General features: G+C 65.4%; 7 protein-coding genes across 15 annotated transcripts in view; 2 read left to right on the forward strand and 5 right to left on the reverse strand.

Annotated features, from left to right (window-relative positions):
• Nucleotides 1–2,751: 2,751 nt before the first annotated feature.
• On the reverse strand, nt 2,752–8,765 carry SNAI3 (snail family transcriptional repressor 3). The gene is made up of 3 exons (XM_047846258.1): nt 8,690–8,765; nt 4,969–5,526; nt 2,752–2,933 (listed from the first exon to the last, which is right to left on the reverse strand). The coding sequence occupies exons 1-3, from the start codon at nt 8,763–8,765 to the stop codon at nt 2,752–2,754; spliced, it is 816 nt and encodes a 271-aa protein (XP_047702214.1).
• Nucleotides 8,766–14,194: 5,429 nt separating this feature from the next.
• On the reverse strand, nt 14,195–24,106 carry RNF166 (ring finger protein 166). Of its 2 annotated transcripts, XM_047846256.1 has the most exons (7): nt 23,727–24,106; nt 22,553–22,678; nt 18,589–18,745; nt 17,108–17,220; nt 16,664–16,778; nt 16,471–16,578; nt 14,195–15,222 (listed from the first exon to the last, which is right to left on the reverse strand). In XM_047846256.1, exons 1-7 carry the CDS (start codon nt 23,879–23,881, stop codon nt 15,157–15,159), a joined length of 840 nt encoding a protein of 279 aa, XP_047702212.1. In that variant the 5' UTR covers nt 23,882–24,106; the 3' UTR covers nt 14,195–15,156. The 2 variants fall into 2 exon arrangements, with proteins under 2 accessions (XP_047702212.1, XP_047702213.1); XM_047846257.1 differs by lacking the exon at nt 22,553–22,678 and having other exon boundaries at nt 23,727–24,099.
• Nucleotides 24,070–31,739, forward strand: CTU2 (cytosolic thiouridylase subunit 2). Its single transcript, XM_047846250.1, has 15 exons — nt 24,070–24,217; nt 24,829–24,912; nt 27,209–27,287; nt 27,470–27,529; nt 28,593–28,653; nt 29,159–29,268; nt 29,392–29,687; nt 29,756–29,891; nt 30,048–30,179; nt 30,643–30,734; nt 30,829–30,923; nt 31,007–31,142; nt 31,255–31,321; nt 31,419–31,477; nt 31,607–31,739. The coding sequence occupies exons 1-15, from the start codon at nt 24,153–24,155 to the stop codon at nt 31,674–31,676; spliced, it is 1,542 nt and encodes a 513-aa protein (XP_047702206.1). The 5' UTR covers nt 24,070–24,152; the 3' UTR covers nt 31,677–31,739.
• Nucleotides 31,708–85,579, reverse strand: PIEZO1 (piezo type mechanosensitive ion channel component 1). Of its 5 annotated transcripts, none has more exons than XM_047846247.1 (51): nt 85,228–85,579; nt 59,247–59,342; nt 54,681–54,803; nt 53,750–53,792; nt 53,471–53,609; nt 50,665–50,833; nt 50,318–50,531; nt 50,036–50,207; nt 49,815–49,928; nt 49,638–49,731; nt 48,815–48,915; nt 48,273–48,533; nt 47,635–47,746; nt 47,307–47,485; nt 47,087–47,235; nt 46,820–47,002; nt 46,329–46,435; nt 46,068–46,228; nt 45,745–45,921; nt 45,351–45,476; nt 45,051–45,251; nt 44,414–44,618; nt 42,166–42,270; nt 41,462–41,615; nt 40,996–41,239; nt 40,816–40,912; nt 40,543–40,714; nt 40,024–40,113; nt 39,855–39,949; nt 39,510–39,581; nt 38,950–39,050; nt 38,342–38,438; nt 38,206–38,262; nt 37,947–38,119; nt 37,756–37,862; nt 37,415–37,606; nt 37,072–37,330; nt 36,812–37,000; nt 36,400–36,676; nt 36,028–36,124; nt 35,794–35,941; nt 35,477–35,691; nt 35,226–35,384; nt 35,000–35,147; nt 33,455–33,643; nt 33,225–33,317; nt 32,968–33,140; nt 32,772–32,894; nt 32,581–32,660; nt 32,300–32,489; nt 31,708–32,209 (listed from the first exon to the last, which is right to left on the reverse strand). In XM_047846247.1, the coding sequence occupies exons 1-51, from the start codon at nt 85,289–85,291 to the stop codon at nt 31,960–31,962; spliced, it is 7,536 nt and encodes a 2,511-aa protein (XP_047702203.1). In that variant the 5' UTR covers nt 85,292–85,579; the 3' UTR covers nt 31,708–31,959. The 5 variants fall into 5 exon arrangements, with proteins under 5 accessions (XP_047702203.1, XP_047702202.1, XP_047702201.1 ...); XM_047846246.1 differs by having other exon boundaries at nt 36,028–36,121; nt 49,590–49,731; XM_047846245.1 differs by having other exon boundaries at nt 49,590–49,731.
• Nucleotides 85,580–100,094: 14,515 nt separating this feature from the next.
• On the forward strand, nt 100,095–104,637 carry CDT1 (chromatin licensing and DNA replication factor 1). Of its 2 annotated transcripts, XM_047846117.1 has the most exons (10): nt 100,097–100,474; nt 101,032–101,127; nt 101,201–101,355; nt 101,878–102,075; nt 102,170–102,315; nt 102,481–102,581; nt 103,028–103,216; nt 103,458–103,598; nt 103,671–103,872; nt 104,297–104,637. In XM_047846117.1, exons 1-10 carry the CDS (start codon nt 100,244–100,246, stop codon nt 104,458–104,460), a joined length of 1,623 nt encoding a protein of 540 aa, XP_047702073.1. In that variant the 5' UTR covers nt 100,097–100,243; the 3' UTR covers nt 104,461–104,637. The 2 variants fall into 2 exon arrangements, with proteins under 2 accessions (XP_047702072.1, XP_047702073.1); XM_047846116.1 differs by having other exon boundaries at nt 100,095–100,474; nt 103,458–103,872.
• Nucleotides 104,638–105,055: 418 nt separating this feature from the next.
• On the reverse strand, nt 105,056–107,914 carry APRT (adenine phosphoribosyltransferase). Its single transcript, XM_047846122.1, has 5 exons — nt 107,454–107,914; nt 107,222–107,328; nt 105,994–106,127; nt 105,685–105,763; nt 105,056–105,441 (listed from the first exon to the last, which is right to left on the reverse strand). The coding sequence occupies exons 1-5, from the start codon at nt 107,531–107,533 to the stop codon at nt 105,299–105,301; spliced, it is 543 nt and encodes a 180-aa protein (XP_047702078.1). The 5' UTR covers nt 107,534–107,914; the 3' UTR covers nt 105,056–105,298.
• A 133-nt stretch (nt 107,915–108,047) lies between these two features.
• The window catches only part of GALNS (galactosamine (N-acetyl)-6-sulfatase), a 25,104-nt gene continuing 712 nt past the window's right edge, over nt 108,048–132,439 (reverse strand). Inside the window, exons 2-15 of one of the 3 annotated variants that reach the window (XR_007149481.1) lie at nt 128,455–128,578; nt 128,094–128,168; nt 127,146–127,248; nt 124,417–124,560; nt 123,451–123,517; nt 123,235–123,362; nt 122,761–122,900; nt 120,931–121,034; nt 117,781–117,917; nt 117,004–117,106; nt 112,824–112,945; nt 111,005–111,122; nt 108,639–108,872; nt 108,048–108,301 (exon numbers count right to left, since the gene is read on the reverse strand). Coding sequence is in view for 2 of the 3 variants with exons in the window: in XM_047846118.1 (XP_047702074.1) it covers nt 108,786–108,872; nt 111,005–111,122; nt 112,824–112,945; nt 117,004–117,106; nt 117,781–117,917; nt 120,931–121,034; nt 122,761–122,900; nt 123,235–123,362; nt 123,451–123,517; nt 124,417–124,560; nt 127,146–127,248; nt 128,094–128,168; nt 128,455–128,578 (1,452 nt within the window). In the remaining variant the exon portion in view is untranslated. Of the gene's footprint in view, nt 108,873–111,004; nt 111,123–112,823; nt 112,946–117,003; nt 117,107–117,780; nt 117,918–120,930; nt 121,035–122,760; nt 122,901–123,234; nt 123,363–123,450; nt 123,518–124,416; nt 124,561–127,145; nt 127,249–128,093; nt 128,169–128,454; nt 128,579–132,439 lie in introns of all 3 variants that reach the window. The other 2 variants (XM_047846118.1, XM_047846119.1) reach the window with 2 other exon arrangements.

Raw genomic sequence — 132,439 nt, forward strand, 5'->3', positions numbered from 1 at the left:
GGAGCCCCGAGCGGCCAGGCAGCTGGGCAGGTGGCCTCCCTGGGGTCTGACTGCAGCCGCCGCCCCTGGTGGACCGTCTCCCCCATTCGTTCTCCATCAGCTCCCTGGCAGGTGCTCGGCCTTTCTTCGCCCTCTCTGCCAACCTGGCCTCCACCACCCTGCCCTCTGCCAGTCCAGATATAAATATAAGAGCATTTTCCACGGGCCGGCACAGAAGGGCAAGCATTTGACTTTATTTTAGGGCCGTGAAATTCCCTCCCTTCATACCCAACAGGTGCATCGCCTCATTTAGCTATCAGGGCCCAGGAATAGAACACAATTTACAATATAGCTTCCTTTGGGCATCTGGATGCTATTTAAAAAAAAAAAAAAAAAAGCCCTCCTGTGAGATGGCCGGATAGGGGCCAGCACGCTGGTTTGACCCACTCAACAGGGGAGCCCAGCTCTTCGGGAGACTGATGGGAGGGAGGACCACCCTGCTAGGGCAGGGCCCCTGGTTGGGATGATGGACAGGAAGTGGGAACAGGCACAGGAGGTGTTTGCCGGTGGGCCCGTCAGTTAAAATTGACCGCTCCCCTTGATCCTTTGTGGACCAAGGGGACAGAGGAATCCACTCTGCTGTCCTCCATCCTTCAGCCCAAGCACAGGGACCCACTGGGCATCTCTTGGCAAACTGTGTTCACATCAACTGTTGGGGGGGGGGTGTCCTCCACTCTGCGGGTTCATATGTTGAAATCCTGACCCTATTTGGAATCAGGGTTTTTTCAGGTAGTTGAGTTAAGATGGGGCCATTAAGGGGGGTCCTAACCCCGTAGGACTGGTGTCCTCACAAACTGAGGAAATTTGGACACAGAGACAGACACATACGCAGGGAGAAGCCATGGGAGGTGGAGGCAGAGAAGTGTGATGTGTCCACCAGCCAAGGAACATCAAAGATGCCCACAAACCAGCAGGAGCCAAGACAGAGAGAGAGAGAGAGAGAGAGAGAGAGAGAGAGAGAGGCCAGCCCCCGAGGGGACCAGCCCTGTGGCACCTGGGGCCCTGACTTCTGGCCCCCAGACTGTGGGAGTACATCTCTGTGGTTTAAGCTGCATGGTGCATGGGGCTTTGTTATGGGAGTCACAGCCCGCTGACCTATCAGCTAAGCATCTGGTTCACACTGTCTGTCCCTCGAGGGATGGCAGGTCCCCGCGGAGGGGAGGCCAGGTGCAGGCCTGGGAATGTGAGCGTGGCTTCCCCAGCAAATGTCTTCACTGCACCCGCTGATCTGTTCTGCTGTATCCCGGAGCCGCGGCCCTCCTGGGTGGCCAGTTTCGTCGAGGTCACCCTTGGTCCAGAGAAGCCCCACATCACGGTCAGGTTTCCTCTGGGATGTCCCCAAGACCCCTCCGATGGCCATTATCAAACCAGCCACGCAGGCCCTTTCACCCCGAGGAGCCTCGGGCAGGATCTACAGGTGCCGCGTGGCCCAGCAGTGGGCTGGTGAACGTGCTTCAGTGGGTCTGCGAGGCCCAGGGCCGACATGCGGCCTCTGCCGCTTGCCCTGTGGCCCCCACTCAGGGCCAGGAACAGGAGCCTAACTTTGTCCCTCAGCCTGGGCCAGAAGTGGGGCGGCTGTCCCCTCCGGGCATCAAGAACTCAGTCAGTCCCCATTAGACTCGGGCTGCCCTCCAGGGGCAGGCCGGAGACGCTAAGACACGCTAGCAAGATCGAGGCCCAGCCCAGCAGGTCACATCCCGGGCGTCTGGGGGTGGGCAGAGGCCGCACTCAGGGGCAGGATGCTGGGGAGGGGACTCCTGTTGGCATCTGAGTCGGTTCAGGAGGCATGTGTCTCAGGCAGCACCCACTCCCTCCGCTGTGGACGCCTATGGCCTCGGGAGAGGGCAGGCAGAGAAGGGGCGACGGTGCCACGGGCGGTTGTGGACACGGTGGTCTCGGTGGAGACGTGTGCAGACCCAGGACTGGGTTCTCTTGTGAGCACCCTGCCGACGCAGACACACACGGCCCCCGGCTGGCCTCTTCCCTGGGCCTCACTCTCCCCAGCTCTGCCCTCACAGCCTCACCCCCAGCGTATCTACGCTCCACGGCCGTTCTCCCTCCCTGTATAAGGCTGTCCCCATTTCCGGTCTCCTTGTTCCCAAAGAAGGTGGCCCTGCTCACCTGCTTGGAGTGTCGCCACCCACCTCCCTGCTCCCCGTCCCTACACTTGGCCTCCCTTGCTCCGTGGCCAGAGGCCCAAATTACCCAGGAATCTGGGTAATTACTCCGGGCTCGGCCTCTTCCGCAGACCCAGGGCACCAGGCAGGACCTGGGGTCTCAGAGGACGTGACAGGCAGGGGTGCCAGGCTCCTCACTGCCCTGTGCTTGGGGACGGGGCCCTGGCTCTGTGTCGGGACACCCAGTGCCGCGTGCGTGCGCGCAGGCAGGCGGAGGTGAGCCTGTGGTGGCCGTGCCCACGAAGGCCGAGTGGCAGGAGCTGGCCCAGCTGGCAGCCACCCCCAGCCGCCTTTTCTCTTGGGAGAAGAGAACCGGAAACCAGGGCAAGTCAGGGAATGGTGGCTCATGCCGCCGTGACGGTCTTCCCTCAGTCGCCCTAACAGACTGCGGGCTGCCCTGGGCCTGGATGGAAGTGGGTGGCCGGCGGGGAGAGGAGGAACCCACTGAGCGAGCGTGGGGCCGGGCTCACTGGGCATCACAGGTGCCGAGAGGGGTGAGGTCCTGTCCCTCCCGCCGGCACTGAGCCCGCACCCGTCAGGGGCCGCGGCGGCAGCCAGACTCCTCGTGCCGCGCCAGGAGCGACATGCGGGAAAAGGTCCTGGCGCAGCTGTTGCACTGGTATTTCTTGGTGTCCGAGTGTGTCTGCAGGTGGGCCCGGAGATTGGAGCGGTCGGCGAAGGCCCTGCCGCAGTGTGAGCAGGTGTACGGCTTCTCACCTGGGGGCGGGAGGGCGCCGGGTGAGTGTCCGTCTGGTCCGCCCCAGGAGGTGGCCGAGCCCCCCGTCCCCAACCCCCCGCCGTCCCTGCTTATCGATGTATAAGCCCCTCCGCCTCCTCCACATGCTCACGGCAGTTCTGACGCATCGGTCTTCCCTCACCCTTCCCCAGGAGATGCGTGCCAGGGGGCCGGCACTGCCCCAGGAGGAAGGAAACCCTAGGGCCACGAGGTCCACATCCACGGTCAGGCTCAGAGCGGCCTGGGGACAGGGTGGGATGTCACCCCTGGGCAGGACTGCAGCATCTAAAGCCCTCTCCAAGGGGAAAGAGCTAGCATGGGTCTTTGCTAGATCTTTCTGTTTCTGCCAGAGCCCTCCTGGGGCCCTTTGCCCAGATCTGGTCCTGAGCAGCACTGGGAGCCCTCAGCTGTCCCTGCCCACGGAAGGCCGGTGGTGGAAAGCGGCTGGGCCCCTGCAGACTCTCCCGGGAAGGCGAGCCCCGGCCCTTACGAATGGAGGCAGGCATTTCGGAACAGCTTAAGACCCTTGTGTCCTCTGGGCCACCTCCAATCAGGGCGACCAGGGATTTGGACAAAGCCCTTCTGTTGGGAGCTGGGCCCCCAGGACAACCTTAACAAGTGTAAAAAGATCCTTAAAGGTCACCTGTTCTCTTCCGCCCACGTGGAGTGACTTCCAGTCGTACACCCAATAGAATCCTGAGAAACACCAGCGTGCAGTCCCCCTGGGCCCAGAGCGTCCCTGCTGCCCAACGCCCAGGCACATTCCCTCCCCCGGCCAGCCTCCTGCAGGGCCTCCCACCCTCTGGGCCCCCAGACCAGGAGCACTGAGCCCCTGGCGGTGTGATGTGGGATGCTCAGAGACATCCCTGGGCGGGGGGGGGGGGGGGGGGGGAGGGGGGGGGGAGCTGAGGAAAACTGACTGGAATTTCAGCCCGGAGAAAGGCTCCCGCAAAACCCTTCTTTCCAGCCTCCCCCGGGTGTGACTCAGAACAGTCCTACTTACAGAGCCCTGGCTCAGGGCTGGGGAGGCTCCAGTGACGGGGGCGTGTGTTCAGCCGTGGGCCTCAGCCCGGTGAGCCTTATCCCTGGGCTTCGGTCTCTCTGTGCCCACCTGTCCCTCTCCTGGCGGGCCGGGGTGAGGTGTGGTTCAACCCCCAGCTGCCCTGGGGCAGGCAGCCCCCCTCCGCTCCTTTGGGCAGCGGTGGCTGATGTACGGACAACGTGCTGAGGCCCCCAGGCCTCCTTCAGGTCTGAGCTCACGGCTCTGGTGCGCTCTCACCAGGGATGGGTTTGCCCCTGGGGTCCCAGCTCCCCGTCAAGACCCAGTCCTCGTCTGTGCCCTTCGTCCGTGTGACCCCCGTGGTTGCCACCAAAGGCCAGGCCTTTCTCCCTGTGCCGCTCCTGCTGCTCCAGAGCTCAGGAAGGGCGCGCAACGTGGGAAGTCAGACCCTCTGCGGCCCCGAGCAGCCTGCGCTTTGCCAGGTGGTGGGGCTTGAATTGTGTCTCTCAAAAAAGATCCGTCCACGTCCTAATCCCCAGTACCTGTGAGGGTGACCTCACTTGGAAAATAGGGTCTTGTCATCAAGGTTACATGTCATCAGGTTAAGATGGGGTCACACTGGAGCACGTGGGCCCCGGTCCAGTGGGACTGGTGTCCTTACAACAGAGGGAGGTTGGGACACAAACACACACAGGAGAGGCCGTGTGAGGACGGGGTAGAGGCGCACGGACGCCTGGAGCCCCCGGGAGGTGGACGGGGCAGGAAGGACCGTCCCCTGCCGCCTCTGGAGGGAGCACGGCCCTGCGACACCTGGATTTCAGACTCCGGCCTCAGGAGCTGGGACGGAGGGCATTTTGGATGTTTGAGCCTCTGGTTTGTGGGACTTTGGAAACCAGCACGCAGGGAAGCAGAAGCCGTGTGGCCGTCCCTCCTCTTGTTTACAAGGCCTCCCTCCCTGCCTGACCCCCAGGTCCCGCCCTCACCCCTGCCCGGGGCCCTCCTGCCCACAGACCCACCTGTGTGGGTCCGGATGTGGCCCTGCAGCAGCCAGGGCCTGGAGAAGGCCTTGCCGCACACAGAGCAGAGGCAGGGCAGCGTGTGCGTGCGGATGTGCATCTTGAGGGCGCCCAGGCTGGCGTACTCCTTGTCACAGAACCTGCAGGTGAAGCAGCGGGGCGCCCGCAGGTGGCAGGGCTTGTGGCAGTGCGGGCGCCCGAGGCCCCCCGGGGCCGCCTGGAGTCTGTCTGGAGCCTGGCCCCCGTCCGGGCCCGCGATCGGGGGCCACCGCGTGGGCGGAACCCGCAGCGGGGGCAGGTTGAGGTGGTTCAGGCTGTCTTTGAGGGGCTCGCTGGGGGCCCGGCCGGTCCAGAGGTCCGCCCGGCTGCCTTCCAGGGGGTCTGGCCCGGAGGCCCCCCGAGCTTCCTCAGTACGCGGAAGGGGCAGGGAGATGGGGCAGACGGCAGAGGTGCGGTCCCACGGCAGGGGAGGGTCACCAGGGGTGGAAGAGGCCGCCTTGTCTGGGAGGAGGAGGGGCACCGCCAGCCCCCTGCAGGCAGAACAGGCGCCATTAATTTCTAGAAGGGAGGAGGGAGAGAGAGAGCGTGAAAGTGGACATGAGCCCCCACACTCTGTCCTCAGACCTGCCCTTCTTGGTGCAGCCGCAAGCCTGTGTTCTAGGTCATCAACAGTTCTGCACGAAGGGGAAGGGCTGGCGAGGCCAGTGTCAGCGCGAGAAGTGACCACAGGGTCTAGAGGAGGGGCCTCAGTTCTTTATTGTTATGATGTTTCTAAATGTTTATTTTTGAGACAGCGCAAGCGGGGGAGGGGCAGAGGGAGGGGGGCAGAGGATCTGAAGCGGCTCCAAGCTGAGAGCAGAGAGCCAGATGGGGGGCTCAAACTCAGCAACCTGAGTTGCCCTGAGCCGAAATCAAGAGTCAGACGCCCAACGAACTGAGCCACCCAGGCGCCCCCTCAGTTCCTCTTTAAAAGCAAAGGAAATGTCTTACAGGATCCCAGAATAGCTCTCACGGCTGACGGAGGCTCCCCTATTGGCCCGGCAGGACAGGCCTCCCTGACCCCCGCCCCGCCTCAGGCCCAGCTCACAGCAAAGCCTCACCAGCCTCCCGCAGGCGCGAATTCAGAGTAGACATTTGGCGGTGGGCCACGTGAAGACAACTGATTAGCCTCCAGTCACCCCCATCACCCCCCGCCCATGGTGATGTGAGTGCCAACGCTCCCGGGTGGCTGGATGGCTGTCCCCGGTGGTGCCACACGGCCTCCAGAGGCAGCCTGTCCCCAGGCTGTGGCTCCCGGATTTGTGGGCCAGCATGCCTGTGCCTGACCAGATGAGCGGCAGGGCCCCAGGGTAAACAGTCTGGCAGGTAGGAGTTACGCTCTGCCTTCTCCCCGAGCCCCAAATCTCCAAACAGCCCCCAACCCATTTCCTACTCCAGATGTGTTGAAATAAATCTCTGGTCCCATTTCTGCCTTCATGCCAAGGCTTTGGATAAGAAAGAACCCGCAGAATGGGAGAAAATATTTGCACATCATGTATCTGTTAAATCGATGGCATCCAGAATATACGAAGAATTCTTGCAATTCAACGGTATATATATATACATATATGTGTATATGCATATATATATATACATATACATATGTGTGTGTGTGTGTGTATATATATATAATTTTAAAATGGGCAAAGTATCTGAATACAGATTTCTCCAAAGAAGATATACAAATTACAAATGGCGGGATGCCTGGCTGGCTCAGTCTGTAGATCATGTGACTCTTGATCTCAGGGTTTCAAGTTCAAGCGCACGTTGGGCATAGAGATTACTTAAAAAAAAAAAAATATATATATATATATATATATATATATATATATACCTACACAAATGGCCAACACGCACAGAAAAGATGCTTGCCATCATTAACCATCAAGGAAATGCCAATTAAAGCTACAGCGAGATACTGCTTCGTGCCCACTAGGATGGCTAGAATTACAAATAGCCAATTACAAGTGTTGGTGACGATATAGAGGAGCGGGGACACTTAAGGAAACTTCCCACCTTCCGCTCTATCCTGACCTCACCCCTAACCTAATCCCCCCAATTATAAAACAGCATGCCAACTTTCTGTCCTCCTGGAAAGAGGGACTGGGCAGTGTCAGGCTAAGAGACAAAGTCCAAGGAAGTTCTGGAGAGAGAGGCTTGGGATACCCAGAGAGCCTAGGACCCCACTTCACTGGGGACTTTCTACTGGGAAAAACAGTCACCTCTCTTAAGTCTCTGAGACTCAGCCACCACCCTGGCTCCAGAGCCAAACCCGGTCTTGGGGGCTGGGGGCCACCCCAGAGGGAGGGCAGGGGAGGGCCGGCTGTGCCTGTGGCGCTGATGGAGTGCTTCTGCTGGCCCTTCAGATGCGTCCACACACCCTCTGGGGCTGTTGTAACTCAAATTCCTGGGAGAAGAGACTTTCAAGTCCCCTCCACTTCAGGGGCTCCCTGGGGGGAGGCCTGAAAAGGCACTTATTTGAAAAGGGAGAGGGAGGGGCCCCAGACCCAGCACCTGGGTCTATCCTAGGGCAACATCCTGGGTAGCCTCAACAAGCGGGAGCCTCGTCCCTCATCCGAAGGGGGGAGGAGAGGAGAGGAGGAAGCGGAGAGTGCTGGAGGGCTGGGCTGCTCTCTGACACTCTCTCATGTTCAAAGAGTAAAGTGGGGGGTGCACTCGGTGACTGGGCTCTAAACAACAGGTGTTAAGCTTTAACAACCAGGCTCACATAAACTCCCATTTCCCATCACGTATATGTCTAAAATGAAAGTTTCCTTTACCCGAGCACTGCATTCGGATGCCTTCCGTTCTATTTCATTTTGTGAAATTGTTTTCAAAATGCAGAGTTCGGGACCCCAGTCCTAGAAGGCACCCCCTGGAGGCAGCGGCCTCGGAAAGGATCAGCGGGGTGCCCTCCACTCCTGGGCCTCCTCCAGGTCCCTTCTCCCCTCTCCCCCTGAGCTACCCAGCAGTTCCTGGGGGGGGGGGGGGTCTTCAACTCAGGGGCTGTGAGGTGATGGCTCTGATCACTCTCGAGAGGCCTTTGTCCCGGGACCTTCTCGTGCCTCCAGGACATGGGCAGTCCTGAGCCCTGGACCTGCGTCTCCCTGGGCCACCTGGGGGGAGGGGGGAGGATTGCAGCCCCTCAGCCCAGCCTGCCCTGAACAACCTCCACTGGGGTGAGGGGTGAGGGGGGGAAGGTGACCGACGGAGCGGTGAGGAGGCACCCGAGGGGCCTGGGGGAAGGCTCATGGGCTGGGCCTTGGCACACACAGCCCGCGGGTCTCTTCTGTTTCCCTCTGGATGCTCTGGAGGAGCCGTTGGACAGCAGCCCCAAGCCTCCCTCCGTCTCTCTCCCCACCCATCCCTGGGACCCCTCCCACACCTCCAGCACCAGGAAGATGGCTGCAGGGTTCCCTTAGCTGGGATGGGTGCGCCAGGCCATAGGGGGAGAGCCCCCAGACTGACTGGGGGCCTGGAAACTTCTCTTAAGTGGGGAGGGAATCCCCGCCTGCTCTTCCCGACGCGAGGCGGAGGCCCCCGACGTGGACAAGGCGCTCGCAGGCCTCCACCCACCCGGGGTCTCGTCCCCGCTCCGCTGGCTGGCGAGGTAACTCCTCTCCCCCGGCCTGCGACGGGAGTGCGAGCCGTGGGCGGGGCTGGGGAGCCCGGCAGTCCCTACCTCTCTGCGTCTCCAGCTGCCTGTAGTTGGAGACCCTGTGGCTGGAGTGCGTTTTCACCAGGAAGGAGCGCGGCATGGTCCCCCTGCGCGTCCGCCGGGCGCCCGCGGGCAGCGCAGCCGGCAGGTGGCCGGAGGGTTGGCTCATTAGCATAGCGCGCCGCCTGGGCCAACCAGCGCGGGGCGCGGCCGGGGCGGGGCTGCGGGGCCACGCCCAGGACAGGTGCGCGGGCCGCGGGGGAGGGAGCGCGTGGCCGCCGTGTCCTCCCCCACGGGACTGCCCTGGCGCGCGCCGCGAGTCACACCGACCCCTGGGGCCTGGCGCACCCACTCGCCGTGGACTAAAGGGCGGAGGTCAGGGCTGGGTGGAAGCCGCGCCGGGCTCCAGTCCACATGGCGGTGGAGGCGCGCGCAGAGCCCTTGCCGCAGCTGGCTACACTCGCCCCACCTCCTGCTCAAACCCGCAACGGTAGGATTGGTGAGCACGAGCCCTGAACTCCACAGCCGACCCAGCTGACCGGCCAGAGTGGTGCCGGGGGCGGGGGTCAGCCGGCCTGGGGGCGAGAGGCCTTTCCCAGGGGAAGAAGGCTGGGGAGGGCTCCTTCCCTCCCGGGACAGCGCTCCAGGAGGTGGCCCAAGCTTCCAGGAGGCTCATTTGGCGGGGAGAAAGGACACAGCCTGGAATTCTGGGATTGCAAGGGGTTCCTACCCGCGGTCATGGGAAGTTTAGTCAAAGAGGGGGAAGTGCCTGCGCTCTGCCCAGTCTGTGACCCTGGGCAGCCATGTCCCTCCTGTGCGGCAATGACGCGTTCGAGCCACGTCCGAGTGTACGCTCCCTTTCGGTGTGGACGCTTCAGGAGTTCAGGGGTCAGACAGGGCATTCCCTGGGCGAGTGGATGCAGCACCGAGCCTGTCCCCGACAGCTGCGGGGCCTTTCCATGGCTGTGTGCTGGCCAGCCTGCCTGCCTGGCAGTGCCATTGAGGTCCAGGTGCCCTGTGACTGTGGGCTTGGGTGAGGTGAAGTTGATGGGGACCTCTGGAGAAGCGGGGGGACAGGGCCGTGTCACACAGTGTCTTAGGTCCCTACAGTTTTGCAGATGAGAAAATGGAGGCTCTGAGAAGTTAGGAAGCGGGGGCATGGGGACCCAGGCCCACATTGCCAGTCACACACGAGACGTGTGCCCCCCTGTCTGCTGCTGGGTGAGAGCATGGGAGGGCAGGTGGTGTGCGGACGGAAGGCACGCGTCTCTCCTGTGGGCCACAGCCTGGCACCGTGCTGTTGTGTGTGTGGATTTCAGAGGACACGTGGCTGCGTTCTGCTTATTCACCTGTTCCGTGGCCTCGCAAGCTTTCTATTTATACCTTCTCTTCCTTCTTTCCCCTTCCAGACATAGATAAGGCTTGCAGATACCTGGGCCAGCCCTGCACCCACACTGTCCCTCCTCACCGGGTCACCCACTGTGCGGCCACCAGCCAAGATGCCCTCCCTCATCCCCAGAGAGCTACTGACACTATTTAGGGAAACTGGCGTGTTCCTAATCTCATCCCGGAAATGCCCCTGGGATCCCAAGGGTCCTTGGAACAGCTTTGGGGGATGGGTTGCAATAGTAAGTGACCCCACCCACTTGTCAGCCCTCCTTGGGGTCATGCACACTCACTGGCTGGGACTCACAGTGTTGTGTCTGGGCTGGACCCGAGGAGGACCCACAGAGGAGGACCTCAGTGTCCACACCTGTGCAGTGCTGGAGAGGGGCGCAGCTGTCCCCACCCATTCTTGCTTCCCGTCCTTCTGTCCTCATGCTGGCCGCCTTACCTCCCAGGGAAGCCTCACATCCGCCCGCCCACCCACGCACTCCCCACTGGCCTCCCAGAACTGCCCCTCTTCCGACCAGAGCAGGACTTGCAAGGACCAAAGCCCTCTCTTTCCTGAAGAAATCACTGTGCTCTTCCCTTGACACCTAGGACCTTGGGGATGACAGCTGGCCCAGAGCCAGGCTGTCGGCCCCGCCCACCTGCCTGAGCAGCAGCTTCCAATTAGCGTAGGCACTTCCAGGGCCACAGATTTTATAATTCTACTTAGTGTCCTTGTATGCGTGTGTTCTGTACTCTTTGCCTTCCAAAGAATAATTCAGTAGTGCTTGACTCCACGTATGTGTCTCCATTGCGAGCTCACGTTGTAGCTGATTTGGTTTCACGACCCAGTTCGGAGGGCCCCGCACCCTGTCAGACCGCACCCCGCGAGGGGGGCCAGGTGGGAGCCAGCCCGTGCTCCTGCACAGTGCCTGCCTGTGGCACGTGCGCGGTGGGGTCCCGCGGTGCTTGTTGGACTAGATGGAAAAAAACCGAGAACCCCCCAAACAGTGCGGCCCCTGGCACGCCCATCCCTGGGGGTTGGAGGAGGGTTAGCGTCTGTGCCCTCGGGTGCCATCAGGTGCAGGAAGCCCAAGCCCCAGGGACCAAAACTCTCGGAGCACTGCTTGCGGCGGGACCTCACCGCTGGGGCTCGGGACAGATGGCCCCTCGCCCTGGGAGCACCAGCCCCTGCATCAGTGCATGGAGCGTTCTTTGGGGGGGGGGGGGGGGGGGCGTGGCTGGGACATCCTGACCTGGGGCAACCTCACAGCCACCCAAGCTCATGGCCTTGTGGAAACTCAGACCAAACGCTCAACCTCCCAACGTCTGGTTGGATCGGTGACCAACCGATGGAACCAGCGAAGGGGGACTCACAACTAGTTTTGAGGCCTGATTGTTAAAGCTGGTGGTGGTTCTTAACCTGGGGTCCGGTGGACACATCCCCTGTGAGATGAGGGCACTGGGGGGATGCTGTCCCTTCCCACACAGCTTATAGGACACGCAGTAGAGTCCTCGACGCCTTGGGGCATGCCGGAGGACTGGGTGCTGGGAGGGGTCCTAGGGGCTGGGGCGGAAGGATGGAAATGAGTGGAGGGCCGAGCAGGGGTGCACGTGCGGGCTGGGCTGTGTCCTCACAGCCCGTGTGTGTGCGTGTGTGTGCACACGTGTCTGTGAGGCCCCAGGAGCTGTTCCCGTGTGACACAGGCATCGGGCATCAGCAGGGTGCCGAGGGCCTCAAGGGGAGCAGTCCGTGGGGTCCTCAGCAGGGTTCCCAGCTCTGCCCCCCCCCACCTCCTCTCTGAGGTTCTTGTCTGTCCGCAGGCTGGATCCAGCCCCTCGTTCCAGCAGGTTGTTGGGACGTGGGCGGTCCTCTGTCGCAGGGAGGGTCTGGACCCCTGCCCCCCACCCCCCAAGCATCCGCACATCAGCAGGCTGCCAGGGGCAGAGGCCAGTGAGGGTGGCCTGTCCTTGGAGGCCCTCAGGAGGGACGTTGCGGGCAGCTCAAACCTTCACTGCGACTTGCACCGAAGGCACCAAGCCCCACGGGCTGGACATGCTGGGGGCGTCCGGAGGAGCCTGCCGGGTCCCAGGTCCCAGGCTCCCTGGATCAGGCTTTCTGGAAGCCAACAGCTGCAGGGCCTGGAGTCACTTCAGGCACGGCCCGAAGGAGCCAGCAGTGGGTCTTTGGGGGCCGAAGCGCCTTCTTCTGCTGGTCTCGCACACTGGCCGCTGTGTCCAGCACGACGCCTCTCTGGGCGAGGGCAGGGCAGGGGGCCCAGCTCTCCAGGGTGCTCGGCACCCTGGGACCAGGTGGTGGCTACGGCACTTTCTGGAACTCCGGGAGGCCGCCAAGGACAGGCGTGAGAAGAGTGACAGGGCTACAAGTCCCCGCCATGTGCAGGCGGTGCTCATCCTGTCTGGGCCCGCACTGGAGACTGGCCGACGGACGCCGTGGGCGCAGTGCTTGGGCCATCGGCTCCCGCGAGGCCCGGATGAGAAGTGCGCCAGTTCCCGGGAGTGCCTTCCCGCCGGCTGCCTTCCTGACAGAGAAGGTCGTAGGTCCAGAGACGCTTTCTAGGCCACGGGGTGCGCTGGGGAACGTGCACCATGAAGGCGCGGGGGCGCCCCGGGCCTGGGGCTGCCTCCCTCTGTGTGGCAGTGGTGGAGATACACTCCGGGGGCGGTCGGCCCTTGCGCTGATCAGGGTGGGAGGGAGACCATGACTTCCAGGAACTCTCGGCCTGAAGCGTGTGTGTGGCGTGAAAGCCCCGGGGGCCTGGCGGGACAGCCCCGCTGCATGTGGGATTCACGCAAAGTACAAGGGAGGCCGATGGTGCTGTGGACTTGAGCCGGAGCGTCCCCTCCCCGACACCGTGGGGTCTGTTGACACGGGTTCCTGTGTCCCGCGTGCCCTGTTAGGGTTCACTCTGATGCTCCCCCCTGGGCAGACTATCCTGGACATGAGTCCCTTGGTCGGTGGTGTATTCTCTGTGGTCCCATGTGGCCTGGGCCTGGGGTGGAGGGGGTTGAGAGGCCACGTGTGGACGCTGTCCTGTGGCTCCCGCGGCTGCGCGGAGGGGGCACAGCTCCACAGGTGTCCTCGGGTGGAGGCAGGGACTCGTCACCACACCTGCTCCCTGGAACCGGCATCCTTGGCCAGTGGGGTCAAAGAGGGAAGGGTGGGGCTAGAGGCTCCTAACAAAGGAGCTAGGGGGTGGCCAGCCTGTCACCACTCTCCTGCCGAGTGACCATTGTGGAGGCTCGTGTGCCTGGCCCTGCTATGGCTCCAAGCTCGGGAGACCCACCTTCTTAGAAGAACAACCCAGAACCCAGCCCTGCCTGGGGAGGCAGCCTGGAAACAGCCAGGGAGAGGGAGGCAGGAGTGTGGCCGCACACCGACCACCAGCTGCCAGGACACTGGCCAGCAGGTGATATTTGTCGGCTTTCAAAGGCCCGAGTGACATGGGGGACAGCAGGAGCCCGTGGCACCAATGGTGGCCCTGAGCACCGTCTCTGGGTGAACATTTCACGTTTGAAGATTTTATTTTTAAATCATCTCTACACCCAACATGGGGCTCGAACTTATGACCCTGAGATCAAGAGTCACGTGCTCCACCGACCGAGCCAGCCAGGCACCCCTGGTTCACATTTAAACGGCTCCTTCTGTCCTCTAGTCACCGAATGAAGCTCTGGGGCCGAGAGCACCAGGCAACACCAGGGAAGCCACCGAGTGGCAGGACCCAGCCGTGGGGACGGTGGCTGCTGATCAAGGGCCTCCCAGAGACCCCGTGCCGGCCGCTGTGGCCACGTCCGGGCCTCAGAGCTAGCCTCGATGAGACCAGCCTGCCGGCCTCAGGGGACTGCATCTCACAACAAGGAAGGAGGTGAGAGCCACCCGCGCCTAGGGTTGCCTACGTTTGTCACGGGGGACCAGACGTGGTTCAAGAACGAGCACGTGTCTGGGACAGGCCGAGACAGGCCGGTGAGCGAGCGCCTCGGGGTGAGGGAAGCCTGGGGAGGGGCCTGGAGCAGGTGCCCTGAGCGGAGCTGTGTGGGGACACACACACCCCTGCAGACCTTAAACAAGGGTGCACACCAGCCCCCACCCCACCGTTAATGCTCCCAGATGAACCCACAGATCGAGGTTGCTATAGATGCTTTGAAACGTTTTATTTACGTTTTTTTTTAAAAGAGCAATAATTTATGCCGTGAACCGAAAAGAGTGAGATGGCGTCTTCCAGCCCCGCCTGTCGTCCCCCGGGGTGGCCTACACGGTCCGTGGTCCGCTTGGGAAGGTGACAGCGGGGCCGAGGCCAGGACCCTGGCAGGAGGAGGCCTGCACTGTGAGCAGCCGGGGGGGGGGCACTGGGGGCTTCTTCCTGGCGACTATGAAAGGGACCCTGGCCACCGCGGTCCTGCGCGCACCCCAGCAAAGCCCCGCGGCCGCGCCAGGGCTCCGAGGTCTGCCCGCCTGTTTCCCTCCCCTGCACTGACCCCACCACTGTTTATTTTTGATTGCTTTTTTTTAAAAAATATAATTCTGTAAATGTTCCATAAAAATACTATTGCCCCTGGTCAAACGCGGGATTGCGGTTTGTAGAGTAGCTGTTCTATAAAATGTGAAAAGGTCCTCACACCGGGTGACGTAGAAAAAGGCCAGAATCTCCAGGCATCACAAAAGCCAGTACCGCGCGCAGAGGGAAAGCACTGCCAGATGCCGGCCAGGGCTCCCCTCCCGCGTTTCCCGTGCAGCGGCCAGGCCTGCGGGACGTGGCGTGGGCAGGACGGGTCTCCGCGCGTACGGGGAGGGCATCATGGCTTTGAGACAGACAGACAGACAGTCGACTGCTCCCAGGCCCAACGAGCCGGCCCTACCAGGGCCACCTGCTCAGCTCGAAGCACCGAAGAAACCAGCAATGCCCGGCCAGGAGCGCTGGTGGCCGCCCCGTGAGGACGCGGGCCGGCGGGCTCGGGGGCCGCCCCTCCTGCGACAACGGAGGCCCCGCCTGGTCCCCGAGGCGCACTCCCACTCGAACGCAGGCGCTGGGCCTCAGGGAGCCCGCACGGCCCCGTCCCCCGAGGCGGGAGGGCTCAGGTCCCGGGGCTGGGCTGTGCCTTCAGTTCTCGGAGAGAGACAGGGCCAGGGCCGCCTGGAAGGCCGCTTCCTCATCGATGCTGTAGTCCTGCAAGACAGGAAGTGAAGACGGGGGTGCAGCAGCGGCCTCTCGGGGCCCCAGACGGGACAGCCACATCCAGAGTCGCGGAGTCACTCTACTGACAGCCCCGAGGGATGTCAAAGTATTGCCCAGCATGGGACCTACATCTGGCTTCCCAACGTTCTTTACAGGGACACCTGACTCGGACACCTGGTTGGGACGCTGGGCGCAGGCGGGTCTGTGGGAGGTGTGAGCTCCTCCTCCTCAGACACAGGTACCAGGGTTCTGAACTGAGCAGAGGGGCAGGGCATGTCCGGGGCCCCTGGCAATTAGGACGGGGTGACAGGGCTGAAAGCAAGTAGCCCCAACAGCTGGGGTGCTGGAGGGTCTGCAGGCCGCGTGGTGGGGGGGGGGGGGGGGGCTGGGGGGGGGGGCTGGGGGGGGGGGAGTGGGACAAGGTTTCTGAAACGCCACAGGTGGGAGAGGGAGGGACAAGGCCGCCCCCCCCCGCAGCTCTTCTCCAGGCACCAGGAGGGAAGCCTGTCCCCTCCCACAGGCACTCTTAGTCCCCAGCCCACCACCATGCAAAGCCTGAGAAGAGGGCTGATGGGCCCAGTGGGGGGCGAGGTGACCAAGCAGAACAAAAGGAGGCCCTGGCGGGACTGCTCAGTGCAGCTCGAGCCCCCAGGCCCTCCAGGGGCCACACATAGGTGGCCCCCGCCCCCAGAAGTCGTGCCCAGCTTCCTTCAAGCTGCTGCCTCAGGCAGGGGCACGGCGAGCTGGGTAAGAATGCAGGCAGGGGGCCAGGGGCGGGGCAGGGAGAGAATGGGGCGGGGCCGTGGGCAGGGGCCAGGGCGAGGCTGGGTGAGAATGGGGCGGGGCCGCGGGCAGGGGGCCAGGGGCGGAGCTGGGTGAGAATTGGGGGGGCCTGCGGGCAGGGGCCAGGGGCGGGGCTGGGTTGGAATGGGGCGGGGCCGCGGGCAGGGGCCAGGGCGAGGCTGGGTGCAAATGGGGCGGGGTCGCGGGCTAGGGGCGGAGCTGGGTGAGAAGGGGGCGGGGTCGCGGGCTAGGGGCGGAGATGGGTGAGAATGGGGCGGGGCCGCGGGCAGGGGCCAGGGGCGAGGCTGGGTGAGAATGGGGCGGGGCCGCGGGCAGGGGGCCAGGGGCGGAGCTGGGTGAGAACTGGGGGGGCCTGCGGGCAGGGGCCAGGGGCGGGGCTGGGTTGGAATGGGGCGGGGCCGCGGGCAGAGGCCAAGAGCTGGGCTGGGCACCTACCACAAAGGTGTCGTAGGAGAACTTGTGCCGGTGTAGCAGGTGCTGCAGGAAGTTGGCGCTCTTGTAGCTGGGGTCCCCCCAGGGCATGGCCGAGCAGATGGGGCACACCTGGAACAGAGGGCCCTACTGAGGCAGCGCTCGGGCGGGAGCAGCCCCCTCCCTGGGTCCGGGGTGGGGGCGGGGTTCCACCCACCACGCGGTTGGGGTCGCTGCGATGGTTGTCCACACAGTGCTTCAGCAGCTCCTGCTGGTCCAGGTTTCGGGCGCCACAGTAGGGGCAAGTGAAGGTGGACCTGTTGGGGACGGCGCTGGGGCGGTGGGGGGAGGTGAGTGGGGGCCACTCCCACTGCCCTCCTGGGCCCTGCCCACCCCTGGGCACCTCACCCGGCACCCCCCTCCCCAGACTCTGGGTCCCCTCCCTTCGCTCAATGTGGCTATGCCCCTGGGAGGGCATCTGTCCAACCCTGGCCTTTCTGGGGACGGCATTCCCCTGCTGGGAGGTGATTTGTGAGCCTGCGTGGCCCCTCCACAGAGGGGACACAACAGCCTCCTCTACCTCCTCAAGGGACAGCAACATGGGCCGGGAGCTGCCCCCACAAGGGACAGGGGCTCTGAGCACTTGGAGCAGGGTGCTTACCTGGGGATGGGCTGGGATGTGGGCACCACGGGGACGAATTTGGGGCAGTTGGCCATTTGCTCCTGGACCTTCATGCAGGAGGAAACATGCACCCTCATCTTGGCCAGCGTCACCTAGGAAGAGGGAGGCAGAGAAGAGGGTCGGGGTCAGGCTCCAGAGGCTGGGAGGACAGTGAGCAAGCAGGCCAGTCCCTGCCCCCGATGCTCGTGGCCCAGCAGTGCTGTGTAAGCAGCGAGAGGCTTCATTTAGGGGCCTGGTGTCTCTGCTGGAGAAGAGACACAGAGTCAGGACACCCCCCCAGCAGGCGCTCACGGCTTCAAGCCATCCGGCCACCAGCCACCAGTCAGGAACACACCTCAGCTGGGATCCCTTGGGGGCTGCAGAGGGGCAGGGGCAGTCCTTGAGGAAACCGGAAGAGCATTTATTTGGGGAAAACAGCCCTCATAACGGAAACTGATGAACAGCGTTCTCTCATAGACAAATGTGATAGAACTCCTTACCAGACTGCACCGAACCCAGCCACAGCACAATCTCCTCAGCCAGGCCCAGGTCACACACTCTGGCCAATGGGGGACACCCGGCTCAGGGCAGGGAAAAGGGGCCTCGGTGGGGATCGAGCGAATGACCGCAGAAAAGGAATAAGCACGGGCGGTAAAAGCCGCCAATCGTGACCCGTCGTCAATGCCCAAAGGCCGGGAGGAAAGGTTTCACAAATGGAAAGCTCGCTCACAGGGCCGAGGGAGCAGCGAGGAGGGTGTGAGCACCCACCCCTGGGCCAGCATCCCACCCAGCTGTCCAGGGTAACCGGAGAAGGGCCTCCAACGGCAGGCAGCCTGGCTCCCAGCTCTGCTCGGGCCGCCACCGTGGCCTGCGTGTGTGGACACATTTGAGAACACGGGGGCGAAGGGCAGGGCCACTGCACACTGGAAACGATGGGAGGGCCCTGCCTGCTCTCTCTCGGAGGGGGGGAGAAGGCCTACCTGCCAGGGAAGAGGCCAAGGAGCCTCACTGCAGAACCCAGGGTGGCCCCTGCGCGCCCAGACCCTGACCTTTAGAACAAAGCAACCAGGGGCTGCTTTTTGTTGTGGTAAGTTGGTACAACCTGCCGAGCTGAGAGATTAAAGTCAAAATCCGCTCCTGGGGTTGGGCTGCTGGAAAGGCAGGCCAGGGTGGGTGACAAAGGCCACCGAGTGCCCCCAAGGGCTGGGGCGTTCAGTACTAGAGATGCTCCCTTCCATTAGGCCTGGGGCCCCGCCCCCCGGGCTGCACTTCCCCTAATCAGCCACACGACCACGGAAGACCCGGGGCCAGGCAGCAGGGGGTGGGGAGAGGGGGGGGGGGGGAATGTGGCCAGGCTGCCGGAAGTGAGTGGTGCTGTGGGGGAGGGGCGGAGCAGTCCAGCCCAGTTCCTCTCTGTGGGAGAGTGGAACCAGAGCCCGCAATCGCCCCGGGAAGGCCCTGGGGGGTTGGGAGGGGGGTACCTTCTTGTTGCAGCCCCTGCAGGGCGCCTTGTAGGATGAGAGCTGCTTCTCCACGTGGGCAGCCTTGTCCACCTTCTTGGGGTCGAACGGCAGGCGGCACAGCGGGCACAGTGGGGACGGGACCTGCAGGCAAGGCTGGAGGCACTCCCCGCAGAACCTGCAGCGGCAGGGGACACCGGCCTGAGCGCGCAGGGCAGCTCCCCTCTGCCGTCAGCGGCGCGTTTCTGGCGACGGTCACTTCTGTTCCTAAATCCTACTGACCCGACGGCTGCCCTCTGGCTAAAAAATGAGCCCAGGTCCCCTCCCAGCTGTGGGCTTCTGGGGCCCGCCGCCATACCCAGGATGCCGGTGCAGCAGTGGCCGTGGCTCCCCAGGACCCGTGCTGGCCCCGCGGCACCGTGCCCAGCAAAAGTCCCAGCCGCGGTGGGAGAGCTCAGCCTGCCCATCTCACGGCCATGTGGTGACAGCGCCTCAGCTGCTCTGGGGACGCGGGGGCAGCGCAGAGGGCCCTGGAGATACTCCACCCACAAAATTCTCAAGAGTGAGATCATGAAAAGTTCTGGGAGAGGAAACCGCAGGGCTCCAAGGGCCAAGACTCATTGGACGAGGCAGGGCCAAAGCTGTCCAGGTTGAGTGTCACCAGCCGTGGGACGGTGCCTGAGCGTGGCGACAGAGGGGCCTTGCTTAGGCTCTTGACTGCTGAGCAGGGATCCTCACGGCCCTGGGCACGCACTCAGGCACCCGAGGCTCTTTGCAGCCCTGAGCTCCTGGCACTGTCCTGGAGATGCCACATCACGAGGACAGCCAGGGGACACAGATGTGCTTGGGCCACGGCAGCAAGCCCTCGCGCCCCCCACCCCCTCAGTGCCGCCTGTCACTCAGGCGGGAGGAAAGCCAGGCAGTGGGAACGCCGGGCTGGAAGACAGCCAGGGGGGCAGCAAGAAGGAACTCGATCCCAGGACCACGTCAGTCCAGCTTCTTAGGAAGCGCCATGGGGACCGCTTAGCCGTGATGCCGACCTAGAATGTGCAGATGCTGACACAGAGCCGCCACAGCCCCAGGGGAGTGAGCGCTCAGCCCCGAGACGGGGCCAGGCCCACACCCACGAGAAACACTGCAGGGCATCAGGGTGAGGCCAGCTGTCCTCTCACCTGTGTGCACCCTGCAGGCGGGGTGGGAGGGACACGGGAGGAGAGGGCTCCCCTGGGTATAGACCACTCCGCCGAGCTAAGCGGTCAGCCTTCTCCCACCTCGTTCCCAGGAAAAGGCAGCTGAGGACTCCTGCTGCCCAGGGCTGGGCCGTCCTCCCACACGCTGGCATCTGGGGCGCCCCCCACCCCCCACCCCAGCTCATCAGCATCTGCACTCACACTGTACGTGAGAAGGCCCGGCTCGGCCTGAGGCCAAGAAAATTCCCAGCAGCCTTTTCCCCACAGCACCCGCCCGTCCCTTACCTCACCCGGTGCGCGCTCCCCAGGCACCCCTGGCAGGCGTGTAACGAGGCGCCCACCCGCCCAGAGCTGGCGCTCTCGCCGCCTCAAGGGTCTGCTCAGCCTAATGGCCGAGGGAGGCCGCCCTCTCCACCCAGTCACTGGAGGAGAGCCCAGCTCCCATCCCAGTGGGGGCCACGGCAGCATCGCCACGAGAGCCACGAGGTGGAAACAAGCCATGTTGTCCGTGGGTGATGGACACACAGACCACAGACGTGTGAAGGCGAAGGAACCCAGGACGAGTGAAGGACTGGAGGACGCCGCCCCGGGGTGAGCCTCGGAATCACCACGCTCGGGACGTGTGGTGTATGATTCCGTTTGCGTGAAAAGTCCAGAACAGACCCACCCGTCACCCGTAGGCAGAAGGTAGACTGGTGGTTTCTGGGGCGGGGGCGCCAGGGTCTGGTTGCTAACAGGGGTGAGGCTTCTTCCTGGGGAGACAGCAGGGATCGAGGGCTGACGGGGGAGGACTGCTCAACACCGCACACTCCAGGCAGCCCTGAACTGTGCACATGAGACTGAATGTCAACAAAGCTGTGAAAACACGCATAGAAGGCAAGGCCACGGGAGCACTCGGGACGAGCCATGACCACGTCGTCAGCGGAAGGCAGGGTCCAGGGCAGGCCTGAGGGCCACGACTCCGACGAGAGATGCACAGGCTGTGTGAAGGGCACCTCTGCCAGCGGGAGGAGGCGGGGAAGCTCGGGTGTCTTGAGAAGGCACGTGGACCCCGCCTGAACCCGGCGGCTCTCTGTGATCAGCCCGCGGCCAGGTGTCCACACTGACTGTGGTGTGCTGAGCGGCGACAGGCAGTGCCCGCCTCTTCCAAGGAGGTTCTGCCCGCACGTGCCCAAGGGGCCGGTGCCAAAGGGCTTGTCCGCGGACAGAGCCAGCCGAGGGGTCTGCTCTCCCACACCGGACCCGCGGGCCCAACTGGAGAAGCCACACGGCCGGCACATGGACTCCAGCGGCACCTGCGATGTGTCACTCCCGCCCCAGCCTCCCGCACGCACTGGTGTGCCAGGATAGGCCAGTGTCTCAGGGGCCCAAGAAGGCAAGCAGGCCGGGCCCTCAGGCACCCGGAGCTGTCCTGAGTGGCAGAGCCCAGCTTCCACAGCCTTTTCGGATGGTGTCGATGGCTCACGTCGTGGTCCCCACGTGCAGACCCAGGTAAGCGCAGGCTCGCTGACAGCCAGGCAAGGACTCCGGGACTCTGCCCAGAGAAGCCTGCTCGCTGGTCTGGGTGCCGATGGGCAGGGGGCTGTAAGGCTCAGCAGTCCCCAGGGTCTCTAAGGTCACTGCTGTAAGAGCACTGGTTGGGGGAGGGGGCGTGGCTAAGAGGCCAGCCTGGGCCTGACCGCCTGGGCACAAACTCTGGCTTTGCCGTGACACTTGGGAACGCGGTCTCTTGTACCAAAGAAAGAATGACAGCACCTACCCCAAGAGGCCATGGCACACAGAGTACTCAAGTCTATCATTCCCTGTGTCCACCCTTAAGAGTCAGTGTTTTGCTTTTTCTAAGACCTGTGCACATGGGCTGCTGGTGAGGACACTGAGGCGGAAGGACCGACGGACAGCGCTGGTAAGGGAATGAAAGGCGGCCAGAGGCCAGAGGGAGCCCGGGGCTGAGCTACCCAAACAGATACAGGCTGTCAGGGGACGGCATCAGAGGGTAATAAACAGCCACGAGGCTTCTGGTTCCAGATGTGACTTACTGCCCAGGATGTCCCTGGGCATGAGAAATAACCAGCTCCCTCTGGGGCTCCTGAGGAGTTCTTGGGAGCTCTGCCACAGGCCTCACTGAGGGCCTCATGACCATGAGCCCCCCACCGTGCCCTCTCCTCTTCTGTCCGGTGCTGCCCACACACGGCCGCTCTCACCATCAGAACCTGTTTTGCGGAGGCAGACTGTTTACAGTTAGGTAGCTAACTGTACCAGACCAGCAGATCTTTTTTAAGGTGAAGCGTGAGCCTTTGAACCTGGGTTTATTTGCACATGTGCCTCCGCGACACCAGAGAAGCAGCTGAAGAAAAGTCAGAGACAGAACAGCCAAGAAAACAAGCCAGCGGGGAGAGCTAGGGAGGAAGTCTTTTACGAAGAAACTGTAAGAAGAGGCTCTGGCGGGACCACCTTAGACATAGGAGAGAGAGCTCAGGTTCTGCCAAGAAGAACATGGGTCGGGGAGGGGGTTATAGGAGATGATGCTTCCACAGCAATCCTGTATAGGGCTGAATTCTAAAGACCACATTTTAAGAAAAGACTTACTTAGACAAAAAGAGAGAGAACACAGATTTGTGCCCACCAGGAGACTGGAATGCTGTGGCCCAGGGCTGGGTAAGTGCTGGTGCCAGGGGGATGAAATCCAAAGACCAGGAGAGGCTTTCTAAAGCTGGTCCCAGGAGAAGCCTTACCGTTCTCTCAATCATGGACTAAAAAAATGCAGAACACATCTTAAAACACCCACCAGTGCTTACAAGAAAGGAGTCCTGTCCAGAGGCTGCCTCCGACAAAATGTCACAAGTGGCATGAGAAAGTGAGGTCCGGTGCCCTTCTCCCCAAGTTGGCCGTGCTCTCCTGGTGCGGGCAGGTGCCCATGCTGCCTGGGGGGGGGGGGGGGGGGGGGGATGGTGAAGGCTTTCTGGATCCTCACACTGTCCCAGGGTGATGAGCAGGCACACACGTGCCCCGCAGTTCCAGCTCCATCTTCGTGTCAGCAGCCTCCCAAGTTGGCTACTGTTGGTTACAAAATACTCCAGGGGAACCTACGAGCCCGGTGCACCTCCGCCCAGCCCCCCCGGGGTGAAAGCCCCGCCTCCTCCGTAGCCCCGAGTGCTGCCAACCAAGCCCTCCCGACCCGCTCCCCGCCCTGCTAATTTCACTCAAGAGCTGTTCTATTCAGCCAGGAGAGAGTCGCAGAGTAGACCCTGATCTCGGCTCCCTTCCAACAAGGCTGGCAGCTCCGAGAAGACTTGAGCGCAGCTCTCAGCTGGGAGGAGAGCCACATCCTCCTCAGGTTTCTGTTGCTGAAACACCCTGCAGGAGCCCACTGTAGGCCCTGGTGCAGTCGGAAACCCTGGTCGCCCAGGACGGCCTGGCTGCTCAATGACGGTTAAGATTCAAGTTCTCCATCAAAACAAAAGAAAACATCGCAGGAGTCCAAACAAGCCCCTCTCCTAACTTTAGGGGAGTCCTGTCCTCTGCAGTCAAGACAAGCAGACAGCGGGTCCGAAAAGGAGTTGGTAGCAGAAACCACAAGACATTTATTTACAAATGCCAACCCCGGTCTCCGGTGGACCGGATCGAAGGCGACTGGCGCAGAGGTCGCTCTCCGTCCTCGGAGGACCCAGATAGGTCCGCGCGAGCCGTCAGCAGACCCCAGGGGCCCCGGGACCGGGCAGGGCTGCAGGTCGCCCAGCGCGCCGACCGGATGGTCGGGTCGCCCGGGACTGGCGAGCAGGAGGCTGGGCCGGGGCGAACCCGGACGGCGCTGCGCAGGGAGCCCCGCGCCCCCGCCTGAGCCCTCCGCGCGCCTGGCTCCCGGGCTGCGCCCGGCGGCCGCGGGCCTCGGGCCCCTTCCGGGGCGGGCGCGGATCCCCTCCCCGCAGCGGCGTCCCGGCCCCGCGGCCTCCCGGAGGCCGGCGCACTCACGTGTGGCCGCAGCTGCCGATGGCCACAGGCCGGTGGTACACCTCCAGGCAGATCGGGCAGCTGTACTGCGCCTCCAGGCCGCTGTCACCGCCCGCCGGCCCGCCCGGCGGCTGCCGCTGCTGAGCCGAAGCCACCAGGCTGCGGAACATCGCCATCCCGGGGCCAGGCCTGCCGCCGCCGCTGCCCCTGTTCCGGCCCGGCCCGGCCAGCTCGGAGCGTCACGGCCGCGACGGCGCCGCGCTGACGTCATCAGGGCAGCGCCCCGCCCCGGGCCCGCTCGTCAAGACCGCGGCGCCGCGGTGCTGGCGCCGTCAGCGCGCGCTCCGCCCCCAGCCGGCCTAGCGCAGTCCGGACGGCGTCCCGGTGACGTCATCAGGACGCGTCTCCTCGTCGCCGCCGCTTACTACGGTGGGACCCAGCGCCGCCATGTGCCAGGTTGGCGAGGACTACGGGGACCCGGCGCCCGAGGGACCGCCGCCGCCGCGGCCTGGGTGAGAGCCGGGCGTCCGCACCGGCCCCTCTCTTTCCCGGCGCCGTCTGCCCGGGGAGCTGCGCTCCGGGAAGCCAGGAGACGGCCGGGGGCCCGGAAGCCCTGGCGTCCCAAGCGGGGGCTGCACCTCGTTCCGCGGCACCCGGGGAGTGCCCGTGTAGCCGGCGGTGAACACCCCAGGAGGGGGCTCCCTCTGCCCGCTGGCACTTGTAATTCTGGCCGCCAGTGCGGACGGCTCCAGCGCTGACCGAACTTTCCGTAGTCGAAGAGGAGGTCGGCCTCCCTGTCGCTTCCACGCACTGGTTCCATTTCTCCCCTCCAGATCCACACGGGGCAAGCGGTGGTGTGTCATGCCTGCCTTGGCGAGATTGACAGGTGGCCTTTATGTGCTTTCCTGGGCTGGCTTTAGCAGACTAAGATACCCCCCACGGCCGTCGTCTTTTTTCATACTGGTAGTTAGGGTAAGGCACAAGCCTTGGCTGGTGTGTGTACAGCTGCCCTGAAGAACTCCTCATACGCCAGGTTGGGGTGAGAAAACGGGCCGCCGCCTCCTCAGAGTCTGCCCGGAGGGAGGTCTGCAACCTGTGTTCTTGCCTCCTTCTTCCCCCCAAGCCTCCGAAGCCGTGAGCTGAAGTGTGTGAAGTGCAAGGAAGGCGTACCCGTTGTGGTGATCCGAGCCGGAGACGCCTTCTGCAGGTGAGGCGTGGAGGTGGGTGGGAGGCAGACACGGGGTGACTCGGCAGCCAGGATTGCCCCCATCTCTGTGTCTTGACCTCTTGCTTTAAAGAGCATGTAATCACCTTACTTGTACTTCTAACATCGCTCCCGGTGACTCTGGTGAGTGGGGGTGGGGGTATTGGTTTGCTGCATGGGCACCCCATAATTCTCCCATTATCCAGCTCTGGATTCAGTGGCAGGAAGGTATGTGATGGCTCTTAAGGGGACAGTTGGCAGTGAGGATGAGGTGAGTTACGGGCAGGATGAGCATCTCGGGGCAGATTAGAGCATCCTGGGATCTTGGCCAGCTGCTCTGAGGGCCACTTTACTTGTGTGGGATGGAGGGAGGTTTGCAGCTTTCTTCAAGCTCTGAGGTGGGGGGGGGGGGGGCGGGACTTTGGAGGGGAGCAGAGGAAGCTGATTCCCAGAGGACCTTGTTATGAACATGCTCTGTTTTCTCTGAAGCCGTCTTGTGGCCCCTGACTTGTCAGCAGTGAATCAGAGCTCCTCCAACACCTGTTCGCTTCCCCTGGGTTCACAGCGCCATGAGGGCAGGACCAGGCTCCTGGTTTATCTGTGTTAATTGCTGCGGACGTTTCGTGCTTTGGGTGGGAGACGAACCTTTGTTGAATGAGTGACCAGCTCATGTTTTTAAAATTAGTCTCCAAGAGTCTTAGACTCTACTTTCCAGAATGTTCCAAAAGGGAAACTGAAGGGACTGAGCTTTTTGTTTCTTTTTTTCCCTAAAACTTTCTCCTCCCCAGCCATCTTTTGGGAACCCAGTGGACTTGGTGTGTGCCACTAGAATATACATTTTAAGCAAAGAAGGCAAGCTTTGATCACTTAGAACATCAAAAAGTGACGATTGTTCCAGGGCACCTGGGTGGCTGTCGGTTAAGCATTCAACTTCAGCTCAGGTCATGATCTCACGGTTTGTGAGTTTGAGCCTCACATCGGGCTCTGTGCTGTCAGCACAGAGCCTGCTTCAGATCCTCCATCCCCCCTCTCTCTCTGCCCCTCCCCTGCTTGTTCTGTCCTTCTCTCTCAGATAAGTTCTTAAAAGAAAAAATATTAAGAAGTGATGATTGTTCTAAACAGAGAAGAGGCCACAGCAGCTCCTTCTGGGCTGAGAGCTCCCCCTGCCTGTGGGCAGCGACAGGGTTCTCTTTGTGCCCCGTGAAGTGGGGAGTGAGTCAAGCATCTGTTGGTTTCGGGGGTCTGCCACGCCTGACTTTCTTGGGAGTCACTGCCCGTGGCTGGTCACCTAGGGTCCCAACATTTTATTAAACACTGAGTTGAGTTACAAAGGACCCGGGGTCACCCCTCCTTGTGGTGTCTGTTCAGCGGTGGGGGTGGGGATTGCTGTAGACACTGATGTGTCTTAATGGGAAAAAGAAAGTAGATTTAGGGGTGCAGCCCCAGGTGTGGGGCGGTTGTAACGGAGCCACCTTGCTCCCTCTTTTCAGGGTGCTGTCTTTGACCCTGACTCCCTGCTGGGCTTGCCAGGGAGCTTTCAAATGCAAGTGCCTGAGCCTCACTGTGGCACGTTCTGCCGTATTTGGCCTGAGTGATTCTAACCTGTGGCCAAGGCTGAGCACTTCTGACCTAGTGAACATGAGAACCAGCTGGGAGGTTTATCATCAACACAGATTCCCAAGGCCTGTGGTTCTGAGTGCTTTGATTCTGTAGGTTTGAAGAAGCAGCTAGGACTGTGCGCTTGGCACGAGCTTCCCAGCCTTTCTGGTCCAGGTGGGATCAGCTCATTGGGCCAGTGTGGAGCTTTGGGACGCCCCCACCACACAGCCTGTTCAGGGCTCCCCCTTCACCCAGAGGGATAGTACTTCTCCCCATGGGGGTCCCAGAAGGGACCTTCAACTCTGCTTAGGGGAGGGTCGGGCTGGCCTTGCCCTGCACTTTCCGGTGTCCGTCTGTTCTGCCAGCCGGGCCCTCCTGAGCGTTTGGGGGTGCGGGTGGCACCGGGGCTGCGAGCCCCTCGGGCATCAGTTCACACGAGTAAGGGTTGCTGGGGACCAAGGGAGGCCTCCCTCGCAGCGTGGGGCTGATCGCGGGGCAGACCCAGCTGGCGAGAACCCCGTAAGCTTGGCTTCCCTTGGCAGTTGCTGGGCAGAGCCTTGGTCAAGATGCTTCCGGTCAAAGCCGGAAGTTGGTAAAAGAAGGGGCACGCCAGGCAGAGTCTCGGGCCGCCTCCCCGTCTGGGCGAGGAGGTGGGCCGCCCGGGCAGCGCCCCCGCAGCTGCTGCTTGCTTGTGTCGCAGGGACTGCTTCAGGGCGTTTTACGTCCACAAGTTCAGAGCCGTGCTGGGGAAGAATCGGCTCATCTTTCCAGGAGAGAAGGTAGCGTGTGGGGTGACCCCTCTGTGGGGTCCCCAGTTGGAAAGCCCAGCCCCCCCCCCCCCCGGGCCCCGGCTCTCAATCCCCGTGTCCCTTCCCACTGTCGTGCACGGGTGGTGGGGGAGATGGTGGACACGCTCCTGTTGGAGACGCGGTGCCCTCCAGCGACGTTCCTTCTCCCTTAGGTGCTCCTGGCGTGGTCTGGGGGGCCTTCATCCAGCTCCATGGTCTGGCAGGTCCTTGAGGTACATCCCTCCAGCATCTTCTAGGGGCCTTGCTGCTGCCCGGCTAAGCTCCAGGGTCGGGGGCCCTGCCCTGAGGGGCTCTTGCCTGGAGCTTGTGGGAGCAGCCCGCCAGCAGCCGGGACAACCGGAGGGTTCCTCGATGTGTGTACAAGAGGTGCCCGTGCTGGGGCTGCGTCTGGAGTGACCCAGCTCTGCCTCGGTTTAGTACTTTGCTGACCGTGTAGAGTCATTATCACCAGAACGGTGTCGCGGCACGGTGGAGCATCGCTTGGGGTGTTGTCAGGTCATGGGCTTCCCCCCGGTCCTGGGTGGAGGACGAGACTGTGACATAGGAGCAGGTGCCTTGGGGAACCCAAAAGGGGTCCGGCCTGGCTGGGGATGGGCAGCCTCCTTGAGAAGTTTAAGGAGAGACCCGAGTGAGCAGCGGGGCCCCCAGGTGGCTAAGTCGGGTGGGGAGCCGGAGTGAGGAAGGTGCTCTGGGTGCAGAGCTGGGCTCCAGGCGGTCGGCGGCCTGCGCAGAATGCTGGCTGCCTCGGGGGTCTTGACCCGGGGCTGGGACACACAGACCCTGTGCGTTCCCCTTGAGAGGCACAGATTAGAGGGGCTGCGGCCATGGGGGCGGTCTGTCCTGGGGCCCCCGGTGTGGTGCGTCTGGTTGGTGCTCCACTCTCGCGTCACGGCCCACTGAACCTGGCCTTTTGTCTGGCACCTGGTGGCCCCCTTCCCTCTGACTGGTAGTGCCTGGATTTTCTGCTGTTCCGTCGCACTCTCGGTGGCCAGAGGTGCTTGGGTAGGCCACTTCTTGGGACGTAGCCAGGAGGGAGGGACTGACTCGTGAGGAGCAGGTCGTGCGGGGGCAGTGAGATACGCAGGCAGGCCACCTTGACCCACGTGGCCTCCCTGTGGGGCCTGACAGCACCTCCTCTGAATGGCCTGTCCACCCCACGTGGGGGTCAGCACCACTTCCCAGGGGGCTTCAGTCGAGGTAGAGAATGGTCTGTGCCGGGAAACTGTCCTGTGTTTTCTAACTGGGGGGCTGAGCTCCTGTCCCTTTTCTCTCCAGGGCCTGAGTCGAGATTCTGCCAAACGACTGCGTTTCGTGCCGGGGGTCATCTACGTGGATGGTGCGTGTGGCCACCCTCACCCCTACCCCGCTGCTCAGGATGAGCCCCACTCAGACAGCGGGTGCTGTGACCTTAGCAAGGCCCTGCTGGGGGCAGTTTTTGGAGACAGCGCGCGTGTCCGGCCAGAAAGGCACGGTTGTCGTCTTAACACAATCCGCTTTATCAGAGTCAGGCCGGAAGGGCCCCAAGTGAGACGGAGGGGCCCCGAGAGGGATGGGCGAGTTCGCTTCCCCAGGGCCCAGTCGCTAACCTGCCCCCCGCCTTGCTCCCTTGAGATAGGCTCCCAGGTGGATCTCTGGCACTGTGGTCAGTCAGGCCTCCCCTCCCCACACCTCCCTGTGCCATGACCGTGAACCCACTGCCCGCTCTGAAAATGCTCCCCCAGGAGAACAGGTTGGCTGTTGTTCCTGCAGAAAAGCCGCATAGGATGTCTCACACGGCATTGGCCCTGTCCCGTCTCCGGCTCTTCTGTAGCCGTGACTCCTTCCCGCCTGCCGTTTTTCAGAGGGAGCGGCTTGTGGGCAGAGCCCGGAGGACAGAGCGAAAACTGTGGCTGAAATGAAGCTGATCCTGCAGACCCTCGGCTTCCCGTGGCACCTTGTCGCCTTGGAGGAGGTGGGCGGGCCTGTGTCTGATAAGGCCCCTGGAGGGTGGGCTCCTGGGGTGTACGCGAGGGGCCTGTTGAGTCGCGGCACGCAGGGGTGGGCTGGGCCTTACGCTGTCCCCCTGCCCCGGAAGGTGTTCGGTCTGTCGCCGTCGGTGCTGCGCTGCTCTGCCCAGGAGCCGGTGGGGGCCGTGGGGACCTACAAGGTGGCTGTGGACAGTTTCCTCCAGCAGCAGCACACGCTAGGGACCGAGAGGGCAGGGGGCAGCCCCAGCCCCGCCCAGGGAGAGGAGCGGCTGAGCCCTCCTGGCACCCAGGAGTCCCAGGATCCGGCGGGGCCACCGCCAGCCGCCCAGACCGAGGCTCTGTCCCGACTGTTTGGGTCCGTGAAGACGCTGACGGCCAAAGAAGAGTTTCTGCACACCCTGCGGTAAGCCCCCCGCCCGCCCGGGGTCTTGGCCTGGCTTCACCTGGACCCTGAGACCCTGTGCTCTCCAGGACGCACCTGATCCTGCACGTGGCCCGGACCCATGGCTACTCCAAGGTGATGACAGGAGACAGCTGTACCCGCTTGGCTATCAAGCTCATGACCAGCCTGGCGCTGGGCAGAGGGGCCTTTCTCGCCTGGGACACGGTATGCGGGTGCAGGCCTTTCAGGGACCCTGTTGGCCCCTGTCACTTGGAAGTAGTGTCGAGAGTCAGCCCCGGGGTCTCCCTCGCGGAGCAGGGAAGGAGGGACTGCGAGCCCGTCTGGTGGGGGTGGTGAGGGACGTGCCCCCGCCCCCCGCAGGGCTTCTCAGATGAGCGTCACGGTGACGTGGTGGTGGTGCGGCCCATGCGCGACCACACGCTGAAGGAGGTCGCTTTCTACAACCGCCTGTTTGCTGTGCCTTCCGTCTTCACCCCCGCCATCGATACCAAGGTGAGCTGCGGGAGCTGGGCGGGCCCCCGCCCTTCGGCATGGGGTCAGAGGTCGCCAGCACCCCTCGGTGACCTGAGCCGTGTCCAACTGGCTCTCAGACCTCAACACAGCGGCGTGCCCGGCATTCTGGGAGCAGACGCAGGGCACTCCCCCGCAGTGCGGAGGTGGACTGCTGTCCTCCAGGAAGAGGGGGTGTGCCGGGGGGCGGTGGGTGGCTGGCCCCCAGGTGCCTGCGTCTCTGGGAAGGGCTCGCAGGTGTAGGACGGGCAGGACTGATCTTGGAGAAATCTGACGGCACAATCTGTGAGAGCCACTGCGTTCAGCAACCGGGACGCTTCAGAGGCGGGTGCTCCGGCCGACTCCAGCCCTGACGTGGCGCTCGTGGGGGCTGCCAGCGTGAAGCTGTGGCCCCTCGGCCCGGCCTGGGGCGCCACGCCTGCGGCCCTCATCTGATTCCCCTTAGGCCCCCGAAAAGGCCAGCGTCCACCGCCTGATGGAGGGCTTCCTGCTCCGGCTGCAAGCCCAGTTCCCGTCTACCGTCAGCACCGTGTACAGGTGCGTGTGCGCGCGAACACCCGTGCCGGGGTCGGGTTGTGGGAGCGGAGCCCCAGCCTGACGGTGCCTCGCGCCCTGTCTGCCACACCCTCAGGACGAGTGAGAAGCTGGTCAAGGCCCCCCGCGACGGCTGTGCCGCCGGCCCCCGCTGCCTGCTCTGTATGTGCACGCTGGACGTCGACGCTGCTGGTCCGTGTGGAGGGGGAGGGGCCCCGGCAAGTGGGAGGCGGGGTCCGGTCCCCAGCAGATTCTCAGCTTTTCTCTGCCTGCAGACAGCGCCACGGCTTTCGGGGCCCAGACCTCCAGTTTCTCCCAGACGCAGCCCCCCACCCCGCGGGCTGGGGCTGGAGCATCCACAGAGGTGGGCGGCGCCCAGGACTGCTGCCAGGGGGCTGGGCCCTGCGGGAGGTAAGGCCCGCCCCGTCCTGCCACCACGGCCGGCCCCACGCAGCTGTCCGGGGCGGGGGGTGGCACTTCCAGGGCCTGGGCGAGGTGGTCACGTACAGCTCTGCTCCCGCAGGGAGGACTCCCGAGCCTGGGTCATCGAGCAGCTGTGCTATGGCTGCCGTGCGAACATGAAGGATGTGGTGAGTGGTTCCCGCCCACGGGTGGTGACAGGAGAGGTCCACCCCCTGGGCTCTGTGCCTCACGGCCCCTCACCCACGGCGGTGCTCTCTGTCACAGCCCTCCTTGGACCTCCTGCCACCCTACATCTTGGCCGAGGCCCAGCTCCGCAGCCAAAGGTACCGGCTAGCCACACAGCTGGGGGAGCCCCCTTTGTGTGTGTGTGTTGGGGGGGGGGGGGCTGGCGGGGAGGGTCCTTCTGGGCCTCTGCACCTGGCGGCAGGTTCCCAGCGTGTGGCTTCCCCCAGGGCCTCGCAGGAGATCCAGGAGTATCTGGTGGAGAACGGTGCTGGGGAGACGCACACCGCCGAGAGCTGAGCCTGGGGCCGCCAAGAGCCGGGGGCGCGGATCGCATAAATAAAAATACTTTTAATTAGAAAACCCTACAGTACTCGTGGGGAGGGGAAGGCTGGACGCCCCAGCCCCAGCCCAGCGTGCCGGCCGCGTGGGGCCCTCGGGGACGAGGAGGCGCCCTGGGCCGGGCGGGGGAGGGGCCACAGCTTCCTTCCTTCCTTCCTTCCCTCCTTCGTTCCGGCAGCAGCATCGGGGCCCGGCGGTCTGCCGGGCGGCTCCTTCCTGCCTGGGTGCGGGGCCCCGGCTCCTACTCCTTCTCGCGGGTCCACTTGATCATGGTCTCGGGCGAGCGGTACAGGAAGATGAGCTTGGCGTAGAGCTCCTCCTCCAGCTCCAGCTCGCGCGTCTCCCGCACCAGGAAGATGTCCTGGCAGAGCTTGAGGATGCGGTCCACGCAGGGCAGCTCCTCAAACATGATGGAGTGGGAGATCTCGCTGAAGAAGCCACGCACGAACTTGCCGATGACCAGCACGATGGACACGTAGAGCCCCATGATCCTGCCGGGCGGGGGCGGGGGCGGGCTGAGTCCTGGGCCGCGGAGGCTGCAGCCGCCGCCGCCCGTCCGCCTTTGCGCGCAGCACACTCACCCGTAGCCGGCCAGGAAGCCGAGGCTGGGCGGGCTGACCTTGTCGCTGAAGATGACCATGGGGAGCAGGTTGCATTCGGCCTGGCAGTCCTGCAGCTCGATGACCCACCACTCCAGGAAGCCGGCGGCCCCCGAGCCCACGCGCTCCCTCCGCAGCTGGATGCGCACTCCGAGGTAGTCGGCCTCCTCGTCTGGGGCAGAGCCAGGGTCCGTCAGGGCCCCCACCCTTGCCCGGGGTGGCGCCAACCCCCCACTCGCATGCACTCGCTGTCACACACTCACTGGGCTGCAGCTGCTTCACGGGGTTGGCCTCGGGCCCGTTGGGAGCACGGATGTACTTTGGGAAGAGATTGGGGATGACCCTGCGGGGAGAAGGGGCGGGAGTCAGGCCCAGCGCCCCCTCCCCCACTCACACCGACTGGTCCCAGGTGCCCTCGGGCAGGCCCCGCCCCCCAGCGCTCTCCCCCACTCACACCGACTGGTCCGAGGTGCCCTCCAGCAGGCTGGCCAGCTGCCTCCGCTCGCTGCTATTGGCAGCCAGGTCCAGGGTGTGCTTCTCGTTGGTGTATTCCACGGTGCCGCCCTTGGCCAGGTCCCTACGGGCCAGGACACCGCGTGACCCACGGCGGGCCACACCCCACCCGGGTCCTGCCCCAGCCCGGGCCGCACCTCTGGAAGTTCCAGGTGAAGCGCAGGGTGATGTCGGCGGTGCCGTTGTACAGCTCCCGCTTCATCTGGGCCCGGCTGGGCGGGCTGATGCGCCACAGCGCCCCGGAGCTGCCCTCGATCTGCGCCGTGACGATGTCCTCGGGGCTGTACTGGCTGATGAACTGCATGGCCAGCTGGGCCCAGGGGGCACTTGAGCGAGCGGCAGCCCCCTCCACCCCGCCCCCCGCCCCCGCAGGTGCAGCCCGGGGCCCACTCACAGGGTTCGGGTCGAAGTGTCGGGACAGCTCCTCATAGGCCTGTTGCGTGAAGGGCACGATGGACGGCTGCTGCGCGCTCATGGTGAACAAGGGCTGCGGTGAGGGGACGGTGTGACGCTGCAGGGAGCCCCTGGGCCCCTGGCTGCCAGCGCCGCGTGGAACTCTAAAGACGAGTGGTGTGGGACTGGCCCACCGTCCTGCTCCCCGGCTGGGACAGACCGGTGGCTCACCTCGTAGCCACCCAGCTTGAGGGTGACGGTGACGTCGATCGGCTGGTTGACGACGCCGACCACGGAGCGCACCAGGGACATAAAGAGCAGAGGGAACCAGATGATGGCCACGAGGAACAGGATGATGAGCCCGCCCATGCCGTACTTGACCACCTTCTTCTTCTTCTGCCCCTTGGGCTGCGGGTATTTCTGGGGGGCGGGGTGTGGGTCAGGGCCTCAGCTCTGCCTGCCCCCCCGCCCCGTCCCGGACTCCCACCCCCTGCTGCTCCGGGGCCCGTCCTCACGTGGCCACAGCCTGGAACAGCACTTAGCGTGGCCTCTGCGTGCACAGACACCGGCCAAGTACAGCCGAGAACCCAGAAACAGACCCTCGCGCCGAGCGAGGAAAGGATAGGCTCGTCAACGGTTGTGCTGGGACAAACGGACACCGACACACCAGAGAGATGGGACGGTCAGTAAAACTCCCAGGGGCAAAGTTTCATTCCTCAGGACCTGGTGAGAGGTTCTCGGACCTCACACGAGCACGAGCACCAGCAGAAAACTGGACGTCAGAGAAAGACTCCTGTGTTTCAGGGGAGGGGGAGAGACCGTGGAGAGAGAGCCCGCAGAACGGGAGGCTTCGGGGCAAATCCTGCCTGAGAGGGGCTATAGCGTCCAGAAGTTCTTGTAAGTCAACGATAAGACGACAGACAACCCACGGACGCAAGGGGCAAAGCAGACGACCGACAGGCACGGGAGAAGAGTGTCACCGTCACGAGCCATCAGGGCCACCAGAACCAAGACTGCACTGAGGCGGTCACCTCTCAGTCACAAGTGCTGGCGAGGACGTGGGGAGACCGGCAGCCCCCACGCCGCAGAGGGGGGGAGCGGGGCGGCCGAGGGGCTGAGGCATCCACAGCAACACTCGCTGCGATCAACAAAACAGAAGCCCAGCCTCCTTCACAGTTTGGAATGGTGGCGTAAGAAAGGTGGCTCAGTCACGTGATAAAACGCTGCTCGGCCATGAAAACCCCAAGTCCTGACACAGGCCACGCGGACGGCGCTTTGAACCCCCTAGAACGAAAGAAGCCGGAACCGGGCTATGGGGCACGTGACTGCATGTGCACGAACCTTCTGGAACAGGCAAATCCCTGCAGCCAGGGGTTCTTGCTGGAGCGCTGGGCCGGGTTTAGACCCGAGGGGACAGTGGCACAGCTCGGTGACCGTGCTATGCGTCGCTGAGTTGTACAGGTGGATGGGGCAGGTTCTGCGCCCACCGTCCCCCAGTAAAGCTGCTAACGGGACCTCGGCTGATACTTGGTGCCCAAGACCAGAGGCCAGGCCTCTTCTGGGTATTTGCTCAGACCTCGGTCAGCTGCCTGTTCCCAACAGGGTCAAGTTCACCGTTCCCTGTAAGAGGCACCTTCTGGCCTCATGTGGTCGTGGGTTGGCAGCCCCCAGGTGAGGGGTGGGGGGGACCACCAGCACCACCTGGTTGTCGTGTGGCCCATCTGCCCCAGTGGGGAGCGACCAGTGTCCCTCACTACCCGCCTTAGGCCCGGGCACCTTCTCGGTCTCTCGGCTGCACTTGATGATGAAAACGTTGGCGTAGATGTCCTCCACACACATCCAGCTGGAGAGGGACAGCGTGGTGTCCGTCCACACCCAGTCCATCACGGCCCGCAACTCCACCAGGAACGGCACGAGCCGGAAACTGCCGGGGGCGGGCACCATCAGGACAGCCCGCGGGAGACCGCCCCGCTCCCGGCGCCCCGCGCCCGCCCACACTCACCCCTGGAAGAGGAAGAGGTTGAGGTGGTTGTACTTCTTGGTGAGGAAGTTGCCCAGGATGCGGGTGGGGTAGCCGCAGCGGATCTGGTAGGCGGACAGGGCGAAGTAGACGCACTTGACGAAGTACCACAGCTGGGCCACTGCGTTCTGGCTGAACATCCTGCAGGGGCGGGAAGGCCAGGTCAGGGCGCCCTGCCCGAGGCCGGAGCCCCAAGGTCTCCGGGCCCAGCGCCGGCCCGGCCAGACACCCACCTCTCGGTGACCGCGGGCAGAATGAGGAACATCCAGAGGTGGATGGCCAGCACCAGGACCACCTGGAAGGCCAGCTTGCCCAGCACCGTCTTGCGGAGGTAGAGGGCGCGGTCGATGACCATGGTGCTGAACTGGATGAGCAGCATGACCAGGAAGGCCTCGGGCACCTGGTCGTCTGACAGTGAGGACGTGATGTCTGTGGCTGCCGAGTGTTTCTGTGCCGGGAGAGCAGAGGTCGGGGGGGGGGTGGGGGGAGTGGGGTGGTGGCGGGGGGAGTGGGGTGGTGGCGGGGGGTGGGGGTTGGGCTCTGTGCTCACCCCAAAGGCCCAGAAGCCAAAGATGATGATGATGAAGTCAACGACGTCGGCCAGGAACATGAGAGCGTAGACGTCGGTGGCCGCGCGGTACTGGGTGTGCAGGATGTCGTGGAAAAAGCAATGCAGGGGCCGGTACACGCTCTGGGCCCTGCAGGCGGCGGTGGGCTCAGTGCGCGGCGCCCCCAGCTGCGCCCTCCCACCCGCCCTGGCCCGGGGGCTGCCGCGGTCACTCACAGGACCAGGCAGCAGCTCTGCAGTCGGAGCCCCAGGGCTCTCGCCCTTTCCCGGGGGCGACTCCACCTCTCGCTCCCCGGGGCCGCCGCCACGCCTTCTGTGGGAGCAGCCACTGCTGACGGGAGCCCTGGGGGCGCCGGGCCCAGCTCTGACTCCCGGCCACCCCAGACCACCCCCCAGGGGGCTGGATCACCCCACTTGACGGACCAGCAGGCTGGGATGAACACAGAGACGTCCCCAGGTCGCTGGCAGTGGGCCAGCCGGGGCTGCGTCACCTGCCACGGGGGGCAGGCCGGGAACGCGGCGGGGGCCGCGGCTCCAGGTGGGAACCCGCTGGGCCACGGTGGCCGTGGAGGGACAGGGCCGTCGTACCAACGGCTGTGGGCTCCACAGGCTCTGTGCTCTCCCTTCTCCTCTTCCTGAAACGCAGGCTGATGGGCTTTGGGTCTCGGGGCTTGGGCTCCACGGGAGGCTCTGGGGGCCCCTCCCCTGCTTCCGCCTGCATGTGGTACTGGGCGAGGGCCCCAGCCACCCCTGGTTCTCCCTGGGGTCCTGGTGACGTCGGCTCCTCCTCAACCCCCTTCGTCCCAGTGCCACGGTCGTGGTCCTTGGAGAGTTGGTCCCCTTCATGGTCCCAGAGACCGTAGCACTGCAGGGGCGTGGGGGCGGAGAGAGGTGAGGAGGCTGGCGTGGCCGTACCCCGGGACCCGCAACATCCAGGCTTGCCTCCCGGCAGGTGGGGTGTGCGCCGGGAGGTGCCCGCCTGCCGCCCCCGGCGACGCACCAGCAGCTGGGAGCGGTGGAAGAACAGGGCCATGAGCTGTACTAGGTCGTACTTGACGTAGCCGTCGGTCTTCTCCAGGCCCAGGATCCGTGGCGGGAAGTACGGCTTGTTCTCGTAGCGCCGGAGCACCGCGTGGGTGTTCCAGGGGAAGAAGCCAAACTGGAACAGGTACTTGGTGACCACGGTCACCTGCAGGGGAGGAGGCTCAGCATGGCACGGCCAGAACTCCCTCTCCCCCGCCCCCCTGGGCCGCGGCCCACCTCGGTGAAGACGATGGCCGTCATCCAGAAGCGCTTGCTGGGCCTCGGGATGGACAGCATGGCCCACAGGAAGACGAGCACGGGCAGCACCAGGGAGGTGGCCGAGGCAGTGACCATGTGGTTGAGGATGATGACGAAATAGCAGAGCAGCTCCGAGTGGGCGGCCACGCACTGGTAGGCGGCCTGCAGCAGCCGCAGCGCCCGGCCCTGCCTCGCTTCGAACTGCTGGGCCTCCTCCAGCTCCTGGATGTGCAGGTGCCTGCGGGGAGGCCGCGCCCAGGCCCTCTCGCACCAGCGCCCGCCGCCCCCCCAGCACCCCCCACCGGCCGCCCCGGGCACCGACCTGTTGAGGAGCAGCTCGCTGGCGGTGCGGGTCCGGGTGGAAGCACCGGCGGAAAGCTCCCGGGAGCTGTGCAGGGAAGCCCCGGGCTCGGCCGTCACATCCTCGCCGCTGCTGCGGGCGTTGCACCCCGTGCTCAGGGGGCCGCCGGTGGCCTCCGTGGCGGCGCTCAGTGGCTCCTGGGCCCCCGGCCCACTACGGGAGGCGAGGGCGGTCACAGAGAGGCAGCCCGCCCTCTGCTCTGCCCTGGCTCTGGGTCCTGGTCCGTGCGCCCACAGCAGGGCGGCTCTGCCGGAGTCCGCCGGGTCCCGGCCGCCTCTTGAGCCCCGCCAGCCCACACCCACCTTGCCGCCACGCCGGGTGCGTCTCGGGCCCCCGAGGAGCCTGGTGGTGCGGCCTCCGCGCCCCTGGCATACAGCTGGTCCAGCAGGCCCCGGTGTACCTCTTCGCCCTGCGGGGCAGCGAGAGGCTCAGGGTGGCAGTTCCCCAGCGAGAGGCCGGCCCGGGACTCGGGGGTGTGGGCGCGCGCGCTCACCCTGAGCAGCGCCTGCGTGTACAGGTAGCGCTCGGCGCGCAACACGTCACTCATGGCGCGGTGGTGCCGCGTGAAGGTGCGCAGCCAGTCCGTCAGCCCGTCCACCAGCGCCTGCCCCAGCACCCACAGAAACTGCACGGCGCTCAGCACCCGCTGCATCACGTGGCTGTGGCCTGCGGCGGGGGCAGGGGAGAGGGGCGCTGCAGAGGCTGCCGGTGGGAGGCCCCCCGCCGCCCGGTCTCTGGGCGCACCCACGCACCAGCCGCCTCTTGGTCTGGGCCCTCCGCCGGCTCCGCCTCCGCCCCCGGGCCGCCTCCTGGGCACAGGGGTGTGTGCTGGTCAGCGCCTTGCGGCCCCGTGGCCCCCGGCGCCCGCCCCGCACGCCCCAGACTCACCCGCGGGCGGCTGCCCTGCCTGCTCCTGCCTCGCCTGCTCCTCCCGCTGCCTCCTCAGCACCGTCTGCGCGTTGGTCACCCATGCCTGGTACGCCAGCTGTGGGCCGGGTCCTCGGGGTCAACACCCCGCCTCCCGGGACGTCGGGTCCCGCTCAGCCCACCTCGGAGCTCCCGGGGAGCTTGGGACCAGGCCGGGCTGGGGGCCTTCGGCTAGCTCCCTGCTTCAGGGTGGGTGGGAAGCGGGTCCCGTGGGGCTGTGCCGTGGGGGCAGGGCACGTGGCCACACCCTGCACGCGTGGTTGGCATTCGGTGCCAGGGCCACTTCCTGCAAACTGAGGACCCAGGGGTAGGCGAGCGACCCCACCGTTTTCCAGCAAACATGCACAACCCTTCTCAAGTCCTGGACGCTCAGTGGCGACATCAGGAGACCGTGGACGGAGGCCCACGGAACCGCCGCCTGTGACCTGTGCGCCCCACGGCCTGTGTGTGCCTGTGACCTGTGGGCTCTGGAGGTCTGAACGGATCGGGGCAGGCTGGCTAGAGAGAGTCTCTCCTCCCCCCGCGCCCCACGGACAGGGGAAGGCAGGCAGGCAACCCTCCCACCTCACCTGGAAAGCGCTCTGTGCCGAAGGCCTGGGGTCCTCGGGTGGGGTCTCCTCCTCCTCCTCACTGTCAGACTCGAACAGGAAGTAGTCCCCTGAGTGGATAACTGCAGGCAGGTGGGGCTGAGAACTGTCCTCCCCGACAGGGGCTCGGGCTCCACACCCCCCCTCCCCAAGACTCAAGTCCTCTCTAGTGCCAGACGGGTCCAGGAATGCCCTGGGCCGTGGCACCCAGCGTGGGTTCCCTCGGCCTCCCACCATCCCGGGGGAAAGCCACGGGAGCTGGAGGCTGGGGCCAGGTCAGAGCAGTGACGGGACACAGACGGGACAGGAAGAACACGAGGGCGGGCGTCAGCATGAACACTCAGACTCGTGAGAGTCTGAGCAATAGGGGAGCACAAAGCCTGTGTGGGGACCGGGCTGAATCGAGGCCCTGTGTGGCGGGGTGGGGCCGGAGGGCCGGCTGACAGGGCACACGGGGAAAGGCCGGGGTGCATGGCCACAGGTGGGCGCACGGCAGCTGAGAGAGGAGGGGCCCGGGCACAGTGGGCCCAAGGAGGTGGTACCTGTGGCGTGGTCCAGCCAGGGCCGCCACCACTGCCTCCGTGGCGGGGACGAGCCCCGTGGACTGCCAGGCCCTGTGGAGGGGCGAGGCGAGCGTGAGCCAGCGGGGCGAGGCGCAGGGAGGGCGTGGGCAGCGCCCCCCGACAGAGGGGGCCTCGCGGTGCTGTGGGGAGCAGAGGACAGTCCACGAGTGCAGGCGGACGGTGGCAGGCTGGCCCGTGGCCCACAGGGACACGGTGAGCACGTGGCACAGGACAGACGGGCGCACGCGGCACAAACCAGACAGAAGCGGGTGCCAGCGACACGGACGCCGGGACCCCGGGGCCCTGCGAGCCCCTCACACTCACCCGGCTCCTGGGGGGGGCCCTGGGGCTCCTGGGGGCGGCTGCGGCCGGCCCGGCTCTGCCTGTGCTTCTCCTGTTTGGCGCGGATGCGCTCCATCCTGGGGGGCGGGGGCGGCCCTGAGCACCGAGCTGGGCGGGAGAGCCCGGGGCCCCCCACCTAGACGGCACCTACTGTCTCTTCAGCTGGGCCAGGGACTTCTCCTCCGCCTTGCGATGGAGCTCGATGCTCTTGAGGTTGGCCGCGTTGTACAGCGCGAAGCCCCTGCGGGGAGGCCAGGGGAGGCGGCGTCACCCTGGCACCCCAGGGGCACGGCTCCCCGACCTGTGGCCCGGGCCCAGCCTCCACCCAGGTCCCTCCAGCTCCACAGCCCCCCTTGTCCCCTTGTCGTGAGCTGGGATGAGGGAGAGGGAGAGGGCCCCCTCCTGCTGCCTCCTGACTCTTAGCGGGGGGGGCAGGAAACAAGCCACCAAAGAGCCGTCCGTGGGGGACAGGAGATGCCCGGCTCGACAGCCCAGGCAGGGAGGCCGCCCAGCGGCCGTGCGCCCTCGGGCCAGCGTGGGGGCAAAAACGGGCCGAACTGCCGGCCAGGGGCAGAGCTGGGGTGGGTCAGGCCCTCGGAAGTTGCCCGAGTGACACGTTAACGTGGCAGGCGGTGCAGCGCCACCCGGGGGGCCCGAGGTGGGGCCTGACCTGGAGGCCTGCAAGGCGGTGGCCTGGAGCTCCGCACTGACGTGCAGGAAGTAGCGGCTGAGGAACACGCGGCGCTGGAGCAGCAGGAACAGGAAGCACACGCTGTCCCAGAGCACGCCGGCCTCCTCCACGGGCAGCAGGCAGTCCCGGTCCCGGCTCAGCATCTCCTTGGCTGCGGTGCGCGGCAGGGTCAGGGTCAGGGTCAGGGGAAGGAACCCCGGAAGCGGTGCGTGTCTCCGAGCCCCGCCCACAGCGTGTCCCCTGCTCACTCACGGTCATAGTAGCCTTTGACGGTGCACACGAGGCTGAAGAGCTGGATGACCCAGCAGAAGCTGCTCTGCATTTGCTCCACGAAAACGCAGGACAGGAGCTGGGGCAGGAAGGGGGGTCAGGGTCAGCCTGGGCCCGGGGAGGGCGGGGGGGGGGGGGGGGGGCCAGGCCGGCCGGGCGCACCGAAAGCATGTTCTTGGAGATGATGACGGTGACGTTGTACAGAATGAGGCAGTCCCACAGCAGGAGGCGGGCACGCGTGTGCTTCTGCAACAGGCTGGTGCCGAAGAGCAGCAGGTAGAAGCAGGCCAGCAGGTAGCCCAGCCCGAAGATACTGATGCGGGTGGCTCCCGTGACGAACACCACCACCAGCACCAGCCAGAAGAGGTAACGGAAGACGGCCACCTTCAGCATGTCGAGGTAGGACCTGCCAGACGGGGGCGTCACTGCGGGGCCCGGGCGGCCCCACCTCCTCCCGGCAGCCTCGGCCCAGGGGAGCCGGTGAGGCGCGTCCCCGCTGCCAGGTCGGCGCCCGCCCCTCGGCCCGGCAGAGGGGATCCCGCCGCCAGCGCCCGCCAGGCCTGCAGGCGCGCTGCCCGTGCGGCCCCGGCCCCAAGCGGGCCGCGGGCCGGCCGTGCCCGGGACGCACCTGCAGTAAATGAAGTTGGGCACGGGGTCGGGCTCGCCCTGCGGCACCTCCAGGCGGTCAGTGTTGGTGCCGGCCACGTGCTGCCACTCTTCCGTGCGCTCAGCTGCGAACACCTGCCACTGCTGGGAGGCGCACAGCAGCAGGAGGAAGTCACCTGCGGGCACACGGGAGTCGGCCGCTGCGCCGCGCCTCGGGGGGCTTCCAGCCGTGCAGGGCGCGGCCCACCCGGCACCGGTCCCGTACTCGAGGACGCAGAGGAGCGCCAGTGTGCTCCTGTGGGGGCCGCACCGGGCCAAGGGCCACAGCCGAGCGTGGGCAGCGGGAGACAGGCCCGCGTGTAGCTGTGCCTCACACGTCAGGAAGTGTGGCCGATGTGCACCCAGCCACACACCACGTAGGTGTCAGGAGGCACGCCCATGTCTATCCCTCTGTCCACCTGTGTCCCACCTGCCTCCACCCCCACACCCACGCCTGCATGCACACGGCGAGAAGAGGCAGGTCTGCGTGGCTGCGTGTGCACAGAGTCGGGCCTGGGGAAGTGGGCGCCCCTGTGGGGACAGGTCCCTCTGGGGAACCACGGGACTGGCCGCCGGTGAGGCCCGGACACCCTGTCCCGCGCTGGCAGAGGCGGGCCTACGCCTGAGCGGCGCCTGTCCCCCCGGCAAAACCTCCCTGCCCTCTGGGGCCCGGCCGCAGGCACTCACTGATGAGGTTGGTGGAGTTGGGGGTTCTGAAGAAGTCGGGCAGGTACAGCCACTTGATGAGCGCGGAGTTCATGGGGATGGCCTGGCTCCACCGCCACGGGTAGTCTGTGGGCGCAGGGTGCACATCAGGCCCCCGGTGTCCCGTCCCCGCCCACAGGCCTCATCCCTGTACCCGCCCACGTGTTCACACAGTCTCTTGGAGTCTCGGGAGCGAGATTCCAGTGTGTTCCTACCTATGCGTTTCTCAGGCACAGACGGGCCCGGGTCCAGGGGAAGAAGTGAACCCCAGCCCGGGAGTAACGGGCCTGCAGGGGCGGCAGACCCAGAAGGCCCAGAGCGAGGCTCCCACACACACCTATCAGAACGGCCCAGACAAACTCAGCGACGACAGGGGTCCCGCGTGCATCACCGGCGGGAACGAACACCGGAACCACACTGTGCGGTCAATTCCGCGAAGTGAGAACTACGCCCAGACACAGCCCTGCACCCTGCCGCTCCTGGCCCCGCTACTCTAGAGAGCCCCACGTGAGAAACCGGCTGCCTTCCAGGGGCTGGAGGGGAGATGGGCTCGTGCAGGGCACGGCCAGTCCTCAGCGGGCAGAGACGACCAGGAAGCACCACACCCAGCACGTTCGCCAAGCAAAACAAGCCAGCCCCCAGCGACATTGGGTGTGGTCCTAGTTCAGCATTGGGACGGACATCGGGACTGCAAAGGGCCTGCAGGACCGCAGGGTGGAGAAGCCTGGGGGGGGGGGGGGGTGCCGGGAGAGCACTCTGTGGGGTGGGGACAGGCTGGGGGTGGGGAGAGGACTCCGGGGGCGGGAACAGCTAGGGTGGGGAGAGGATGGGGGGCGGGAACAGGGAGAGGACGCTGGGGGCAGGGACTCCCAGGGCCAATGCAGTGCCCACATGGACCAGCGAGAAGAGGACGCCAGGCCTCGAGTGGAACCGAAAACAGCAGCGTCCAGAGCCCAGAAGGATATAAATTCGCAACTCAACAAATCAGCGGGATGGAAATCTTTACGAAAGATGTCCACCCATAACTCTGAGACACAGAAAGCCACCACTAGAAAACCGAGAGAAATTCCCGCAGCAGGACCTGCCGCGGAGGCTGCAGTTAGCCGGAAAGGTCCAGGAGAAACAGGCCGTGTGCCGAGTCTTGGGGGAGACACCCCACAGCCAGCCCTGCACCCGAGTGACAGAACGGCACCGGACAGGAGACACTGGCCCCGTGTGAGGCATAGAGACCCACACGTCCCAGCCGCCAGAGGGCCCCGTCACCTGGTCTCACAAGGACAGCAGACTACCCACAGGGTCACAGCCCGGCGCCCCTCAAAAGTTCCAAGGTGCTGAAAGGTGAAGACGCGGGGAGCTGCCCGGCACTGACACACGGGCGCAGTCACGGGGCCGCGGCCAGAGCCGCACCAGCGCGCACACCTGAGCTCCCGCACTGGGTTGCGTCAGGCTCACGTCAGGGAGCTACTTTTGCAAGTCTGCGTCCAAAGTCAGAAGCCAGCGCACAAAACAGGCGACAAGGCGGAGACGAGGACGGCGAGAACCTGGAATGCGTTTGGTAACGCGCCCTGTGGTTGGTTTCCAAGACATTCTGGAAAAGCCAGAGTCAGGAGCCGTCAGGTCGGTGGTGGCCGCGCAGGGCAAGGATTTGGCCCGTGGCCTCCCCCACCGTCACCACCCACACAACCACGGCTCAAGCCTCAGAGCGGCTTCAGGGGCTCCGGGGGCCAACTGGGAGCCGCCGTGGCGGTGGAAGACGTCCCGGGGCCCGCGGTCGGCCGAGGAACACGTGAGAGAAAGCCACGTGACCAGCGCGCCGGGATCAAGCGACAACGTCGGTCCTACGGGCCCCGCCCGCGGCGCACTCCGGAGCGGGCGGACGCGACAGCACGTGGGCCACAGACACGGAAGGGCCACGTGGACAAGTGCACTCCCAGGACAGGACACAGCCACCCCTGCCAAAGCAGGAACCGCCCGGCAAACGCGGCTTCGGCCCACCGGCCCCCCTCCCGAAACCTCGCCCAGACCAGAGGGCGCGAGAGCAGAGCGCAGCCCAGCCGAGGGCGGACGCGGGGTCCTGTATCGGACCCAAAAGCCACCAGCGCCCGCCCCCCCCCCCCCCCCCCCCCCCCAGGGATGCTGCAGCCGTCGGGTCCGCGGAAGGGGGCAGGGGAGGCCCTGGGCGGGGGGCGGGGGAAGCGCCCCCGCAGCTGGCCCACGGCCGCCGGCTCACCGAGGCACAGGGCCGGGGGGATGCCCAGGCACAGCAGGTACTGGTACAGGAAGAACAATGCCAGGAACAGACAGTAGTTGGGCCAGAGGCGGGCGATGGCTCCGCGGTGCCGGCGGGTAAGAATGGCCACCAGCCAGCAGCCGTGCAGGATGACCATGAAATTCATGCGCTGCCCGATCACGTTCACGGCCATCAGGAAGCAGATCTGGGGGCGGCGGGGACGGGGTGCACAGTGAGCTGCTGGGGGGACCTCCCGGGTCCCACCTCCAGCCGGGAGGGCTCAGAGCACGGTGGGGGCAGCGGCCCAAGTTCACCACGGCCCACGCTGCTGTCGTGGAGGCAGGGAGAGCTGGACACGTGTCCGCCGTGTGGGGGCGGGGGGCGGGCGGGAACCACATCTCAGGAGGTTCCAAGGCTCAGTGGAGACTCCGACCCAGTCTCCAGTCAGGGACCAGCCCCCAAGCTTACTCTCCCAGGACACGCCGACTGAGCCCGGGGGGTCCGGCCCTCAGAGGTGTGTGCTCTGTGCCCCCCCGGGTGGCCCCCGAGGGCCAGCGAGTTGCAGAGGCCCCGCGGAGAGGGACGCGGACCCTCAGCCCTGCCCAGGTAAGGGGTGAGGGCTGACGCCGGGCCTCACCTCCAGCCCGAATTTGTAGAAAAAGAAGTTGACAAAGTACTTGACGCAGCTGAGAAGATCCTGGTCCAGCCGCTGGCGGGTGCCGTCGGCACAGACGGCCTGGGCAGGCAGCGGGGCCGGCTGGTGCTGCCGACGGTGGTGCTCCTGGCGCCGGTAAACAATGGCCTCGAACACCAGCAGCAGCAGGACCAGCAGGTGGTTCTGGGGAGGGGCACACGGTCAGGCCGCACCCCCCGCCCCGCGGCCCCCGGCCCCGCACTCACCTGGGGCAGGCCGCACCCCCCGCAGCCCCGCACTCACCTGGATGTAGCCCAGGTTCGGGAAGCCCTTCCGGACCCCAAACCAGTTGGCAGGGTCGACGGGTCCCCGGTACAGCAGGGACTGCTTGATCTCCGTTTTCTGCAGGTTGGTGCTGTTGGGGAGGGGCTGGGGGAGGGGAGAATCAGCACCTGTTCCCACCTGGGAGCTGACACCCACCCCAGGGACCCTCCCGCACCAGCCACAACTCCGGATGGGGCCGGACCACACCCTCCCAGGACGCGTGTGGCCTTCAGCTCTGACCGACCTTGGTGGGGACGGGGATGGGGACGGGGACGGGGCGTCAGGGGACGAGGAGGCCACGGGCAGGGGCGAGGGGAGGGGAACAGAGAGGAGGCCTGGCGGGCTCCCCCACGCGGCCCAGCCGCCCACACACCTCGGTGCAGTTGCTGGAGTATTCGTGCGGGCTGACGACCTTCAGCTGATACAGCATCTTGCACACGATGATGATACAGGTCCACACGGTGGACAGGCAAGAGGCCATGGGCCGGAAGCGGGGGTAGGGCAGGGCGAAGGCCCACAGCACGACCAGAAGCAGGTTCATCACCGACACCTGGAAGGCAGGGGGGCCGGGGGGGGGGGGGGGGGGGGGCGGATGGAGCGGCACCTCCCCAGGGGCCCTGCGATCTGCCACCCAAGGGTCCCGGCCTCTAGGGGACCCCACTGCAGAAAAAGGAGACGCCCCTGTCCCTCCCTTACCTCCTTCAGGGCCACCCACACAGTGTACAGGGCCACCAGCTTGAGAACGTGCAGCTCCAGCAGGCGTCGCACCAACACCTGCACGCGGGTGAGGACCTCGGAGAAGCGGTCAGCCAGGTCCAGCAGCCGCTCGGCCACCAGGCCCCACTTGCTGGCGGCGGCTGTGGGAGAGGGGCCGTGAGGGCTCGGGGACCAGGGTCCCCGGGCCTGGGGCTCGCAAGGTCTGGGTGAAGGGACCCCAAGCCTGCCGGTCTGACTCACCTTCGGGGACCTGCACGGCCTGCTGGGGGCCGGCCTCGCTCAGTCCCTCCTCCCTGGCCACCTCCTCCTCCTCCTGCAGCAGCGGGGTCCCGCTGACCGCGTCCTGCCTAGGGTGGGCCCCAAGGCGTCACTCCTCGCCCCAGACCCCGGGGCACGCCCTCCCCGGGACTGACAAAGGCCTCCCCTGGGGCCCGGCCGATGTGCTGCCCCCGTGACCCGAAGGCCGGAGGAACACCCGGCACCGCGGGCCTGCCGTGTCCGAGGGGGCTGCTGAGGCCGTCGCCCTGCTCCGGACCCTCCCGTCCGAACCCAGCAGCCTCCGTCCCTTCCCGGGGGATGAGGCCCTTCCCTGTGCGGGTGTGTGTGTGTGGGGGGGGGGGGGGGGGGGGGCGGTTCACACTGCAGACCCCGGGCCCCCGGGAGCCTGCACCCGAGTCCGCACGCCCAGAGGCAGCGGAGGGAGAGGGGCCGGCCGTGGAGGGCGGGCGCACCTTCGAGCCCAGCGCGGGAGGTGGGCGCCGGGCGGGGGCACGCGCCCCAGGTCGGTGAGGCGCATGAAGGGCTGGTGGAAATAATGTAGCTGCAGAATGCAGGCCAGCAGGAAGAAGCCGGGGACCAGGATGCTGGAGAAGAGCTCGGACACGCTGAACTGCTCCAGACCCAGGTCCGCCAGCCTGGCGCGAGGGGCGGCAGTCAGACGGGGCCGGGGAGGGCCCCACGCCGGGACGTGCCCCCCGCCCGCCCGCCCGCCGACTCACTGCTCGTCCGTGAGGCCGGTCAGGTTGCGCCAGTAGGTGGGGAAGTCCTGGAACTGGAAGGTGTAGACGGCGCTGAGCACCAGCATGGTGTAGGCCACCACGAGCCACCAGAACGCCTTGAGCAGCTTCCTCCAGAGGCTGTAGTAGACCTGCCGGGCGGCGTGCAGTGAGGCCCGGCCTGGGGCGCCCCCCGCCGCCCCCGCCCCTGCCCACCCACTACCTGGAAGAGCGTGAGGCACAGCAGGAAGAGGAGCATGTACACGATCTTGTAGACGACGAGGCGGCCGGCAAAGCTGACCACGACGAACATGCCGGCGCACACGTAGATCCAGTACTTGGCGTACAGGCCCGTGACCAGCTCGCCCAGGCTCCGGAGCAGCGTCCGTGTCCGCGAGGGCTCTGCGGGCCGGGCCGGGGGTGGGGGGGCAGCCGGGGCATGGCTTCGGGGCCGGGGGGGGGGGGGGGGGGCACCGTTCCCTGACCGCCCCCCGCCCCTCACCTCGGCGGGCCGCGGCGACCCCCGCGGCGACCCCTGGCCGGCCCCTCACCTGGGTCGGCCACGGCGACCCCCAGCAGGCCGGCAGCGCTCTTGGCCTTCCTTAGCAGCTTCTCCTTCACGAACTGGCGCAGCAGGAGCCAGAAGGTCAGGTTGTACAGCAGCTGGGCAGGGCGGGGCGGGGCGGGGCGGGGGTGTCACCAAGGGCCGGCGGCCCGGCGCCCCGCCCGCAGCCAAGGGCCGGCCCGCGAAGACCCAGGCCCAGGGGATAGCCCCTTGGTGCCGGTGCCCGCCTCCCCGGGGGCACAGTCGGACCCTGTCGCGTACGGGCGTGGACGTGGGCGCGCGTACTCAAGCCCGCGTGACCTCACGCGTACGTGCGCACGCACACAGCTCCCGGGACGACATACGCCCCGGCACAGACGTCCGGACCCGGCGACACTCTGGTGTGCGGGACGCAGACGGGGCACCAGGGGCCAGACGCCGGGGGGACGTATGACATTAGGGGAACCCGCGTCAGGGACCCAGGGACAGCGCCCCCGACGACACAGGGTCATCATTCGTCCCCCCTACACTTGTTTGGTCACCGCTATGGATCGGCCCGAGGGCACCCCGTGCTGACGGCCGGACAGCGGACTCCGCGCCGTCACGGGTGCTCGTGCGGGAAGCCAAGGCCCCGCGCGCACTCACCATGGCGCCAAGGTCCAGGCAAGGGTAGCGGGTGTGCTCCAGCCCCAGCTGACGCAGGCTGACGGGGCCCAGGGTGGTGGGCAGCTCGGGACGCAGGTCCATGGCCCACACGTAGCGGAGCCCGCACAGCGCCAGCCCGTAGAGCAGGATGAAGGGGGAACAGAGCATGGCCAGCTGGTGACGACTGCGCACCGTCCAGATGAGGCAGGCCCAGAGCAGCAGCACGAAGGTCAGCCAGCTGTGGTAGGTGATACTCCACACCTGGACGGCGGGGCCGGGGGGCCGGTGGGCCGGGGGCACGCACCCAGCCCATTCGCCAGCCGGCCCGGGGACGGGGCGCACATTCCCACCCGCTACCCATATGCACGCTCACACACGCACCCATGGCGTGGCTCTGGGCCCAGCAGGCCACGGCTCCGTTTCTGGCAACAAGGCACCAGGTTCTGCGGAACTCAGGCCGCCATCCGCCCCCCCAGAACATCACGAGGGAACCAGCAGCAAGGGCCCCCCGGACGGGCCTGCCCAGGCCAGCCGCTCCTTACCATCATGGCGATGAGGGCACACACGTAGCTCTGGTCCATGATGAGATGGCCCAGACCGTGCAGGGGAGACACGTCTCTAGGCTCCGACAGCCTGGGGTGCACTGAGGGGTGGGGGTCAGAGGTCACCAGAGGGCCAGACCCCAGCCGGGGCAGTTCCAACATCAACAGGCCGGAGCCCCTCACCCACAGGAGACTCTGCCCAATAATTCTGCCGGTGGCCAGCGGGGGCAGAAAACGCCGGCAAAGGACCAGGCTCCCGACTGACACTGTCCCCGGCGTGTCGTGGGACCCGGGCAGTCCTCACCCCACTCCACATCTTGGTTTCCAAGACTGTGAAAGGACAGGTCGGACAAAATGGCCCCGACTCCCGTCCGGCTCTGTGCGCAGGGCAAGTCCCCGGGGAGCCAGCTGTGGAGGCCGGCGATTTCGCCTCCTGCCTCGCGCAAAATGGAAATCGAGCCTCAGGAGAAAGAGAAAAGCACCCCGCCCTCCCCACGGGGCCGCTGTGGACACGGCTCTAAGGCACATCCACCCAGGAGGCGGCTGGCCGCCTGGACCGCAGGGCCAGCCCACGGGGCGCAGTCCAGCCCTCTGGGAACCGGGAGGCAAGTGGGGAGGGGGTGGGACACCAGGAGGTCCGGCAAGGTCTCAGACAGTGGCCTGACCCCACATCCTGGCCCCGGGCGGGGGCGGGGGGGGGGGCCCAGACGGCACTGCTGGAGAGGTCAGCAGGGCAAGACCACCCGGCGGCCACCAGGGGGCAGCACCAGCGTGCCTGCGGCAGGTGGCGTCCCCGGGCAGCCACGGGCAGCGTGGCACTCACGGGGGCGCTGCCGGACGGGGCTGTGGCCGGTCAGGTCGTGCACGGTGCAGCTGTCGGTCTCCCAGTCTGGTCCCGTGGTCGTGGGCGGCACGCGCTGCAGAGGCAAGCCGAGCCCCGGTGAGCCGAGCCCGGGGGGCGGGCAGGCTCCGGCACCACGGCTGGGCGCGGGCTCCTTACCTGGGCGGCGCCCTCCTCCTTGGTGGCCGCAGCCCCGGCCCGGCCCTGGGGCCACTGATGCACGTGAGTCAGTTCCACCTCCTGCTCCTCGTCGCGCCCGGCCGCCTCCTTCCTCTGCGGGGACCGGCACGGAGCTCAGCCCCCGGCCCCTGCAAGCCGCCCGGAGCGGGGGCGGGGGGGGGAACCCCGGGGGGGGGGGGGCGCTGGCCCAGGAAACCCACCTGGTCCAGGGGCTGGTGTGTGCACAGCCTGAGGAGTGAGGTCACCGTGTAGTAGAGGAGCAGCAGGACGCCGGGGCTCACGTACACGGGCCAGTCGTGGCTGGTATCGAGGACCAGCACGTTGGGACCGGAGCAGTTGCTGTAGGCCACCAAGGCCTTGAGGCCGAACACCCTGCCCAGAGAAGGCGAGCCGCTGAGCCGGGCCGCGGGAAGCCAGGGCCAGGCCAGGGGAGGGGAGGGGGGCAGGGGAGGGGGGAGGGGGCCGGCGCAGGCAGGCCTCACCTGGCCCAGATGCCGGCTGGGGGCAGCACGGCCTGGGCGAAGGGCGTCTGGTAGCAGTAGACGCAGATGAGGTGGCCGGCGCTGAAGCAGCCCACCATGACGCAGAGCGTGCTGGAACCCAGGGGGCCGATGGGAAAGTGGCAGGCCCACCAGGTGCAAGTGGCCAGGAAGACCAGGAAGTAGACGCCGGAGAAGGCCGAGGGCTGGGCGATGCCTGCGGGACGGGACGGGGCGGAGGCGTCAGGTCCGGGCCACGTGGCGGCCGGTGGGGAGCCCGGCGGGCTGCCGAGACCCCTCCCCGCGTGCCGGTTGGCACCGGGGGCCCCCGCCCCTTGCCCAGCGGGTACCTGCCAGCGCCAGCAGCAGGATGGCCAGCGTCCGTCCGGCGGCCACCAGCAGCCAGTGGGCCGTGACCTGGAACCGGGTGGCCAGCCGAGACCTCTGCTTGGGGGCCGGCACGGGGGCTCCGCGAGGCCCCGCCGGGGAGCCGGCGTCCGCTTCCCTGTTCTCCTCGTCCTGCCGAGGTCGTGGGGAGGGGCAGAGGTCAGGTGCACGGCACTCGGGCCACACAAGCGGGGAGGAGGCCTCCCTCGAGTTCACAGGCCCTTCTGGAGGTGGGGCCCGGGCCCAGCCCGTGGTGACGGCTGGCCCCGGGTTATTCCGGAACCCCGCAAGTGCCTCTTTACCTCCCTTTCTAGATCAGGGGGACCCCCAGGGCAGGGCAGGCCCCGCAGATTCCTGCACACGCCCTCGAAGCCCCTGGGTCCTGAGAGGCCCGAGTGCTGATTTTTAGGCAAAATACACCATGTCACCGCCCTTCACAGTTTACGGAGCACCTTCACGTCTGTCTGTGCCTCATGGTCCTGTGGCTGAAGCAGCACTTTCCCCGTGGGTAGAGAAACGGGGGCGCGGAGGAGACCGTGAGGGGCACCCGGTTTGACCCCGGTCCCTTTCTGCTGCCTGTGGGGCTCCTGGAGAGCCAGGGGCAGGCGGGCCCGCCAGGCCGCACAGAGACCGGGCCTCCATCCCCGGTTCCACTCAAAGGTTTCCCAGAACGGAGCCGTTTCCTGGACGCCCAGCCCCGCTCCCCCGACGTCCCACCTGCACGTTGGATGCCACGCCCGGGCCTCTCCCAGGGGGTGGCCCTCGGCGTCCAGACTAAGTACACAGGAGCCAGGTGACCTGCTCGTGTCCCAGCTCGTGCCTCCTGGCTGTGAGGCCTTGGGTAAGTCACCTAACCTCTGAGTCTGTTTCCCGTCTGCCAGATGGGGGTGGGATCAGATAGGTGCTGCCCTTACAGGGCAGGAAGGGAGTGGGGAGGCCATAGGGAGGAGTCCCTGAGCAGTGATCCCAGGGGGACCTGGGGCGCGGGACGGCTGGGACCCCAGAATTCAGAGCAGGGGGCGCGGGGCCCTGAGGGGTGGGGGAGGCGTTCGCGGGCAGGCACAGCAGCCAGGCCTGCGTTCCCACCCGCGCACAGCTGGCCGAGGCCCTGGGAAAGTGTCCGCCAGCCTCCGAGGAGTCAACATCTGCGAGGGGGGGACGGAGGCAGCCGCTGGGGGGACAGGCAGGTGCTCGGGGCGTCCAGCCGGCCAGCCCTGGCTCCAGCCCCGACTCGGCAGGCCCCTCAGGCGGCCACAGGAGGCTTAGCACAAGTTTCCTCTCTCTGTCCCTCCCCCTGCGCCACCCCCTCAGAGCGTGCGTGCAGAGGCACGTGACATCGTGTCAGGATGCACGGCCGCACTCGTATGCTGTCCCGCGTACGTGTGGGTGGCTCTGGGCTTTAAGACACGCCTGCGGAGGGTACCCCCAAGCCCCTCGCTCTGAGGTCTGTCTACACCGGCCACCCCGGCCAGCAAGACGGCACAGGCGCTCTCATGTGCCACCGAGGACACCCACAGGAAGGTGACCTGTCCCGGTCGCCGGGCAGACCGGAGTCCGGCCCCCCGAGCGACCAGGGCAGCGCTGTGCTGTGAGGGTGTAGGCAACATGGGTGGCTGGCCCCCTCCTGTCCTACCCCAGGTTTCAGGATCGAGTCTGGCCCCTTCCTGGCAGAGTCGCTCCAGGAAGCCCTGACTCCGCCAACGAGGAAAGCGGAGGCATCCACAGCTCCCTGGGGCCCACACAGTGGCTCCCACCCGTGGCTCCCTGGGGCCCACACAGTGTCCCTGGGGCCCACACAGTGGCTCCCATCCGCGGCTCATTGGGGCCCACGTGCCTGTGGGAGCAGAGAGGGGTCGCCAGGAGAAGGGTGACCCGAGGGCAGGCGGCAGGGTGGTCCCAACCCTGGCTCGACCGCCACAAGTGCCTGGAAAAGCGACCTGACCTCCAGGCTTCCGTTACACCCTCTGAAAGTGGGATCCTAGCCTGGCCCCGTGGGGTGGGGGCAGGGCAGCCTGGGTCACCCCTGACCTGCAGAGGTGGGTGAGAGGAGCCTACAGGCCCTGGGGCCCCCCTGGCAGGGGACACTTGTGCCAGGGTCCCGGACAATCACAGATCCCACGGAGCCCCGGGGCCCGGGCCCTGCCGCTCCAAGGCTGAGGCCATGTGTGGGAGGCCAGGTGGGGCTCGAGACCACAGCCCTCGTGGGGGGCAGAAGGGCACTCAGGCTTCAGCCGTGGGGGACATTAGGGGCCCTGACCCTCACGCCTGATGCTGAGGGAAAGCTCCCAGAGCAGGACACCCCAAGGACAGTCTCTAGATCAGGACCTCCGCCACCCCCCACCCCGTGCCCAGAGGCCATCGACACTCCCTCGGGAGTGGCACCCACCCTCGGTGCCCCCTGGCGGCCAGGAGGTCGGCCCCCTGCACTGCTGACTCCCCACTGCCCCGTGGCCTCCAGGAACGGTTTCTTAAGGCACAGACACGCGTGGGATCCCCACAAGCTCCCCCGAGATGGAACCCTCCTAGGACCGGATCTGGCAAACACACAGGCTGAGGGGCTCACAGGGTAGCCCCTCGCCCCGGGAACGGGACACACGCCTTCCCTCACCCCTGAGGCCTCAGCTCTCCGCAATGGACACAAACCGACCCTTAAACTAAAAAGTGCACGTTTGTATAAAAATGAAACAGTCGCAGAGTCCTCAAACGGCCGGAAGGACCAAGAAGCCCCGCCCCCAGCACGTGGGCACCCGGCCCACCTACGGCCCTCACCTGCTCCTGGGCGGGCTGGCTCCGCCGGGCTTCCCGTGCCAGGCGCCCACAGAGGCCGAGGCACACGGCTGAGACCACCAGGACACCCAGGTCAGGGGCCACCAGCCGGACGGCATTGGGGATGTCCTTCAGGTCCAGCCTGAGAAGGGGCAGGAAGTGCCCACCGATCGGTCAGGAGGGCAGGTGCCAGGCAGCGGGGGGTTGGGGGGGTGAGGGTGGGGACAGGAAGGGAAGGGGGGACCCCAGGGCCTGGAGGCCCCAGGCAGGGAGAGGGCTTACCTCGTCACCCCTACGTGCTGGGACAGGATCTGCCAGGGGCTGCCTGCAGAGAGAGGCACGGGGGGACGGGGTCAGGCGGTGCCCCACGGCCCTGCCAGGAATCACCGAACACCTGGCCTCTGGGCTGCTCATAAAATGCTGCCTCTACTAGCAGGGAAACTGAGGCTCAGCCAGGCAAAGCCAGGGGGCCGAAGGCCCGGAGGTCTGTCTGCAGACTGGGGATTCGCAGCCAGGAGCCCAGGCTGGGCACTCAAAACGCCCAGCCGAGGCCACGGCTCCTCGGGGTCCGCGTGGGAGGCCCGTCTCCCAGGCAGCGGGACCGGCGCGCCCACCTGGCCCTGGAGTCCGCTCCACACCCCCTTCTGGACGGCGGTGTGGACACAGTCGCCCGAAATCAGGAGCCCGGGCAGGGCGGGGGAGCCAGGCCAGGCAACGCTAGCTGTGGGGACCGGGCGCCTGCGGTTCACATGTCTGGAGTCCAGGGCGCTGAGGCCACTCCTTTCCGGAGCCGGGAGGGTGGGTGTCGGCTGCAAACTGCCCGCAGGATGAGGGGCCCGGGGCAGGGGCGGAGGTGGGGAAGGGCAGTGAGGGCCCCTGGTGCCCACGGCCACGTTTCCAGGTGCCAGAGGAAGACGCTGACAGAGAGAAGGATCTAGAAGGCCAAGGCTGCCCCGAGGGCCAGATTTCGGGGTCCAGAATTAGCACCATGCCTCACTCGGCCCAGCCCCAGACCAAGTGTCACTGGCTCTTAACACGGGCCACGTGGGCTGAACAGAAATCGTGGACGGGCTCAGGGGCCGGCCCATATTAGGCAAAGCCTGCTGAGGCGGGGCGGCCGGCCTTTCCTGGGGCCGCGGTATCCCCTCCCTCTCCCCTGGCCCCCAGCTAGCTGTCCCGGGCACCCCCTTCCCAGGTCCCAGTGGAAACTCACAGCTTGGCCCCAGGAGCTGGTCCAGGCGGGGCACGGTGTGCAGGCATATCTGGAAGGCCAGGTGGGCTGCCAGGAAGAGGAGGCTGAAAAGCAGCAGGGCTCGGAGGAGGCGACCAGTGTGACCTGCGGGCAGAGAGGGCAGGGGCGAGGCTGGCACAGGGCCTTCTTCCGCCCGTCCTGGGGGACCCACATCCCACCGGAGTCTGGGAGCCGGGCCAGGAGACCCCAAGCTCGGGCAGGGACAGGCCCACACGAGCGCCCCGTGGAGAGACGTGGCCCCACGACCGGGGCCGGACCCTGCGCCCGGGGAGGACTCGTGGAGCCCTGGGGTCACCCTGCTCTGAGCGGTGAGCAGCTCACCCTCCGGGCAAGGAACGGAGACCGTGAGGGCCACACGCGGAGCTCGAGCCCCGTCTCAGGACTCGGGCCGTGCGCGGCTCGCCCCAGATCCTCACTGTGCCGCCAGCGGACCCCTGGCTCGGGGACAGAGGCGTCCGTCTCTCCTGCCCAAGGCTGGCACGCTCGGAGCCCCTGCTCAATTGTGTCCCCTCGCCCAGGGGTGGCCCAGCGGGTGAGACCCCTGGAGTGCCGTGTGAGCACACGCGCCGGGGAGGCCGGGGCCGGCCCTTGCCCACGCTCTGCCCCACCTCACTCGGCTGAGACTCAGAGGGCGCGAGGGGCTCCCGGGGGCGGCCCAGGCAGGACTTGGACAGCTTCGCTGACACTCGTTTCTAGGTCCCTCCCGGCCCCCGACCCTCGGTAGGGCAGGGGTGAGCGGAGGGGAGGGCAGGGTGGGGCCGCGGAGCACTGGGAAGGAGAAATGGAAAATGAACGGAACGTCTGGCGGTCGGCCCTGGCCGGGCCGGCTCTGCTCAGAGCACCCCGCCAAGAGCAGGGGGAGGCCACGGGCCTCCCGTCAGGAGGAGGGGTTGGGCTACCTGTGGGCACCGTGCGGGAGCCTGCGGGGAGCCACCGCTGTGCCCCCCTGCCAGGAGCCTGCAGGGGCGAGGGGCTGAGAAGGCTGAGCTTCCCTGCACGCCAACTCCCCTCTGCCCCGCTCGCCTGGGCAGCCCCTCCCCTGCACACCTAGGAGGTCCCACCAGGAGGCAGTGGGGGAGCACCTGGTCTCCCCCGTGGACGCCCAGGCTGGCCTCGGGCGCTACGGGAGCCGAAGCCTCAAGAGCCAGGCTGCTGGGCTCCTCGCTCACCCAAGAACCCGGGCGACAGAGGGGCGAGCCCAAGGCTCGAGACCCCTGGGCGGGAGGGCGCCCCCGCCCCCGCCCGTCGTCCCGTCCGGCCCCTCCTGGACCTCTGGCAAAGCGCCAGCTGTCACCGCTCCCCTCGTCATCTGCCCCGCCTCATACCTAGTTCACTTCTCGGGTGGGCGCGCCGTGTCCCAGACCACAGGCCACCACCAAGCCAAAGGGGCCAGGGCGCTGGCCGTGGGGCTGTAGCTCCCTGCCAGGTGGGGGCTGGCTGAGCCAGACGTGGGAGGGGCGGGGAGGGGCGGGAGGGGCAGGAGGCCCGGCGCATCCGGCCAACACCACCGACCAACCTGGACAATCTCCCACACTGCCCACCTGAGCTCGGCTCGGGCGGCGGGAGGACGGGGCAGGGGTGGGGGGCGGGCGAGGGGCTCCTGAACCTGCCGGGGGTGGGGTGGGCAGAGGAACAACCCCTGAGGATTGTGAGGTTGGGCCCCGAGAGCTGGGAGCGGGCGGCGAAGGGGCGCCGGGGGGCCCGGCCGCCAGCTCCTGTCCTGGGGCCCGAACGCCACTCGCCCGGCCATTCAAGGCCCGCACACACAGGCCGCGACCCCCACCGTGTCCACGGCAGGGGAGAGGTGCGCAGAAACCACCCACCCTAAAGGACCAGGGGGTCAGGCTCTCCAGGAAGTGGGGCTGGCGGGCTGTGGACCCGGGGGGCAGAGGCAGCCGGAGGGGCTTCCCAGAGGGGGTTTGTACAAAGAATCTGACCCACAGCAGGAATCCCGGGCTTGTGGCCCCCAAAACCGCCCTCATAGCGGCGGCTCCATCCCCCACACTGTGGGGCGTCCCTGCCTTCAGCGGGGAGGGTACCTTGTCGACCGCCGCCTTTCAGCCCTCTGGGCCTTCCTTCCTCACCCACCGACCGCACCCCCAAAGGCCTCCCTCGCACACCCTCTTGGGGCCAGCTGTTGGCAGACGCCCCCTCTCCTGATGGGACCCGGCCCCTGGGTGCACGGGGCTGGGGTGGGGGGGGGACCCTTGGAGCGGCTCCTGGGGATGTTCCAGGAAGTGTGCTAAGAAGCTGGGGGAGGAGCGCCCGCAGTCACACCCAGAAGGCTCCAGAGAGGTGGGGGTAGGAAGGAGACAGGACAGGGGGCACCTCACGAGCCTGAGCCCCGAGCCCTGGGAAGGAAGTTCTTCTCACAGGAGGCGGCAGGAGGGTGACAGGAGTCCCTGGGGACTCACACCGCCATCCACCCCCAGGGAGAGGGCAGGAGTACCTGCAGGGCGGGGCCAGCCCCGGGGAGGGCTTTGTCCTGAGGCGGGACAGGTGTTAAGTCCCTAAATGTGAAGCAGATGGCCCGGCCCTGACCCCCAGGCACAGGGACAGGGGACGGGGCCAGGGGTCAGCATCCTCGGGGCCCAGGCGGCGTCAGACCTTCCGCCAGATGTCCAGCCTCCGAGCCAGCCCTAACCCGATGCCAGGCGCCCCGGCACCTCCCTGCTTTCCTCTCTCCCACTCGGAAAATCCAGGCAGCCTCCCTGCTCCTGAAGGGCCGCTGAGGGTGGACGGATGGACAGACGGAGGTCAGGGAGGAAAGTCTCCGCAGCGCTCTCTACCCCTTCCCCAGTGGACCCCTCCCCCCACTGCCCATCGGGCGGCCCGCGAATACAGGCACTGGCTCCACGGGTGGACGGATGGTGGGCCTGACGGACGGATGGACGGACGGGAGGAAGAGGGGGGCGCCCGGCGGGGGAGGACCTGTGGGAGGTATAGACCCTGCGGCCTGAGCTGGACCAGATGTCACAGGCTAGGGAGGGGTGACTAGCCAGCCTGTAGGGGGCAGAATGACACCTGCCCCCTCCCTCGATGTCCACACCCCAATCCCCGGACCCTGTGAACACGCTTCCTTACGGGACAGAGGGGAACCAAGGCTGCCAAGCAGCCGACCTGAAAACAGGGGCTGACCTTGGATCCCCAGGGAAGGCCAGTGTCACCACAGGGTCCTAATGGTGGACGGGGGCGGGAGGGCCAGAGTCAACGTGACGAGGTGACACTCGACGGGCCGTTGCTGGCTTGGGTGACGGAGGGAGGGGCCGTGGATGCCTCTAGAAGCCGGGAAAGTTGAGGAAACGGATCCTCCCGGGAGCCTCCAGAAGGAAACGGGGCCCGTGACACCGATGCCGGCCCGCGAGGCCCGTGCTGGTCTCCCGACCCCCCGCCCGAGGGACGAGGCTGTGCTCCAGTGGCCCCAAGAGGCTCAGACGCCTCCGAGGCCCGGAAGCAGCCAGCAGCTACACCCGGCGCCTCAGAAGGCGGCACCTGTGGCCTGCCTCCCTTCACGGGTCCTCAGCTGTCACGGCCAACGCGGACCTCGGCCCAGCTGGGGCTACTTTTTCACCCGTCTCTGCCGGGCGCTGGCGATCATGCTGCTGACGGCCTGCTTCTCCCGGGGACCCTCACTCAAGCCCGGGGGCCCGTCCCCCCTCCAGCTCCGAGAGGACCTTCCCACCCACGGGAGGCAGAGCAGCCTGTGGGGCAGGTCCCTGAGCGCTGCCCTCCCTGAACAGCTGGGACAGGTATGGACACTGATGCACGCAGACAGAGGAGGCAGGAGCCCAGGGTGAGAGTTTGGACTCCATCTGTCCCCGTGTCACCTGGCTGCAGGTCCGCACCTGTTCACAGCGGGCCTGCCTGCCCTCCCGCACGGGGCTCCCGAGATGGGGCGACGGCCTTCTGGGATGGCTCCGCGCCGTGAGCCCGCCTCCAGACCCTCCTGTGGGCACAGCCCCTGCCGGGTTCCCCACGTCTGTGTGCCTGGTGGACACAGGAGACTACGTGCCCACCCTCCAGGGGCTCAGGACCCCAGATGGGGCCTCGAGTGCCCAGCTACCCACACGACAGGGTGCCTGGCGATAACCTGAACCCCACGGAGCTCGCGCAGATGGCAAGAGCCTGACTTCGGGGGGTGGGGGCAGGGGCGGCTGGATATAAGGGGTTGGCCGTGGCCTCAACGGGCACAGTGGTTGGGGGGGGGCGCGGGGAACAGGAGAGGGAGCCCGCAGGAAGACGGCCCGTCTCACAGTGCCCGGGAAGCCCCAGGGACAAGGGGGGATTCGTCCAAGACCCCAGAACACACGGCGAGAGAAAAGATTCTGAACTTAGCCAAAGGTCGACAATGGAAAACAACTGAGCTTGGGACCACGCTTCCTTTACCCGGCCGTTGAACTGCCCGGGGCCTCCGGGGAGCACGCGGCACCCCGGCCCCTGGAGGCCCGGCTGGTCCTGTGGACGAGTCCCCCCACCCCACACCCCCCCCCCCCCCCCCCCAGCAAGAGCCACTTTGCAAGCCCTTACCTGGGACGCTGTGCGGAGAGGGGCCCGGGAACCAGGGCAACAGCAGCAGAAACAGCAGGTAGACCAGAGACAGGGCGTTGAAGCGGCACAGGCAGGCTGCAGGGGAGGAGAGGGCGGTCAGCTCAGCCACGCGGGGCGCCCAGCCCGTGCCCCGGACGCCCCCAGACGCCGCCCCCCAAGGATCGCCCTGTAGAGTGCCTCCCAACATCACCCCTCAAACACCATCCTTGACGTCACCCCCAGACACAGCCCCCCAGATGTCACCCCAAACTTCACCCCCAGACACAGCGCCCCAGATGTCACCCCAAACTTCACCCCCAGACACAGCCCCCCAGATGTCACCCCAAACTTCACCCCCACAGTCCCCCAGATGTCACCCCAAACTTCACCCCCAGACACAGCCCCCCAGATGTCACCCCAAACTTCACCCCCAGACACAGCCCCCCAGATGTCACCCCAAACTTCACCCCCAGACACAGCCCCCCAGATGTCACCCCAAACTTCACCCCCAGACACAGCCCCCCAGATATCACCCCAAACTTCACCCCCTAAATATCACCCGGACATAATCCCCCCGACATCAAGCCCCCAACATCATCCCCCCCCAGCCCACTGGACATCCCCGTTAAGCATCGCTCTAACCCCGGGCCTCGGTACGGCCCCCACAGAGCATCCCCCCCAGACGCTGCCTGCTTGTCACCGTGTGAGACCGGCTGCCTCCTTCCACGTGTGAGCAACCTCACTTAGCGTGTGGCACGTCACCCATCGCTCAGGATTCACGCTGTCACACCGTGTCCAGACCACACACGTCACCTGTCGCTCAGAGCACATGTCCACTGTCACGCTGTGTTCCCAAACACACGTGTCACCCGTCAGAGCACATGTCCGCTGTCACGCCATGTCCCCACACATGTCACCTGTCACTCAGCACACACAATGTCACACTGTGTCCTCCTACAACTAGTTCTTTTTACCAACGTCCCATGTTGTGATCCTCTCCCGCAGATGCTGGGGCCTCGTCCTGTCCGCCCGTGTCTCAGGGGCACCGAGGGGTGCCCTCCCCCCACGGGCGGACAGTGACAATGTGGCTGACTTTCGTTCCTTTGTCAAATTCCACAGTTTCAGGTGCACACAGCACAACTGACCTCCGCAGTCAGCGCTCAGAGCCCTAACTCGCGTGCTCGCGGGGACATGCCGGCCACCCCACGGCCTCTCGGCCCCACTTCTCCGTGAGCGGGATCGTGGGGCTCCCAGCCGGCGGCCTGGCTCCTGTCTCCGCCTCTGAGAGCCGCGCGTGTGCCCACGGCCTGTCCCCGCCTTTGCCCTCGACCCCACGCCCTCCACCCGGCACAGCTGGACGCTACCTTGACCGAGGGCGGCCGGGGGGCCGGGGGACCCGGGGCCGGGCCGGGCCCCAGGAACCAAGGCCTGTCAGGGGATGACGTCCTGATGTGGGTGTCGTCGCCAGGGATCGGGGGCCCACTCAGCCTTTCCTGGGGTGCCCGAGAGCGGGCTGGCAGGGCAGGTGGGCACCACCGGAGGGGCCCCCGGGGCGGAGCCGTCCCTGCCGCCCGTTCCTCCACCACCTCCGGTGGCAAGCGGCCCGGGAGGACAGCACAGCCCGCGAGGGCACTGGTGCCTACCACGAATCCGTCCCCTCCTGAGCAACCCGGCCTCGCGGCTCAGACGCGTGTGGCTAAGCCGACGGAGCCCGCTCTATTTCCCACCAGAGGCAGAGTTTACAAGCTGTCCCGGGACCTACTCTCTGTCCCCCCCCCCCCCCACCGGCCCCCAAGCGTGAGCCGCGACCCCGCAAAGACTCGGACGTCCAGGTGGCAGCCGTGTGGACAGCCAGAGCCCAAACAAGCCGACTTGAACTTGCCCATCTGGCTGCACAGACCGCCTCCTGGGGGAGGGCGGGGGGGGGGGGGGCGCAGGGGTGGCATCTGCTCTGGGAAAAGGATAGGCTAGAATAACAGTGCCTGGGGGGGAGGCCACTGACCCGACCTGAGTCTCGTCTCGAGCAGGGGGGCCCCCTGGGAGCGTGGCCAGGTCTGCACCTTCCGGTCACCAGGTGGCGACGGAGATCCCTCCTCCCTGGGGTGGCGGGGGGGGGGGGGGGGGGGCACAGGTCTCCTCCGGGGTCCGTTCTGCCCCCCTTGCTGTTCAGACAGGCCTTAGCTGGAGCCCCTCCTCCTACCCCTGGAGGCCGCGACGAAGGAGGGGCTCCCAGAGAACACAGGCTGAGACACCACCGGGGAACCTGCCGACACGCCCAGGCTTGTGGTCACCAGCAGGGGCTGCGCACACCTCTGCCTGTCCCCTGTCCTCGCCTTGTCCCCAGGCCGGGACCTTGGGCAAGCAGAGAAGCTGCGGGGGAGGGCAGGAGGGGCCGCGGCCTGGGGGGCAGACCCTTGACCGTGCAGCCGTGGGCAGCTCCAGGCCTCTGTTCCCACGTCTGTGTGACGGGGTTCGCACGTCCTGCCTGAAGGGTCATCCGAGGGCCACACTGAACGGAGGACCAGGTGCAGGGCCGGGGTTCGAGTCCGTCCCACCCACCGCTGACTAAGCCCCTCCTATCACCCCAGCCTCGCGGAGGCCCCAGGAACCCCGGGGGGGGGGGGGGTGCTCCAGGTCACCTTCCACACCCGGAGCCGCCCCAAGCCTGGGCACCGCCCCCTCCATCACACACTGGCTGTGGCACCGGCTCGACCAGAAATACGACGTTGTACAGCAAGCGCACATTTTCGTTAAAAAAAATCCATCCGACCCGGCCCAAGAGGCAGGAGGGAACTGCGTTTACGGCAAAGGCTTCTCACGTTCCTCTTTGTGCCCCAAGGGCCGCACTTCCCAGCCCCCAGGTTGTTTCTCTCTCTCTCTGAGCCACGGCGACCCACCACGGCTCCCCAGAGAGGGTGGCACTCGCTCGTCCCAGCCAAGCCATGTCCGTCGTCCCGACACCCCGGCCACCTGCACCCGTCCTCGGCCCCTCCCCCACCACGCGCCCCGTGACCTCCCAGAGGCTCCCCTGCTCCGGCCCCTGGGCACGGGGCCTCGGGTTGAGGCTCCCGGGGGCAGAAGCAGTTTCTAGGGGAGCAGGACCCTGAGGCCAGGACGGCGGAGGCGACGGTGGTGCTTCCTGGATGCGGAGTTTGGGGAAGATGGAAAGTTCTGAGGCTGGGTGGTGGGGACGGCTGCACAGCACGGAGACTGCACCTGAACCACTGCACCGCACGCTTAAAAACGGTTAGGGGCGCCCGGGTGGCTCAGTGGGTTGAGCGAATGACTTCAGCTCAGGTCATGATCTCGCGGTCTATGAGTTCGAGCCCTGCGCCGGGCTCTGTGCTGACCGCTCAGAGCCTGGAGCCTGCTTCCAATTCTGTGTCTCCCCCTCTCTCTGCCCCTCCCCTGCTCATACTCTGTGTCTCTCTCTCACTCTCAATAATAAATAAACGTTAAAAAAAAAAATAAACAGTTAAGATGATCAATTTCATGTTCCGGGTCTTTTTTTTTTTAATATTTATTTTTGAGAGAGAAAGAGAGCGTGAGTGAGAGCACAAGAGGGGGAGGGGCAGAGAGAGGGAGACACAGAATCCGCAACAGGCTCCAGGCCCCCAGCTGTCAGCAGAGCCCGACATGGGGCTCGAACCCATGAACCGAGAGACCGTGACCTGAGCCAACTGAGCCCCCCAGGGACCCCTAATTTTTTTTAAGTCATCTCTACACCCGACATGGGACCTGAATTCACGTGGAGCCTGCTTCAGATTCTGTGTCTCCCTTTTTCTCTGCCCCTCCCCTGCTCGTGCTCTCTCTCTCAAAAATAAACATTTAAAAAAAAAAAAAAAAAAAAGTTGCATGTTCTACCGACTGAACCAGCCAGGCGCCCCTGTGTTCTGTGTCTTTTACCAAAATAAGAAAATAAACATTTGAGTTCAGCGAAGGATGTCAGGAACCAGAACCTGAGGGCCAGGCGGGCCGGGGCCTGAGAGTGTGGGAAACGGCCCCGGCCTCTCCCACGCCAGGCTGAGCAGAAGGAAAAGAATCTCTGAGAAGCTTATCTGCCCGAAGCAGGAAATCGGAGATGGCGAGCCAGAGGCGCGGCCGGTGGGGCACTGCCGGGTGGCCCGGCCCCGAGAGGGACCCACCGCGGCCCCCGAATTCAACACGCGCGATCTGCCCGGCAGAAGGTCCGGTCTGGGCTCCGCAGACAGCCGGGTGGGAGACGGCGTCTCCAGCCACACCGACGAGGCTCCCGGGTGCCGGGAGGTCTCGGCCGGCCGCCCGCCGCAGGGTGCCAGCTCGCAGAGGCCCGGCTGCCGTCCCTCACTCGTCCGCCGAAGCTGGCACCAGGCGGGCGGGTGACGCCGGCCCAGGGGACGTGAGCGGGGGAAAGCCGGGCCCGCTGCCTCCAGTGGGCGGAGTGGCAGAGGGGGCTCGGGGTCCGGGCCGGGCCGGCCACCCTCCCCTGGGAGCAGGGACCGGGGACGGGGCAAGAGGCCAGCAAGGGAGCACAGGCAAACCGGCCTCGACAGCGGAACTCGGGCCAGCGCTCGCGATGCGCTCCGTCCAGAGGAGGACGCAGGCCTCAGAGAGGAAAGGCTTCCGTGGTGGTGGCGACCGGGGCTTAGTTCTGGACTCCTGGCTCCACATCCGGGCCTTCTGGGCCCCTCCGTGCGGCCATCGAGGCTGCCGGGCTGAGTGCCGTGAACGTGGCCTCACTGTGCCTGTGCACGCAGAGGAGGCGGCCTGGAGGAGGTGGCATTTCTTTTGGCCTTGAAGGCCGGCCAAGACTCGGGGAAGGGTGGAGGAGGTGCCTGTCAGCCCCAGAGAAGCAGAGAAGGAAGAACCGGCTGGAGGGACAGGGCCCCGCTCTGCCCAGGCAGCTCCCACCTCCCCAAGAGAGCAGCTCTGGCTGGCCTGTGACCTCATGGGGGAAATATGCCTTTTCCTGAGCCAGGAACAATAGGTTGGGGGTGGGGGGAAGAGAGCCCTGCCCGGCAGGAAAGGACTCCCTCCTGCCAGGCCCCCTCACCCTCGAGCCAGCGCATGCTTAACCCTTTACAGACCCTCACGCAGCCCCGCACAGCCCCGAAGTCCCACCCAGCAAGCGGTCCACCAGACGCTGGGCCTGTGGATGAGGGACGTGGGGTCTCGGCCGGTGCAGGTCAGGAAGGGGAGGGGAGGTTCGGGGCCGATCACACACTGCTCCGCTCACGCCACCCGGAGGCCCACGCTGGGCCCACGCTGCAGATCAGGCTCCCGGGTCTTGGGCCTTGTCCCCTGGGGCTGGCCGGTGGCAGGTGGCAGGAGACTGCCCAGACCTTCCCCACCCCTTCCCTCCTGAGGGAGCCGGAGCTCCGAGCCTCCCCATCTCTAAAGCAGGGTGGACGAGACGTCTGCACGAAGTGGGGGCGGGGGGACGGGCGGACGCTTCACCTGCCGGCAGGGTCCTCAGTGACCCTGCGGGGGGTGTGGCCGGCACCACTGGCGGGGAGGAAACAAACATGGCCAGGCTGAGCAGTGAGCCACAGGCCGGCGACACAAGCAGAGCGGAGCAGGGTGGGAAGGCGGTGGCCGGCGTGGGCACGGGGACCAGGGCTCACGGGCGCCACGGCTGACACGGGGCGGGGGCTCTGACTTCCAGCCACAGCCCACACCAGTGTCACAAGCTGGAAGGACAGTGTCCCAGGGAGAGGCCGAGGGGCCTGGGCGGGGTGGACGAGCCACAGCCAGCACTGTCCCGGGCACCTACGACGGGCAGGATGGCTGCCTCTACTTTGCAGGTGAGGAAGCTGAGGGGCTCCCGGGGACCGGCGCTGACACCCTGCCACTCGGAAACGGTGCAGGCCCAGGTGACCCTCGGTGCAGGTCAGGAAGGGCCGGGGGTGGGGGGTGGGGGGTGGGGGCCGGTGCGGGACCAGCAGGTCTGAGGGGGCAGCTGCGGGCGCAGGGGAGGCCGGGACGGCAGAGGGAGGGGCACTTCCTCCTCTGCGAGCTGTGCCCTGCAGGGGTGAGGCCCTGAGCACCCCGGCTGGGCTGCTGGGTCACAGGGAGAAGGGCTGAGGCCGCCAGCCCAGTGGTCTGGGAGGAAGAGCGCCATGGACAAGCAAACTCGTCCCCACCCCACTCTGGGCCTCGGTCTCCCCCCTGGTGAAAATGGGACCCAAAGGGCCGGGTCTGAAATCTGGTGGCTCTGCCCAGCTCTACGGGAGACAGGCCTCCCTGTGCCCGCGTCCTCGGCTGCTACGTGGCGGGGATCCCGCTGTGCCCCTCCGGGGACCGAGGCAGTGGGCACGGTGCCCAGCACGTGGCAGGAGGGGGCTGGCCGGGCACCGTGGGACATGGCAGCCGGCCGTCCACGCACAGGACTCCTCTTGAGAGAAACAGAAACAGAAACCCGATTCGGGCTCGTAGATGCACAAAAAGTCCCGGAAAGGTCTATGCCCAGTTGCTGTTGTCCTTTGCCCGCGCAGGAGGGTCCTTGGCCCTGGGAGTCCCCCTCCTCTTAGGGAGAACATTCTCACATGTCCTGGACTTGCTCACAAGTGAAGTGACCCCAAAGAGAAAAGCCTGGCGGGAACAGCGTGGAAGGGGACAGACGTGTGACCCGGGCTCTCCTTTCACGCCAGGGGCTGCCGCTGGGCAGGGCCTGAGTCGCCTGAGTCCCCAGGGCACTGTGGCAGCGGGCGGGACTAGACCCGGGGCTCCTGGCCCGGGGCCCACACCTCCAGGCCTGCCATCTGCGGCCAGCAGGGCCAAGCCCCTAGGAGGCCAGGTGGAGCCCAGGGACGGGAGGTCAGAGTCCCAGGTGACAGCCGCCAACCCAGGGCGGGGGTCCTGGTCCCAGCCCCGCCACCCTCCCCCTGCCTGCTGTCCCCCAGGCTGTGCTCACCCTGCCTTACTTGGCTTGGAGGAGAAGCCCGTAACACCCTGCTGGCCTGTGCCAGGGGCGGGCGGGTGGGGGGGGAGGAGGAGGAGGAGGAGGACAGACGTGGCATAAGGGCTGTCCCTTGCCCTCTGCTGGAGCTGCCCGGGTAGCAGGGCCCGCCGGCCTCCACGGCTGCAGCATGTCCCCAAGCTGGGACCAGACCCTGACCCGAGGTGACCAAAGGTTTGGATCTTTCTGGAAGAGGAAGGTGGGGAGGTGGGCCTAGGGCCCGGGAGTGAGCTGGCCCCATCCAAGCATCCGTACCCTCTGGAGACAAGATCTGCGGTCACAGAAAGGCCAGGAAGGCAGGGTTAGAGGTCAGAACCTCGGAGCACAGGGGCGGGAGGGGAGTGAGGACTGTGCCCGCCACACCCGCAGGCCTCCTGGGACCAGGCTCCACTCAGACGCCCCAACACCTGCCCCCCGCCCCCCAGAGATGCTTTCCAGAGTACGCCCCGCAGCACCCCACCCAGAGAGCTCTGCTGAGGGGCCTGGCACTCTGTCCCTTAGCAACTCCAGCACTGGCCACACGCCGGCCGTTGGGGCCTCTGGCCCCCAGAGCGCCACGCGGCCCTGGGGTGGGACCTGCCAGACGCCGCCCCGGGGACAGGGGCACCAGCCACGGGTGGGGTGGGGGGAGAAACAGCCACAGGAGCCCCTCACGGTTTACGAAGTGAAGAAACTCAGGGACCCACCGAGGACCCTCTCCTCTCACAAGAAAAGGCTGGCCTGAAGTCCGCAGAGGGCCTCCCACAGCCTCATGGGGGGAGACACAGGGCACAGCGAGGGTCCCCGCGGGCCAAGGCCAAGAACGCCGTGTTACCTACTTGGAGCCCAGCCAAGAGCCCGGGGCCCCGTGCCGCCGGCCGAGGTTTAATTAGCGTGGGGTCCGGGACACTGGTTTTATGGCTCACCTGACGGCCAGGCCCCTCCCCCTCCGCCACCAGCTCCGTGAGGCTGGCCTGAGGAGGGCCTGGCGGCCACTGAGAGCCAAACACAGAGGGACCCCACAGGAGGGACACCTGCCACGTCCTCACACACAGTCCTCAGGTTGGGGGCGCCTGACGGCTCGCGGCCCAGCTGCCCTCCCAGCCACACGCAGCCCCAGGCGGACAGTGCAGGGCACAGAGGGACAGCATGGGTGGGGGTATGACCTGCATGGTGTCCGGGGACCTGGGGACCCAACAGACACCACAAGAGCCCCCGCCGTGCACGGCAGGCACCTCAAAGCCAGTGGTGGGTGCACGGCGCGGGTGGCCTGGCCTCTACGACCATTCACAGGCCTTCTGACCCCAACGTGTCACAAGTGGGGCCACCTCCTGGCCCCCAGCTCTGGAGCACGTTCCCCTGCCTGGAGGGGGCTCGGCTCTTCCGTGCTTCTCCCCGGGACGCTGCCCAGACACCCACCGAGTGCCCGTTGCCACCAGCAAAGCATCCCTTCACGTCAGACTCAGGTGGCCCCACCCAGGGGCAGGACCTGCGTTTCCTCAGACGTCGTGTTTGTCACGGGCTCTGTTCCCGTGAAGGGTCAGCAGCCGGCCACCCTGCCCAGAGGAACCCTCCAGAGAGGAGGCCGGACTCCAGGCACGGGCGGGGCCGCATTCCACAGGGAGGGACCTCCCGGGAGGCACAGGCCACAGGCTGCAGGTAAACAGCCGGGGGGCGGGGCGCCCAGGAATGGAGTTTAGGGACCGGGCCCCACGCAGCGCCCCCACCCACCTCTGCGAGGACGGGGTTTGGCAACAACCCCCACCGGGGCCACTCGGAGCTCAGGGGCCTGGCCCGGGAAGGGGCCCCAGGGAGGAGCGAGCTGACAACACGACGTCCCCCAGCCGGCGGCTGGCACGCGTGGGGGCTGGCGGGCTAGAGCCCCCTGGGTGGGTCTCCGCACGGGCCAGCCCCGTCCAGGGCCCTCGGCACGTCCTCAGGTCACCACCCTCCCGAGTCCCCACCGCCGAGACTTCCCAGGGACCAGCAGGACATCCTCCAGCCACAGGGAAAGGGGCTCTGCGCGGAGCAGGGCAGACGAGGTGGCCAGGGGCCTGCGCCCGGCGCCCACGTGGAGACCCGGCCCTGGCGGTTCCCTGTGCCCCGCGGGCTCTTTCCTGGACGGCCAACTCACACCCCACAGGTCAGGCGGCCCCTCGGGCGCAGGACCCGGGCAGAGAGCGGGCCGGCAGCTCAGGCCAGGGCGAGTGACACCTGTGACACCCGGAGCTCCGGCTTCGGGTGCCGAGCGGATGTGGCCCGTGGGGTGGGCGGTCCCGGGCCGGCGGGACCTGCTCCTCCGTGACCCGCTGGCATTTCACCCAGAGGGCGGGGGCCGCAGCTGTGACCCTGCCCTCCACGTGACTGAGGGTCTGACGAGGTGTGTGGGGGGAGGGGGTCAGCCGTGGGACCTCTCCTGAGGGTGAGGGGCTACAGGAACCATAGTCCTAACACCCGAGGGGGTCCTGCCCCCCGGTCGCGGCGCCGGTTGTCCGAGTGCGCAGAGAGGCCCCGGGTCTCGGACAAGTCCCGATGCCCTCCGGCTGGCTGACCCCAGGGTCCAGAGGCCTCTCGGGCTGAGCAGACTACGGCAGACAGGGTTTGATGGCGAGCTCCGGGCGACGGAGACCCCGCGGGCGCCGCACCCCCGACCGCCCCGGATCCCGGGCTCGCTGATGACTGACCTGCCCCTACAGGAGTGCCCGACGTCACCAGGGCCACACCACACAGGGGACCCCGAGCCATGCACCTGTCCCTGGGCCACCCGGCGCCTCACACGGGCAGAACTCACCACCCAGCAGAGACTGCCAGATGGGGGGCCGCTCCCCCGGTCTCGACAACAGCCCCCCCGGAGCCGCTGAGGCCCGGTCCTCCGTGCGGATGCCAGAGGGGACCATGGAGCTCCAGGAGACAGGGCGGCAAGGGTCCACACCCGCCACAGACCCCAATAATAAATACACTCGACCCGGCCCATCGTGTGTCAGGCTGTCATGAGCCCAGGGACGTGCGGAGGGCACGGGGGCCAGAGCGCCGCCTCCAGGGGCCCAGTCTCCTGGGGACAATGGTGGACACAAAGGAACAATGAATGAGTCAATGAGAACAAGTCTGGTGGGAGCCAGCAGGGAGGGGCTGCTGGGACTGGCCTCCAGGAAGCCCTCCTCTTGGGGGCAGGGGGGACCCGGGCTCGGAGATCCCACACAGGATGATCCACTGCAAAGGCCCTGAGGTGACCACGCTCACAGGAGACCCAGAGGAGGGCAGCGTAGCACCCCAGGAGACCGCGTCCTCCCACAGCCCCAACCAAGGCGGCCGTGTTTTCCTATCAGGTCCTTGTCGGGCCAACATTTAGCGTAACCCATCTAGAGAGTGGGGGTCCTTAAGGTAGGGGTCCCAGCGCAGGTTCTCAAGCTCACCAGGTCACGAGGGGCCGGGCCCCGCGGTCGGTGCTGGACCGGAGTCTCTGGGGACTGGGACGTGCCCCGCAGACCCAAGGCCCGCGCTCCAGAAACTGCCTGGTGAACTGAAGGACCCAGGGTGTCCTTCCTCCAACCCAGGAATGTGACTGCATCACAACCCGGCGGCCGTCCTGTCTTTGGAGGCAGCACCCAACCTCACAGCGTGACCTGGGACCACCCTTCAAGGACAATGACCTTCTGCTCCCTGCATGCTGGGGTCCCTTATCCTCTGGCCTCCGGCCGCTCTCCTGCAAGTGCCTTCTCCCCACAAACCCCAGGACGGCATCCACTGCACGGACGGCCGCCGCAGCCAGGCCCACGGACAGCCCGGGCTTCAGAGGAGTCTCTGGGCCGCTTACCGCCTTCCGGAGGCCACGCCAGCCTTTCCAGATGTGGGGGTCCACCCTGGGCAGACCAGGTACCCGCATCTCCTCCCCAGCTCTGGGCCCAGGACCCAGGGTTGGGGCACTGACTCAGAGCCCCACCCCGTGACTCAGCCAGCCCACGGCACCCCGAGTCTCGGCCTGTCCGGCGTGGCTCGTGCGCACGGCCGCAGAGTCCGGTTGGCCCTGCTGGGGGGGCCCTTCCCGGCAGGAGAGAGGAATGCCTTCTGGCCACCTCCTGTTGGCAGGCAGGTGGGGGGCGGGGTGGCTGGCCAGGTGAGAGGCGGGGGACGCAGGCCCTTCGGAGCCCGGCCCTCCCCGGGGCTGAGGGAACTTGGGGGGCAGCACCGGAGGCTGAGGAAGGGGGCTGTTGTCACGTCTGTGTACTTCAGCAGGGGACCGTGTCAGGTCCTGGCTCCACCCCCTCCGCTCTGTCCCCCGGTGTCCCCTTTGTGAAATGGGGCACCGACGGGCATTTGTGCCGTGACCACCTTTCTCCCCAGCCGACGCCCGCCCAGCTCGGGGCCCGTCTCCAGAAGGCACCACCCTCGTGAGCGAGTGCCGGGCCCGCGGCGACCCTGATATGTTATCTGCGCCCTGGATCAGGCAGGGAGGTCAGGGGCTGTGCCAGCTGTCAGGGCGCCTGGCGATGTGACGAGACACACACACGCGCCGTGCGCAAAGCAGCACACCTGCGCGGTCGAGTGCCTGGTCGGGAGGGTTGGGACCGGGCCTTGGGGGCCGGGCGTGTGGTGGTTTCCACCTCAGCCTGGCCAAGCTGCGGGGAAGGTTTGCCTTCCGAGGATTCACGTTGAACCCTAAGAGCAGCAGGTGACCCTCCAGGAGGCAACTAGAGCCAACCGGATGAAAGCCGTAAGAGCACAGAGCAGGCCCCTGGGAAAGAAGGCGCTCTCCAGGGCTGCCCTGTGGAATGCGGACTGGGGATTGCCACTTCCTCTCTTGCCCGAAGTCCCAGCCGGCCGCGTGCCCCACGGCCGCGCCAGCCAGTTCCCGGAGCAAACGGGTTCCTCTCTCGCGTGTCTGCGCACGGGCACATCGGTGCTCCTGTGGGATGTCACATCCGTCTGCGTCCCACTGGTCCCGTTGCTCTGACGGACCCACCTGGTACTGACAGTCAGCACCTGTCTCTGCAGTCCGGGCCCAGGTGGCCGCAGGCTTGGGAGGACAGGGTGCCGGGGCCCCAGGAGCTCTCTGGAAATTCAACAAGCTCGTGAAATGACCGAGGGAAAAATCAACACGGTCCGCTCATAACAACCGGCCCAGCCCCACCCCCAGGAAGCCAGCCTCCGGAGCAGGGACCCAGCCCCCACTGCCCCGAGCGTCCAGGCACAGGACGCGAGCACTGGGGCTCTCCCCGGCCGGAACCCGGGCCGCAAACACTCCCTTGAGTCGCCTGCATTGTGAGGTGTGTCCACAGAGAAGCGCCCAAGGTCCGTGCCGCCCGCCAGCGCGGGGTCCACAGGGTGGACGGCGCGGAGTACGGGGCCCGTGGCTCATTTCCCTGCGATCCTCTCCCTCCGCCAGCAAAAACACGCTTGGGATTCAGGATATCCTTCCAGAAAGAGCCACTTTGGAGCTCCAGAATCCCATCAGGGTCATTTCCAAGGGGACATTCCTGCAGCCATCTGGGGCCGGAGAGAACAAAAGCACACTGGCCGAGGGGCGGGGGCCCGAGCTCCCGAGGGGCCAGATGCCAGAGGCCCCGGGGGAAGCAACGGGCGTCCCTGGAACCCCCTGCCCCTCCCCCATCCGTACGCCAGATCCCCGCCAAGCGCCAAGCACGGTGTGTGCCAGCAGCTCGGCCGAGGCAGGGCTGGCCTCCCCGCACAAGCCCTTGGTGGAGGGAGGCCCCACTGCGGCCCGCTCCCGGGGGAGGGAAGTCACAAGCCAAGGCCCCTCAGACAGTGAGTGACAGCAGCAGGCGGGACCGGGCCCTCCTGGCCTAGCTGCGGACCGCCCGTCAGGCCCGGCTCCCCCGCCGCATGCGAGACGGCTGTGCCCTCAGCCCCGGCCCGGCTCCCCCCCCCCCGCCCCCAGCTCAGTTCAACGGGCCCCCAGACTGAGGCCTGAAGTTCCGTGCGGTCGTGGGGCAGGGCCCGGGGCCGGTCAGTGTCACCGCCCCGCCAGCCTCGGATGGCGGTCAGCACCGACTCCTGGTGACGGAGTACACTCCCCAGACGAGAGGAGAAACGATTAAGTGGCCACTTTGAGAGCGGACGGCGCAGCTCCCCATGCCCTGGGGGACACAGCGGGTGGGGACGGGGCAGGCCTGGCTGAAGCTATATGTTCAGTTCCTGGAAAAAGAGGGACACGCTGCCGGCTCACCCACGGCATCCTGTTTTTATGGAAACTAATCTAATTCCGAACGGCGCAGCAGGCAGCGGACATGCAAGGGGGTCCCGGGAGGCCGCGGCGAAGGGGCTCCCGTGGCCCGGCGCGGTGGGCACGGCCACCCTCTGCCAGCGCCACTCCCGAGGGTCAGATCCCCCCGCCCCGGGGGAGGCCGGGGACGGCGGGTCCTTCCTGGCAGTGAGAAAGAAGCAGGCCGGCTCCCGCCCCCCCTCCACCCCGTCTCGGCCGGACTCTGTCGCAGGAAGGCTGCCTGGGGCAGACAGATGTCACCGTGGGGCTCCCGCCCACGACACGCAGGTCAGACAGTACCAGAGATGCCACAGCCTTCGGGGACCTCCTCCCGACCTGGCAGCCCGATGGCTTCGGGCCCGAGGCTTTGGAGTCCCCACAGCCTTGGCTCTAAGTCTGTGCCCGTGTGGCCCCTGAGCCTCAGTGTCCGCACCTGCTCGAGGGGGACACCAACCCCACCCACGAGAGGCTGCCCTGCGTGACACCCGGAGTAAAGCGGCCGGCCCTTCACTAGCACCGTCTGCTGGGTTCACACGACATGTGCCTGCTGACGCCCACCCGGGGTCCGGGCTCCAGCCGGACACTGACGGGAGACTCGGCCACCTGCCCGAAGCCGCGAAAACCGGGACCGGGCCTTACTTCCCGCTGCCCACCACAGCGACCTGACCGCCCTTCCAGGCTCCTCCAGCTCCTCAGGGTCAGGGCTGAACCTCTGGGCTACGCTGGCTCCAGGGGGCCTGAAGGCACACGTCTACAGGGCACGGGCCGGCCCCGACCCCAGGCTGCCGCAGAGTTCCCACTCACACACAGAAGGGACGTGCGTCCCCGCGGGCCTCCCCCAACTGCCCCTCGGAGGCCCAGCGAGCGGGTGGCCCAGGGAAGCCCGAGACGGGGCCGGGCGGGCCTGCCGGCTCCTCCCGCACTCACGGGGCACCCGGCAGGCCCGCGGAAACCTACTCTTCCTGCCTCATCCAGGGAGGGGACCACGTGGGGAGGTCCCCAAGGCCGAGGACATCCCCGCTCACAAGCAGACATGATCTCCTCTGGCCGGGCCCCTCCCCGCTCCCACCGCCAGCCAAGCGCACACATTTCCACCCTCACAGGGACCAGCCTGACACCTGTCCTCTGGGCCCTGACGCCAGCCCCACGCCGCGCCCCTCCGACCGGTCACAGGGCCCCAGAGCCGACCTCCCGCTCCCATCGTTTCCAGCTGTGGGACCGGGAGTCTGCTCATCCTCTTTCAGGCTGATTCTTTGGCTGACGCCTCGGAGGGTCCGTGAGGACGGGGGGCTTGGGGTTCACGGCGGCCACGCAGGGCACAGCCGTCTTGCTCGTCCATCACCAGCCTGGAACCACACCCTCAGAGCGGGGAGCTGCCTCAGGGGGCCCGGCCCTCTGCCCCGGGGCTCCAGCCGAGGCTGGTGCGGGTCCCCAGAGTCCAGAGGCCGGGGAGCCTCCTTCTGGGAGGGCACCAGAAAACTCCCCGGCCGCCAGCGCTCTGAGGGGACGGAGGAGGAACTGTCAGGATGGGCGCCCCGCCCCCCAGCACAGGCTCCACGCGGGGGCAGAGACGCACCTGCCCGGACCCGGGCCGGGACGCTTCCCGAGCTGGGAAGGACCCTCCTGCCGGCGGCCCACGAAGTCAGCCACGAGGTTGTCCCCGCTGCTGTCCTGGGGGAGCGCCCACCAGCCCGTGACTCGGCCAGACCAGCAGGTTCCACTGTCCCCACCCAAGGGGACAGCAGCCCCAGCAGCCACCGCCTCGGCTTCGGGACGTCCCCGAGCTGCCCCACATTCCTCCCTGGTGAGAGCACAGGCGCCCTGCGGGGCTGCAGGGAAGAGGTCCCTCGCCGGAGCGCTCGGCCCCCGCAGCTGCACCCTGGACGGCCCGCGGGATGTGGTGGGGCGTGGGCCGCTCAGGGAGCCGCGGTTCAGAGGCCCCGCCCCACCCGTGCCGGGGCAGCGAGGGCTCGGGAGGGGCGGCCAGCTCAACGAGGTCCCGGGGCCCACGTCGCCCGGTGAGTCACCCTAAGGGCCACCGGCTGAGCCAGGCAGGTGCTGACCTTACGACTGGGGCAGAGGGAGGCCCCCGGAGGGCAGGGCAGCCCCACAAGGCCTCCCTGCAACACACCAGGTAGGTCTGCTCTGCTTCTCAAGGCGAGGAGCTCGAGGCTCAGAGACGCTGTGGGACGTGTCCCAGGGCGCCCAGCAGCAGGGCCAGATTTCGGGCCAGCACAGAGAAGCTTCGCCGGGCATTTCTCCTCCCACGGTCTCCGTTCCACAGGCACCTACGTGTGGCCTCATGAACCAGTGGGGCTTTCTTAATATTTATTTATTTTTGAGAGAGGAGACAGCATGTGCGCACATGAGGGGGGGACGGGCAGAGAAAGGAAGAGGGGAGAGAGAATTCCGAGCAGGCTCCACGCTGTCATCACAGAGCCCGAGGCGGGGCTCGATCCCACGAGCCGTGAGACCCCGACCTGAGCCAAAATCAAGAGTCGGACGCTTCACCCACTGAGCCCCCGGGCGCCCCTAAACCAGTGGTTCTGAGGACTCTTGCTGCGGGACACACACACTCGACCTGAACCCCAGCACGGCTGTACCCGGGGTCGCCCCAGGGACAGTGTTCAGGACCGGCAGAGGGCAGCTGAGGTCCCAAGGCAGCCCCAGGGGGCCCTCCGCTCTCCATCCGCACACAGAGCAGGGGGGAGACAGGACACAGATTCACGGAAGTGCCAGGAGCAAGTACGAACAGGTGCTGCCCGGGGTCGTCCCGGTGGGAGGCCCAGTCCCCGCACGGCCACTAGTGTGACAGGGAGAGAGAGGACCAAACAAAACAGGCAGAGAGGGAGAGGCGAAAATGCAGACCCTGGAACACTGCTGGGAGCGTCTGACCGCAGCAAACCCCCTCGGGGGTAGGTTTCCTCTTAAGAATGTGACAGACGGCACGGAGTCCCCTCAGGTCCCCTCAGGAATCTGACAAAAGACCCGACTAGACACAAGGAGTGGACGTAAAACGTGTGACCCACAGGGAACGAACGATGTGGCCACGGACCGCCCCTCGCCCGATGGAATCGAGCCAACCGGAGAGGACAACCCAGCATCCGGGCCATCTAGCCAATGGGGGTGGGACCCGAGAAGGAACGAGGGGAGGGGGGCGACCAGAACCCTGTAGGTCAAGGCCCCCGCCTACAGTCCCGGCTCTCACCTTCGACCGCCCCCTCCGTAGAGACCCTTCCTCACTGTTCCTCCGTCCTGATTCTACTCTGCCTGCGGCTCGTTGACCTTGTGCCCACCTCTTCATGCTTCGAGGTGGGTGGCAACGAACCCCGGGGACCGAGGTAAAAAATCCTGCACTAGGGTGACTCAGCCCTACCTCGGGGCCTTGCCACGTGCCGGCAACAACGCCTGGAGACGCAAAGGGAGACTCAGCGGCTCCTGACCCTCGCGACGCCTGGGGTGTCCCCCAGGCTGGAGAACATGGTGCGGCCGGCCTGGCCCAGAAGCTTCTCAGGCCTCCTATGGAGACAGCGATCTCCACGCCATCCGCGTGGGGGGCCGGGGTCTCCACTCAGAGCGAGCCTTCAGAGGAGCCCGTCCCCTCTGGCACGTGCACGTGACTCTGCTTCCAATTCTTGTCCCTTGCTCGACACACAGGGAACCTAGGGGTACAGACCGAGTGGACAACATGCCCTCTGACAGAGGAGAGCAGGGAGCCATGTGGCAAGCGCTCTGCCCGGCCATTTCGGGGGAGACAGGGAGGGGGGAGTGCGTGGCAGGGGTCTGGTGTATGGAGTGCGGACCCCTCCCCGTGCGGCCTCACTCTGGAAGGCCTGAGGACAGCCCCTACCCCGTAGGGTCTCCACCCACAGCCTCGGAGGGCAGGACCGATGGGCCGGGAAGAGGAAGGCCCAGCGTCCCCCCAGTTTCCTCAGGCACAGGACACAGAGACACGGGATCCGTGGCTCACCCCCCCCCCCGCCCCCAACGTCCAGGATTCTGCGTGGAGCCAGCCCCCGGCCAGACGAGGCTCCTGCACGTTGTTCCCGTGCTGGCTGGAGTCATTCTGTCCACGGGAGGTCACACTGTCCACGGCCAGGAAGGGACCTGGAGCAGGAGGGTCCTTGCCGAGGTCAGAGCAACAAGGGCCCGCAGCCGAAGAAAGAAACCGTTCGGTCCCGAGGACCCCGTCTGGTGCCAGTCCTGGGCCCACGGGGCCCCCCCCACCCCCACCCCGAGCCCCTGCCCCTAACCATCCTGACCATCTCACCCCGGGCTGGTGAGGTCTGCCTGCAGGACCGTGTCGATCCACGGCATGGGGCCACAGGGACTCCCGGGTGGCCGGTCTGTGGGGAAGACGCGCGAGGACCTCACGGGGCCCCCGGAGGACCAAACAGGGCGTGCTGTGTGCGACACTTACGGCCCTGAGCCTTCCTGCCCTGTCCCGGACTCGACCCATGAGGCCAGGGAGATCGTCCTGGGGGGGGGAGTCGGTCGGGAGAAGGAAAACCATGCAGTGCACGCAGGCGTCCGCTGCATCCTGGGAACACGGGCCGGCGGGCCCGGACAGTCACGTTCACCGTCACTTTCACAACAGGCCGGCCAGGGCAGCGCGAGAGGCCCGGCCACGGAAGGCGGCCCCTGGAGACGGGCACGGGGGCCCCGGGGGAGGCTTGGGCAGGCACGCGAGGGGCGAGCACAGCAGGAGGTGCACGAGGAGCAGCGGGAGACGAGTCAGGACACGGGTCAGGACACGGCCGAGAAGCCTGCCACGTGGCCGGCGCCCAGGCCGCGGCCACAGCACGCACGACGGAGGTGGGAAGCTGACCACATAAACAGAGCACGGCGCGAGCTACCAGGGCTTGGAATTACAAACGCCGGCTCTTCAACAGACCTCGTCAGGGGCATGATTAGAGTCGGCAACCGGAGGCAGGGAAACCGACCAAGACCTTAGAATCCAGGCCCGCAAAGAACAGCCGCAAGTCAAACGTAAAAGACCCGCAACCCAGCGTTTTCAAGCAGGTGACTGTCAGACGCACGTCACAAACGGAGACCTCGAAGGTGAGGGGCACCGTGTCGTGTCAGGGCGGCGCGGTCCAAAGCCACGGGACCCACGTCACGCCCTCGAAGCGGGGACAGCCCGAGGTCAGCACGCGCTGGCGAGGCCGCCCGGCCCGGGATGGGCACCACGAAACGCCGGGACGGCGGCGGCTTCCCGGAGGCACCCACCGCCCGTGCCCCGCCATCCCACCTCCGTGTGCGCGAGCGACCGTAACCCACTCGGAGCAGAAAGACGGTGGGGTGGGGGGCGTCCACGTCGGGGACCAGCGGACGGAAGCAACGACCGGTGCCGGGCCGCACTCGCACAGCGCAGGCGGTCCCGCCGACGTGAGCCCCAAAGGCAAGCAGAAGTAACCTGGGGGGCAGAGGTCAGTCGTGGGGGGTGACCGCCAAGTGCCTCTGGCACAAGCACCAGCTTGGTGGGGGGGCGCTCGCGTGACCCGTATTCAACTGTCAAACGCACCGGACGGACACTTAAGCTCGCGTCCTTGGTCCCATGACGCCTCAGTGAAAAACACAGGCGTGGACCAAGGACCGTCCTCCGCTGGGGCCCCGTCTGGACCCGCGAAGCCGGCCACGGAGCAGGCTCTCCAAACATACTTGCCGAGTGAAAGACCGAAAGATGGTGGCAGTGACCAAGCCCCTGGGGAAGGGCAGCCACAGGCACGTGGGGGCCAAAGGAAAGGACGGGCGGGGCCTGGGGCGAGATCCGCCCCAGGAACGGGGGAGACACGCGTGATGCACTAACAGGCCGAAGGCACGGGCCCGAGGGTCGCGGCTCCAGGGCGGGCCGACCTGTGCCAACGGCCACTCTCCCTCCACGGCGGCACCCCCAGGGCCCCATGTCACGAGTGAACACCGAAGTCGGAGAGATGACACAGAGGTCCGTGCGCAAGTGACCGGTCAGCGGGAGGGGCGGCCACACAGCCTCAGGGTCGGGGCCAAGGAACAAGGTCTGTAGCCCAGGGGACAGTTCAGGAGGGGGCAGGCTGCCGGCCGTGAGGGTCTGCACCCGTGAGGGCGGCTTGTAGGCCACGTCCCAGCTGCACCTAGACTGGAAGTCACAAGGCCACACGTGCCAGCCTGCCAGGAGGAGCCCAGCACCTCAGCGCGGGTGACCGCGGCCAGCCTGGGCAACGTGCTCCTTTGGGGAGTGTGAGAAGACCCCCCCACCCCCATCCAAGGGAGACAGACCTGCCTCGGTCCACAGACCGGCCCTCGGGAGTTGTGCCCTCCCCCGCCGGCCACCGCACGCAGGAAAGGAGAACAGAGAGAGACAGAGACCAGCTCGGCGGGGCCCCGGGATGGACCGTGTGGTTTCCCCTTAAAACCCCCTTTAAGGGTGTTACAGTGGTGAATTCTTTCTCGTTCCTTTATTTATTTTGAAAGAGGGAGAGCAGGGGAGGGGGCAGAGGGAGAGAGAGAGAGAGAGAGAGAGAGAATCCCAAGCAGGGATGGGGCTCAAACCCACAAACTGTGAGATCCTGACCTGAGCTGAAATCAAGAGTCGGACACTCAGCCAACTGAGCCCCCCAGGCGCCCGGTGAGGTGTTGCTTTAGACGCTGTTTCAACCATGAACAGAAATCAGTGAGCGGGGCGGGGGTGGAAACGCCCTCACAGAGGCAGGACTGGACCCTGGGCTCAGCCGACAGTCACGGGCCCTGCTGATTCCAGCGGATGACAGATCAAGACTCCTCCTCAGGGGCCACTGGGGACCCCCCGCCTGGCCCTCCCCTGCCCTGCCCCTCTGTACCCCCCCCCCCCCCCCGCCGCCGTCCACGAGGCCCCTGTCCCTCCTGCGGAGCCGGCTGGCTCTAGGGCCATCTCAGCCGCCGCTCCGCTGGCAGAGGAAACCACAGGAGGCGGCTGAGGCGGCCTGGTCCCTCTTTAGCCTGAGCCCGAGGAAGGAGCAGTGGCCTGGCTATATATACTCGGGGAGAAAACCAGTGTGCAGGTCGAGCCTGGTAAACAGCTAGCCCGTTGGAGGGAACCTAAAAATACTCCCTATAATTATGTTATTAAAACACACCAGAAAAATCGACCCACCCCACTCAGCAGAGTCCCCGCGAGACGGCTGCACGGAGGCAGGAGGCCACGCACGTCGGCCTGAGGCCGGCCTGGCGTCACCCAGGGGCCGGGCTGGGCTGGCCCGGGCGCTGCCCCACGGCGCAGGGCGGCTGGCCTCGGCCTCATCTGCCGGGGGACGAACAGAAGCCCCTGGGTCCCCATCCCCTCCTCTGTCCTCACACCTGAGGACAGCACCGATGTGGTCCCGGAGACCTGGGAGCAGCCCGGACTCCCAGAGCAGGGGCCACAGTAACTGAGGGACTCCCTGATGGGGAAGGACGGAAGGGGAGACTGAGTCACAGTGCTGCGCGGCCGCCGCGAAGGACCTGCTCGTGCTTGGACGAGAGCAGACAGCACACTGCCTGGTGGCTTCCCAGGCTCAGACGCCAAGGGCACTTTACCTCATCTGACTGAAATTTCACCGTTTCAGGGAAAGCATTCATCTATTACTTGTGTAATGAAAACGAAGCAGGAAATCAAAACGGGGAGGCTCCACCTCAACCGTGCACTCCGCAGTTTCCACCCCCACCTCCTACCAGCCGCCATCAAGGGATTAGAGCCTAGAAAAGACGCCCCCCCCCCCGCCCCCCCCCCCCCCCCCCCCCCCGTCCTCCAGGCCGCGGCTCAGCTCCTTCCAGACAGGTGCCCCCTCCCCAGCCTGGCCGCCAACTTCTCTCCCCAGCAGGTGCTCAGCCCCCAGCCCAGCCTCGGCTCTGTGCCGTGTTGCTGGGGGGTGCATCCTACAGGCGTTATTTGGGGGCTCCGTTGCACTGCATTTCCCCCCCATCTGTGATCAGCCCGGCACCACAGGAACAAAGCCAGCAAAGGCACTTACGGACCAGAGTGCCAGGCGCTGGGGGGGCCCCAGGTGACCTTCACGGCCAAGGAAAGCAAGCCTGGTCAGAAAGGGAGAAGAACGAACCCCCCCCCACACACACACACCCACCACTGGCCCCAAAACAGAACTTAGGCTCCTGCCCAGAGCTCTGTCCCACGAGAGCTGGATGAGGGAAAGTTTGAATGAATTTGGGAAAGACTCCGGAATCTGCGCGGGTGGGCGTCGTGCGCGGTGGCCGGGGGCCAGGCTGCAGACACCCTCCGTCCCTCAGCCCGCCCAGGACACCACACCGCCCCCTCCCCGGACACCGCCTGTGGCTGGCCGGCAGCCTGGAGCGCACGGGACCCTAGTGGCGGTGGCCCCTCCCACCCAGCTCCCCGGACACCCGACCTGGCCGCTGACCGCCAGCACTCAGCCTGCGAGCCGCACATCTGGAAAAGCGCTCTGGGGCTCCCGGCCCACCAGGACCGTGTGGGAGGCCTGCCCCGCCCCTGCTCCTAGACACCACCGAGACCAGAGACCTGGGTGCCGCCTTTCAACTTTTATTAGCCGGTTTACAAGCGAGGAAACTGAGGCCCAGAGAGTGGTGAGGGCCTGGCAAGTTCAGAGCAGGACATACCCCCCTCCCGCCCCCCCGCCCCACCCCGCCCCAGCGAAGTCAGCCAGGCCTCCCCTCCCGGTCCCAGAGACTTTCCGTCCTGGTTCCCCTGCAGGCAGGTAACATCAGGCCAGGACAGAAGAAGCTTCATCCTACCTGCGTGACCTCAGGTGAGTAAATCAGGCTCCCCAACCCTGAGGATCCTCATCCGGAAACCACCCAAAACTCAGAGAAGGGCAAAGGTGAGGGTAGGGACAGAGCTCAGGGGAGAGAAGCTGGTCCCGCCCCGCCCCACCTCTCCCGGAGGCTCCAGCCACGCGGCTGCTCCCCTCCAGGGGCAGGAGGCAGACATTCTGCGTGGGTCCGCACGGCGGGCGTGTGCGGCCCTACCAGCTGCTCGCGTAGGGCTCGAGCCCCTCGCCACGCGGAGGCACGAAAGTGCCCTGGGAACCAGAAGGAAAAAGGTCTCCGTTACGGAAGAACCCTACGTAAGTAACGCCTACGCGTCTCTAAAACAGGTAGCAAAGACGGGCGCCTGGGTGGCCCAGCCGGTTAAGCGGCCAACTCCAGCTCAGGCCATGATCTCATGGTCCATGGGTTCAGGCCCCGCGTCGGGCTCTGTGCTGACAGCTTGGAGCCTGGAGCCTGCTTTGCATTCTGTGTCTCCCTCTCTCTGTGACCCTCCCCCATTCATGCTCTGCCTCTGTCTCAAAAATAAATAAACATTAAAAACATTTAAAAAATAAATAAATAAAACAGGCAGCAAAGAAAAACGCTGCGTTCTGCTGACTGCTAAGTCAGAGGAGACTCCTGAGGCCCAGAGTGGTCAAGGGTGGCTTCCTGTAAGAGGAAGCTCACGCCGGGCCCCGAAGATGGCGGCGGCAGCAGGGGTGTCTCCGGCCCTCTGGTGGGCTGGCCCTGTGTCAGCACCGCACCACGGAGGGCAGTCCCCCGCAGCTGCGCTCGGAGCCCCCGGGGCCCATCAGGGCAGAGTCCCCAAGGCCCACTCTTCCTCCCCTCCATCTTCCGAGCCCCAGAAGCAAATTTAGTGCTGGGTCAGAAGAGCAGACACCGCCCAGGAAGCAGCCCTGGGGCCGGGATCTGAGACCGGGGACTCCTCCCACCCCCAGCGCACACACTTCCTCTGCAGGACCCTTCCTGGCCGGCGGGGGGCTCTCCGCATCCCGCCGCCAGGGGGACGAGCGCAGGTGACCCCTGGTCAGCTCCCCCAACACGTGTGCGCACACACACCCGGGGTCCTGTCAGCCAGCCTCCTCCATCCTGCTGACTCACTCAGTCTTCCCAGGGCCACCCCAGCTCCGCGGCCACCCGGCTCCGGGTGCTTCCCTCCCTAGCGGGACCCGCAGGGAGCACGGGCCTGGGAGCGGGACGGCCCCAGGCTCCACACTGGTTCTGAGCACAATGACTCACTGCGAATCCACCCCTGTCCCTGCCTGCCTGGTCACGAGAGTGTCGGGACAGTGACGGTGAGAAGAAGGAAGTGTCCCCATTCTGAACGGCAATGCTTCTCAGGGACCGGGTGGCGCAGGTGACGCCGGGTGCAGGGGGAGGCCGACAGGCAAGGCCAGGCTGCCGCGCCACGTGGGTTTCCCGTAGTTGGTGAAGAGTTACCATGGTGTAGCCACCTTCCCTGCAGACGGCCAAGTGTGTTTCTGGCTGCCCCGGTAGGCCCGGGCCAGGAGGCGTGGCCTATCCTACGGGAATCACAAAATGTCCTGCCCGGACATCTCTCTAGAAGCTTCCAGCTCTGGGACCTCCCCGCCCCCCCCCCAGGGCTTCAGGGCCAGCAGAGGAGCTGAGAGCCGGGGAGCGTCTGCCATGGTGCAGGGGCAGAGTCAGGCTGTCCAGGGAGTGGCGTGGGGTAACGGAGGGGCACCCCAGCACGGCCCGAGCCCTCACCGTGGCCGTTGCCCGAGCCGGCACGGGGCACACGTGACCAACATCCAAACGCCTCACCTGGCATCCGCGCACACACACACTTCCAGAACATCGCGGAACCAACCATTTCCAGCCAAAGCCTGGCAGAGGACGAGGAGGCACACAGAAAAGCAGCAGAGCCAATGGCAGCCGGTCTTGCCATCAGAGGGACAGCAGGAGGGTCCCCGGGGAGCTGCCCACGCCCAGGACAGGAGACCAGCCTCCAGAGTCTCAGGTATCATCCGCAGGGCTCTCAGTCGGTTCCACAACACCCTCCCCCAGAGCTCAAGAAAAAATACTGAGGCCCAAGCCCTACACCCAGGCACAGAATCGGCGTGGGGCACGGCTTGGGCGTCAGGGTTTTTTTCTTAAATAGACTTTATTTGAAACTGAGAAAAGGGCACCGTGAATTCACCATCAGTAGTTGACAAGCTCCCCAGGTGACTCCAGTACGGCCCAGGTGGGAACCCTGAGCCACATCCAGCATCCATCACCCACACGGGGAACAGCCAGGAGCCAGGCAACCCGGGAGCCCTGACTATCAGGCCAGCAGGCTCTGGCCGTGGGCCGAAATCGGGCTCCCGGGAATGGTTTTTACAGGTTTCAATGGGTGGAAAAAATATCAGAAGAGTTCATGATGTGAAAATATTTACTCTGTGGCCCATTCCCGGACCAGTCTGCCATCGTGCACCAGAACGCTCACCAGCTGGGGGGAGGTGTGTCCTTCAGGAAGGGGCCCCACCTCCACAGTGCCCCCCCCCCCCCAGGCCTAACGGGTTCCTTTCCCAGCTGGCAAGGCCAGACGGAGGACGACACAGGTGCGCTGCAGGGCGATCAGAGATAAACCCGTCCTCGGAGAAGCTTACCTGTCCCCCCCCCCCACCCCTCACCCCTTCTAGCTAGGTCTGGTCTGTTTGTTTGTGCGTCCGGCTTTCCAGAGGCAGAGGAGGGAAGCCAGCCAGTATGGTGTATAGGCCAGGTGACCCTGAACTCTCCCCTGAGCAGACCCCGAGCTGCCCTGTCCACACAGGGCTGACTCAAGCTCTCCTCTCCGACCTCAATGGTTTCCATTGATTCCTGTCCTCAAAATTCCCCTGTTTCACGGTCTCCCTCTGCGACAAATCAAAACACGGTCTGTTTGGGAGGCCGTGCAGTGCAGGCGGCTGGGCTCTAGTTCCCGCACATTCCCGGCCCCGGGGGATCCGCGCCCCTACCTAGAACAAAAGTTGGCAGGGGCCTACCTGGAGCGATTTAAGAGGCCCTGGAAGGACTTTCAGAATCAAAACACCCCACCCACCACGGTCGGACAGATTTCCACCCAACAGACAGACTTTCACAATGCACATCATTCCATGTTTCCGAGAACGAATTTAATCAGACTGCTTTCCAGCTCACACCCGTGAAGATGGCCTCATGTGGAGGGGCCTCGGGCCAGTGAAGGGTGGAATCAGTTCCTGGGCACTCTGCCCTGGGCACAGAGAAGGCAGGGGGGGCCTTAGGGGCACCAAGAACCCAGTGACCTTTCCGGAAGGGACACGGACGCCAGGGTGGGGGACCCTCAGCTCTAATACTAAGGCCGGAGCCTTCTGGGGGGGTGTTCCCCCTCCGGCCCTAGACAGACCCTGGAGAGTAAGCCAGGGCGCCGGGAAGGGCAGGGAGAAACTTAAACTATCTTTCCCAAAGCAGAGGCCTGCCCCAGGCCGCGGGGGTGGGGCCGGGAAGGGGAAAGGGAGCCGATCTGAGCGATGGGAACCGTCGGGAGGTTAGCTGGGCTCCGGGAGCCTCCAGATTAAACAGCTCCAGGCAGGAAGCCCGCCTTCTCCCAGATTGGTCAGGAAGTCGTGATGCAAGTTTGCGCGTTTTTTGTTTTTTTTTTTTTGGTGTTTTTTTTTTTTAACGCGAAACAGGGAAAGAGATCGGTGCCCCCTCCTCAGCGCTGCGGCCCTCCCTCGTGAGCACGCCCTCGCCCCGGTGCCCGGAACTTCCCCACATCGCGGCGGTGGCACCAGCCGCCCCCCGCGCGCTCGCCGGCCGGCTCCCCCGGGCGCCACCTCCGCCCCCACCCGCCGACCCCGGGCGCCCGGTGCCACCTCCCCCCCACACCCCTACCCCGACCCCCCGGTGCCACCTCCCCTCCACCCCCCCCCCCCGGCTCCCGGGTGCCACCCCCCCCCCACCCCGCCGCCGCCCTCCCTCCCCGGCGCTCTCATGCGTCTGGAATGCGGGCGCCGCGGGCCGCGCGTCCCGGGGAATCTCCTCGCTGGGCGTCCGCGCCGGGAAGGGGGAGCGGGCCCGCGGCGCCCTCGTCCGGCCCGGAGCCCCCGCGCCCCGCGCGCACTCACCGGCCAGGAGCGCGAAGGGCAGCAGCAGCCAGTAGAGGACCGGGCCGAGCACGTGCCGCCCCATGCCCGGGGGGCCCGCGGGGCCGGCCGGGGGTGGTCGCTCCGCCGCCGCGGCGCTAGGGGGACATGGCGCGCAGGGCGGGGAGGCGCACGTGCCGCGCGCCGCGGCCAGGACCCCCGGGGGGGCGACCCGAGCGCCGCCTCCTCCGCCTCCTCCGCGTCCTCGGCCCGCGGCCCGCGGCGCCCGCTCCGGTGCCAGCCCTGCCCCGCGGAGGAGCGCAGCGCGCGGCTCTCGGCGGCGGCGGGCGGAGGCCGAGCAGGGCCGGACGGCGGCTTGGCGGCGCGCTCCCTCCCCGCCCCGGGCCTTTATAAGCTCGGCCCCCGCCCGCCGCCCGCCCTCCGCGGCGTGCCCGCCCCCGCGCTTCCCCGACGGCCCGCGCGCCGCGCCAGCCCTGCGGCCCGGACGCCCCCGTGGGCAGGCGCCCCGGGAAGAGCCCGCGCCCCGAGAGCCGCGGCGTCGCCTCTCGGGGCGGGGGGGGGGGGTGCGGGGGGAAAGGGCCCCCCAGCGCGCGGCTCCCCGGGCGGCGCCCCACGCGCCACCGGGCCCCGCGTGGCCGGAGCGACTTTCGCTTTGCTCCCGGGGACGGGAGCGCGCAGCGCCCCCTGGGGACCGCGGGGTGGCTCGGGGCCGCCACCGGGTCGCTGTGCTAAGGCGCAGGGACGGCCGCCTGGTCCCGCGGTCCCCGCGGGTGGAGAAGCCGGGGTCTGAGTCCAGGGCGTGCGGGGCACGTCGGCCAGGCCACGTCAGTTTGGCCTTTGCCGCCGCTGAGGTGAGCTCGGAAAGGAGAGCGGAGAAGGGCCCACATGAGTGTGGCTGGACCCAGGTCCTGAGACCCAGACTGGGCGGAGGGAGCGGGACCCGTGCGTGTGGTCGGGAGCCAGACAGCCTGCAGCCAGCACTGGCCCGCTCCGACTCTGCCAAAGCCAGGGAGCCCGACTTTGGGAAGGCCGCTGTTTATCGCTGCCTGGTTTTGTCCCCCGCCTCGTTTCTGCCCGCTTGTTCCTGCCCCAATTCCTGCTGGCCTCGAGTCTGACCCTGGCCTTTTTCTAGAACCCTGTGAGATTTGGAACCCTGGGGTTCCTCCCCAAGGCCAGAGCCCCAAGGAGGCTGGGGAGGTATGGGGTATAGGGCCCAGCTCTTTGGGAGTCCCAGGCCCCGCCTGCAGATGCTGGCTAGTCCCAGCCTCTAGTGGAGACAGCTGGAGCCACCTTCAAGGGCAGCCAGAATCTGGCCACCTCGGCTCACCCCGTGATGGGGGGTGTGGCCAAGGTCTCTGAGCAGGCATCGAGATCAATAGAGATGACCAAAAGGCTGGCCCACACGGGCATCCTACACCGGGTGGTGGACGGGGGACGGGAGGGCAGGTGGACAGGTGAGAAATGAGCAGAATCAAAGGGTGGGTGACGCCTTCCCCCGCCCTGGCCAGCGCTTGGGGAGGTCACGGGGGCAGATGGGGGCGGGGCTCCACGCTGAGGACACTGATGTCCTTCATCAGTGGAGGGGATGGCCTCCACGGCCACTGGCCACGGCCCCAGCCTCCGAGCTCCGCCCACCTTCTCGGGGAGGATTCCTGCCCCAGTGTGCCCCCTTCTAGTGAAGTGTCCACCTGTCGGAAAGTAGCAGCACAGAGGGGCAGGCGCCCCGGCCTCGTGTGAGTCCTGGCCCACCACTGCCTTTCTCCGGGCTCTGCCCGCAAGAGTCAAATAAAGGCAGTGAGGTCAATAATCTGAGGGTTCTCTCCTCTGGCACGAGAGGGTTCTAAGCCCAGAGCCCGACGCGGGGCTCGAACCCCCGAACCGCGAGATCGTGACCTGAGCTGAAGTCAGACGCTTCACCGACTGGGTCACCCAGGCGCCCCTCTAAGGAACCCTTTAAACCAGTGGGTTTGAAATCTGTGCGTGGGTAGAAAGACCAGCGTGCCCCCACCCCCACCCCCACCCCAGGGCTTCAGTGGGAGCCCACAGTTTCGTATGTTGGGTCAGTGGAACCTCGTTTGTATAAAGCGTTTAAACGCAAGGGGAAATAAGTTTACTCCTTTACAGTAAGTCCTCCTAAGGCTTAGGATACGGGGCTTTAAGACCCTTCCGCAAGAGCAGGGTGTGAGGTGGGGTGAGGAGAACACCGAGGATGGGTGGGGGGGGGGGGAGTCCCAGAGCGGGCAGGGCCACAGCCCCCGCACAGCTTCGGGGACTTGGCTCCCAGCGCTGACCCTCCCGGCTGGCTCCCGAAACAGCAGCGCTGAGGAGAAGGGGAAGCCTCAGAACTGGCGGGACAGGTGTGCCCCGCATGGAACAGAATGCCTGCGCGCCAGACTGGCGGGTTGCAAAAGACTGGACCGAACCTAACTATCCGCCCTCGGGAGACGCTCCGCTCCGTAGGTTACAGCGTATCCTGCAGGAGAGTAGCCCCTCTGCCTCCGCAGGCCCGTCTCTCAGATACAATGTGACAGCCGAGGAAGGCGGCGGTGGGGAGCCCAGGCTACACTGTATCCCTGGAGAGCACGCAAGGCGCAAGGAGGAGCCAGGCCCAGAGACTCACCCAGACAGAGATGCAGAGACACACAGAGAGAGCATAGGGGCGAGGCCACGCTATCAGGGCGGGAAGGAAACAGAATGGCCACTGAAATACTCTTGTGGGCCGTTTAGACTTCTTACTGTATACATACAGTATCACATTTCACAAAAGAAATTTAAATTGAACACAGCGGGGACAGATTCTCAGAAAAAGAGCTTCCCGGCCCGCCTGCTTGCCGGCAGGGGAGCGTCTCGGGAACACGCGTCCCCATCCTTTGCCGCTGAGGACACGTGGGTGTGGGTGGGAGGGCCATTTGCCACCGAACAAGCCGGGCCTTGATTCCAGCTTTCTCATTCCAAGTCCAAAGCCATTTTGGTCCTACCACCCCACAGCTCAGAGCCCTGCTACCCTCACTGTTGAGACCGTGCACTAGTGGGAGAGAGGGGCAGAGAGAGAGAGAGAGAGAGAAAGAGGGAGAGAATCCCAAGCAGTCTCCATGATCAGTGCAGAGCCCCCTACAGGGCTCAGTCACACGGCCCTGGGATCATGACCTGAGCAGAAATCAAGAGTTAGACGCTCAACCCACTGAACCACCCAGGCGCCTCTAAAGATTTCATCTCAAGAGGAAACAACCCCAGTGTCCCTTGATAGATGAATGGATAAACACAGGCGGCCCGCCCGCACACCCGACGCCTTCCAGCCGCGAGGAGGAACGAAGCCCCGCGCGCGGCCGTGCGGACACACCATGCACACGGCGTGCCCAGGACACAAGTCAGACACGGGCGACGTACTGCGCGATCCCACTTGCGTAAAACACCCAGAGGAGGCCAGTTCGTAGGCACAGAAACTAGACGAGAGGTTCCCGGGGGCCGAGGGAGGGAGGGAGCGGGCAGTGGGTATTTAACGGGGACAGAGTTTCCGTCTGGGAAGACGGGAAAGTTCAGGAAACAGTTGTGGCGATTGCACAACACCGCGAATGTACTCGCTGCCCCGGATCCGTCCACTTCAAAGGGCTGCAGTGAGGAGTCTCGTCTCACGGGTGTTGACCACCATCAACAACCGAAGAAACACAGGCAGGGGCAGGATGCTTTCCGGGCAGCCCACCCCAAGTCCTCCACCCGGGAGCCTCCCCAGCAGCGCCAGCCACCTTCCCTCCTCCTTCTGAATATTGTTTTCCTGACTCCCGGCCAAGGACTTGATGAACTTTGGGGGAGTTATGATTTCTTTTTGTTTCTCTGAGAACATCCCCATTCAGTTTCCCGCTTCCTGGAAACAGAGAACAGGGGCCGATCCAGGGGAGGAGCGGCTCTTTGTCCTGGCCGGGGACGTGACTGGCCCAGAGTCAGCGGCGGCACCGAGTCGGGTCTGGACCTGGCTGCTGGCCCCCCGGGCTGCGTCGGAAGGGTGGGAGTCGGGGCACACGACGCACAAATGTGCCCACAGGTGCCTGTGGCCGGGGGCCCTTCGCGCGTTTCTACCGGGAATCCAGTGGGGCCCGAAACCCACACCTGCTGGTGGAGAAGGTCACCGGATGAGGAATCGGCATTTTCCACGTGAACCCAGCTTTTAGCGGTCTGTCAGCCGTTTCCCACCCGCCCGCCCTCCCCCCACCTCAGCAGTAAAGGCGACTGCAGCTGCGGGGGCCGGCGGGAGGGACTGAGATGAGCGAGGAGCAGGTGGCCCGGACCCGAGCCGCGGACTCCCCAGACCCGCAGCAATGAGTGGGACCAGTGTCCGGTGTCCCCGCGGCTGACAGGCCCACGGGGCAAGCAGGGGTGAGAGGCTCCAGGGAAGGGGCTGAGGGCTCTGGCCAGGCCTCCACAGCCGGCCCCACATCGGTGCCCACGAGGGCAGGAAGGATGAGGGTGCCCGGCAGCCGCGGGGACAGGGTGAGGGAGAGAGGCTGGCACAGAGCAGCAGAGGCCGGTGGCTGCGTCGCAGAGGGCGCCTGACCTCGGGGAGCACGGTTCCCCCTGGGAAATGGGGTCGTTTCCAGCATCCAGTTTTTGGGGTGAGAGGGGGAGCTGTGGAAAATCAAAACCTGCACAAAGCAAGTGAACGAGAGAAGAGGGAACAGGTCAAACGTGGACAGACCCCTTGTCTGGCGAGAGCAAGAGGCCCCCCCGGGGCCGTCCGCACGGCGGGCGGGCTCTGACCACCCCGCGGCCCGAGCCCGTGCCCAGCACGCGCCGTGAGGGGCCGCGAAGACTGGGTGAGACGGGTCATCACATTCGTCGGCTGGGATCTGAGGCCGGGGATCGACGCTGCACCAATGGTTTTCAAGAAAAGCACTAAGACTGGAGGGTTTCTAACACTTTAGGGGACGGAGCCCGGAGAGTGGTACCGGACCCCGCGGCCGAGGGCGCGCCCTTGGCGGGTCCCCGGGGGGCCCCTGCGGCAGGGAGGCCGGGTGGCTGCCAGGACTCGGGGTGGCGCTGTGCAGGGGCGTGGTTCCTTCGAGGGGAGCACCGGCCAGGTTCCAAGGCACAGAGGAGAGGAGGTATTTCTTCACGGCCAAGAGGCCGGCCCATGTCTAAGTGCCCCGCTTCCCTCTGGTCACTGGGGGAGATTCTGAGACCTTTGCCCCTAGCAACACCCTGAAGGAATCCAGGGACAGAAAACCCAGGCGGTCCGGACAGGGCAGGCTCAGCAGTCCGCCTTCCAAGCCGGGCCAAGGTGGGTTTCACTGCGTGAGCAGGGGGAGGTCCTGGCCCCAGTCAAAGGCGCGGTTCCCCAGCCCTCCTCGATGCTCCGCGGCCTCCTCCAGGCCTGCTGACTCACGCGCCTGCGCCCGTGGGCCCCCTGGCTCTCCCAGGAGCGTGGGGGAGGGGTGCCTGGCCCGTGCGCAGACTTGGCTGGCCCTGGACCGGGCCCTTTCCCTGCCTACACTTCTGGGCTGGGGACGGCAGGGCCCGCCTGAGGGGGGAGCAGGTGCGGGGCAAGGCCACGCCTCCCTCGCTTGCAGGAAGCTCCCCGGTGCAGGGTTAACTGACCGAGGCCCCGCTCTGTCCGTCCTGAGTGCTTTCCAGGCTCCTGCAGGTGCCTGCTGGCCCTTCGGCGTGACTGGGTTTCCTTAATGTCACTGGTTTGGCATTGACCTATGGCCCCCAGCTGTGGTCCTGCTGGTGGAAGTCACCCGCCAGCTGGCTCAGGTGCAGGGAAGGGAGGAAACTTCCGCGTGCCTCCAGCAAGTAGACGGTGGGCAGCAGGGCCCCAGCGTTTGAGAGCAGAGCATGACCAAAGAAGAACGGGCACAATGGTGTCCTCTCCCACCCCGGGGCTCTGGCGGGACCAGAGAAAGGAGACGGGAGGTCCTGAGGACTCAGACCCACGGGTCAAAGGCCAGCTACACTCCCCTTCTGCATTGCGCACACGGTCAGGGTCAGGGGTCAGAGCTCCGGGTGGAGGGTGGGCATGGGAGGGGCACCATCAAGGTTGGGGGCCTGTGTGATTCTGTGGTCTGTGGCCACACCGAGCCGGCTGCCAGCGGCCACGGTTGGTGGTCAGCGCCATAAAATGGCATCCGAAAAAGGCACCGACCTTGCACCCAGTCCGGAGGGCTCTGTGGCCCTCCACGTGCGGGCGACGTGTCGATCTCGGGGGTGCAGAGTCACCTGAGCCAGAGCCCTGGGGACCCCAGGCTCGTGGTCACAGGCAGTTACATCCCAGGGGGGCCCGTGCAGCGGGAGCAAGTTTGCTAACCGCCTGGGCGGCCAGGAAGGGCTGGCAGGCGAGGGGGCTGCTCAGGTGTCCCACAAGATCGAGGGGAGGTTTGCCAGGGTGGGGGAGATGGCCTTCCCAGCAGAGATGTGACAGAGAGCAAGGCATCTGGGGGACCCGAGCAGGCCTGTGTGCTTCACACAGGTGGACAGGCAGTGGGGCACTGGGACAGGGTGCCAAAAACCCTGTGGGTGACCCAAGCCCCTGAGGGGAGGCTCCCCGAGCCTACCTCTTGGGTCTGAATGCTCAGGACCTCCCGTCCTATCGGGTCCTATCGGGTCCCCTCACCCCAGGCCAGAGCTGCTCAAGGCCCCACGTGGTCATCTGGCGGCCCCACTGGGCTGCACTCAGCCCTTCCTCCCTGCCCACTTCTTTCCCTGCTCAGCAGAGACCACAGCCTCCTCCAGGCCTCTGGCCCCACATCTGTCCTCCACGGCCGTTAACACAGATGTGCTCACCGCTTCCCTTCCTGTGAGCCTTAGGAGGAAGCTCAACCCGCTCTGGGGTATTACAACCCCTTGGTGGTCTGCTGACCATTCCTGTCTGGCCGCACGGTGCTCCTGTCCACCCTCCGATCAAGGCCCAAAGCCCCGGGTCTGGGCCTTCCATGCTTGGGTCCATCCTGCTCTGTGGCTGTTACTTGTGACCATTCAGTTCTTGCTCCTTGAGGGTGGCCCTCCAGGCAGGCACAGGCGCCACTGACCCCGGCGGCCAAGTGCGGCCACGTGCCCACAGCCACACACACACAGGTCGGGGGACAAGCCAGCATCTGACCTGAGCCTGAGTCCACCCCTTCAATCCAAAGTCACAGGCTTTTTTTTTTTTTAAGATTTTATTTTTAAGTAATATCTGCACCCAATGTGGGGCTCGAACTTACTACCCCGAGATCAAGAGTTGCACGCTTCGCCGAATGAGCCAGCTGGGCGCCCCCAGAGTCATAGGCTCTGCCCAGGTAATGGCCTCAGCCTCTGGCTGCTTCCCACCTCTCAGGCTTCGGCCTCAGCTAGGACAGTCTTTGTTTTTTATGTTTTAAAAACAATTTTTACTTATTTATTTTGAGAGAGGGAGAGAGAGCAGAGCAGGGGAGGAGCAGAGAGAGAGAGGGAGACAGAGAGAGACAGAGAGAGAGAGAGAGAGAGAGAGAGAGAAAGGGAATCCTAAGCAGGCTCCGTGCTGTCAGTGCAGAGCCGGACTCAGGGCTTGAACCCATGACCTGAGCTGAAATCAAGAGTCAGACACTTAACCAACTGAGCCACCCAAGGCTCCCCTGGGACAGTCTTTCAAAATACAAAACCTGGTCTTGCTTCTCCTGAGCGCAGACTTCCGTAGCCCTAAGAGAATCCCAAAGTGCTCTCTGCGGCCAGAACCACCTTGCAGGCGCCCCCTCACGGCCAGGCTGCCGGAACCGGCCCAGCCCTGGCTCCCCGAGAGCTGCCGTGCAAGTTCAGGTCCCAGAGGAAGTGACGCCCCCGCCCAGGGGGCTTCTGCCAGCTGAGGCTGGTGCAGGGGAAGGTGGTTGACAACACCTGTCTGTAGACCTGGTGAAGTGTGGGATGTTCACCTTAGAAACAGAGCGTGCCAGCTATGTCACCAGCAAAAGATGGACACATCAAGGAATAAAGTAGAACTGCAGTCCGGGACAAACATGCTGCGGCCAAACCATAGGCAGGTGTGGGGACAAAGGAAAGGCAGGCGGTTTCAAAGAGAAAAGGGTAAGCTGGAAGGGCTGTGACGAGCTAAATGTGTGGCGGTAAGCTGGGGGTGGACGTGCGGCTTCTCCCTGGCGCGGCTGTCCGGAGGGGTGGGGAAAGGTCCTTCCTCAGGCTGGGGCAGCAGAGGAGCGTCCAAGTGCTGGGCGAGCCCCTCTCTTCCTGTTGGGTCTGCAGGTGGCAGGCCGTGAGAGCGCCCCCTGCCCACCTCCCGACTCCCCTTGTGAGGTTTCCCAGTGGACACTGGCCGTGCCCCCCCCACCCCCCGGCCCCCGTGAGGTCACCTAGTCGGGGCCGGGCTGTGCGCTCCCCGCAGGACACACGGAACTCACCTGGGTCGGGAGTGGCTTGTGGCAGGGCCCCCCAAAATCGTTAGGTGACACAGGCCCCTCGAGGGCAGTCTCTGCACCGGAGCAGGGAGGCGCGGCGAGCTCGGCCAGGTGGGCACCTGCTGGGGGCGGGCCTGGCCTTCCCCGCGGAGCGAGCCCCCCACCCCCCCAGGGTTCAGGCGCGGCCTGTGACGGTCCCGCAGGGTCCTCGTGCGGTTCCAGGCATTCTCCCCGGGGCTCTTCTATTCACGAGGGTCGCCTTCCCACGGAGGGCAGGGCAGCAGAGCTCAGGGCAGGAGGGGCGGGACCTGCCGAACCCTCGGGCTGAGGTGACCCACGCGACCCCGGCGGCCTCCAGGGGCCCGCGCCGCAGCGGGGCCAGCCCCCAGCCCCGTGCCGGTGGAGTGGGAAATCGCTATGCGCGCCCCGGTCCCGGCCCCGCCCCCACCAAGCCCCGCCCCACCACTCCCTCCCGGCCACGCCCCATCCGTGAGCCACGTCCCGAAGTCTCGTCGCCGCTGTCAAATTGCCCTCCCGGCCCCACCCAGCTCTGGAGCCCCGCCCCTAACCTGGTCCCCGGAAACGCGCCACCGGCCGACTCGCCTCCGGCCCCGCCCCTTCATCCAGCCCCGCCCCTTCTGGAGCGAGGCCCCGCCCCGTACCTCCGCCTCCCGCCCTCGCGTGATTGACAGCGCAAGGCTGCACCTGCGGGCCAGTCTCGCGGTGGCGCGTTCTCGCGCCGCCTGGGGCTGGGGGCCCGGGGTCTTCCGCCGCGTCCCGCTCCGCGCTTTCCCGCCCTGCGGGGCTACGCACCGCACCGGCTCTGCCCTGCCCTGCGGCCTCCTGCCCGCGCCGCTCGCCGCTGCTGCCCTGAGGATTGGGACAGGGCCGCTGGGACCTGAGCTTCCCCCCTGCACTCGCTGTTGGTTAATTTCAGACGCTCCGGTCGCTAATTGGAAAACTGGAGTCTATTTAGAACTTGGGCACGTGAACCCATTTCCAACTCTGAATTTCATGAAATCTAAATAAAGATCAAGTATTTCCACGAAAATTGAGCGCGTTCCAAGTTGAGATGTGCTGTAAGCTGTAAAACACGGACTGCACTTAGTATGCTTAGTACTAGGACTTAGTGCTGACTGCGATGTTGATGGTGGCGAACACTGAGAACCAGCCCCTTGAAAAAGTTTACATTGGTTACCTGTCAAAATGATAACATTTGAGATATAATGGATAAAACAAAAAAATATATATTTACAAAAATTTTAAATTACTGTCACCCGATTTTTTATTTTCTTCACGTAGCTACTAGAAAATGTAAAATTACACCTGTGGCTCCTGCTACATTTCTTTATTAGAGAGAGGAGAGAGAGCGAGCACGTGCGCCAGCGAGGGGCAGCGGAGAGAGAGAGGAAGGGCGGGGAGAGAATCCAAGCAGGCTCCCTGCCCAGTGCAGAGCCCAGTATGGGGCTCGATCCCGCAACCCTGGGGCCACGACCCCAGCCAAAATCAAGAGTCGGAAGCTCAACCCACGGGGCCACCCAGGCGCCCCTCCCGCTACCTTTCCGGCTTGCCGTGCTGCTCTGGACGCTCACATGTGGACCGGGACACAGTGTGCCCTATCCCCACCCTGACATCCTCTGAAAGCAGGTGTGCTGTTGCTGGTGTCTGTCACTATCATACGGGGGCTTGAAGCTACGTGTGCTTTCCCAGGGCTCTGCCGAGAGCACGTTCTGTATAGGTCCCCCGCATAAGGATGAGGCATGAGAGGCTCAGGGAGGAGGGGAGACCGAGACCTCCCAGGTCACTCGACCAGTGGGCAGCAGTCCCCTTTGCCCGATCACGTCACGGATTCCAAGGCTGGCTGTCTGGTGGACAGTGAGCCAAGTGCAGGCTGATCCTGGCTGAGACCCAAATGCCTTCAAGGAAGGTGAAGTTGCCTCCAGACTTGGTCAAGGACGATGCATTATAAGCCAAGACCATGAAAACCTTGCAGGGTTTTCTGCAGGGTCCAGGGGATCACCGAAAGCCTGAATTCCACCATTACTCTCCAGCCCTGTCTGGTCTCCTGGGGAGGAGTGGCGGTTGAGAGGCGGAGGAGGACGTGGGCAGCTGGCTCCTTGGTGCCCCAGCTTTATGCCCTGAAAGTCTGTTTCTTCACCCAAAGATGGGGTGTGGCTCGTAGGTTCGCCGTGAGGGTGAGACAGATAGGTTATTCCAGGTATGGGGAACAAGGCCTGCACGCTGCACACAACAGAGTCCAGCTCTCCCTGTTTGGTGACACTGCTTTGAAAACTGTCAGGCACCACACACCCCTGGTGGTGGCTGTAATGTGCAAATGGCTCCGGGGCAGAGCAGCGGAGGTGACACCATTCATGCCATGCGTGTGATGTGGTGACAGACCAGGGGGAGTGATGGGCTCTAGGGAAGTTAAAGGTGGTCAGCCGTGGCTGTAACTCAAACTCAGAACTTAGCGCAACTCTGATCATTTTTTGGAGTGTGGTTAAAATGATGACGGTGGTGGCCCTCTGGACTCTCTTCTCAATTCTGTTCTCTTATCAGATATTCCTGTGGTCACTCCTTGCCATTCAGGTGTCATCTCCAAGAGGCCTCCCTAAACCCTCAGATCTAAAGAGGCTCCCCACTCAATCTCATGACTGGGTTTTAAATTCTTTATCTGAAACTACTATTATTTATTTGAGAGAGAAAGAGAGAGCACAAGCAGAAGAGGGACAGAGAGATAGAGATAGAGACAGAGAGAGAACGCGGGAGAATCCCAAGCAGGCTCCACAGTCAGTGGGGAGCCCGATGTGGGGCTCGAACTCATGAACCGAACAGTGAGATCATGACCCGCCTGAGCTGAAACCAAGAGTTGGACACTCAACCGACTGAGCCACCCAGGCGGCTCTGAAATTATTTTAACAAGACTAATTTCTCTACTAGTCTCTGTCCACTAGAATGTGAGCTCCTTGAGAGCAGGGGCCTCATCAGCCTTGGTCTCAGCCTGGCACATAGTGGACCCTCACGGCCCAGCCTGTAATGGGCTTTCAGCAGCCAGGTTCCCAGACGGCACTCAGTAAAAACTGGCTCATCGCATGAATGAAGGCATAGTGCCAATGTCCCAGTTTCTCCAGGGTAAACATCCACAAACAAGGGTTCCAGTCCCTTGTTATCTGGTCTGTCTCTTGGCATTCTAGCCAGGCTATAACCTCTTAGCATTCCATACCTATAGACCAACGTGACATTTCAGGTGGAGCCTGGGCAGAACTCAGCAGAGAAGGGCTTTCACTACCCTTATTCTATTTTTCTTTTATTTTTTAAATAATATTTATTTTGAGACACAGAATGCCAGCAGGGGAGGGGTAGAGAGAGGAGGAGAAAGAGAATCCCAAGCAGGCCCCGCACCATCAGCAGAGCCCGACGCGGGGCTCGATCTCACAAACCATGAGATCACGACCTGAGCTGAAATCAAGAGTCAGACACTTGACTGAGCCACCCACGTGCCCTTCGCTTCCCTTATTCTAGACTCTATGCTTTTATTAACGTAGCCTCATATGGATCAACTTTTTGACCAGGCTTTAGTCAAGCCTCCTTGGGTTGGAAGAAACAGAAATCCACGCAGAGGCACTTTAAGCAAAAGAGGCAAAGGTTCGGGAAGGGCTACAGGCTGCTTCATAAAAACCTGGGCCATCGCGAAAGGCAGTGGGTCTCCCAAGAGAGCACACTGGAAACCATTACAAACCATCTGATTTAGCTGTGTGTGGCTGCCTGTCCCTGGGCCACACGGTCCCTTGCTCACTCTGTCACCACACACATGGTGGCGGTGGCCGTCCTACTCCATCTCACTTCCCACAACCAGAGGGGACAGAAGGGTGAGCTCTCCCCGCAGGGTCTTGGGTCCCAGGAGAGGATCTGATTGGTTCAGCTGTGCACCTCTCGTCCAATCAGCTGTGACCGAAAGGTAGGGGTCATACCTGGCAGAGGTGGCCGTGGACTCCATTATTGTAGGTGGGTGGGCAATTTCTTAAGAAGGAGCTGCCCCGAGCCTTAAGTCACCCCAAAAGGCCTAGTCTCCAGTAATGACATTAAAAGTAACAGAGGCATAGCCATACGCAGCGCCATGGCATGGACACTGGCCACAGCACTGGAGGTGGTCCCCGGGCCCCTGCTGTATGGCATGTGTCCCTCCGGCTGCTGGCTGGCCTTTGGAGACCATGTGTCCCTTTGCTGCTGGCAGTGCATGCAGACAGCACTGTTCAGTCCCCAGACTCCCCCCTCACACGGGCAGACACATTTTAGATTCACATTCCTGATCCCACAAGAGCCTGTGAAGGGTCCTTTAGGACGCAGCTATCCCCAGAGCCATTCAGGCCTCCCACGGCCTGCTTCTGCCTCTGCTTGTGCCCCAGGGAGCCGGCCAGAGCACAGCAAGGCCACGCATGTCCCTCCCAGGAGTCCCCCTGAGGAGAATGTGCCTGGGAGTGCGTGGCCGAGTCACGCAGCCATGTGGTGGCCAGGCAGGCAGGGAGTGCTCTCTTATGGGGGGGGGTTCCCGGATTTGTCGCGACCCTAGGGTCTGCCTCCCATCCCCTCACACAGCTATCTTGGGAAGCACGAGCCTAGCCAGCACGCTGTGGTTCCAGGCCGGTGGGTAGGCAGGTGCAAGACAAATGAAATGCTGGCAGAAATTCCTAAGCATTTTGGAGGCTCTGGGAAGGCTCCTGCTTCTCAGCTTATCTACGGAGGGCAGGGACTGGGCCAAACCGCTGGCTGGGAGCCAGATATCGGAGTCACTGCGGTTAGATTTAGCTGCCTGTACCTCTCCAAGACCAGGATTGTTTATCTTCTAAACGTGAAACAGAGCATAGAGAACCACAGTGTATCTGGGAGAGAAGACAGCTCCCTCCCTCTTGATGAGCAGCTATGAGCAGAAATATTTACAAAGTCCCCTTATCACCATTGGTCTGAAGAAGAGGCTGTGCCTAGAATTCGTGATGCCATTACAGTCCCAGAATCCTATGCTCTCCCTCTATAACGCATAGCAAGCTTACATTTGGAGTGTTCCCTTCTGACTGAATTCTTTTTTTTTTTTTTTTAAGTTTATTTATTTTCAGAGAGACTGCGTGAGCGGGGAGGGGCAGAGAGACAGAGACACAGCATCCCAAGCAGGCTCCACACTGTCAGCACAGGGCCTGACATGGGGCTCAAACTCACAAAACCCTGAGATCGCGACCTGAGCCGATACCAAGAGTTGGATGCTTGACTGACTGAGCCACCCAGGCGCCCCTCAACTGAGGTCAGTTCTTACCTCTAACCCCCAACCACTGTTTTGATTACAAAATCTATTTCACCAGGGCGCCTGGGTGGCTCAGTGGGTTAAGCATCCAACTTCGGTTCAGGTCATGATCTGGTGGTTCGTGGGTTCCAGCCCCACATCCGGCTCTGTGCTGACAGCTCAGAGCCTAGAGCCTGCTTCGGATTCTGTGTCTCCCTCTCTCTCTGCCCCTCCCCTGCTCACGCTCTGTCTGTCTCTCTCAAAAATAGATAAACATTAAAAAAAAATTTTTTTAATAATAATAAAAAAAAGAAATCTATTTTACAGGACCACCGGGCTGGCTCAGTTAGTTGAGCGTCTAATTCATGGTTTCGGCTCAGATCACGATCTCGCGGTTTCGGTTTTGTGGATTCAAGCCTAGCATCCACTTGGGACTCTCTCCCCCCCTGCCTCTCCTCTGCTCGGTGCTCTCTCTCTCTCTCAAAATAAATAGTCTTAAAAACAAAACAAACAAAACGACACGACACGACACGACACGACACATATTTTAGGTGGTGGCCTAGAGCACAAATAGCAAAACGGAAATGGAACAGCACTTAGCCTTAAAAAAGCTGGTTGCAACCCTGTCCGCGGATCCCTGGGTGGCCGATAACTTGCTACAGGCCGTTCACAAAGTATGAACCTGGGACATACAGGAAACGGTCGTTTCTGTTTTCCCAACGCTCGGCTCCTTACGGAAAGCCTGGAGAAGACGGAGGAACAAAGCCCCCAAGCCGCGCTAGGCCTTCGGAGGACACCCCGCCGGCTGCGCCCTCGCGCCTCCCGGGCAGCGGGGTCTCCAGGACTCCAGACGACCTCGGCCGTAGGCTCTGGGGACTAACACCCCTTTTCTTGCCACTGATCCCGTTCTGAAAGCCACTCTTCCTTTTAAAAACATGGCAGCGGGACTGACATACGATTCGCACCCAGAGCCGACGCAGGGGTCTTCGTGCGGGGGTCTGGCTGCCCCGAGGCGCCTCGCCGCGGAGGGCCAGTGTCGTCCAACGCGCACCGCTTGCAATTCAAGCAGGAAGTACGTAGCATGTCTCTCTGCTCCGGGACCGCACTGGCTCGACGACCGCCGCCAGCCGGGGAGGGTCGTCAAATCCCCAAGCCCTGCGGAGGCGGCCGGCTCTAAGGCGCATGCGCGCTGCGGCCCGGCAAAAGAGCACCAGTGCGCATGCGCCCCGGCGAGTCCATTTCCCGGCCTCCCCTGCATCCCGCCCTGGCGCCGAAGGTTCCGCCCGCGGAGGGGCGGGGCCACGCGCGGCGGGAAAATCGGCGCGGAGCGCGGCCCCACTTCCGGCCCCGGACTGTACTCAGCTCGGTCTCGGTCCCGCCGGGTCCCCGGCCCCCGGCCCTGGGTCCCGCCATGGCACAGCCCCGTCTCACCGACTTCTTCGCGCGCCGCCGCCCCGGGCCCCGCGCCGCGCCGCCGCGGGCCAAGCCGGCCTGGCGCACCCCGAGCCCCGCCAAGCCGGCACCCCCCACCCCGGCCCGGACCCCGGGAGGCAGCCGCAAGCGCGCCCGCCCGCCCGCCGAGCCCACGCGCGACCACCCCGCGCCGCCCGCGCGCAGGCGGCTGCGGCTACCGGCCGACACGGTGAGGCCGCGGCGGGGAGAGGGGGGAAACTGAGGCCGGGGCGGGGGGCGGGGTGAGTGGATGGGCACCGACGGGAGAAAACACTTGGAGGGGAGAGCCGGGAAACAGGGCGCTGTGGCCCCCCAAAAGACTTGCCCTGGAGGGAGGGCGCAGACCAGGGGGTTGCATGCACACGGTAAACCGAAGCCTCGAGAGGGAGGACTCGACCATTCGGAGAATGGGCCTGGAGCCGCTGTGGGAGACAGTGGAGAAAGCGCGGGGCCGGGTCACTGGAGACCCGGCAGGTGGGCCGGCCTGCTGGAGAGCACGTCAGTGGGGGTGGGGACAGAAGGCACTGGAGTTAGCAGGGCCGGAGGGCCCGAGCGCAGTGGTGGCTGCGTGTCTAGCTTGCCAGCAAGGCTGGGCAAGGGGTCAGGCCTGGCCCTTCTGACTTGACTCCAGCAGAAACTGTCATTGGTGCCCCCAGCAGCTGGTGTGTAGCCAGCTGAGGGAAGTAGGAAACCCTCTCTTACCGCAGGGTGTCCTCACTCGTTCTCCTTTGCGGTCCTGTCCACCAGGTCTCGAGCCCCAGTGCCCTGGCTGCCCCAGGCTCCCCAGAGGAGGCCACTCTCTCAGCAGGTCAGCTGCCCTGCTTGGCAGCCCAGGAGGACAAGGTGAGGCTGGCCCCGGGGGGAGGGAGAGTGGTGTGGGGGTGACGGGCCAGCTGATGGCATCTTGTGTCCACAGGCCTCCTCAAAAGTCACACTTTCTGAACTCAAGTCGTGCCTACAGCGGGCACGGGAGCTAGGGGCCCGGGCCCAGGAGCTGAAAGCAAGTGCCCAGAGGAAGGATGCTGGGGAACCCTGCGTGCTGGAGGACCAGGGGCAGCCAGCAGGGCCATGGTGAGTCCTGGGTGGGCAGACAGCCACCCAGGGAAAGGCTAGGCTGGTGGGAAGATGGCAGGCGGGACAAGGCTGGGGGGCTGCTCCCCTTCCGCTCCCTGCCACTCACTTGCTCTGCACCTCAGTCTCCATCCATAAGAGGGTGCCTGTTCTTGCCTCAGTGGCCCTTGTGACTTTGGAATGCCGTCTACAGCTGCCATTTGTTGGGTATTTGTCTCCTGCGCCCATGTCTGTCCTCCCCAGCTCCTGAGGTCATATGTGCCTTGTAGAGATAAGGAGCCAGGACTTCCCTAGGTGACCGGGCAAGATGTGAGGCCACGCTTTTCTGGTTCCAGCCCTAGTGCTGGTGACGGGAGACTGGGAGCGCCGGGGTTCTGAGACTGGTGTGTGGTGTGTCACGGGAACAGGGACGCTTTTCAGGCCCCGGCTCCGGGGTCTCCCTGGCCATTTGGCCTGCCTGCCGTCGGTGTTGGAGGGTGTGGGTCTGGTGCTTCTCCTGAGGCCTCGCTCCCCTCCTGGCAGCGGACAGAAGGCACCCGCCTACCAGCGCTTCCACGCCTTGGCCCAGCCGGGGCCCCCGGGGCTTGTGCTGCCCTACAAGTACCAGGTGCTGGCCGAGATGTTCCGCAGCATGGACACCATCGTGGGCATGCTCTACAACCGCTCCGAGACCGCGACCTTTGCCAAGGTTAAGCAGGGCGTCCAGGACATGATGCGCAAGTGAGTGGCCCGCAGAGGGTGGGGGCCTCACCCTGCCCGTACGGTCTGAGTGTGCCCTTCCCGGCGCGCTCTGACCCAGCACCTTGTCCCGCAGGCGCTTTGAGGAGCGCAACGTGGGCCAGATCAGAACCGTGTACCCTGCTTCTTACCGCTTCCGCCAGGAGCGCAACGTCCCCACCTTCAAGGACGGCGTCAAGAGGTCCGATTACCAGCTTACCATTGAGCCGCTGCTAGACCAGGGTGAGCGCGCTCTGACTGAGGTCACGCGTGTCCGAGCCTCGGTCTCCCCGCCAGTGACACTGCGTGATTTTGGGCGTGGCGTGAGGCGTCGGAGACCAGCAGTCTGGGGGCCTGGGTGACGGGGCGGGCCCGGGCGGGGGGCTCAGGCCTGAAGTCTTCCCGCAGAGGCCGGCAGCAAGGCTCCCCAGCTCACGGCCTCGCACCTCCTGCGGCGCAGACAGGTCTTCGGCCAGAATCTGGTGGAGCGTGTCCGGGAGCACCATAGGGTGAGTGACGGGGGTGACCGGCTCCGTCCTCGGAGGAAGCACCTCCCCGGCAGGCCCTGGGCTGGGCCCCGAAACCGTCCCTGTCATAGCTCCGTCTTACCCCGCAGGAGACGGGCCCTCGTGAGAGGCTGACTCTTCGAGTTCTCTTCACCCGTCTCCGTGGCTGCCTCGTGGGGTGGGTGCAGGGCTGGGCGAGAGCCCCGCTCCTGGTTCCCCAGTGGAGGGCCGGGAGCTCAGGGCTGCAGCCTCAGGCCCTGGGGGCGCGTGATGGGCTCAGTGCTGCTCTGTGCCGGGTGTCGTGCCCTTTGGCCCAGCTGAGCACCTGAGCCCAAGATGGCCCGACTGGGCGGGCTAGGAACACAGCAGCCCTGCCCGCCCCCCCCCCCCCGGCCCCGCCCAATGCAGATGTGCCTGGGCTCACCTGGCACTCGCATCTCCTCACACAGGCCTTCCTCGCCTCCCTGAACCCGCCCATGGTGGTGCCTGAAGACCAGCTGACACGTTGGCACCCCCACTTCAATGTGGACGAAGTGCCTGACATCGAGCCGGCTGAGCTGCCCCAGCCCCCCACCACGGAGAAGCTGGCCACCGCCCAGGAGGTGCTGGCCCGTGCCCGCAGCCTGATGTCACCCAGGGTGAGGCCGCCTTAGGGCTTGCGGGGCGGGCACCCGACAGGCTCCATCCTTGGCCATGCGCCTCTGGGGTGGTGGGATGTGCCCTCCCCCCTTACGGAGCGCTGCCTGCTTGGCAGGCTGCGCCCTGGGCACCGGCCACCTGCCGTGACGCTCAGGGTGAGCCTGGACTGGCAGACCGCGACCTCCCTGTGGCCGGGCCGGGTGGGGGCGCCTTCTGATTCTCCCCTCTGAACTGCCTCAGATGCAAAAGGCCCTGAGCGACCTGGCTCTGCGTACGGCCAAGTCCGGCAGCCCCGGGTCCCCCGGCCCTGCCCTGCCGGCCACCCCGCCGGCCACCCCGCCTGCCGCCCTGAAGGGGGTGTCTCAGGACCTGCTGGAGCGGGTGAGTGTCCGGGGTCCTGGCAGGGGCCCGTGGGACCGGCTCTCCGCTGACCGTTCTCGGGGCCTACCGCAGATCCGCTGCAAGCAGGCGCAGAAGCAGCTGGCGCAGATGACGCGGCAGCCGGAGCAGGAGCGGCGGCTGCAGCGGCTGGAGCGGCTGCCCGAGCTGGCCCGCGTGTTGCGTGGCATCTTCGTGTCGGAGCGCAAGCCCGCCCTCACCATGGAGGTGGCCTGCGCCAGGATGGCGGGCAGCTACTGCGCGGCCCTGAGCCCTGGTGTGTACCCCCTCCCTGTGTTCCCCGCTCAGGATGAGGCTGGGCACGGTGTCCTCGAGCTCCCACCCAGCCCCCAGACCCCCTCAGACCCCCTCAGACAGCGCCGGGCCCCACGGGACTGTGGGTTCCCTCCAGGCTGCAGGGCGACCTCCGCCCTCCCCCCTCCCCCCTCCAGGCCCGGTGTTGGGCTCAGTGGGAGGGTCAGCTCCTCAGCAAGGCCATTCTGTCACTGCCCTGGCCCGAGCCCTTCCACCTTCCCACCATTGGGTCTGCTGCTTGGAGGCTTGGACAGGCCTGTGGGGTGGGGCGGGGCGGGGGGGGTGCTGGTCCTAAGGCAGGCCCGCTGACTGGTCTGGACCCCCCCATAAGGGGTCAGTACCCCCTCCCAGGCGCACGGCCCTGCTCACATCCTGTCTGTCTGCAGGAGAGATGGAGAAGCACGTACAGCTGCTCTCTGAGCTGCTGCCCGACTGGCTCAGCCTCCACCACGTCCGCACCGACACCTATGTCAAGCTGGACAAGGCTGCTGACCTGGCAGGTGTCCTCGCCCGGCTGGCCCACCTTGCCCGTGCCGAGGCGGCACTGTGAGCCTCGCGGGCCTGGGCTTAGGTCCTTGGCCCGCCGTGTCTCTTTTATTCCCTTTAGGAACACAATGCACTTTTCTTCCCCTCCTAACTCCCCACCAGGGTCCCTGGCCAGTGCGGGTGGTGGGCCCACCCTCTTGCAGAATATTGTCATTAAACTGCTTTCTGTTGGTGACTGTCATCGTTGGTGTCTTTGGGGGCATAGCAGAGTGGGGTGGCTTTGCAGTCTGTGCAAGCTTGGGTGAGGCGGTTGGCACAATGCCCCCGATATGTCCACATGGGAATCCCTGGTGACCCAGCAAGCTCAGTGTCACCGCTGGACCCGTACAAGAGGGAGGCGGACTGCAGGACTGGGGGATGCAGGGGGGGCCCGGAGCCCGATTTTTCCTGGAACCTTCAGGAGCCAGCCCCACTCCACTGACAGTGTCGTGAGCCACCCTGCTGGTGTGACTGACCACAGCAACTGAGAGGCCGTCTGGGCAGCACCTGCCTCCTGAGAGGCAGCTGGGAGCAGAGAGCCACAGAATGCCAGACACAGGCCCGCCCAACCCGCCAAGTGGGATTCCCGCACCTCTTGGCCCCGGATAAAGAACAGCCACTCTAGCAAGGCACTTTATTCACCTCTTTTCAGTGTTTCTAGGTGGCCCTGCAGTGGCCGGGGCTCCGGCCTGAGCTACCGGCTCCAGGCCTCGGCACCTCCAGAACCTGCAGGAAGGGCCCCAGGCGGTAGAAAAAGGCAACTGCAAAAAAGTTGAAAGTCCGGATGGGTGGCCAGCGCCCCCTGGCGGCCATCGGCCAGCCACGAGGCAGGAACTCCTCTCCGCCAGAGGCGGGAGGGTGGGTCAGTCGTACTGCAGAAGGGAGAAGACCGGCACGGCCCCCAGCTTCTCCCTGCCCTTCAGCGAGGTCAGCTCCACCAGGCTCACGCACTCCAGCACCTCCGCCCGCAGCTGGCCCAGCAGTTCACAGGCCGCGTGCATGGTTCCTGAGTGGGTGGGCAGAGGGCACACAATGAGGCCCCACCCAGCCAGGGGGCGGGGAGGGGGAGGAGGTGGCGTGGGGACGAGGCTCCCACCTGCCCACACAGGGTCTTGCCGCTCACGCGTAAACTGTACAGTGCTGAGGCCCCAACCCAGGTCTCACACGTGGGCTGAGCCACTTTCCTGCACCCCCAGCAGTCCTAGCGCCAGGCCTGTTTGCCGGGGGGAGGGGGGGGGGAGACACTCACCCCCAGTGGCCAGCAGATCGTCCACGACAACCACCTTCTGCCCTGGCTCCAAGGCGTCTCTCTGGATTTCCAGCTCAGCCTGCAGATGGGAAGCAGGCACTCGGTCTGCACGTCTCCAGACGCGGCCCTGGTGTGCAGAGCCTGGGAGGTGGTGCCGACGAGAGCCCAACCCACCCAGCTGCCACCTGGCTGCGTGAGCTAGGCTGGCGTCTCGGGCAGAGTTGGCATCAGCCACGGCAGCTACACCCGACCCAGGAGATATCCTCAGGAAGCCCAAGGGCCACGGGTGGCGGTGCCCAGCCCACTCACCTTCCCATATTCCAACGTGTATGAGGCAGACACCGTGGGGCCGGGCAGCTTCCCTCGCTTTCGGATGAGCACGCAGCCCAAGCCAAGCTCCTGGGCCAGGGAGGGGCCGAACAGAAAGCCTCGGGAGTCTAGGCCTGTTGGTCAGAGGTGGGGTGTCAGGGGTGGCTGTGTGGCACGGGAGCACGAGGGTCCCCAGGGGCCAGTGCCGGACAGTGGCAAGAAGCCCCTGGCTTTGTTGGCTCCAGCTAAAAGTCCTTGACTGAGCACCCACCTCTGTGCACAGAGCCTGCTGGGTGCTGCAGGGCAGGAGCCGGGGACCCAGAAGCGGAAATAACTGTGTGGCCTCAGGGAAGTTACCTGCCTTCTCCCCACAGCCCTGCCGCCAGCCTGTCACTGGGCTGCTAATAACTAAGGAGCGGACTCAGACGGCTCTTGTCATTCTTGCAGCAGCATCTGCCCTGGAGGGGCTGGCCCCGGGCTATCTCCTGCTATCTCCCGCGGTCACGCACGGGGAAGCGCAGGCCCCACCCCCTAGGGGTGCCGCGAGGGAGGGCTTCCAGAGGAAGGAACCCTCTGAAGGACACAGTCAAGTGAAAAGCCATGGTCCCGCAGGGCAGCGGGGAGCCATGGGAGGGCCGGGGCATGGCGCTGTCACGGAGACCTGGCCTGCTGGGGTCCTCCCTGAAGCCCCGTGCTGGGCAGAGGGCCTGGCCCACAGCTCAACACACAGACGGGCAACAAGACTGTTCTTGGCCCAGTGGACTCTGGTCAGACACCCCTGGGGATACTCAGCCCGTAGCCTCACCAGTCCAGAACGGAGGACCAGGAAGTCGGCGAGAGGGAGGGGCACGGCGATGGGGTGACCTTGCCCTCAGCCGGCCACTGCAAAGACGCGCCCACCCTCAGGCGGCCAAGTGCCGCTCAGCAGGTTCATCCTTACAGCCTACTCGAGGGTCGGCAGCCAAGCACGGTGCGACGTTCAGCGTGTCCCCGACGGACGCCCCCCAAGCCTCTCCTAAGCTAACGTGGGTCGCCCCTCCGTCCGCGCCGCTCAGGGCTCAGGGGGGAGGAACGCCCACGGTACCCTCGCGGAGCCTGGCACAGACCCGGCGACCTCTCCGGGCCTCTCGAGACACCCCAGGGCACAGCATCGGCGCCGGGGGCAGGCAGGAGGCCCGGGGAGGGTCCACCTGGGATTCGAGGACCCGCCCCTGCCCCCTCCACTTACCCACGATGTAGTCGATCTTGCCGCCGTGGGTCTCTTTCAGGTGATTCGTCAGGAGGCGGATGGACGCGCGGAAGGAGTCGGGGTCCTTCAGGACGGGCGAGATATCCCTGGCATGCGAGGCCAGGCCTGGTGACCCCCGGGGTCGGGTCCGGGCCCCGCACGGGGACGGCGGGCTCGCTGGCCTGGCCCCGCGCGGTCGCCCCCCCGCCCCGCCCCGCGCCCACCCCCGCACCTGAACAGCACGCCGGGCACGGGGAAGTCCGGGAAGCTACGGATGCGCCGCGCCACCAGCTGCAGGTCGGAGTCCGCCATCGCGGGGTGAGCGCGGGGTGAGCGCGTGTCCGCGAGCGGCAGGGGCGCCCCGGCGGCTCTGCGCCTGCGCGAGCGGGCGGGGCGCCTACGCTAGGCGCCAGTGGGCGGGGCCGCCGTCGCCCGCAGGGACTACCGTATTCCACCGAATCTTGGGTGCCGCGTTGTTGCTCTAGCGCCCTGAACAGGCGCGCCCCGTCCGGCTCATCGCCGCCGCCGCGCTCGCTCTCCTACCGCGCGGTGCGAGGGGCGGACGCGCGCGGCCACCAACATGCGGTGCCCAGCCCGAGCGTCCCCTGCAGGAGTACGCCGGCGGACGGGGACGGCAGCGGGGGTGCCGAGCCCTGGAGGGGACGGGCCGGCTCCGCCAGACCCTCCGGGAGCGCGCGGGAGTTGGGAGTGCCGGGGCCACCCGAGAGTCCAGCCCCGGCATCAGCGACGGGGCGGGGCAGAGGGAAACCCACCCCGCCCACTTCCGCAAAGGGTCAAATCCTTATTAAAAAAAAAAAAAAAAAAAAAAAAGGAAAAAGGCCTGTTAACTTTATTCTAGAACTTTTCACCATCATTTCCCAAGTCTTAGAACGGTACAGCTCTGGCATCACAACGGCAGAGACGTGAAAACCCCACTAGAAGGCGGCTCCACACGCCTTCGGGGCGGGTAAGGTTGGCGTCCACACCCGCTCGCTGTCTCTCCGCACCGTGCCACACCAGGTAACGGGGCGGCTGGAAGGGAGGCACCCGCTCGCCATGCAGGGCACCAGGACAGCATCCCTAAGGTAGGTGTTAAAACGAAGGTGCTAGCATCCCTCTGTCCTCACCGGACCAGGGAGGCCTTCCTTGGCTGCTGCCAAACCCCCTTCCACATTCACAACTCCCTCCTAGTAGGATGGTGCCAAGGGCTCAAGCAGGATTGGCATGGCCAACTTTGACAGTGGGACTCACACATGGGAGGGGACAGCTCCGCCTTTGGATCCCGGGATGGAGGCAGGGCCCTGAGCAAGTGCATTCAGCTTTGGGGCTGGGCCAAGGCTGTGGGCTGCCGTGGCAAGTTGGGGTGGGCCAGGAGGAGGGCTGGGAGACTGCGGGCACGTACAGGTCCTGCTGTCACCTGTAGGTAATGTCTGTCTGGCGCAGGCAGGGCAGAGAACAGTTGGGGCTCTTCCAGCTCAGGAGCCCTGAGGCCAGAGCCTTCCTCCCCGCAGGCATTTGCAGGGCCAGTAGGAGAGCCCAGGCCTGGCTGGAACACGAGCAGGTGCTAGTGGGGCCAGAAGCACTTCTCCGGGATGGACTCCGGGGGTGTCAGGCACTTCCCTAACTTTTCACAGCCTGGGGGCGCCCAATTCTGGCAAGGAGAATTAAGAGAGAACATTGAGTTACTCTTAACACTTCTAGGCTCAGTAGTGTCCAGACTCCTGCCCTGCCCCATCTCCTCCTTGGCCTCAGGGTCCAGGGTACGGGTGGCCACGGACCAGGTTGCCGCCTGTCCCCGCCGTAGCGCCACCATTTCAGGAAGGGGGAACAGAGGAGACTCCTTACAGCCTTAAGGTTCTCTACAGAAAGCCGTCACCTGGGGAAGAGCTGGCCTGTCTCAGCACAACGACTCAATGTGGCAACTTGGCCATGCATATTCACGTCCAGACTTTCTCTTTATGGCCATAGTTCTCCAGCAAGAGACACCCGCCAGAGAGGGAGGCTCCTTTGTTTTTCCGTGTCCTCCCACTGCCCATGGGATGCTCCTGTGCCTTGGTAGGGAGACTCAGAATCATGCTGGGGGCACTTTTCTGAGAGGGGGCCCCAGAGGGTGTTACTGAATCAGAGATTCGATGGCAGGGAGAACCCCAGGGAAGTCTCCTCCTGCCCCAGATGGCATCACATGGCCCCTGGTTGCCCATGCAGGTGCGGCCAGCCACCAGGACAGGGCAAGCTTTGGAGAAAGCAGCTCTTCTCAACCTTTGAGGCAGAGCAAAGTGACAGGGTGTGCAGAATGGAAAATCTGGGTGCAGACTGCCAGTCTGGGGCGCCAGGAGGAGCCAGCACCCATGATTCTTAAAGGCACCTTGGTGTCTCATGTGTACCACGACAGCAGGCTCTACTCAAGGGCTGTGATAGACTGCACAGGACTGATCCTGTCAAAGGACACCACATCGAATCTTCGTCCCCACTGGCCTGACAGAGTGGAGGCAGGGCTGAGCTGGGGGTTGAGGGCAGAAGGCAGGACCTCCCCTCCGTCCAGGGTGTGGCGAGGGCCGAGGGCTTTGCACAGGCGTGTAGATCCGTGCCGTGTTCCAGGAGCAGTGCTCCCTTGGGTGTCTGGGGGCCACTGCACACTGCTCCAGTCTGTCTTCGGTTCACTCGTGGGGTGTGTGGGGCTGAGAGGGTCACCCTCACCCCAGTGCAGGGGCGGCCAGCTGCGACAGTGCCCCAGCCGGGTCCCTCCACCCCCAGGTGGTGGGAGAGGACGCTGCCACCCTAAGACCCAGTGTGCGTCTGCACAGCATTCCCCAGTGGACAGCATGTCGTGGGTGGGGGCAGCTGGCTTGCACAGAAAGATTAAAGCCGGGGCTTGGAGTGGGCACCGTGGCTCCTCCGTGGGCGGGGCGTGAGGGGGGCTCTCAGGCTCCTGGGACCCAAGGCTCCGTGGTGGTCCTGAGACGGGGACCTTCCTGCCCCACTGCCGTGACTTCAGAAGCTGGACAGCCCCTGGCGCCCTCGAGGGAAGGAGGCGGCCCTGCTGGCTCCTGCCCCGAGTGTCTTTCCTTGGGGAGCCTCAGGACGGGGACAACAGCGACAAAACCACCCCTGCACTGACCCCGGGTGATGAGGCAGCCTTGTCCGCACTATGATCATTCTCGCCGCCAGGAAAGGTCGGCACGCTTTGTCCCTGTCAGCCCCACCCTGCACTTTGACTCCCCCAAGCCTGCTGGGCTCCAGGCCACAGCTTCCTCAAAATCACGTGGTAGGTCTGGGGAATGGGGTGCTTGGGAGGAGGGGCTGACAGCCTGGGAAGCCAGGCTAAGCCATCCCGACGGTGCTCTGTGGGTTTCAGGGTGCTGCCGACACCGGGACACTTGAATCGCCCATCTGTGTGGAGCAGGGCACGCACAGACACGTTCCGTCACAGGGATAGGACTCGCAGGCGGGTCCCGCAGGAGCCAAGGTCTGTCCCCGACGGGACCTCCAGGTCATCAGCCCGGCATGTCCCTGCCCCACACGGGTCTGGCGTCTCTGTCGTGCACAACGGTCACACCTGTGAGGCCTGAGCAGGAGCCACAGGGGGGCTCCGGCAGCCTCTGGAGACGTGCGGTCTGCCGGGGTCCTGCCACGCTGCCCAGGGGTCACCCCGGCTGCTGGAACTCATGGCGGCCCCAGACGGCTCCGTGGGGGGAGGACGGTGATGCCCTGGGGGAGTGCAGACCTCACGGGGCCCTCGGGACACCCCCGGCACCGGCGGCCCGTGGCCTGCCAGCCACTTACCATGACCGCCTGGTTGCACACGTTGAGCTGAGGCTGTCCGGGGACCAAGGCCTTCTGGTGCTGCTGGACGACCGGGGTGATCCCGCGAAGCGCATCCAGGTACTCCGCGCTGGCAAAGCTAGAGGTGACAGCGCCAGGTCACAGAAGCAGGGAGGCCCGGGCAGGCCGAGGTGGGCCACCCAAGTAGGCCAGGAACGGGCCTGGGGACTGAAGGAGCCGTCCCTGCTGGAGCCACTGGCCCGCGGCAGGCGTGCACCTCGGGGAACCTTCCCTACAAACGAGGCCGCAGGCACAGCCAGGTGACAGTACAGCAGCCAGGCCTCCTGCCCCACTCCGCCGGGCCTGAGCCTTGGCCGGCACCACCGAGGGCACCGCCAGGGTCACGGGCACCTCCGAGCAGACCCAGATCTGGCAGGCTCCTGGCACCTTCCCCACCTTCTTGGTCCCTTTGGCCCAGATCCGTGTAGCGGGGGCAGACCCACAAGCTTCTCAAAGCAGGTCTCCGCGATTCTGGCCAGACGCACTGAGAAGGATAGGCTTAAACCACGTTCGGCAGGCTCACTAGTCAGGTTACTCGGCACCGTGGTGCCAGCGCACGCAGGAAGCCCGGGAGGCCCCTCAGTCTGCCCGTGAGCCCTTCTGGGCCGGGCGGTGGCTCCAGGCTCTTCTTCCCAGAACTGTGTCCCACCCTGGGTCTGGGTCTCCTTGTCGGGAGCACGGGCACAAGGGCCCGAGGGGATGGTGCACACTGGCGCACGTAACTTCCGGGTGACCGGGAGCCGGTCAAGGCCGCTGCAGGCGGAGCAGAGGTGTAGTGGGCGGCTCTTCCCAACGCTGGGCCCTGCCACCTGCTCCCGTGGTCCTGCTGCGTCTTGGCTCTGAAGTTACTTCCGGGGTCAGGAGCGGGGCTCAGACTGCTTGCTCCGAGCCTCCCCCTGGTTGAGCCTGATCCTCGACCCCACCTGCACACGGCCCTGGGCTCCTGACCTCCCTGGCGTGTGACAGCCGTGAGGGGCTCCCAGCTCCCACCAGTGAGTGTCCTGGAGCTACAGTAACCGGTGGCCGCGGAAGGGGGCTTGACGACAGAAATCTCTTCCCTCCCGGTTCTGGGGGCTGGAGGCCGAGATACAGGCGGGACGTGCCCCCTCGGAGGCTCCAGGGGAGGGCCCTTCCTGCCTCGTCCAGCTCCCGGGGGCTCCGGGTGTCCCTTGGCTGTGGCCGTATCCCCTCACCTCTGCTTTCATCTCCACGTGGCCTCTCCCGTGTCCCTATCCCTTTCTGTCTCCCAGGGATACTCTCCCTGGATTTAGGGCCATCCTAATCCAGGGTGATCTCATTTTGACCCTCACCACGATCACCTCTGTAGAGTCCCTCTTGCCAATAAGACCACGCAGGAGGTTCTGCTGCAGGTAGACGTGGGGCACGTGGTTTCACCCACGGCCTATCTGTTTCCTTCCCGTGATCCCGGGCCTCTAAGCCGGACCCAGGTCCCAAGAAGCATCTCATCCTGGAGTCTCACTGGGAGGAGCGCGGTCCCGGCCCGGAGGGTGAAGGGGCCCGGGGTGGATCTTCCCAGGCCGGCGCCGCCCGTGCCCGGGCCCCCAGCCCCCCACTGTTGCCATCCCAAAGGCAGCTCGGGTTGGGGGTCCCGTGACGGGGCCACGCGGACCGTGGGGGTGGGAGCCAGACAGCAGGGGGATGGGAGCACGGGGGGAGGGGGGGGGGGAGAGCAGAGCTCAGAGCGCGCGGCCCACCGGTCAGTGCCTACACCTGCCGGCCCGGGGCCCCGGCAGCCCGAAGGCCTCCGCCCCTGGCTCACCTGAGGGGGTACCTCTCCCCCGGGTCTCGTCCCAGGTGGAAAATCAGGGGCAGCTTCGTGTGCTCCTCCTGCGTGTGGGTGGTGACTCCTGACACGTTCTGCCCGGGGCAGAAATCAACGCCCTGAAACGAGAGGCGGGGAGGGCGGGGAGTGCTGTGTGCGCCTGCACGCGCGCTGGGGGCCCGGAAGGCAGTGGCCGCGAGCTCCCCAAGGCCGCCGGTCCATCCCGCTCTGGCAGCAGCCGTGACCCGTGTGCTGCACCCCGGGACGCCCCACGAGGGGATGCTGAGGGGACGAGCACGCGGGGGGGTGGCCGTCCTGTAGGGGCACCTTTCCACCCGTCGCTGGGCCTCAGGGCTGCTGAGCAATCAGGCCCGTTTCTGGCGGGAGGTGAATCTCTTTAGGGGCTCCTGCCTCGCTCAACTGGTAGCACACGAGACTCTTGAAATTGGGGTCGTGAGTCTGAGCCCCACGTTGGGTCTAGAGATTAGTTAAAAAATAAAATCTTAAAAAAAAAAAAAAAAAGCGTTATCACTTAAAAAACACACAAAATACTTCAGCCCGGCTCTTATCTTGACTGGCACGGATTCCCGGGGCAAAGCTCCCCCACCCTGTCTGCCTGGCAGACACCGTGCCCGGCACTCAGCACCCGGAAGATTCCTTTGCCTCGTCAGCGTCAGGAGAAGCCAGGAGGAAACGCTCGCGAGGCCCGTGGTGGCCCAGATGCCCAGGTGACAGGCAGGGACCGAAACAGACCACAGCGGACACGCGCGAGCACACCGGAAAAGGCCGCCAGCGTATGTCAAAGCTCGGGCGTGTGGCCCACGGCCCCCCAGACGGGCCCGGCCCCACACCCTCCCTAGGTCACCTCTGCCCTCACGGCTCCTTCTCAGGGGCAGCTTCTGATGTGCATCTGAAAGGGGATGTCACAGGGTGATGGGAGTCTGTCCACGTCCTGGGATGGCCCTGGGGCCCCCCCGAGAAGCTGCGGCCCAGTCTGCAGCTCTGTCCCCAAGGCTTACAGGCTGCCTCTCGGGACTCCTGGACTTGGGGACGGGAAATGTCGGCTGTACCATCCTGACGCACTGGTGACCTCAGGGTCCTGCAGGTAGCTCGACACTGGTCTTCGGCCAACACAGGACCGGTTTTACAGGGTCTGGAGAGGTGGCCGTGACGTGGCCATGACCTGTGCACGCTAACCCCACAACCAGGGGCTGGGGGACAGACACGTGAGCTTGCTTCTCAACCGTGAGCCGCCGGAAGGCTTTCTGCAGGCGCCAGCGCGGTGGACGGGCACACACTCTGAGCCCGTGTCCGGAACGGGCAGCTGTCAGTGGAGCCCTTAACACTCTGCTTTTCAATAAAGCAGAGAGGCCAGGAACCCGTGAAATTCCACTCATCTGCACCGAGCTGACTCCTGAGTCAGTGGCTGGCAAAGTAAGGGCAATCTAAGTTGCCGAGGGCAACCGATTACGGATCCACGGATACCCAAGTGGGTTCCAGAGCGGGTGGCTCCTTGGCCTTCTGGATTCTGGGACAAGTAACGGGGAACAGACACGGATTTAACCACGGGCCACCCTCAGCTCGAAAATGCAGGGCAGCTGTCGGGGAAGCACCGAGTCTAGACAGAACACCCTTTATCATTTGGATGCAAATCAAATAAGCTATTTAATTAAGATCCCGTTAATTAGTATAGGATCTCTCTCGTGACAGTTGTTCCGTGAGGGAGGCCTTCCCCTTGGGGCACTGCAGCCGGGGGCCCCTTCCCTCCTCAGAGCCCAGCGCAGCGCAGAGAGCGGGGAGCAGGGCGCACTCCTGTACAGGCCTGCCCTTTGGAACCGTGCACTTCGGCTAGCCGTGTGCGATGCAGTCCGCAAGTGCAGAAGGTCACGTGCACACATGCGCCCTCCCTGCACACAGCTCTTCCCAGGGCCTCAGCCAACCTCTATGCTGGGGAGGTCACACACTTGTAGGGACAGTGGCACCTGGTCTGGCACTAGGAAGATGCTCCCCACCTCTCCCTCTCCTCCCCGCCCCCCTCTAGACCCCCACCCTTCTCCCCCCAAGCCTGCCGCGAGCCCCAGGACCGGGCATACAGCTGGGAAGCCAGTAAGTGGATGCACGTGACCCCCAAACCCAGGGACCACAGACCCGCAGGCCCCAGCTGGGCTGCTACCCCAGGCCTCTCTCTCCCTCGGGCCGGGAGCCCAGGCCCGGCTGTGCGGCCCCAGCAGGGCGGGCACGTGGCCTCTGAACAAAGCTGTCCTACTGCGTGGGCCGCTGAAGTCCCCCTGGTGCTGGGGGGAGCGGGGAGGGCAGCCGGTGGCAGCAGGGGGCCCCTTCCTCTTGGGCCCTTTCCACCCTCACACGCTCCCTGGGCCACACTGACCCTTGCGGGGACAAGGGCCATCAGAACAGCCGTTGGGCAGCCCCGATGGGTGAACCCACTGCCACTACCCTGTGTAGCACAGGGAGGGGGAAGAGAATTTTGTGTGCCTGGTCTCCCAAAGAACATGAAGCCGTGCAAACCAAACCAACCGGGGAGCTTCTACAAAAACCCTCAGAACACTGTGGACGGGGGAGGGGCGTGTGACTCACACAGCAGCAGGGTGGGCCCCCACCTGGTTATGCCGAAGCGGCCTCTCCTGACACTTTTGACCCCGCTGTAAATGGGGTCAAATCAGGACAGGCCACACAGGCTGCTCTGCCTGTAGGACCTTCTGGACTTTTCCAACACCGTTTCTGAAAGAAGCTCCCGGCCCTTCTGGGTTTGGGCCTGGGCGGGAGCTGGAACGTGTCTCACTTGGGCCAGAGCGGACTGGACCCTGCCCCGAGAGGTGCCCCGAGCCTGCAGGGCCAGGGAGGGAGCCACAGGGAGGCCCGAGGGGCAGTTTCCCGGACCGCCTGGACTCTCCAGCAACCAGCAACAGGGCCCTAGAAAGCCCTGGGAAGCCAACATGTGCCACGGGGGTGGGGGCAGGGAGAAGTTAGAGCACACAGCTAACCAACCCCAAAGGTCCCCGCGAGGCCAGGCTCTGGGCTTTCGGGTGCTCCTGTGGCCTTTGAGACTCTGAGCAGCTAAGGGGTGGACCACACACAGCCCTGCCTGACGGCGGGAGGAGGGTGTCAGGTGCTCAGCTGGGGGCAGGGAGAGTAGGGGCAGGCACCCTGGACGAACGGAGAGGAGGTGAGAGGCGGCCACAAGCTGGGAGAGCTGAATGGCTCAGTGCTGAGATCCCGTGCTGGGAGAGCTGGTGCTGAAAGCACGAGCCAGGGCACAGGGCTCTGTCATGCCCTGTGCCAACAGCGTTCTGCTACCACGTTGAGTCCGGAGGCCCGCAGGACACTCCTCTGGGCTCACCCCCGGGGTCAGAGTCCAGAAGAGAAGCCCTGGCTCACTCGGTCCAGCTGAGCTCACCTGCTGCCGATCCTCGCTTCTGAAGGCCAGTCAGGGACTCTGGCCAGGCCCTGGGCCACCCGGGAGGAGGCACACGCTGCCCTGGGCTCTGGCTGTCTGGCTGCGCGTGGCGGCCCCACAGCCACGGCCGTCTGCCTCATCAGCTGGGCACCAGAGCCCTTACGTCCGCCGCGCCCTGACTCGCACACAGCACCCTCGTATTCGGGTGTGGCGCTAACTCGTGCGGCTTTTCCTTCCGAAAGGAGAGCCGCTCTTGTGCCTGCGATCCAGACGCTCAGCGGGGGGCGGGGGCACCACCCTGAGTGATGCCTGGAAGAGGTGGGGGCTGAGGCCCAGGAGGGGCAGGACCGGGCAGACGCGGGGACACAGACGCTACAGCGGCCCGTTCAGGGGGGCCGCCGAGCACCTGGACAGGCGGGGGGAGGGGACAAGACAGGAAGTGCTGGGGGGGTGCCGGGGGAAGGCAACCCGGTTCACCTGGGTCCGAGCCCTCCGACCTGAGGCTTCCTTAGCCTGTTCCGAGGGCTCTTTCCCCCGGGCTCTGGGAGGCCTCAGAGAGGGTAGGGTGGCCAAGGAGGGGAGTCCAGGCTCCCGAGGAGCTGTCCTTGTTGCTACGCCGTGTCACTACCAGCCCTGCTAACGGCAGGCCCACGGCGAGGCCTCTGGGGCCGGCCACCAGCCGGCCCGCTTGGTCCCGAGGAGTCCTCCCAAGGACAAGGCGATGTGGGAAGCGGAGCCCACGGCCGCCCTAAGCCCCCTCACCTGTCTGAACTCCTCCCAGGAATTGGTCCAGGTCCAGAAGTGGGCCTTGTACTGGCCGAGGGTGACCGCCATCAGCGTGTCGCCACGGTAATAGAATATCGGCCTGTTTTGCGAGGGGGGTGGGGTGGGGACAGGAGGTCAGGTGACACGAGAAACTTGCGGGTGTGCAGTTATATCGAAATTCTACAGAAACCACCGTGCTGAGCTCAAACCGGGCACGCGGGGGAGCAGGTCCACAAGGCTGCTGGGGGTGAGCCCCCAAGGGCGGCCGCCTCGGTTCCAGGCCCTGGGAGAGGCTCTGGCCCGCATCTTGGGGCAGACAGCCTGCTGGGACCAGGACGTCTGGGGGCCCCCTCCCCAGCAAGACGCGAGCTCTAGGGCCAGTGTCATGTTGCAGAGAAGCTGAGCCTGGACACGAAGGACCCGACAGAGGTGGGGCGCAGGACGGGACCGGGCTCCAGGGGTCCGGGTGCCCGGAGACTTGGGGAGAACAGTCTCTCCTCCCTCCCACGGCCTGAGGCACAAGTGCCAGCCATCACAGGCAGGAACGAGGGCCCTCCGCCCCGAGAGCCGACGTGGAAATGCCCCGGGCGGGGCCCTGGGTGCTAGGAACAGTCTCAGGAGGACCGGGGCTCCCGTGCCAGGACGCATCCCGTCCACCAGACAGGAAGTCCCACCGGTACCCTCACATCCTCCCTCTGCTGAGAGCCAGCGAGGCACGGAGTCCTGCTTTGTGCGTCACCTGGAGCTGGGGGGCAGCGCCCGGCTGGAACCCACCTGTCTGTGAGCCGGCCCCGCAGCACGGCAGGGAGGAGGTCCAGGCCGTCGATCGCCCTGTCGCTGGGCGGTGCCAGGCCTGCGAGGGACAGGCCGGTGGTGAAGAGGTCCATGACGCTGCCCAGCTGGTGGCTCACCTGAAAGGGACGTGGCGGAGGCGTGCTCAGGATGCCCTGCTCCGACCAGACGGCGCCAGGGGCAGCAAGGGGCACGCGGACAGCGGCCTTCCACGCCTGGTGCGCACTCGCACGGCCACACGCCCCGGCCCAGCACCTCGCCGCGGGTCCCGCCTTTTCAGCCCCTCCCGGGACCCCTCACGTCCTTGGGGGTCGGGCGGGCTCACGCGTGGCTGCCACACTCTCGCCCCTGGGGACCCTGCAAAGGAGGGAGGAGCCCTCTCGTTGGGAGAGTGGCTTTGGGAGATTAGGCCCCAACGGGGGCTCAAGCTGGCCCACGTGACCCTGGAGCGGGCCTCGGCCCTGTTCCAGGCCCATCCCGAGCCCTCACAGCTGCAGCGGCTTCGAACGAGAACCAGACAGAAGCGAAAAGACGGTCTGGGGAGAGGCCGGCAGGTCCAGCAGGGTGACGTCTGCCCTCTCGAGGCCGTCACCGTTATCTCAACACTGAACCCCTGGGAACCTCCCAGACCAGGTCTGAGCACAAGTGGAAAAGAGACCCCCGAGGCCCAGAGCAGCAGGGAGGAGGGCGCCTGGCCGGGGCTGACGGGAGGGCGAGCGGACGGGACGGCGACTTTTCTTGCAGAGACTACGTTGGCCCTGAACAAACGGCCTAACTCCACACAAGCAGCAGGACGGGCCTGAGGAGAGGTGCGGCCTCGGAGTCGGGGCGCCTGCTGGTCTCCACGGACGCGGCTCTGCCTCTTCTGGAGTCTCCCGGGGTTTTCCCATCGGTGGCCCCTGGTCTCCTCAAGTCCGATCTGGGGGTGACGGCCAGGTCCGTGGGGAGACCCGGGGGGTCTGCTGGCAGGTCTGGCAAGGCAGGCATCCCCCGTGCACACGCTGTTGGCGGGGCTTTAGCCACCGCTTCCCGCGCCCCGGGGGACTGTCACCTCAGGGCTATCACGTGACATTGCCACGAGCAACTCCGTGTGGAAACTGAGCACACAGGCCACGGCTGCTCGCGTCCCTGGTGCCGCTGCCCAGTGCGGGGGGAGCAGGACGGTCAGCGTTTGGCGCGAGCCTGTGAAGGTCTGGTGCGTGGCCCGTGAGCCTCCCTGCAGAAGGGAGGAGACCGCCGCCGGCCTTATCTCGTTCCCGTGGCTTCTCTCCTTGGCCGCTTCTTTTAGGACCCAACAAAGGAAAAGAGAGAAACCCAGATCTCTTAACCGTCTGCGGAAAACGGGGAGGAGGGTGCCGTGCAGGTGGCACGATGGGAAACACGGGGTGTCTGACGTCCTCAGGAGCACAGGACAGCCGGGAGCACACAGAGAAGCTCTTTTGAAAAACAGAAACTCTCAAGTGCACAGAACGTCTCTGGAAAACGCAGAAGGTCTGTTGCGGGCACGTGGCAGGAAGTCACGGACGCTTCTCCCAGCACTCCCGAGACTTCACTCCGGAAAAAAAGGCTGTAAGTCGTCAAGTCGTGCTACCAGATGCGAAAGGGGGGCCGAGTATCTGCAACCGCGGGCACAAATGACAGGGTGTCACCGCAAGCTGTCCGGTTCAATTCCAACACGTGCCACGGGCCAGTGCAGGGAGGGCCACACGGCTCTGTTAGGTACACTCTTCTCCGGGAGCAGGGCCCAGACGGGTGAGAAGCCAGGCCCGCGAGGGGTGGAGGGTGATCCCAAAGGCTGGAGCCTCCCCTTGGGACAGGGATCCCCGTGGACACTGTCCCAGGGAGGAGTGGCTGTGGGGAGCCACGGAGGGTGGGCTTCGTGCCCCACACCAGGGCTCTGCTCCCAGTTCTGCCTGCCACCTCCTAGCCGGGAGATCCTGACAAGTGACTTCCTCTTCTCGGCCACGGTGTGCTAACGTGTGGCACGGGAGTGGTGGTGATGAGGACGACGGTGACAGCAACGGTGATGGTGATGGTGACGACGGTGGCAGTGGTGGTGATGAGAACAGGCAGGACACCACTCACCCCCCGCCACGTCCACACCCCAATCCCCGGACCCTGTGAACACGCTTCCTTACGGGGCAGAGGGGAACCAAGGCTGCCAAGCAGCCGACCTGAAAACAGGGGCTGACCTTGGATCCCCAGGGAAGGCCAGTGTCACCACAGGGTCCTAAAGGTGGACGGGGGCGGGAGGGCCAGAGTCAACGTGACGAGGTGACACTCGACGGGCCGTTGCTGGCTTGGGCGACGGAGGGAGGGGCCGTGGATGCCTCTAGAAGCCGGGAAAGTTGAGGAAACGGATCCTCCCGGGAGCCTCCAGAAGGAAACGGGGCCCGTGACACCGATGCCGGCCCGCGAGGCCCGTGCTGGTCTCCCGACCCCCCGCCCGGGGGATGAGGCTGTTGTGTAGGCCACTAAGCCTGGCAGGTGTGACAGAAGCCACAGGTGTCACGGGAGGCCTCGTGGTGTTGCTGTGAGGGCGGACCCGAAACCAGCATGGGGCTCGTCAAAAGAGGAGGAAGGCCAGGTAAGACAGGGCGACGTGCGTGCTTTTACAGGTCAGCCTGGACGCCCCCGGGACCAGGAGTCTGAACTGAAACGCCCAGGGACAGAGGACGCTGCGCGTGGTTCTCAGCTGAAGAAGGAACAGAGCGGGTGCTCCGAGGATAAAAGGCTGCCAGCGGGGACGGCAGGACGCACACCGGCCCGGCCACGAGGGGCCACCAGGCTGCGGTCTGCCCTTGCACGCCGCACACACCGCCCAGTGGCTGCCGTCTCTCGGAGGGCCTGCGGAACCAGTGGCCCGGGAGACACGCTCTGGGGAGAAGCTTCCGCGGCCAGATGAGGGTCTTAGAAACTCGGTGTGCCCTGAGCCCTCCAGGTGTGCGCGACACCCATTAGCACGCTAAGGCTCTGATAAAGTCTGCTTCGCTCGGTGTAACTCAGGCCGGCCACGCACTGCACCTGACGCGCCGCCGCCCGCCCCGCCCGCCCTCCTCCAGCCACCTCAGCCTTGGGAGGCGCCGGAGTCTCACTGCTGCGGAGGCCTGGGGGGTGGCCGCTCCGACTCACCTGGCCGGCAGGGATCCGCCCGGGCCACCACGCGATCGCAGGCTCCCTCACCCCACCTTCAAACGTGGTCTGCTTCCCGCACAGGAAAGGGCCGTTGCTACCACCTAGGGAGACAGGGGGTCGCCCGTCAGACACCACCCAGGTACCCAGGGTGGCACACGGCCTGCTGGGTGCTCGCCTTCAGGCGGCGTCTCTTTGCCACGGCCCCCTCCCCCATCCTCCCGGCCCCTCGGGGCGATGCTGCCGAAACACGCAGGCACCTCCACAAGGGACCGGCGCAGGGTTCACAGCTCAAGTTCGAGGTCAGAACGTCTCAAAGCGGAACATCGTGTCCCCGGTGCTGAGCGACCGCTCGGATTCGGAACGTGAGCAGTGTTGTGAGCAAGGGCCACGAAATGTGTTCCCCGAGAGCAGGGTGCTGGGGTTTATGGTCACCTGCCAGGCGTGGGGCTTCTTAGCACCCCTGTGTGTGGGGCTGGGGTCTAGTTAAGACGCATCACCCCGAGTCCCGTGGGGTGTTCATCTGAGAAGTCCCCCTCCGAGCAGGTGGTCCCTGAATTGCACCTGTGGGAAGCGTCAGCGGCCGGCCAGCCCCAGAGCACAAAGGAAGGTCCCCAGCAGGACACGTGGTGGACCGCGGCTGCCAGCACGAGCTGCCCGGGGCTCCCTCAACCCTGGTCCCCCCTGAGATGGGGGAAAGTAAGACGGGGCAGTAACCCCTGGGGCTTGCTCCTACGCCGGACCCGAACCCCACCCCGCCGGTGCAGGCAGGTCTGGGGAGAGGAGCTGTGGAGGGAATGCAGGCACTGCGCGCACAGGCGTGCGAATCCCGGGACGGCGAGGAAGACGGGATGTGCTGTGTCTGGGGGGCTCACGGGGCTCAGAGTGCCGACGAGGGTCCACGGCTCACCCAGTCCTGCTCCTCAAGCTGTGCGAGGAGCACAAAGATTTGCGCTCGTGTGAATACACGCGTGGATCGCGTGCACGTGAACCATTCCGTAAGTCAGGCACAAAGATGGGCCCGGGAGGCTGGTGGTCACGGCGAGGGCGGCCGGCAGGGAGGCTCTCCGGGGTGCCGAGCCGGGTGGGGGCTGGCACCCCGCCCCCACCTCTGGGACCATCGGTTGTACGAGGGGAGCCTGCCCACGGATGCAGCCCCCGCAGGGGCCACGGAGGACACCACATCAGACCGGCCAGGCCGGACCCTCAACCGCTGCCGTCACCGAAACACGATTCCTTCTCAGCCTGCACCTGTCCGCCCCACGGACACCAGCTACAGGGTCCCTCAGCACCTCCCCACCCAGGCCTGTCCGCGGAGGGCTTCCCGATCCCCGCAGCCTTCCTTCCAGAGCCCTCTGAGTGACTCAGGGCCCTGCTGAGGCTCCGGTATTTTAAAGGAAAATGGGACGAAGAGACGTGCCACGATGGGGGGCGGGGGGGGGGGGGGGTGAGACTCTTACAGGACACCGGGGTGGAACATCCTTGCTCTACGAGACGGAGCAGGCCGAGAGCTCGCTGAGCAGCCCCAGGGGCCACAGCCCTGAGGAGGCCCCCTCACGGAGCCAAGCCTGCACTCCGGGGCAGGGGGTCACCCCTGCCCTCCTAGACACCACCTCCCCTGAGGCCTGGAGATGCCCCGGCCTTTCAGGGGCGGAGGGGGCGCCGTGAGACGTGGCGGGTGGCCCCTGCCGGTCTCCTGTGTGACTAGGCCCAGGCCAAGTGTGGCTCTCGGGCCTTGTCCCGTCGGTTCCCACTGGACGAGGGCCCCCAGGAGGGGTCCCTGACAGAGTCTCAGACATGCCGTGCGGGAGACGGTGTGAGAACACTGACCCTGTTTAGGAGCGGAAATGAGGGCGGCACCGTTGTCAGATGTGAAGAAGACAAACGTGTTTTCCGCGATCCTCAGGTTCTGGAGAAGCCCCAGGATTTTCCCGACACTGTCGTCGATCTCCCGGACAGCATCCCCGTACCTACGGAGAAAGAGGGCATCAGCAAGCAGTGAGGCACTGACTTCCGGGACGGACAACACAACAGCCTGGCGGAATTCAGAGAAGAGGGGGAGGAGAACTCCAGATCTCAGAGGCAGCCCAGGATAGAGCCAACCAGACCACTGCAACCCTCCTTCCACGAAACCCGGGCCGAGGGACAGCGTCAAAGCAGCACAGGGCTTCAGTCTCTGTGAACGCTAATTAAAGATGCAACGGTACCGGGTGCCCCGTCCCTGGAGGTAATCAAGCACAGACGAACCCTCCAGCCGGGGGGGGGGGGGGGGGGGTGTCTGTGTCTCTATGACCAAGGACTCACCGCCCTCGCTGGCTGGTGCCCAAGAAAGGCCTAGAAGCGTAAACGGGCGCGTGAGTGGCGTCGATGGCCCAGTAGAGGAAGAAGGGGCGTTGAGCTGCCTGCTGCCTCTTGATGAAATCCAGGGCTTCCTGAGGAAAAGACACCACCTTCCTGTGCCCTGGAGGCCGGCCTGCCCGCCCCCAACCCCGGAGCCTGCCCAGCCCGGGCTTTTATTACCTGCAAATACACCTGGGTGAGGTTGGCTTCTCCGGTCTTCACGTCAATTGGAAACTCCTCATAGTATCTGACAAGGACACAGACCCAGACGAGAACCAGACTTCAGCCCAGGGAAGCCTCCTCCTCCACGACCTCACGGGCGGTCACGGGCCTCATTCAAAACAAAGATGCGTTTAACGAGAGCGGATTCTGGCACTGCTCCTGAGGCCACGGCGGCTCGAGGACGAGGCTCCTGGCAGCCCCCATCTGAGAGAAGGTCGGAGGGGGAGAGGACAGCAGAGGAGGGTCAATGGTCACCCGGGGCCGCTGGCAGCTCACGGGGGCCATGTCTACACGACACCAAGAATGTGCAGGAAACCGCCGGGCTGTGCGCTCCGAGCCACGCGACTGTCTCGATACACGGCCACTAAAGAGGCAAGGACGTGACCTAGCTTTCTGGCCCACGATACACAATGAGAATTTCCACCCAAAACACGACAGAATGAGAAAGGAAGGAACATGAAGCCACGTGAAACCCAAGACAGACCAGGGCCTGACAGGCCAGACCGGGGGTTCCTGGAGCAGAGCGCCCCCGGCAGGCTCACAGGGAAGGGCCGAGCCCCACGGTGCCCTGGCGCGCGGCCGCGGGCCAATCCGGGGCAGGCAAACAGCGCGGCCGACAGGCTCGAACCAAGCCTCGGATACCGATGCGGCTGCGGTGCGAACACACCTGCTGGGGGGAGGCGCTCTGGCCGCCGTCACGGTTCTAACCTTTTCCAGGTTAAGCCCCTGCAGGTGTGGCTCAGGCAGCAACCCCAGGCCCCGAGTCCCTCAGCCCCGGGCAGAACCACCAGCTGACAAAGCAGAGCCCGGGCACACTGGCAAGCGGGAGGTCTCAGAACCTCTGTCCTGCCCCCATGGCAGCATGGGGGGCGGGCAGGGGCCGGGCGCCACCATCCTCAGGGTCGGGGGGGAGGGACCCGTTACCTGCCGACCATCTCCCAGTCCCTGTACACAGGGATGTTGGGCCTGGCCCTGTTGTCATAAGGTCCAAAGTGACAGTTGGGGGATCCAAACCATTCATCGAATCCGTGCTTCAGGGGGTGGAACTGAGGCCTGTGGCCCAGATGCCTAGAAACAGGAACCCAGGACGCTTCAGGGACCCCTGCTCAGCAGTGCCCCAGAGTTCTGACCACCGACGACAACTCCTTGCCTTCACGGAACACTTCAGGAAACAAGTTCGGCTCCCGTGCCCAATGTGCGCTAAGCCCCAGACACACCAGGACCTCTTCCTCCAGGAGGGCGCCAGGCCCACCCCCCACAACAGGCAACGGCAGAAGGCACTGGCCACAGAGGGTGCCAGGCACAGCAGCGTGCCCACGCGTGGCTCCAGGATGCCAGGAAGGGCTCTGGGAGGACGCAGGGTGGGATACCTCACATCCACCCGGAACCACCCAGAACCCTGACCGCAGCCCCGCCTCCACACTCCAGCTTCTTCCAGCCTTTTCCTACTTGTCGGGACAGGTCTGTAGGTTCAGCCTCCCCGAGAGTGTGAGGAAGGCAGTGTCCCAGTGAGGTAATCACCAACCTCTCGGGATGCGGTCATCGATCGAGAGCCTCTTCTCCCGATTACCGATAATCACGCCCCCAAAGGTGGCCCGGCAGGCCCTGGGTGAACTGACTGCCGGGACCTGGCCTCATCACACACTGGGGCAGTGCCAGGACCCACCGGGGCTGCTCACCGAGCCAGAGCCCTGGCCCCAAATGCGGGTGGGTGTGCCCACAGGGGGACAACGCCCGAGCTTCTCCCCGGACCAGGCTCCGGACTGTAGGCATCAGGAGGAGGCGACCCCGCCCCACACGCTCATCCCTGACAACCCTCCCTCTTGGGGCACCGAATGTGAGGCTCTCCTGCCAACGGGAGGTGCCCATCGGAGGGGCCGGCAGTGCCTGAGCACGGCTAGACGCGTGTGGTGCACCCTGGCCCCGTGCTCTTGGGGAGCAAGGCGACCCCACCGGGGAAGGGGGTCACACATGCTCTTGTGACCACGCGAGCTCGCGCACAGCGTCCCTGCAACAGAGGGTCCTTCCTCTGCTGCCCCCGGGGAGCCCTCCCCCTGCTCCGAAGGGCCGCGGTGCCTCGTGCGGATGCCAGGGCACCGTGAGCTCGCTACACGGCTCGGTCACCTGCTCGAAGAGGGTGCGGTGCGCTGGGGGAGGGCAGCCACACAAGGCCAGAGCCGAGGTGCCCGGCAACGGAGTCTAAGAAGATGCCAGGAAACGTGGGTCTCGGGGCCCGGCTCCCACGGCTAGCTCTAAAACGCTCTGCCTCCGGAACGCCACACGGCGGGTGCCGACCTCACGCCTCTCTGCCGGGACCTCTCTGTTGGCAGAAACCTAAGCACCGTCTCCGCGCTCCCTCCCGGCGCCTCCCGTCCTCCCGGGGCGCACCGCTACAGCGCCCCGTTACTTAACAGCGCCCTCCAGCCCCAGCGGGGAGGAGGCCACAGCGGCCGCCCACGACACCCCTGCCTGCCCGCCTGCGCCGGCTCGCGCGGCCTCTGCCTGACGACAACACCCGCCCGGGGTCCTGCCGACGCGGAGCCGTCCGGCGACCACGCTCAGCCTGCAGTGGCAGCGCTCGCGGCCCCCTGGGCCCAGGGCGGCCCAAGCAGCCTCTCGCTCCAGTCCTGGCCGCACCCACCCCTGCACTTGGTCAAGCCGAGGAATTCTGGACGAGGGGCGCCGGGAGGAAGGTCAGGGAAGTCCGGCCACGACCGCCAATACCCAGTATGGCCCTGTGACGGGCCCCCGCCCGGGAGGCCTGCGGGACGCGGGGTAGAGCTGCCGGGCCGGGCGCCGCCCAGACTCGGTCCGCAGGCCTCGCTCCCGCCCTCTGCCAGTCTCCCTGGGCACCACCAGGGGCGGTGTGGGCGACCGGGGCCCCACCGGCTCTGCCCCGCCGCCGCCACCTGCTGGGAGCTCTGCTCCCAGCCGGACACGGGAGCGAGAACGCGTTCGTTAGGCAGCTTCTGGAGCTCCTGCGTTTCTGACCCTTACTCTTCCGGTTTCCGTGGACCCCCCCGTCGACGTGACCACCGTGTTGTGCACCCGGCACCCCCCTCCCTGAGGGGCACAGACGAGGCGCCCGTCCCGGGCAGAGCAGTGCCGGCAAGTGCCAGAGGGGCCCCAGTGCAGTGGGGGGGGGGGGGGGGGGGCACGAGGGCTGGAAAACTGGAGAGGCTCCCGGTAGGAAGCGGGCCTGCTCTTTTCCAAGAGCCCCGCAACTCGGGAAAGGAAGGAGAGAACACCTGGCCTCCACACCTACCCTCCAGGGCTGCGTGCCCGGGCACCCCGGGCAGTCAGAAGCCGTTTACCCTGCTTCTGGCACGAACACGCACAGCCACGCGAGCCTCCGGGGTCCCATCGCCGGGTCCCGGCGATCCCACACCGAGGGGCTGCCCGGCACCTCCCGCTGCCTCTTCACGCCACCCACACACAGAGCACCTGTGCTTGCTGACACGGTGTCGCCCGTGCCGGACGAGCCGCACTGACAGGCACCCCGGGGAGACGAGCAGGGGGCAGGGTGTGCGGCCGGGAAGGTGACGCGGCAGCAGGACGGCGGACTCCCGCTCCCACCCGAGGACCCGCCTCCCGGAAGCGTCTCGCCAGCATCCCTGGCGCGGGGCACGCTCCAGAGCAGGGTCAGGACTCACCACTTGCCCACAATCTTGCTGACGTAGCCGGCCCCCTTCAGCAGCTCGGGCAGGAGGAGCTCGTCGTCCGGGATGCCGCCCACGATCTCCTGGGGCGTGTAGGCTGCAGGGCAATACGGCGTGTGCTCCCCGGGCTCTCTATGCCCCTGTTCCCCCAGGGCCCCCCGAGATCCCCGCAGCACGACCGTCCAAGTTGCCCGGGTACAAGAGCAGGGAGGGGTGCTGGGCCCCACCGTCCCCATCACAGCCACCGCCGGAAGGAGACCGGGCGGGCCCTCCACCCAGTCCCCGAGAAGACCGCCCACCGACCCCCACCTTCCTCTTCAAACGCACTGTTTTGGGGGCGCCTGGGGGGCTCAAGTCGGTTAAGCATCCGACTTTTGGTTTCGGCTCAGGTCACGATCTCACAGCTTGGGGGTTCAAACCCTGCGCTGGGCTCTGCGCTGACAGCACGGAGCCGGCTTGGGATCCTCCCTCTCTGCCCCTCCCCCACTTGCACGTGCGTGCGCCCCCTCTCAGAATGAATAGGTAAACTCAAAAAAAATGCAGTCTTAAATTTCTCTTGCTAGTGTTTATTTTTGAGAGAGAGAGAGCGAAGGAGGGGCAGAGAGAGAGGGAGACACAGAATCCGAAGCAGGCTCCAGGCTCCGATCTGTCGGCACAGAGCGCAACGTGGGGCCCGAACTCACGGACTGTGAGACCGTGACCTGAGCCTAAGTCGGACGCTCAACCGCCTGAGTCCCCCAGGCGCCCCCAAAATGCACTATCCTGAGCGGAAGCACCACAACGGTCTGTTTCAAACGACGTGCTACAACCTGAACAGCACCTCCGAGCCCAGGTGACGGGCACCACTCCGCAGACGCAAGGTCACATGTGACCACGGTGACCAGCCCCAGCCCTCCTCCCCGGGCCCCCCGCGCCCGCAGACGCCGTCGGTGGGTAGCGTACCGTTTCTGGCCCTCCCGTTGGTGGTGTAGAAGCCGCTGCGGATGGGCAGGCGTCCGGTGAGCAGAGCCGCCCTGGCTGCGCGGGGAGAACAGAAACCGTGGCGAGCCCGAGTCCCACGCGAGCCCCACGGCCGGCCCCTCCGGCCCTCCTGCTCCTCCCGGGGCCGCACGTTAGGCCGTCTCTGCAGCCCGAGTGGCCGTCCCAGGAGGCCACGGGCGGCTTCTACCTCCCAACCCCATGACGGCACGGGGCCCAGGCCAGCCCTTGTGGCGCTCCGCTCGGAAGAAAGGCAGGAGCGGCGGAGTCAGGGCCGCCCGGGTGCCCGTCCCCTCCTCATGCCCGCAGCCCAGCCCCAACTTACACGGCGAGCACAGCGGGTTGGCTGAGTAGAAGTTTGGGAAAAGCGTCCCCTCTGCGGCCATCCGGTCCAAATTTGGGGTCTCTCTGGAAGGTTCTCCGTTCACGCCCAGGTCGCCCCACCCCATCTGCAGGAGACGGCACGGAGAGGTGGAACCACCTCCTTCTGTCTCGGGGGAGTCGCGACGGGAAAGCCGGAGCCACCGTCGCTGTGCCCCACGAGCCGCAGAGCTCACCGACCACACCCCAGCGCCCGGCGGCCTCCCGCTCGCGGGGCCAGCGGCTCGAAACACACATCTACGCGCAATGAGAAACGAGAGCCCCTGAGCCTACTGCGCAAAGCCAGGCCGAGGAGGAAGCGGCCAGGCTCCCCACCAAGCCCGCCACGGCGTGGCCCCACGCCCGCACGGTTCCACTCCCAGTCTACCCGGGGAACGGCCAGCCGGCGCCACGCGCAACCACACGAATGACGCGAACGGCCACGGCGGCGCGATTCACGACGGCCCCAGAGCCTATCACGTGCCGGGTGCACGTACAGAACGCGGCCCACCCCCACGGTCCCGGGTCGAATGTCAGGTCCACTCGGACCCCGCGCACGCCTCCTATTTGGAAACGCGGGTGTCGTCCGCTAAGATGTGGGGTCGCTGGGGGGAGACGGGCCCCAAACTCAACGACTCCTGTCCAGGCAGGAGATGCAGACACGGGGAAGCCGTGGGAGGAGAGAGACTGAGGGCCGAGGCCACAAGCCGGGAAGGCCAGGGGCCACCGAAGCCAGAGGACAGGCAGGAGAGGCTCCTCCCGAGGCTCGGGGGAGCCAGTCCTGCCGCCACCCCGATTTCCCTCTGGCCTCCAGGACTCGGACAGAAAGGATAACTCTTTTTATTTATTTACTTACTTAGAGACACAGAGGGAGAAAGAGTGAGCACGCATAAACATGGGCACTACTGGGGCAGGAACAGCGACGGGGAGAGAGAGGCTCCCGAGCAGGCTCCACGGTGTTAGCATGGAGCCCCACGCGGGGCTCGATCTCTCCGACCCTGCGGTCGTTCCCAACATCTTCTAAACTCCTGGGGCGCGCGCCCGCCCGGGACCTGCCCGCTTGCAGGCACACGCTGAGGGACACCGACACAGCCGTCCGTCCGTGGTCCTGGCCCCGTGGTCCTTGCCGGGCGCCACCCGGGAGAGCCGAGGAGGCCCCGTCACGCCTGCCCCCATCCCGCTCCCTGCACTGGGCCTCCCCAGCGAGGCTGACTCAGGCAAGCCACCTGAGCCATCAAGGCAGCGCACCCTGCAACCCGGCCTGGAGAAGCGGCTGGGGGGGGACGGGGCGTGCTTCTGGGTCCTGCTGGCCTGAAGCCACAGCGGCTGGGCCTATCTGGTTGGGAGAAACGGAATTGCTATCGTCGCCTGAGTCACTCTGAGTGCGTGTCATGTCATTATCATCAGCAGGTCCCAAGTAACCCACGTTGGCGGACCAGAAGTCTGGAGGACTTCTGGCTGCCAAGCAACCCCAAGGCCACAAGGAGGAACCTGCACGAGAGAGGCCCAGCCCTGACTCTCCCGGTCGGCTGTGACGGTTTCCTGTTGCCCCATGGCGGGTGTCCGGGGGGTGGGGGGCTCCCCACGTAGTCCCCTCAAGCCAAAGCACCGCGGTGCCGGTCACGCACCACCACTTGGGACCTCTTGGGCCTGAAGCCACGCTTTTGACAAAACACAGTCACCCGTGCACGTCTGGGCCCTCCAGCAGCCCCTCGAAAAGGCAGGACGAAACAGAAGTTAATGGATTTCGACCCAGCGTCCCCCAAACACGATCATTTCAAAACACTACAACATAAATCGCTACGGGCACTGGCGAGGAGAGCGGGTACTGCCCGGGGACAGAAGGGGAGGGCAGGAATCCGAAAGGGTGAGCCTTCAGGAGAGTGTGGCCAGCCCAAGGGGCCTGCTCACACCAGCCTCCGGCGGGCCCAGCTCTGAGCGGCTGGCACACGCAGGGAGACACAGAGGGAGCGTGTGCAAGACTTGTTGTTCCCCAGGAAGCGGAGTTTCTGTCACAGCCATCGGGACCGGGTCTCCCGTGAGGCCACAACCTGCTTCGGGAGCAGCCGTCCCCTGAGCAAGTTCACACACTAAAGACCAGCACGTTCAGTGTCCCCCGGAGAGCAGAACCACAGAAGTGTCTGGGATCTTTCTTCAGGACTGCTGAAGAACTCTTTTTTTTTTTTAAATATATAAAAAGAAATCACGATTTTAATAAGGAAAAGTTTTGAGAGACTTTACGTTCATTTTCTTGAGCTAAATCTCTGAAACCTGAATGTTTCCTGGCAGCTGCGTGAGGCCCGTGGCCCTGGTCCAAAGGTCCCGTGAGGGTCTCTGTCTGCCTTTTGGGGAAACTCCAATTTTTACTCAAAAAACTTTTTTATTTTTCAATTTTATTTGAAAGAAAGAGCGAGAGAGAGAGAAAAGGTGCACGCACGCACACGGGAGGGGCAGAGAGAGAGAATCCCAAGCAGGCTCTGCACTGTCAGCACAGAGCCCGACGCGGGGCTCAAACTCACGAACTGAGATCATGACCTGAGCCGAAACCACCAGTTGGACACTCAACCGACTGAGCCCCCCGGGCGCCCCTACTCCAACACTTCTGACACTAACTCTGGGGGTTCTCCACACCAACTGCTTCTTCAGCTCCTGGGTGCCAACCACCCAGTTCTGCCCCACCTCCCAGGAGCTGGCATCAGACCCCACAGGTGAGGGGCTCAGTGCCACAGGCTGGCCCCACCGCAGACACCAGCTGCGTGTTCCAGGCCTCTGTACTTCTGACGGAACCCAAGGACCGGCTGCCACGTCTCACAGAGCCCAGGAACGCGTTGTATTTCCCGACACCAGTTTGTCCTAAAGGGTGTGACTCGGGAACACCAGATGGGACAGACGGGACAGCCCAAGGGGAGCCTGGGTGGGCAGAAGCCTGCTTGCCCCCTGGTCAGGCCACCCTCCCGGCACCTCCATGGAGGTACCCGCCTGGAACCCCTCAGCTGCCGCTGCTCGGGGTTTTCACGGAGGGTTCGCTACAGGCCGTGACCGATTAAGTCACTGTCGTCAGGGATGGAACTCAAGCTCCACCCCCTGGCCTTCCCTGGAGGTCAGGGCCAGGCTGAACGCTCCCCTCACCAGCCTCTCGGCGGCCATCCTGAAGCTCTCCAAGGGTGGCAGCTGCCGGCCGACTCACACAGAAGCGGAGTCCTTCCGAGGGTTTGAGGAGTGCAAGTCACAAGAGGGACGGGGCCTAAGCGCTGTCGAGCACCCTGGGCCTGCCCTCTGTGCTCCCGCTTTTCCCTGACAACCCACTCTAAGTTCAGAGTCTCCACTCCCAGCTTCTGCAGATAGAGCAAGGTGACAAAGTCACAAGGGGACGCACCGACAGCTCAGCCTGCTGCCAAAAATCCTGCGAACCCCTGCAGGGCCAGCCCCCCAGAGTGGCCCGGGTGACCACGCCCCTGGGGCTGCACACACACCCAGCAGCTAACATCCTCCGCTCTCAGACCCACAAACGCCTGACCTGCGGCCACAAGTGTCTGCAAGCCGGGAGCGGCCCCAGGCAGGGCACACCCGGCAGGCCAAACACAGAGAAAGTGACTCTCAGGGCAGGGGGCCTGGGTCAGCTCTACACCCCTTCCCTGCCCCGGACACCCGAGGCACTGCGGGAGGGGGAGATGGCAGCGGGATGTGAGGGGGGGTTGCTGAGAGCCGGTCTGGGCTGCCCTCTGTCCTTCCAGAGCGGGAGGGCGGAGAAGAAGTCGTCCCCTGGCCGGCCTGGACTTGGCCACTTCAATTCCACTTTACTGCAGTAAGACTATTGATGCCAGGACCAGGTTCTAATCCCACCCCGGTGGGTGCCACAGGGCCTCCCCCACCTACAGCCTCACCTATAGCCCGACCTCCTGCCCTGGGGCAGCTACCTCCTCCCCCACAGACCCCCCCACACCTTCCCC

Source organism: Prionailurus viverrinus, unplaced genomic scaffold, assembly GCF_022837055.1.
Source record: "Prionailurus viverrinus isolate Anna unplaced genomic scaffold, UM_Priviv_1.0 scaffold_38, whole genome shotgun sequence".
In the NCBI taxonomy this organism is placed as follows: domain Eukaryota; kingdom Metazoa; phylum Chordata; class Mammalia; order Carnivora; family Felidae; genus Prionailurus; species Prionailurus viverrinus.

Coding starts and splice junctions, on each gene's coding strand:
- SNAI3 (XM_047846258.1), bottom strand. CDS start 8,765: ATGCCGCGCTCCTTCCTGGTGAAAACGCACTCCAGCCACAGGGTCTCC. Junction 5,527..8,689: donor GCAGCTGGAGACGCAGAGAG/GTAGGGACTGCC, acceptor CCTCCCTTCTAG/AAATTAATGGCGCCTGTTCT. Junction 2,934..4,968: donor CCACATCCGGACCCACACAG/GTGGGTCTGTGG, acceptor TCCCGCCCCCAG/GTGAGAAGCCGTACACCTGC.
- RNF166 (XM_047846256.1), bottom strand. CDS start 23,881: ATGGCGATGTTCCGCAGCCTGGTGGCTTCGGCTCAGCAGCGGCAGCCG. Junction 16,579..16,663: donor GCAGCGACCCCAACCGCGTG/GTGGGTGGAACC, acceptor CCTCTGTTCCAG/GTGTGCCCCATCTGCTCGGC. Junction 15,223..16,470: donor TCTCCTACGACACCTTTGTG/GTAGGTGCCCAG, acceptor CCTGTCTTGCAG/GACTACAGCATCGATGAGGA.
- CTU2 (XM_047846250.1), top strand. CDS start 24,153: ATGTGCCAGGTTGGCGAGGACTACGGGGACCCGGCGCCCGAGGGACCG. Junction 27,288..27,469: donor TCATCTTTCCAGGAGAGAAG/GTAGCGTGTGGG, acceptor CTTCTCCCTTAG/GTGCTCCTGGCGTGGTCTGG. Junction 29,269..29,391: donor ACCTTGTCGCCTTGGAGGAG/GTGGGCGGGCCT, acceptor CTGCCCCGGAAG/GTGTTCGGTCTGTCGCCGTC.
- PIEZO1 (XM_047846245.1), bottom strand. CDS start 85,291: ATGGGGCGGCACGTGCTCGGCCCGGTCCTCTACTGGCTGCTGCTGCCC. Junction 50,834..53,470: donor GCCAGCCCGCCCAGGAGCAG/GTGAGGGCCGTA, acceptor CGACCTCGGCAG/GACGAGGAGAACAGGGAAGC. Junction 35,692..35,793: donor TTGGCTTCTGGGCCTTTGGG/GTGAGCACAGAG, acceptor CTCCCGGCACAG/AAACACTCGGCAGCCACAGA.
- CDT1 (XM_047846116.1), top strand. CDS start 100,244: ATGGCACAGCCCCGTCTCACCGACTTCTTCGCGCGCCGCCGCCCCGGG. Junction 101,356..101,877: donor GGGCAGCCAGCAGGGCCATG/GTGAGTCCTGGG, acceptor CCCTCCTGGCAG/CGGACAGAAGGCACCCGCCT. Junction 102,076..102,169: donor GTCCAGGACATGATGCGCAA/GTGAGTGGCCCG, acceptor CTTGTCCCGCAG/GCGCTTTGAGGAGCGCAACG.
- APRT (XM_047846122.1), bottom strand. CDS start 107,533: ATGGCGGACTCCGACCTGCAGCTGGTGGCGCGGCGCATCCGTAGCTTC. Junction 107,329..107,453: donor GTGCCCGGCGTGCTGTTCAG/GTGCGGGGGTGG, acceptor CTCGCATGCCAG/GGATATCTCGCCCGTCCTGA. Junction 105,764..105,993: donor ACACGTTGGAATATGGGAAG/GTGAGTGGGCTG, acceptor TCCCATCTGCAG/GCTGAGCTGGAAATCCAGAG.